This window comes from Rhipicephalus sanguineus, chromosome 1, assembly GCF_013339695.2.
Source record: "Rhipicephalus sanguineus isolate Rsan-2018 chromosome 1, BIME_Rsan_1.4, whole genome shotgun sequence".
In the NCBI taxonomy this organism is placed as follows: domain Eukaryota; kingdom Metazoa; phylum Arthropoda; class Arachnida; order Ixodida; family Ixodidae; genus Rhipicephalus; species Rhipicephalus sanguineus.
In genome coordinates, this window is record NC_051176.1 from 32,851,241 (window position 1) to 32,995,419 (window position 144,179).

Consider the following 144,179-nt stretch of genomic DNA (forward strand, 5'->3'; position numbering starts at 1 on the left):
ACCAACCAACCCAATGGCGATGATGATGGTTATGTACAAGTGAGAACGATGAAGTACGATAAATGTGCTTACAATATATATATATAATCTAGAAGGAACGATCACCTAGCAGCGATCTTTTCGCCGCAAAACTGATGCTGCTGTGGCCTCAGCGGCAGGGGCGTAACCAGAAATTTTTTGGGGGCGGGGGGGGGGGGTTCAAACATACCTTAATATTATGTATGTTCGTGCGTGCGCTTGTGTGTGCGTGTATATATACGCAAGCAAAACTGAAACATTTCGGGGGGGGGGGGTTGAACCCTCCCAACCCTTCCCCCCCTTGGCCAGGGGCGTAGCCAGAAATTTTTTTCGGGGGGGGGGGTTCAACCATACTTTATGTATGTTCGTGCGTGCGTTTGTATGTGTGCGTGCCTATATACGCAAGCAAAACTGAAAATTTTCGGGGGGGGGTTTGAACCCCCCCAACCCCCCCCTTGGCTACGCCCCTGCCCTTGGCTACGCCCCTGCTTAGCGGCTCTGCAACGCGCAGATCGTGGGTTGTTGGAACGCGGTGCGAGCTCGCATACCGAAGAATAAACGCAGTATTTCTAGATATATCGGTGAAGATCTACTTTCGCGGTCGTATTATCCAATTTTGGGCAAAAATGTGATCGTATTAAACGCATGAAAATGCATTATTTCAAAGGGATCCATGTTGGCCGGGAATAAAGACAAAAACGTATTAGGTAGAATCGTATCAACGAGATTCCACTGTGTGTGTGTATATATATATATATATGCTTTAGATTAAGCGTTAAAAGAGGTGTTTGCGATGGGTCACAGTGCAGTGAAGCCAACTGTCTCTTGAACTGAACAAATACTTATGCATGCTATGCAATTACATATATTATTCCGAATGTATTGCGGGCCTTTATTTAACGTGTCAATCCAATCAAGCATTAAATCAAATTATTTTGGGAATGATTTTTCAAAAATAACTCGGGATGTCAAGGCTTTGAGATATCTCAAAGTTGACTCTTTGCATACTCACTGGATTCAGAACCTCAGGCACGACAATGCTATATTTTATTTTCACTAGCTTCAGTTGCTACGTGTTGCTTCAAAAAGTGACACTAAATGTGAAGTAAAATAGAAGAAATTTGACAGTGAGTCCAGTTATTTGCAGCGCTACCGCCCGGGATTGAACAAAAACGTAAAGTATGCGATCCAAACACAGAGGTTAGTAGTTACACTTTCGGTGTTTGAAGCCGGAACTTCACCCCCTGTGGCGGTTTTTAGAACTTGAGACTTTTCGGGCCTGTTTCCACCTTCTCCACTCGCCAGCGCGCCAGCAACGGACAGCGCCGCCTCGCGGTGCGTAGAATCCGGTTTCTTCGCCGCCGCGGGGGAAGGCGCGCGTTCACGACACTAGGTAAACCTTTCTAGCCATCCTACCAATCCTACTCTGGAAGCGTGCTTGCAATATGGAGGACCCCTCCTCGTCAATAGCGACGGGGTCTCCGCGGCCGCGGCAAGGCGATCACGATGGCCACGGTGTCCTGTGCGACGAAGTATGCGACGAAGAGGAACTCTGCTCGAAGGCGGCCGTGGACTTTCTGCGGGCCTCTGGCGGCGATCCCTTCCAAGATGGCGAAGAAGACGACGCCGTGTACGGCCGCAACGGCGAGTTCCTGCTCTCCAAGAAGCCCGACGAATGGGCGCGCGGAGACGCGCTCGCGAACCTCGTGTTCGAGCTGCGGGCTGGCGACGACGAGTTGTTCGGGGGAGCAGAGCGGCTGCTCTGCGTCCGCGATCTCTTCGAGAAGGACGATGCCGCCAAGGACGACGCCGCCACAAAGAGCGCCGAAGAGCCCCCCTCCGAAGAGCCACAGGCCGGCACCTTCTTTTCAGGTAATAAATGTTACTGTCTTCAAGGTCTAGCTCACTACTGAGTCTCGTATCTGTGTATTGATGCTGCATTTACCTGGTAGCTTTTGCGTCACCTACAGAAGCTGCCAGGTAGACATAGCTCTCATTTGATGTACCAGTTGTTTAGTACGCTGCACCAAGCTTTTACCTTATACTGGTTTCGCACGGTGCACAGATGATCGCTACTAAGCCCGATCAAATTTCAAAACAGTGATTGGCTTCCTTCTGCATCTTGCGTAAAGGAGGCAATCACGATCAAGAAATTCGATCCGCATCTGACCCGATCAAAATTGACCGTGTGACACCGGTATTAGCCAATTTATGCACTTCTGTGGAATTCCAACTTAGATTGCGTGGTCTCATGCGAGTTTTTTTGCTAATGGCAGCTTGCCTCTGTATGACTGTAAGCGGTTTTAAAGCCCAACTGTGGCAGATCAATGGCTCATAGTGAAATTTGCTACGTAAATTCCCCTGCACACTTCTTGTAACAGGCTTCAGCGCTGTTACAAAATGGTGAATAAACCCACTTAAATAGTAGTTTTCAGCATACAAATAACAAGTTGCTTAATTTTTGTACAATACACGACAAGCGAAAAGCAGCCACACAGATGACACTTGTGCATCCTCGAAGGCTGCATGTTATTGCCAGTACATCCCTAAATTAAATGTCACTCCGTACATTGACCCATTTGTATGCACGCATATATAACTATCCACAACATTCACATTTTCTGATGCCATCTATCGACCTTTTCATCGAGTGAGAAGGACAGATGTGGCAACCAGTGCTTTCCTCCTTTCTAAAATGTGTGCGATGGCTTGGAGTGTGCATGCAGGCGTCGAACAATTTTTGCGTGTTTTGGGTTGACCTGTGGATTTTCTTCTGTTTTATTGCGATGCCAGCCAGCTCAACGGGAAACCACTGTGCCGTTTTTGGTAACAGCTACAGAAAAAGCAAACTGCTGTCTGAAAAAATATGCGACGTGCATCATCAAGCGCAGAGTGTCTGCGACTGTAGACTCTTCAAGTTACAGCATTTGTGTTATGTTAACAGGTTCGTGTTACGTTAACAGACCAAGGGACACACTTAGCTGTCTCTTTGTAATTCTGTCTCCCTAAGAACACCGAGTAATCGTCAACATAGCGAAAAATTTTAACAGTATCTGGCACATAATTTTCAATTACCCTATTCACTCTGCTAAGAAAAATATTACTCAGTATTGGAGCCACGCTAGAGCCAATGCAAACGCCAGTTTTTTGCACGTACAGTTCACCTCCCACCCCGACAGCAGTCGAATCCAAATAAAGGTTCAAAAGTTCCAGGAAGGTTTCTACTGACAAGCAACTTCTTACGAATGCTGCCTCATCGTTATACTCCGTGATGCAAGTTCTGACGCTGTGAAGAACGTCCTGATGTGGTAGAGAATAGAAAAGGTCTTAGACGTCGATACTGGCAGCAGCCTTCGCTATGTCGACGATTACTTGGTGTTCTTAGGGAGACAGACTTACAAAGAGACAGCTAAGTGTGTCCTTGGTCTGTTTAGTACGCATGGCCAAGGCCTGAGGTTTGCGCTTGAATTTTGGAATGAATTTGGGTTGCAATTTTTGGATCTTCAATTAGAATTTAGGTCAGATCATGTTTGTTGGTTCTTCGAACCGAGGGCTCGAAAACCGCTGCTTAATTATGCGTCCAGCCACTCTAAGGTAGTTAAAATGGGGATGGCTTTCAGTGCTTTGAGAGCAGCGTTCGAAAAATCCTGCGTCCACAAGATGACGCAACGCTTCGAAAAGCAAGTGGAAAGGCCACGGAGCAAGAATTCTTGAGGAGGCGAAACTGCGCTCGCTCGGGCGCCCTAATAAAGTCACGAAATCGGGCACAGCGCTCACGCGCCCTCTGTCGTGAGAGTACGCTAGCGGAGAAGGGAAAATGCGCGCGTCCCTCTCACCGCGCTCTCCAACGAAGCTCGCGCTTCACGCCCGAATGGATGTGTTTTTGTGCGTACTCGCCGGCTCCATATTTTAACGCGACAGCGTTAAAGAGCCCGTTTCGCAGAAATACCGGTGTCGGCGTCCGTGTCGGTGAGGCTAGCAACTGAGAAGGCGATGCGCACGGGGCCCGATTACGCTATCGCGTTCTACTCTTAAAGGCAAAGCTCAAGCGCACTCCAAGTTTTTTCGGTAAATTAACGAGAAAAATGGCGTCACATGCAGGAAAATTACCACCGCGATATTTTTTGTACAACGCGAAATCTATAATTTTTGCTTAGAATAACAGAGAGCTGCGCTAGTTGGTAAGTATTCATTCTAAAAAGACAGGGCGTGCAAACACGGACACAATGAAGAAGTCAGGACACCACAAACGCCACAAACGCGGCGTTTGTGGTGTCCTGACTTCTTTCTTGTGTCCGTGTTTGCACGCCTTGTCTTTTTAGAACTATAATTTTTGATAACGTGAACTCAATGAATTAGGTATATTTATTTCAACGAATGATGGGACTTACCCTATATGCCATCAATTCAGATTTAGGTTGTTGAGGCGGCCGCATTTAGATGGAGGCGAAATGCTAAAGGCCCATGTGCTTACATTTAGTTGCACGTTACAAAATCCCAGGTGGTTGAAATTTCACATTGTCTTTTTTTGAGAACAGCAGACAAGTATCCGGAACAGCGCGCGGAAAGATTGAAGGCACGGCGTCTCGTAACAACACTGGCCGTTTCGGTTTGTCAAGGAGAACTTCGCCACCAAGTTCGCCATAATAGCGCCGCCTGTCTATGTCACTGTCCGAGAAGTTCTTCTCGCAAACGTAGTAACGAGGCGTCAGCTGTTGGTCTTTTCTTGGTATGGCGCGAGCCCACGCTTCCAACCTCACTGGGTCACTAGGAACTTCGAAGGTAATTACCTTCTCCTTGCAGGACGCGTACCCACTGCTGCAGTTCGGCACGACACATTTCCGCCCCATCCTGAAGAAGCACTGGTCGAAATCTGCAAAGCACTCTCCTTTGTCGCGGCGTGAAAAGCGCGCGCAAACATCGAGGAGTCGGCGCCGCCGGCGCAACGCGCGGAAGCCACTGAGAGCGCTAAAGAGAAAGAAACCAGCAAAAGCGAAGGGAACTTTCCGTCCCAAGGCCACCTACGCATGCGCGCGCACAGCATGCGAGAGGGGAGCGAGGATCGCGTGCATGCGGCGGCAGACGTCGTCTGCTCAGGGGCCACTACTAGCATTTCGTTTCAAGCGCTGTACGGCCTATAATTCTGGCAGTATCGATTAGGAACTGCAGCTAAAATATCTGCCATATCTACCGATTGATGTTACAGACAGAAATCTTAGAAATTTTACATTTTACGAGGCGCTATCACGATTTTTATTCGTCGCGTCCATAGAAGAGCATGTAAAAGATGGCAACAGGCCGAAAGCGTCATCTGTCGTGCTTCGGCGTAACCGCATTCCGCCGTGACGCTATCGCGCTGCCCTCGCGCGCTGCCGCGGCCGAGAGATTCTCCTCCTCAAATACTTCTTTCTCCGTGGGAAAGGCTAAGGAACGCTGGGTATTCGAGCCACCTGATGAACACAGTTTGCGGCAAGCTCGCCCGCGTGGTAAAAGAAAAAGGCATGCGACAGAATGCTAACGGAAAGCCAAAAGAGGTGGACAAGTTCACCGTTGTTCCGTATGTTCACGGCCTTTCCCATGGTTTAAAAAAGATCGAGAATAAATATGGGGTCAACATAGTTTTTTCCGTGCCTGCTAAGCTTTCCAAAGTGTGCAACATGGTTAGTAAGAGGAAGGAAGATACGAGTGAGTCGCGTCAAAGTGAGTGCATAATTCATCACAGTGTCGTATGACGGTTTATTAACAATGTACTGACGACTTGTGCAGTCGAAGTAGCGCCGGTCCAACAGGAACGCAGATCACGCGCACAGCAACAGCTGACCGAGCGTGGCTTCTTCCTCCTCTTCACTACAATTGCCCCCGGGAGAGAAGATGAGCCATCCTGGCGTCTTAAGGCGTAGGCAGCATCAAGGGGTCATAGTATGGCTTAAGTCTGCTGACATGAACTGTGTCACGACCACGATGTCTGAGGTCGTGGGGTGGTGTCAAGGGTTCAACTATGTAGTTGACAGGGGACGTGCGGCCTTTGATGTGGTAGGGGCCATTGTAGCGCACAAGAAACTTGTTTGAAAGCCCAGGGCTGTGAGGTGGGATCCACAACCAAACGAGAGAACCAGTCGGGAAGTCTGGCGTAGATGCGTCGTTATCATGTCACAGTTTTTCGCGACCTTGAGCGGCGGTTCTAAGTTTATAAGCGAGCTGCCTGCAGTCCTCTGCGTATCGCGCCGCTTCAGACACCAGCGTGCATTCGGAAGCGTTGGGTCGGTATGGAAGCAATGTGTCCATGGTGCAAGAGGGCTCTCGTCCGTACAACAGGAAAAACGGTGAAAAGCCTGTGGTAGCTTGTGAGGCAGTATTGTACGCGTAAGTGACAAATGGCAAGACAGCGCCCCAGTTACTGTGATCCGACGCGACGTACATAGTTATCATGTCACCGAGTGTGCGGTTGAACCTCTCCGTCAAGCCATTCGTTCGAGGGTGGTAGGCTGTAGATTTGCGGTGAACGATGCTGCATTCAGCGAGAAGGGCTTGTATGACGTCGGAGAGGAAGACGCGCCCTCTGTCGCTGAGCTGTTCTCGTGGTGCTCCATGTCGAAGAACGAAATTCCGCAGAATGAATAATGCAACCTCTCGAGCGCTGGCGGCTGGGAGTGCTGCAGTCTCGGCATAGCGCATCAAATGATCGACGCCGACAATTATCCATCTGTTACCCAAGGAACTGTAGGGAAGTGGGCCGTATAGGTCTATGCCGACGCGATCAAAGGGATGAGCAGGGCAGGGTAGCGCCTGTAACTCGCCGGAAGGGCGTCGGTGAACTTTACGCCGCTGGCACGCCGTGCATGCGCGAATATACTGGCAATCAAAGTGATACATTCCCCGCCAGTAGAAACGTTGCCTTAGCCGAGTATACATTTTCAGAACGCCAGCGTGACCATGGTGAGGAGCAGCAGGGAAGTAAGCGCAAATGTCAGACCGCATGTGCCGTGGTATCACGAGCAGCCATTTGCGACCATGAGGCATGTAATTTCTGCGGTAAAGGATGTTGTCGCGCACAGTAAAGTGGGCGGCTTGGCGACGAAGTGTTCTAGAAGCTGTGGCCGATGGATCCTGAAGGAAGTTTAGGATAGTTGAAAGTGGGGGATCCTTTCGCTGTTCAACAGGCATATCCGTGACGTCGATGGTTGACATAGTTTCGAAGAGCGTTAAAGGGGAAGCTACATCCGAAGTTATCGGTGATCGAGATAGCGCATCAGCGTCAGAGTGCTTCCTGCCCGATCTGTAGACAACGCGAATGTCATACTCTTGTAAGCGAAGCGCCCATCGGCCGAGGCGACCTGACGGATCTTTCAGGGAAGATAGCCAGCAAAGGGCATGGTGGTCGGTGACAACGCCGAAAGCACGACCATATATGTATGGACGGAATTTGCCGAGAGCCGAAATGATGGCCAAACACTCTTTTTCTGTCACAGAATAGTTCGCTTCGGCCTTTTTCAAGGTGCGACTGGCATAGGCAACGACGTACTCGCCGTAGCCGTCTTTCTGCTGAGCGAGGACTGCACCAAATCCGATGCCGCTAGCGTCGGTATGGATCTCCGTAGGTGCTGTGTGGTCGTAATGTCGAAGGATAGGCGGTGAAGTGAGTAGGCGACGTAGTTGCTTGAAGGCTTCGTCGCACGAGGTTGACCAAGCGGACATACCGTTACTAGCCGTAAGCAAATTCGTCAGTGGTGCTATGATGGTTGCAAAATTACGTACAAAATGCCGGAAATACGAGCAGAGGCCTACAAAGCTGCGGAGCGCCTTAATGGTTGTGGGCTTGGGAGACTCGGCGACGGCGCAAAGCTTGCCTGGGTCAGGAAGCACACCATCCTTTGATACAACGTGTCCCAATATTGTTAGCTTGCGGGCGGCGAAACGGCACTTTTTGATGTTGAGCTGGAGGCCGGCAGTCGTGAGGCAGGTCAGTATCTCACGCAAGCGAACAAGGTGCGTCGGAAAATCTGACGAAAACACGACGATGTCGTCAAGATAGCACAGACATGTTTTCCACTTGTAGTTACGAAGGATGGTGTCCATCATGCGCTTGAAAGTAGCGGGCGCATTGCAGAGCCCGAAAGGCATTATGGTAAATTCGTATAAGCCATCGGGCGTCACGAAAGCTGTCTTCTCGCAGTCACCTTCAGCCATCAGCACTTGCCAATAGCCAGAGCGAAGATCTAAAGAAGAGTAGTACTCCGCTCCTTGCAAGCAGTCGAGTGCGTCATCTATACGAGGCAGCAGGTAGACGTCTTTACGAGTAATCTTATTTAGCCGACGGTAATCTACACAGTAGCGTATTGACCCGTCCTTCTTGCGTACTAGCACCACAGGTGACGCCTAAGGACTGTGGGAAGGGCGAATGACGCCACGCTGCAGCATTTCATCGACTTGCTCGTTAATCACCTTACGCTCGGCTGACGACACACGGTATGGCCGCTGGCGTAATGGAGGATGAGAACCTGTGTGGACGCTGTGACTGACGTTCTCCGTACGGCCCAAGCGAGGTTGATCGCAATCAAACGATGAGCGAAAATTCTGCAGAAGCTTGAGTACTTGCACGCGGTATGGAGGTGGCAGGTCGGCATCCAAGACAGATTCAAAGATGTCTGATGAAGGCGGAGTTGATGATGATGCAGAAGACGTGCGCTTAACGGGAGAAGTAAGGGCGTCGAGCTCATAACAAGGCGTGTCATCCGAAGTCTCGATGAGGTGAAACGGATCAACAGGATGAACACAACCAAGAGATTCTCCTCGAAGCAAGGTGACGGGGTGCTGAAACGGATTGCACACAAGCATAACCGATGATCCAGATGCAGTAGTCAGGACGGCAAACGGGAGAGGGAGAGTTCGGCGACGCAGAAAAATAGGCGATGCCGTAAAAAGGACGGTAGCATCTGGCGCGGTGGAGCAAGAGACGGGCACAAGCACTGACATTGCGGGTGGTATCTCCGTGTCGGACACAACAGTGAGTTTCTGGTCTGTACTTTTAGAAAGGTCAGGCAATGCGTCGTCAGAGAACGGGAAGAGTGCCACCTCGGCCCGGGCACAGTCAATGATGGCACGATGCTGAGACAAGAAGTCCCAGCCGAGGATGATGTCGTGTGAGCATGAAGAGAGCACAAGGAATTCGACGATATAGAGCGTGCCTTCAATAACCACCCTAGCGGTGCATGCAGCAACCGGTGCTACGTGCTGCGTACTTGCGGTGCGCAGTAGCATGCCGGAGAACGGCGTTGTGACCTTACGTAATTTTCGAATAAAGTTCTCGTCCATGACTGAAATCGCAGCCCCATTGTCAATAAGCGCAGTTGCGGCAGTTCCTTCTACTATGACGTCGAGTAAATTGTGTGGTGACTGTGCAGGCCTTGTAGAAGTCGCGAAGCTGGCAGTTCGTGCCTGCGGAACTGCAGCAACTAGTTTCCCTCGCTAGGTGACTGCCGACTACGTAAGGGTGAAGGCGAGCGACGACGGGGTGACGGGGAGCGATGGTTGCTGAAAGGTCGTCGTGGAGGCGGCGAAAAGTCGGAGCTGAGACGCGTGGCGTGGTCGCCAGTAGCGTGTGGGTAGCCATATCCGGGCGTTGCGGCAGCTTGATGCGCAGGTGACATGCGACGGTTGCAGAAGCGTGCCACATGGCCGGTGAAACCGCAAGTGAAGCATATGGGCCGGTTGTCGCGTGTGTGCCAGGGGTTCTGAGCATATTGACTTCGAGTTGGCATTGGAGGAGGCGCAGGAGGCTGGGCTGTTCGCGGGTGCATTGCTTCAGAGTAGGCGAAGGTCGGCGGCGGAGGTCGTGCCGCGACCGCGGCATAGGTCAGAGGTGCAGCAACAGGCAAACATGGCTGGGTCAAAGGTACCGATTCGGCTAGTTGCTCGCGGATAGCCCTCCTGATGGGAGTAGCCAGCGATGCGTCAGGTTGTAGGGGTCGATCGCTCAAAGGCAGCATAGAGAGCTGGCGCGCCACCTCCTCCCGAATAAAGTCTTTGATTTGGCTAGAGAGCGATGCAGCGGGCGATGGGTGGGAGGCTAGCGTGAGGCTCGAGAGTGGTTCAGCAGCTGCGACAGCGCTGCGTGCAAGGACCCTTTGTCGACGCAGCTCATCGAAACTCTGGCAAAGAGTAACGACGTCCGCGACAGAAGCAGGGTTCTGCGCAAGAAGCATCTGAAATGCCTCGTCCTCGATACCTTTGAGGATGTGTTTCACTTTCTCCTCTTCGCTCATGGAGGCATTGACGTGGGAGCAAATGTTTACGATATCCTCGATGTAGCTCGTATACGTCTCACCGGGCTGTTGAGCACGCTGGCGTAGACGTTGTTCAGCGCGCAGCTTTCGTAAAGTCGGGCGGCCGAAGACGTCTGCGATCGCTGTCTTGAATTCAGACCAGGTATGGAGCTCGCGCTCGTGGTTGTGAAACCAGAGGTTGGCGACGTCAGAAAGATAGAAGATGACGACACGGAGTTCGGCCGGGTCATCCCAGTTGTTGGTCTCACTGACGCGCTCATAGGTGGAAAGCCAATCTTCCACGTCAGCCTCATCGGTTCCGCTAAAGATAGGAGGGTCACGGTACCGCTGAATGGCGCCGCTGGAGCTGGAAGCCGCGGCGGTGTCGGGCTGACTGGTGGCAATGTCGGTCATCGCAGCGGTTGAAGCAGCGGGCAACGTTCGGTTGCGAAGTTCCAGGTTGAGGTCAGGGATTGCAGCAACCTCCCCCAGATGTCATATGACGGTTTATTAACAACGTACTGATGACTTGTGCAGTCGAAGTAGCGCCGGTCCAACAGGAACGCAGATCACGCGCACAGCAACAGCCGACCGAGCATGGCTTGTTCCTCCTCTTCACTACAACAGGAATAAGTATGTGACTTGCGAGGTCGGTGTGTTGTACCAGGTGCTATTAACATGCGGGAAATCGTATATAGGGGAGAGCGCGAGATGCATTAACATGCGACTAAGGGAGCACGAGAGATCACTGTCTAACGCCCCAGCCTTGCATTTACCAGCGCACTGCCGGCAGTGCAGGTGCGAGGTACTTTTCGAAGACGCGACAGTTCTGTCGAAAGAAAGGAAGTTCATAGACCGCAGGATCATTGAGGCGTTCCATATGAGGAGGAAAGGGGAGGGATGCATCAGCCACCTGTTGATTATTCATACTGACAAAGAGTACGCATAGCTCTGCTCCATGTCCACGTAATCACCTCAGTCTACGTTGGTTGTTTCCATGTGTGCACAATCGTTCTCTTGCACTGCGTTTTTCATGTTTTTTTCAGGTTGTTTGTCATGGTTTTATAGCCTGTCACGTGTCTTTATGATAGCTTTTCAGCTGTTTCATTGATAACTTCTTAACGTGCTTATTTTCGTGGCTTTTAGCAGTTCCTGTGTTAGCCCCTAGGGGGACGCGTCATATGGGCTGAGGCTGTTAAAAAGCCTGGTTTCATTATTCAATAAACTCAGTTGTTAGTCTGCGCTTGTTTGTCTTGCCTTTCTTCGTGTCCCGTCCCATTGTGCAGTTTTTACCTTGTCATGATGCCTCACAGACTCATTTCCTACCTGAACTGCATCACTTACAGTCGAAATTCACTGTGCCAGAATGAAAAAAAAAAAAAACAACTGCAGCTGCATGCATACCTGCCATGCAAACTCAGAGCTTCGCACAAGCCATTAAGTTGCCAGACCAGAAATGGTGCCGCTGGTTAGGCAAAATGATGATGCCCATGAAAAAAAAAGGTCTATAGGGACCCTGCAATAAACCAGAGGGTGCGATGGAGTTCTCATGTATCACTAGCATGTATCACCCTCAGTATCACTAGCATCGGTTGCTAGGGATACCAAGAAAATGAGACGTTCGCACGTTTCTAAGGAAGGCTGTGGGGTTTTGTAAATATACATGACCCCCAAGAATTAACTGCTGAGGCAGTAATGTCAGTCTTTGTACTTTCATGCCAGAAAGTTGCTCCTTCTCACAGTAGAAAAGCCAGGCATTCCACTTCAAATAGACGCACTTTTACACTGGGCCCAATAGTGCTGCTTCATCTCGCTAGAGCGCTTGTGTCACATCTCGAAAACTTCATTGCAGGGTGCCTATCAGTAGTCACCGCAAGCTCTGTCAAGATTATGAAAATTTTGCCGCTTGTCTCGTTGGGTGGTTGTTTTGTCTACATTCTGTGCTGTCTCGACATTACCTGAAGTTGAACGCGATGTAAAAAAAAAAAAGAGCAACTTCTTTTCTGTGCGCTTGTGCGAAGAGGACGCTAAGTAAGCCTCGTACTAGCGCCTCAAAAAAGTGTGGCTGGTCAAACTTTGCGAGCATATAATAACTCAGGCCCATGAAGGAATGCGGCACCCATTTCGTGCCCGAGGTCATTGCTCAGGCTCCGTTTCTCTGCTGAATGCAGTCACTGTGCAGACTGCCATAACTGGCGAGAAATGCCTCTGGAATGGATTGAAAAATGGCCGTTGCATTCTCTGCATCTAACGTGCCTGGATCTTCGCAGCTGAATTTCCTTTGCTGATGGTGGTGTGTTTTTGTCATCCCTGGCCATTATTCCTTTCACCTTTCAAACACCAAAAATCTAGAATGACAAATGCAGCAACATTCCTCAAGAGTGACCCATTTCACTTGTCGCTGGTTTCATTTGATGCTTGCTGACTTTTGATTGAGGGAGCCTAATGAAATCAAATTTCCAGGAAGTTGTTCAAAATACTTCATTGAAGTGAGCTGAATGCTACGCTGCAGTACAGTGCATAGAAGACACTAGAAAATATAGCGGCAGAGGGAAGTGCTAGAAGAAAACACGACAAAGTGTATCTACGAGAATATCTCTTATTTTACCAAGTGCAACGATTTCATGCTTTGTACAAACTCCCATAAACAAACGAGCATTGCGTTCCGTGATTGGGGCTGTTTGCTATATTTGCAATTTTATGCATTGATGTGGTTGCTCTGTGTTTCTTCACTTATGACAAAGATCTTATCGCTTTTCTGCTTATACGCAGTAGCCTAAAGGACAGCTGTGACGCAAAGAACTGCACTCTTCTTCACATGCGCACGTATACCATTGGTAGTGTCGCAATAATTTTTAGCATTTCCATGTTGGATCTACAGCTGTGCCACCTGCAGGCTGTGAAATTTTTCAATGTGTACCGATGTCACAGCTTGCAGTTCTGGGATAGCAATCGACCATTGCAATGAACCGCTGAATGTCAACTGAAAGTACCTGAAGACATCATGTACGCATTTCAGGTTCAGTTAAGGGTTGTCTGCACGTTTGTATGGGGCTGCAACTGCAATGACACTAAAGCGAGAAATCAGCAGCCAATGGACACGAATATTTTCAGCCTGCCATATGTCATGGAGAATCAATCTGAGCCCACAGTGTTCCTGTGTGAATAATGCTGTTTGTGGGTGGCAGCACCTGGCTTGAATAATCTATAAGTATTTTATGCGCAAGCCCCAACAAGCGAGAGTGTGATGCAAATTTCTTAACAGGTTTGTTCCTAAGAAGTCCCTTCAAACTAGATCATGTCCAAGTCCCTGCGTTTACTTCTTCAAAGCAGCTTATCAGTGGCCGAGAAGTGTAATTGAAGTGGGCTTCATTTTGGTACATTGCGTTATACATTTTTCATATATCTGCAAGGAAACCATTTTAAACTTTTTTGGAAAGCTGAGCAATTTCACGCATCATGCATACACTGAGAAAGTGACTTGCGAAGAAATGGATGAGTGTGGCGGACCAGCTTGTTCAACTTGCGAAGAGATGTATGACGATTCTGCCATGTTGATTGATCATGAAACATTTGCTGACAAGACATTGTATTGAACGCACTCATAAGGCTTAAAATTAATGGAACCTACCTCTTCAAGAAGTTACCAATGTTCATGGAGCAGTTTTGCCAACAGGCTTTTTTTATCCATCTGCTCAAACACTTTAAGATTCCAGGTACTTGTAGGCTATCATTTGTTCGAGAATGAGGATAGCTTATGATTGGTAGTTTCCCCTGTGAACATGCTGACACTGGCAGTTGTGTCCGATTCTGGTGTCAGCACATACGGATCAGTCTGTCAGTGCTGCACTTGTTTGCCCACTGCGTAAATGCATTGACCCACTCAGCTGCTAGTAGTAGTAAGCATGAAAACTCTGCTTACTCCAAGTTTGGAGCATTCGACACGAAAGGCTGTGGTACATCAACAAGCCAGCTGTTGTGTCAAAATAGTGAGTTGTTCGGCTGGTTGGTTCAACACCATGTGAAGGCGAGCGTAGAAGTGGTCTGGAATTGCGTCTTTCCTCTCCTGGTGTACTTTCTTCTGAACCGCTTCAGCGCTCTCCTTTGTCTGGACGCAAACCTTGTTCTAATTACTTGAAGGGACACTAAAGTGAAACAATGAATTGGTTTAGACTGATGAATTCTGCTCTGAAAACTGCATTGTCGTTAATTTCACCACCATAAGTTTATCAGTGGAAGAGAAAATGAAGGTCGAAGTTTCATTTTTAAATTTCGCACCGAAATCTCCGCACGTGATGTCAGGGATTTCAAACTGCTTTTTTTGTATTCTGGCGACATTGGTTGAACGAAACATTTTGAAACTCCTCTGTGTGCTACATCTGTAGCCTCTACAGCGGATAATGTAATATATTCACCACTGTTAGGAGCCACGTAGATCCTAGTAGACGCCGTTAAAATCTATGACGTCGCGCCGATTGCTGCTTGAACTTCAAGGTGGCGTTGCCACCCGCATTTTGTTTTTTCGTGTTTTCTCCCTTACGAAGCATCTCTCGCGGCAAGCGTGTTGACTTTGGTATCGTGAAAAAGTAATGTACCAATACGAGAAAAATAGTTCTCTCTTTAGTGTCCCTTTAACTTCCGAGATGCACTGTTGGCCCCTTATCCCGAGCGGGCAACAAGTGGTGGCCCCTTCATTAAAGCAGCGTAAACAACTGCTTCTGTGGACTACTGTGTCAGAAATGGCATTGCTCAGGGGGAAAATACACATTAGGGAAATGAGTGCTCTTATGCATAATGTCGTAATCTACACCTAGTTACCAAAGGTACAAATTGTGTGCACTAAAGGTGTACAAAGAATGATAAATAGGCAATACTACAGCGCATACAATATGCGCTGTTATATTGTCCCCGCTTTGAAGGCGTGTGGTTACTACCACTAGCGTGACTCGGGAGAAATACAGTAGTGCTTACTTGCACAAAATCTGTTTTTTTTTAAATGTGAAGCGTTTCTTAGCGAACCTTTGACACTTTGAGTGTTTCTATCTATCTATCGATCCATCCATCCATCCATCCATCCATCCATCCATCCATCCATCCGCCCACCCACCCGCCTGCCCGCCTCCGCCTGGGTGCTCTCATGATCGCCTCCTTATTTTGGTGTCGACCAAAATTGGCATGGGAGGGTAAGAGGATTTGACGAATATGACTGTCGGGTCATGACATGAATAACATGAAAATCCTGTCGCGTACGTCGTCAAACCCTTTTCTCCAGACACGTGTGGCACGTACCCGTTTACCACGGGCCGCGGTGTACGGGTATGCGCCCCAGGTGATTGGCAGTTTATATCTACCCAGGAACGGTGAGAACAGACATCGGTAATTTACATGTGAGAGTGTTTAAGAAACCGACATCGGCAGCATTGACCCGACAAATGGCAAAATAAAAATTAGTATCCCAGCAGGAATCGAACTCAAGTATTCTGCGTGGCAGTCAGGTACTCTACGACAGAGGCACGCCAGGTCTATAAACTGGTTTGGAAAACAGCCTATGCAGGCGTAATGTCGGTTCAACGTCAGTTGTGGTTGTGGAGCTGGCTATCTAATTTTACTAGAAGGCAATAAACACTACATATGTACACCTACGATACAGGCGTCATATCAGATTAACGTCTGTGGTTCCAGTGTTGGCTGCGCTTTTATAGCAGTCTAATAAACATTACATTTGTATTCCTATGATTCAGCAAGCTATATTGAAGCATTGCTCGGCCCCGGAAGAATACATTAACGAAAGTTACCTATCATATTCTCGTGATTGCACCATAAAGTGCACTTAGTTTTGATAATACTTATGTATGTACTCTAACGTGAGGGCCCACGTTACGTCACACCATCAGTTATCCTTTAAACGCCAGTGTTATCAATTTGCCTGGTAAGCCCACGATGTGCATACAGCTACTATCCTTACAAAAACACGTCGATCCACCTCGTAACGCTTGGCTCGAAGCCATAAAATACAGCATAGAAGTATTCGCTGGCTGCTTCACATGAAACCGATTCCCACAACGCGTAGTATCTGCCGAATTTTTTTCCTTGCTATTTTGTGATAGTATTTGATGTTATTGGGGTAAGGCTTGCATTAGATATCACACAAACGACGAATGGTTGCTGTATGCATGGATGTTAACAAGTGCTCCGTTGGCGGCAGTGTTATGGAATGGGTGCCTCCGTTCCATTCCATTTCCATTCTGGGAATGGCCGGGGAGCTCAATTCCATCCCTGTAATTCCTCAACATAGGAAAGGCATCTTGATAGTTTTGTGGAGTTAAGAATGAACACCCCATAAAGCTGATGTCATCAGATGCATTAAGGACTGCAAAAGTACGGAAAACACGTTGCCAAGGTCGAGTGATAGTAGCTTGGTGACGTATCTCGTGCAGTACAACCAGCCTACTAATTCCCATAGGGGAGTTCTCCCGCTACCTATAGTATTTGCATGGTCAACATGTTTGAACGAATGGTGATGTTTTAATATTGTTTAATCTTAAATGTGTTAATGCTAAAATGATGACATAGTGTCTTTTTTTTGCTGGCAAAAGTAGCGTTCAAGAAGACTAAGCAGTTCTGCCATGCGTCTGGAGGGTTGTGAATATGGAGAAAACTAAAATTTGGTTAATGGGGAACAAAACCCTCTAGGGGGGGGGGGGGGGGGGGATGTGCTGGTATTAGTTGAAACAGTGCACCGCTCGGGCACCTTGTGCCTTTGCATTGAATACGGAACACTGGGCCGCACTGCTCGTCAGCACTCACGCTTGTCAAGCGCGCCTCGCAAGCATGGATGGGGTGAGGAGAACTTCCTGTGTTCGCCTGTGCGCAGGTATACAATGTCTTCCTTGTGGCAAAGGTTATTTACGTGTGTCAGGCACTAAACTGCTCATGAGATAAAGATCAGGCTGTGCATAGAGTATTCGCCACTTTCGTGTGGGGGTATCAATGGGAACCAACGCGCAGGGGTAATTTGTTTCTCCCTTCAGTATCTACTGGGATAGTGCATTTGTTTGTACACTAACTTATGCCTCGGTTTCTCTTTTACAAATTGGCAGATCATTCACACTTTACACCATGCCTACCCTTGGCTCTGGCTAACTAAAGGTGGACCTAAAGAATGCGTTGTGGCCTTCGACTTCAAAAAAACATGTACTGAAGCCTACATAACTAATTTGAGCATGATATTACAGTAGTAGCAATTAAGGGTGTATCAAAATACGTTCCTCCCCAATACCCTCTTTGCTTGGCGATGAGAACACAGGTATGTGCCGAGTCGTAGCAACCGAGCGAAGAAAAGACGCAAAGAAAAATGATAACGATAATAATGAAATGATCCCACCTCGGAGCAGTGGGAGTGCGGGCTGACCAGCTCTCAGCTCGAGACTTCAGAGCAACAGAGTCTATATAAGGACAGAATTGTAGTAGGCGCATTGCTTATAAATGTACTGTTTTTGTAATCATCCAAGCCATTTTAAAAATACGGCTTTATTGTTAAATTCGAGGCTCTGACCTAGTAATGTTTGAATTTTGAAAAACAGCACGTAGGCGAAAACGTGCTCTATTTTCGGAAAAAGACGTAATTCCATTCCCATTCCATTCCGTGCAAAATGCGCTTAATTCCATTCCTATTCCATTCCTCCAAGCGTTGCCCCCATTCCCTTCCGGGGTTGCGAAAATGTGGAATGATTCCGGAGTCATTTCAATTCTGGATTGGCAACTCCGCAACACTGATAGCAATTAGTAATTGGGCATCATGTTGTGCTATTTTTCTGGTGTTTTCTGGTGCTCCTGTGGTAGTGGGTTGAATACAAACTGCGATTCATCAGCCTGACTGCGCCCACTGCAGGACAAAGGCCTCTCCCATGTTCCCCCAATCAACCCAGTCCTGTGCTTGCTGCTGCCACGTTATTCTTGCAAACTTTTTAATCTGATCTGCCCACCTAACTTTTTGTCTCTCCCTCGCGATGTTTGCCTTCTCTTGGAATCCGGTCAATTACTCTTATTGACCAGCGGTTATCTTGGCTACCCGCTACATGCCCTGCCCATGTCCATGTCTTCTTCATTTCGTCTAAGATGTCCTTAACACCCGTTTGTTCCCTGGCCCACTCTGCTCTCTTCTTGTCTCTTAAGGCTACACCTATCATTTTCCTTTCCATTGCTCGCTGCGTCGTCCTCAGTTTCAGTTGAACCCTCTTCGTAAGCCTCCAGGTTTGCTCCGTAAGTAAGTACCGGTAAGATGCAGCTCCTATAGCTGTTATATGCCTTCCTCTTGAGTGACAGTGGTAAACTACCATTCATGATTTTAGAATGCTTGCTGAATGTGCCCCAACCCATCCTTATTCTTCTAGCTACTTCAGTCTCATGGTTCAGCTCTGCGGTTACTACCTGTCCTAAGTAAACATATTCCTTTACAACTTCCAGTGCCTCGCTACCTATCGCAAAGCGCTGTTCTTTTTCCGATACTGTTGCACATTACTTTAGTTTTCTGCGTATTAATTTTCAGACCTACCGTTCTGCGTTCCTTGTCCATTTCAGTAATCATGAGTTGCAATTCATCCCCCGACTTACTCATCAATGCAATGTCATCAGCGAATCGCAGGTTACTAATGGAGAGTTACTAACCCTCCATTAACTTGTATCCCTAACTCTTCCCAACCTAGGGCCCTGAAAACATCCTGTAAGCACGCGGTGAAATGCATTGGGGAGATCGTGTCTCCCTGCCTTACGCTCTTTATTTGGATTTTGTCACTTTCTTTATGGAGGACTATGGTGGCTGTGGAGCCACGGTAGATTTCTTCCAGTATGTTTATATATGGTTCGTTGACGCCCTGATTCATTGACACCCTGCTGATATCTCGACTGAATCAAATGCCTTTATCTGTGAAGCCTGTATTCTAGGGGCTGGTTATATTCCGCAGATTTCTCTATCACCTGGTTGATAGTGTGAATGGGGTCTATTGTCTAGTAGATTGCACCAAATCCTGCTTGGTCCTTTGGTTGATTGAATTCGTATGTTGTCTTAATTCTATTAGCTACTATCCTTGTAAACAGCTTGTATACAATGGACGGTAAGCTCATCGGCCTGCAATTTTTCAAGTCCTTGATGTCCCCTTTCTTATGGATTAAGATATTGTCATTCTTCCAAACTTCTGTTACCCTTGTCAAAAGACATTTCGTGTACAGGGTGGCCAGTTTTTTTAACACAATCTGGCCACCGTCTTTCAAACTGCAATTAATGAAGGTTGAATTTGTTGACATTGCAGCTGTCGTGCTTTGAACACATCTGCTAGCCCTTCAAATTTGCTGCTTTCATTCTCTGGGACTGGCATGCCTTGGAAGCTTTCTAACTCCGAATTTGCATGCAGAGTGGTGTTGCTTTGTTGAGCTTGTTTCAGTTTTGCTTATTTAAAATGGTTTTCAAATTTGGGGAGCGATCTTAAGTTACTATCAGACAGGAGCTCCTTGTGAACATAGAATTGTCATTACTTCGACGTGGTAAAAAAATTGTCACTGGTGACCCCTCTTTCACCTCTAAGGTAGTGAAAGAGGGGCCTTACCGTTAACCTTTTCTGGTTTTCTTGCCTGGAAAGCTGCTGCCATATCAGTTGACGCATCCCATGGAAGAGGATTCAATTGCTGTGTCTTGGCTGTGGTCCAGTTCACTGGAGTGTTTTCACCCCCTACAGGTTAAACAGCTTTAGAGGGTGTTTTCCATTCTAAATTTCTCCTGAGCATTTTAAAAGGTCTGTTTCAAGAAACTCTGTATAAGGACAGTAGAAGGTTGTAACTACCCGACACTCCCATAGGTGGTGTCCAAATAAGGCTGTTTCCTTGTAAGAGGGTTTGCCAACTGGTACAAAAGTAGAAAAGAAGCAAGCAAATGCATTGCAAAGTTAGTTTGCCAAGGTGAAATCTACAACGTTTGCGTGCATAGGCCAAATGTCCTTGAATATGAGAGCATAGCCATTCTGTTCTCAGCTTGTATAGCACTGTGGGCAGTGTGGATTCTGTTCAACAAAATCACACTGCTGCTTTGATTATGCATTGTTTGAACAAGAGGCATTGGCACTAGACCAGGCACATGGGCAAGTACCTAAGCCCAACTCAGATCACAGTTGAGTTCCGCTGGCATATTTAGTAAGAGAGTGATTTATTTTGCTATGCTTACCCTCCTGGTTTTTATATCTTGGTTACTTATCAAGCTTAATTATCACAATTGTGTTGAGGTGCGTACAGGTCCTTGAACATCGCCGTACGTCTTCCTCACTGCTGCCTCGAAAGCTCCTGGCCGGGAGGCGACTCCTGACATTGCCCAATGAGGCCTCTCAGCAAAGCTTAACACTCGATCGACCCACTCGGTACATCCAGTGGAGGTTAAATGACCTTGGCAGAATGTTCTTGGGAGTGGGCATTGCCTTGTTGAATGTGGCGATGAAAGCCCAAATTGATCGTCGTAACGCTCCCGAGAGTAGAAGGGAGATTTTATTGTGACCCGAGGAGCGGAGGATATTCAGGAAAAAAACAGTGTATCAGTAGGACGAAACAGTGTGTCTATAGGAGGTCCGTCCTTTTGAATTTTCAATAGGTGGAGCATTCCAATGTTTTGTTTGAGAAAAGGTTATATGCCCTCACGAGCTGCGAAGTAAGGTCTGTATATTTTTTCTACGAAAGAGCAGACAATTGTGAAATGGAGAAAGGAGAATCTCATCCCCGTGCTGTCTCTCTGCACATATCTTTGCCCCCTTTTCTGCTTCCCTATGCACATTTCCAACGAAGGCTTCTTGGATTATCCAAGGTAAAAGGCGCAAAGACGACGACAGACAAGAAGAGATAGAAACACACGCACAGGTCGCCACTGCCAACAGTGTTTATGAAAGGCTTCTTGGGCACCGTCAAAGCCCCCTCTGGGCTGCTTTAAATATGCATGACCATCCTCCCCTCTGTCCGATAACCGCCGTGAATTTCATTCACCGAAAAACAACACCAAGGGTGGAGCGTGGAACCACAGGCAAACATTTGCGCCAGCAGTGTAGGCTCTTTACCTTTAGCAAGGTGGCATCAGCTGCAGCAAGATGCCGACTTGCGGTGCTGCATGCTGGCTGCTCAAATAACGTTGAAAAAGGAGACAAGCTTTTTTGTTGTTCCACGAGGAAAAGAGAACATCAAACGGTGAGGGAGATGGCTGCGTCGTATCGGGAGGAAGAACTTTGCCATCGAGGGAGGCTTTGCGACGTAAGTCGATCATTAGTGAATTGGTTTTGTGTGCACACGATTTCCGAAGTCTTTTAGATTAAGCTGAGGCTTGATACTGCTTGATACAGATGTTTAAGTTGAACGAAACAAAAAGCAACGCGACATTAATGGCTCCGTTTTCTCGGACAGTTTTGATAACAATGAAAGCACAATCATTCTAGCTCGCTCGTATTGGGTTGGGTACTTGAAACCGGCGATAGCAATTACAGCAAAATCGTTCTTGTATTATTTTCCCATTTCCGAACATTTACTGCTCGTGCAGACACTTTTCACCAGTCCTTTTAAAAACATTAGTTTCTTTCTGTCGCGTTTCAAGCAATCACTTCATCGCACCGCATGCGATGAGAGAAAGGAGGTGGCAATAACTTGAAAAATGCAGACTTAATGCGAAGGAATGTGTCTTTGCCTTCTCACACCCTTCCCTTCAGTTACTGCGAGCTGTGCATACCCCTCCCCCCCCCCCTTCCAGAACAGAATTAAAGAACCGCCTCCCCCAAGGGAGGTTCCTGGATCCGCCCCTGACTGTAGATCAATTACTCCAGTGAGATGAGCCACTTCCTTCGGTTGCACCAGTTCGTCGCAGCAGATCTCGAGCGCCTTGATGGAATGTTCTTTGTAGCTGTTGTCGTGTAGTCAACTGAGCGCGTTCACAACATCCAGTGTTTCAACTGTCGGCACATTCAATAGCTGCATGAGGTGATTCTACAAAAACACGTCGTGTTGGCGGGAGTGCTGCTTCAGTTTCTCTGTGACACGGTCGTAATTGTGTTCAGTTCCGTGGAGGCCACTCAGCGCTGCTGCCGCCCTGCCTGTCGGCGCCGCACTCTGGTACAAAAGACGCTCGGTGTTTGAAAGGGCGCCGTTTTCATTGGGGGTCTTTTCAAGTCGCTCACTGCTGAACTTTTGGAGTTGCAGTTCTGGCAGCTTTGAGGGGCCCTGCGCTGCTGGTGGACGATAGTGCCGTTGCGCTTGCATTATCTGTACCACCACAGGACATGCTCTTTCGTTGCAAGTGCTCAAGTCTGGTCTGCGTACGTGTGACGAGCGCTTGGTATTTCTGCACGCCTCTCTACACCTCGGCGAGGTCGTCAATGCTAGCATGCAGTTCGATGAGCGCATCTTGCTGCTTCAGTTCTTTGGCGATGGCCTCTAATTCATCTCTTACTGTCGTGATGCAGTCCTCTCTGTCTGACTCCAAGTCATCTCTGGTCTTCAGTGGCATGAGCTCAACGTGCAACATGGTCCTCTTTGTTCGGAGACGCTCCATCTTTGTTCGGTCCACTCGTATCGGTTGTCGCTGAACTTCTTATATCCGCTGAGAATCCCGGGTTTCGGTACCAAAAATTGTTATAAAAGGTTTCGTTGTCAATAATTCGATGAAGCTGGAGTTTCTAAATGATACAAAAAGCTTATTTTACATACAGTAGAATCTCGTTACAATGAACTTTTCGGGACCGCCGAATTTAATTCGTTATTCTGAAATATCGTAGTACTGAAAAATGATGGTAAGGTAACACGACAGCGAAAATAACGTACCTTTGCAGGAGGTGCACGTGTTGGGGCATAAACAATGAATGAAAACACTGGGCACCGAGTACAAACAATTTACTGCTTAAAAAGGTCGGTTATCTTCTTCTGGCGAGTAGAAAGCAGGGGCGCTGGTGCATGTATTAGTGATGCAGAACTATCGATGGTACTATCGATATTATCGATAGCTGAGTCACTATCGAACTATCGATGGTAAAAGATACTATCGATAGCGCTATCGATAGTAAGTACTATCGATAGTTTAAAATCAACTGCGCGAACTCGTTGCAGAATAAATTTGGTTTCCCGCGCGCGTGGTACAAAGTGGGGCCGGAGGAGCAGGCTGAAGAGCAAGAAAGTGGACATGCTTGTGTTCTTCACCAGAGTGCTTCGCTGACGCATGATCATAAAGTATTCAGGTGCAGCGGAAACGAAGCCGTTGCATGGGGTGGAACTGCGTGGTTTCTGTTTCATAGTGCATTTTATGATTTTCAAACTAAAATATAATCAAGACCAAATTTTGTTAATTGTAATATGTAACTGGTTGCTTTTAAATATGAATTTATTGATGGACATATGCCGCCATTTTCATTGCGCAAATAATTTCTTTCGCCCAAAATTTGCTCATAAATTAAGCGAAGCTGATAGTAGGCTGTCGCGAATATTTTGGCAATTTGGCCAGCCAGCAACAGCATCGTTATTCGCACCACTATGGATACTTTGTCACGTGGTTGTGACGGTGAAGAATGCTTCAGCAAGACTGGGAAATACGAAGCTCTTTATTTGGTCGAACTTGTACCCAGAAAATCAAAACTCAGAATACAAGCGATACACGCTGCGCACTGATAGCGGCGAGAACAGTCGCCGGTCGTCGAGTAATCTGATAATCGGTAGAAGGCTTTGTCTTTTATACATCAGCCGTCAAACCTTCCAGCGTTATTGCTGGTGCTCGCGTAAGCTCTCGAATAAAGTTGAATATTCGCGTCCGGCGCATAATCTTAAAATGTCAATCAATCGCGAAGCTTCTCAAACATTGCGGCGCGGTCGGCGTCAAACGCTGCTAACAGTCTGTGGGTGAAACCAGAATACATCAGAACAATGCAATAAACACGCGTGGCAGTAATATCGCTAGTAATATTACCGGGGGTACTACCGATTGGTCTATTGATAGTTTCTTGATAGTAGTACTATCGATAGTTTGTTTACACTATCGATAGTTTCAAAGAAACTATCGATACTATCGATAGTCAATTTACCGATAGTTCTGCATCACTAGCATGTATGCCTCCACGTCTGCAACCTTCCTAAGGATGTCTTCAAGTACATCCTTGCAGCACCCGAGGTACGATCGGATCTTCTCAAGGAACACCACAACATCCGAGCTGGAAATAGTCTCTTCCGTTGTCCCAGACTCTGCATCTCCAGCGTCGTCTTCGTCACTGCTACAGCAATCTTGCTCACGCACTTGACTCACGATTTCTTTGCAGGTGAGCTCTGCGGACGTAGCCGCTGCGCAGTCACTGTCTACGTAAACCTCGAAGGTTACCGCAGCGTCTACTGGGAGCTTCTCGGTAAGCTCATTGCAAAGCTCTGGGTCGAGCTCCGCTTCGTCATCGCAGTCTCGTGGCGTAGGCTCGCAGTCTTGCGGCGTAAGCGAAGTCTCGAGAAGACCTGCCTTTCGCCAGCAGTTGCTAATGGTGCTTGCCTTGACGTTCCACTTTGACCCTGTCGGCATTTCTGCGGCTTGACGGATGTTGACCTCCGTGGGCAGCTTCAGTCGTATGTTAATGAGAAGGCGCTGCACAAGTCACTTCCGAAATTCAGCCTTCACACATCTTATTATGCCCTGGTCTAAAGGTTGGAGCAAAGACGTACAATTTGGGGGCAGAAATTCAAGCTGCATATTGCTCAAACGCACGTTCACCATATGTGCCGAGCAGTTATCAACGACTAGAAGAACGTTCTTTTTGTTTCTTCTTCATTGTGTTGTCGAACTGCAGCAGCCACTGCGTGAACAGTTCGCGTCATCCACGCTTTCTTATTGCCCGATGGTCGCAAGGCAACGAGACAACATTTTTCAAGCAGCGAGGCTTGGTGGACTTGCCAATAACAAGAGGCTTGAGTTTTTCCGTGCGTGTGATGTTGCAGCCGAAGAGCACTGACACGCGAAGGCGCAATTTTTTTCCGCCCTTGCATTTTTCACCTTTAAAGTTCATTGTCTTATCAGGTAACAGCTGATAAAAGCATGCCGTTTCGTCGGCATTGAAAACGTCGTCTGGACTGAACGACTCGACGATTTCCTGAAAGCGCTCGTTCCGCCAGGCAATCGCACTTTCGGCATCGGCCGCCTTTTCTTCCCCGCACGCGACTTCCCACATGATGCCATTCCTTTGCCGGAACCGATAGAGCCATCGGGCACTTGCGTCGAAGCCAGAGGTGCCCAAAGCGACCGCGAACTGTCACGCCTTTTCTTGAGTGATAGGGCCTGACAAGGGCACACCGTGTTGTCTCTCATCCTTAAACCATGTGAGGACGGCGTCGTCGACGGTTTGGTAGTTGCCCAGCCGCAAGCGTTTTCTTGAGGGAGCCAGCTGTGATCCTCGATGCCATTTCACGATCTTCTCCCGATCCTTCAGTATCGTTGCCACTATTGACGGCGCGATATCGCACTCCCTGCATATGTCCACTTGCTTTTTTCTAGCATTCAGCTCCGTCAGAATGTCCACTTTATCCTTGAGCGAAAACTGGCGTCGCTTCTTTTTAACGCTGGGGCCAGGAGAACTCATTGCCAGAAAAGCAACCACACAACACGATCTCCACTTCGCAGCTCCAAACGACAGCAACTGGAAACGTGGTGAGAACAGCGGCAACAGCGGGACTAAGCCTACGACATTGTTTGATTTGGTTTGACTAGTGTGATCGGTTGGTGACGCTTGCGTTGATGTCGACACTGATGGGGCTGCACCTGTTGAAGCGGGTTTCCCGGCGCATATCTGCTGCAGATGACGATAGGTGTAAGCTTCAGTGATTTCCGTACTGAAACATTCACGAACTTCGTAATAACGAAGCATCTTGTTGATTTCGGGGTTAAATTACGTACGTTAATCTGAAATATTCGGTATTCTGAAATTCGTAGTACTGAAAGTTTTTTACATTGGCAATATAGGCATTTTGGTGAGGATTTGAAAAAAATTTGTTAATCTGATCTTTGTAGTAACGAGATTTTACTGTATTTAGAACTGAGTTACGGAGCTGAGGATCTTTCTTCCGTTGTTCGAATGTCTCTCGTCTCTGCTCGGCCGCCGAGTCCCCCAGCGCCGGCCACTCTCTCCCTTTCCCTCTCTCATTCTTGTTAGCGGTGCCGTCCGGTTCAGCAAGGAGCAGTACGAGCCTGGCCATCATCCTGTTCACAGGAACATCATGCAGGTGTCCTAGTCACCCAAACTTTCCCGTTAAAAGACAGGTGTTGGCTAGAGACCCTGTGGCGATTCAAGCGAAAGGGATTATCATCTTCAACATAGCATTACATGACTGCGTACTCTGAGGCACCTGAATGTGCAAAATGGACTGCTTAGTTATTGCTCCTAAAGGCCCGAACACACGTACGCGTTGCAGCGCGTCAACGCGTGTCTTTTTGACGCGGCGCCACGCCCTCTCCCTATGGGGAGAGAGGGCGCGCGGCTACACGAAGCTGCGCGGCCTCCCTCTCCATAGGGAGAGGGCGCGGCGCTGCGTCAAAAGTTGCGCGTTGACGCGCTGCAACGCGTACGTGTGTTCGGGCCTTAATGCACCCATTGTAATTTTAATGGAGAGTGTTTGTAACAGCAGAGCTGTTTATGCCAGCCGTTCATCGTATTCCACGAACACAAAACTATCATCATCATGAACCAACACGCACTATGTTCGACCTTTTCGTCCTCTTCTTCATCTTCTGCTTTGCTCCCAGAACACGTGGGCAGATTTTTCTGGCGTTGGATGAAATAACGCTGATGGGTGAGACAACGAGTACAGGGAGAGAGAAAGGAAGAGATGGAAAGAAAGAGAGAGATTCTTGGGGAAAAAATTTTTTTGATGAGGCAGGATTCGAACCCACATACACGCGTTCCAAAGGAGAGCATCCTAACCACTCGGCTATCCAGGCATTCTAGCAGAGCATAGCATAGCCCTGTCTAGTATAGTATGGCAATGGGGTGGGAAAGGGAAGTGAGGTTGAGAACTGCAGATGTGAGGGTGAGGAGGAGGGGAGGGAGTAAAGCTTAGCATAGAAAGAAAGCGAGAAAGAATGCGAGGGGCAGACAGAGAGAGAATCAAAGAAAGAGAGAAATAAATAGACAGAAAGAGAAAAAGAGGGAGCGAGAAATGGAGGGAGAGAGAGAAATGGAAAGTATATAGAAAAAAAGAAATAGAAATGAACAGAGACAGAGGAGACATAGAAAAAACAGAGTGAAGAGGGAAAAAGAAAAAAAAAATAGATGAAGAAAAGCTCCGCACTTCTTTCAGGGTTGGCATCCCTGGTGCAAAGCTGACTGAATATTTTACTGTGCAGTGCAGTGGCATGTTGTTGCATATTAACAATGGGAAAGGTGTCCACTATTTCTCAACTATTTATTTGCTTCACATCTGGCACTATTCAGTATGTACTACATCTCCTAAGAATTCCACCTGTCCCATTTATTTTGCCAGGATTACCTTGTTCTTTTGCCTTTAATTTTATACTTGGCAATGACTGCTGAGACAATGCGAGAGTATCTCTCTTAGGGAGTAAATGCCTGTGGTGCAAAATACGCACGTGCAGGAAAAGTTGCTTTGTTCCCTGCAATCCCGACGTCTTGTGGTGGCTTGTACATTGTGAGGACGAGCTGCTGTGTAAACAACCACATGCATGAACATGCCAGCAACCTTGGAGCGAAGATGGGCAGCTATTTGACGTTACATTGCATATTGTGTGGTTGCAGCAATGAGTTTATATTGGTGTTAAATAAACACTTCCTTGGTAGGTAGCACTTTGTCCTGTCTGTTCGTGTCTTATGAGTTCCTTTTTGGGCCATTTCCAGTTATGAAACTGTACCAATAAGCTTATGCCCAGGCCATTTTAACGCGATAGCGATAAAGAGCTCATTCCGCAGAAATTCCGGTGTCGACGTCGTTGTTTGTGAGCGAAAAATCATCTTGTATAAAATAAATAATAAAAAAAAATCTTAGGTAGGTTCGAGTGAGAATAGAACCCAGGCCGTCTGTGTGGAAAGCAGGTGTTCTACCACATAGCCACTCCATTGCTTGGAACTGCACTGAAATTAACTTTAATGCTTCACAAACATACGTGTCCTGTGTACAGGTGTCATGGTACGAGACGTAATATCGCAGTAAAACGGGGTACAAGCGTATATTGCCATCGGTCGTCACACTATGTGAACTGCATAACGAGTTGGTGGTTTAAAGCCGGCCACCCATTACAAAAGGCACTCACATTACTGTGCGTATTCCCTTACAAACACGTAGTGGGTGCATCACAACTTCGAAAAAGTATCACGCACGTAATTGCTGCTGGTTTAAAGCATGCCACCCATTACAAAGGGCATACACATTAGTGCGCACATTCTCTTACATACACGTAGTGGGTACACTGTTGTCAAAAAGTGCTGTTGACGAGGGTGGAAACCTTTACCTTTACTATAGGTATGTTAAGTGTGTGCGTGTGTGTGAGACCGGGCAACTGAACATAATGACAAGCGAAACAGAGCACGATGAGGATGGGGCCGGATATCGCTCTCGCATTTTAAAGGCGAAGCTTAACCGTCCCCCAGTTTTTTCCTTGAGCTTGACTGTACCAAGTTGTATTCTTGTCACTGATTCTGAAAACCTCCTCAGGAAATATGTAGTGTTCGAGTGTCATGATGGTGAAAGCAAAACCTGAGCAGGTTCATATAGTCACTTTTAGCCAAGAAGTGCTGTTTTATAAATGTTCATTAGAAGTAATTTGCCGTGAACTAATATATGCAGAAAGTTTACTTAATAAATTAAATTTTAAGTGCCTGCATATTGTCTGTTGTTATTAATGTTTGCTTAAATTAATTGTATTCTAATGAAATATGGGTGCTCGGGGTCAGAAGTGGTTGGCAACGCTCTGAGACAAAAAATTCTGGGTTCAGTGTTATCCTGCACTGGTGCGTGTTAAAAGGTTAGTGCAGCATATGTTGAGAGACTTTCTTGTGATATAAGCAATTTTCATGCAGCTGTGATGAAGCACTGAACGTGTGTTAAGGGGTATTCAGACGGGGGACAAATCTTCGGGGGATACAGGCAGAGCCTAGTGACGTCAGCTCGCGAGGAGAATCCCTCACAAATGTCCCCCACTTACACGGATGAGGCGAACGGAGGGGGAGACCAGTGTTACTAGACTACTCTGGTGGCTTGTACGACCCGTTTGACGAGCTGCAGACGACCATGCAGCTGCAGACTGGACTCCCACTGCCGCTCTCTGCAGGAGCAAGTGCAACAATGTGGCGAAACAAGAGCCTGAAATTCCGCCATATCCCCCCCTGCCGGGGGATTGCTTGTCCTGTCAGGGAAAAGGTCCCTGTCTCCTCCGAGGAGTCGCGGGGGGGTCGCGCCCGCTCACTAATCCGTGACGTCACGGTCACGTGATCTGCAATCCCCCCGTGTCCCCCCGCCGATTTCTCCCTCGTGTGAATACCCCTTGCAGTTTTTAGCCACACGGGTAGGCCAAGTTGAAAATGTTTAAGTTCATTTTAAGCGTCACATTGTATTTCATTTCCCCGTGTTTGTGTGGGCAGGGATGCAACAGCTGCGCCAATTGCGCCATTTTGATACAATTTCGTTTTTCTGCGCCGAGCTGCGCCAAAACCGCGATATTTCTCGAAATTGCGCCACGCTGCTCCAAAACACCCCCGGTAACCGCAAAATTTTTCTGTTGTGCTAGTTTTAGCCTCGTTTTAATGCAAAACGAAGCCCGTATTGGCGCCCTAATGTTGGGAGAAGCACCAGAGGCACTTTCATCCAATCCAATTCCACCCAGTGGCGCTTGACTCAAACAAGACGTTAATCTGTTCCGGTGGGCCGATGGGCCTAAATGAAGTTTCTACTGCTGGTTCAAACGCTGCTTTACAGGTTCATTCAGCATGAGCAAGGGTGAGCGCCCCTTTAATGTGGAAGCACCGCATAAAGAAAGTTAACTGACAAACGAGCCGTTTGACACGTGCTGCAAATCTTAGTGGGGCTGTGGTTATTGTTTGGTGGAGTCCGGTTCAACGCTGCCTTTGTTCAAATAGCAGTAATCACGTGCACGAATTCGCGGGTTGTATACAGTAAAGTATTTTTAAATCTACTGACGAGTAAAGTGTTGTTTAGAGAAGTACTACACGCGAAAACTCTGACCGCCTCAGCCGAAAGAGTTCATCAAGGTACTTGCTCCCCCCAATTCGCGGTGAGGCCGACACCACAATGTGCCGAAAAAGGCCTTCCGTTTTGGGGGAAATGTGGACATCGGTCGACTAATCATTTTGACGTCGACGCGAGTGCGGTCACCGCTTTCCTGGCGCGAATGTTTGCTGGCACACACTAACGAGCACGTCAGTACGAGTTATCGCCAGCAACCTTATCGCGATCTGGATCTTTATATCTGCTCGGTAGCACGTGCGGCATAGCGCTATTGGTACTATACTGTTAATATATTGCACGCATAATATAGGCGACGAACCCAAGTATGCCGTTGGCTGACGCCACCTGAGCGGAAACGCAGATTGCGTGTCGCTTGCAGAAACGAAAGCAGCTCACCATTGTTAACCCAACGAAATCTTTGCCGTATCCCTACATGCAGTCACGAGCGGAGCGGGTAGGAATACTCCCCGGGAAAAGCTGTCGTACGGTAGAGCACGCGACCGACCCGGGAGTGATGGCGTCCGCTTTGTTGGAGACGCGCTGCACGAAACTAGCAAGGGTTCGGCTCTACGCGGCGACAGGTACGGCTTTCAGTGAAACGATGCCGACTTTCGCTGTTCGCTGTGCATAGCTCCCTCCCTCGCCCCCCCTCTCTCTCTCTCTCTATTTCTATATATATATATATATATATATATATATATATATATATATATATATATATATATATATACACAATAAAGATAAGGGGGAGGACACACTTATGAAGATTGTACTTATTGGCTGGTTTGGCTTAGACGTTGCACAACATATAAACACCGGATTTGGACTTGGACTTTTCTCTTGAACTATATATACATATGGCGGCTGTCTTTAAAATGGACTTTCTCCTCAAGACCTTCTTAGCAGGGCGGAATACAAAATTCCGCGCATCGGTGCTGAGTGAAGTGGATTGCAACAATGACGTGATCAGCCAGTGGCGTATAGGCCAGGTGTAAAGGACCTTGGTGCAAATTCACCAATGCACAAGGCCTTACTGGTTTCCGGAGAATTCACTGGCATTATTCAGCATGTTATGCACTGAAAACATAATTGTGGTGATGACATCGAAATGTTCGCATATATTTTTTTTGTTACTGTTCCAAAAGCAAGCTTTGTTTGTGAAGCTGCTCCAAATTTGGAATTTTGAGCTCCAAAACGGAGTTCTTTTTTTTCCGTAACCTGCTCCAAATTTGGATTTTCCTGCTCCAAAAGAGAGATTTTCCTGCTCCAAAAATTGCTCCAAATCCTATTTTGGCTGTTGCATCTCTGTGTGGGTTTCTTTATTTAGATACTGAATCTGGTCACCCTTAGACATCTGTACGTAGTTAGTACATTTACATAAGTGCAAAAAAAAAAATTTTTTTTTTTGAGGCGATGTTTGAGCAAAGCATGTGCTGCTGGTCTTTGCATGGAAGAGGAACTGAACAAAAAGTGGTGGTTATTTTTTCCGGCCATTTATGTGGCAAATCATGGAAAGCTTTGCATGCCACATCTGGGAGGCGATGCTACCAGTGTACTGCTGTACTGTAGGTGCGTCAACGGTGCTCTGCCTGGGAAACCCGACCCCCAGTGCCCCTCGGCGGCACTTCCCTTGCACCTTGGAGGGCTGTGATCGGGTCTTTGAGCGGGGCCGCCAACTACGGGTGCACCTCCTCAGCCACGCTGCCTGCAGGCCCTTCAAGGTGAGCACTTCCAAGACTGATCCCTGGCGTTTGAGGCAAACCATGCCTTTCTTTGTTCAGGTGCTGTTTATATATCCAGTAAAACCTCAGTTATACGAACCTTGAGGGGTCACCAAAAAGATTTGTATGATCCGAAATTTGTATCACCAGAAAACATGGAAAATTAGTATGCGACAAAAGAAAGCTGGCATACGTTTTCATTTATTGTATCTCAGGGCCGGATCAATGTCATGAACAACTCTGCATGATTGCCAGTAAAGTTTTTAAACGTCAGCGATAATACTTTTACTCGTAAATATACGGTGCGTGCGTACATGTGTAATTAATGAACAAAATGTGTTGTGACCCCTGACAGCTAGTAGTCCCTTCCAAATCTTATGTTTTTTGAGAGATTTACAGCCGTGCCTGGACAATCAGGAGGTTTGCTCAAAATTTGGGAGTCTCTTGTGCAAATCAGAGAGCTTGCAGGCGTGCACGTCCCCCACAATCATGCATGTTAATGTTGCGAGGCACTAATTCCATTGCCAAGACCGTCCGCTTCCTCTTTCGATCCTCGTCAATCTTTCATAGGACGTCTGATTGCGGGGACGTGGCTTACATCGACGTGGCAGGCACGTGTAAACTCAGTACAATGACGCTGCCTCGAGCATGGCGGCACGCGTCGACACGTTGGAGAAAAGAAAAAAAAGCGCAATGCCATGACCATCTGTAATCTAAACGCGAAGGCGCATTAGGGCCTCCAAGATCTGAGTGCACAATCACAGAGGATACAACACACTGCTGATTGCCTATTCTGCTAAAAAAGGCTTTAATTCTGACAAACTGGTGGCGCAGCACTAATGCCCACGCTTGGGATCCCGCACCCATGCGATTGCCATGGCTTCCGCGACAGCGCGGGCAGCACATATTTGTACCTGCGCGGTCACGTACGTTCGTATCAAACGTCATGGGCTGAAAATTGATTCGCAACAACCGTACTCCATTACTTTGCAGGCTAATGGGCCTTGGCTAGGACCACATGAAAATTCTTATCGCCTCGAAATTCGTATGAGCCGTGATCATATTATCGAGGTTCTACTGTATAAGCATTTTTATTTTGAACTCGGAAATGTCAGAGGAAGGATTTAGCAAAGCGTGGCCCTTATACATTTTTCTAACATCTTAGTAAAAAGTTTCCAATCTGTAGACGGTGCTCCTTGTGAACAGAGGAGTCAAATATTGTTGCACTGCATTTACAGCGGTGACGGATTGAAACGTGACATTTTAGGGCTAAGTAGTGCACATGCTTTCATTTTTCATTGTCTTCAGTTTGTGCCATATCGGCATGTTTCAACTCACTTACATCAGAGCCAATAATTTTACCTTCATCAACCATGTGTGTGTGGGGTCTCTTCCGTGGCCGTTTGTTTGCACTGTTACCAGGGTGGCAGAACGAAATGTTTTTCGTTTCGGTTTTAGTTTCGTTCCACCGCAAAAAGTTCCGTTCTGTTTCTGTTCCAGAACGAAAAAAAAGTGTTCCATAACTGTTTGTAACGGTTTTCTTACGCAAAAATTTGAAGTTGGGTAATCATAAAAACCACTGGATTTGTGATGTAGTGAAGCCCTTGTGTTGTCGTCACCTCCCTTTGTCCTTGTTTGTGTGTGCTTAAATGATCAGTGGTAGTTACTTTCCCTCTTCTTAGGAAAGTGGGACAAGGGTAAAACACGTTCTTCAGACGAGCGGAAGTAACTGTACCACGAATTCCTACCAACTTGCACAAAGCAGTATTAATTTGAAAGTCATAGTATTTATTTTCTGAAAAGACAAATACGATTTTTTAGTGGGCTCAATGCTTTTTGTCAAAGGAGTGAGCAAGATCTCAGAAGCAGCACGTCGTTGAGTGTACTCTCCGACGTCCGAGACTGCTGTTCTGATAAAAAAATGTTGCAGTGGCTTAGCTCGGCTATGCCAGGATAACGTAGCGTTAGCAAAGGTTCAGCTAATTATTCTTAGCTTTCCTGATTGTCTAGGATTAGCTTTATTATCATGCTTACTGCTGCTCCAGGGACACACACACGGTATACGTATTATGTGGCACATGTATACTTATTTTGCCAGGCAACTACTTCGGGATCCGATGAGTTAAGCTTCTCTGCTCTTCTGCGCCGTTGAGTAGCATTTGCGCTCTCCTTCTCCATGGCTATACCACACTGGCAAACGCCAGTCAGAGGCGCTATCAAGCGGCTCCAGCGCAGTGTCAGACGGCGACTGCACAGCGAAGGCGAATAGCTGCGCGCGCCTGCGCCAATACGTCTGCCAAGGCTACGATGTCACTCCTCTGGAAAGCACAGACTGGCGGCGGTGGCGGAGTGCGCGGGAGATGCCGGCGATGTCAGCTCCGGTGCGTGGCATCAATGATCCTCTGCGTGCGCAGCACGGCTCTTGAGGATCCACGCGAAACTGGCTAGGCACAATAAATTCTTACATAAATGCAAATAATTTCAAAGGAAGACGTGCACGACGTATATTTACGATAGGCAAACAAGAAATGTTATTGTTTAAGGTGGCACATAGGCAGCAACAGTTGAACGTAGCCGTGCAGTTGTCCTTTGTTATGCACGCTTTGCAGAGCGCGGTCTCTCCGCTTATTCTGTATCATCATTGAGTCGAGTGTCCACTGACGATTCAACACGCACCTCTGTGCCTTTTTCTTCGGCATGACTGAGAAGGGTAGAGCAGGAGCAGACATCAAGATAGCTAAAAGAGCAGGAGGAGGAGATTCTCCCTATTGGCCAGGTCGAATCGCGTAGAACCAGTTTCCACCCTGGTGGTGAACACCTTAACCCTTTCCCTACCGAGTTTTTTTGCCAAAAACGATACAAAATTACGGATTTTTTTCTTTGCCGATTTGATTCTATGTGTCTTGAAACAAGTAACAAAAATTTTTAAAGGCGCTTTATTCGCAAGATGCAAGCAAAATATTTTTTCGAGAATATGCAGAGGATTGGCTTCCCTGCACTACACCACGAAAGTGCCCTAACCTCTCCTGTCTTCGGTGCATAAAATGTCTTCGAAATTTAGAAAATAATAATGCGCAGGGACAAGGGAGGGCGTGAAAGAGCTTTGGGAGCATTGCGGTGGGGGTTTGTTTACACCTATCGGCGTCTACTGCCAATACGTTGGGACGCGGTCTTCGTCGAAATCCGATTATTTAGAAAAAATATGCTGCTTCACTCGCTGGAGAACTGAAATTATTCATTCCACAAAACCTCGGCGAACAAGCGTTGCTTTCTTTCTTTTTTTTTAGCTGCTGTCGGCACGCACTGCCAGAGGAGGACGCCATTTTCTAATTCCGGTTTCCAGAATACAGTCCTTTTTCTACCGAAAGGCATGGTTCGAGCGCGTTTTTAAAGTTTTTTAACTGCACCATATGTTCAAGCCGAAGAGAACTCAGTAAAATGAATCAGGATAGCTTAATTTCACTGCCCGCAAACGCTTCTTTCAGTGTGGACGAGCCCAGCTCGTCTTCGGTTGGAGCGGTACAAACTTTTGAACAAGCTCAGGTCTTCGGTAGGGGAAGGTTTAAAAAGGAAATTACAAACTAAACAAAAGCCGCGTGCATACCACATTTTTTTTTCTTCTTTTGCTCTTCACTCGCCCCTGATGGCTCTCCGCAATTTCGCGTTCGCCAACCGCTCGCGCCATGTCAGCGCGGTAGCGTATGCTCGCCGGTGCGTCCCATTTCACTGCTGCTAGCGGTTGTTTCTGGGAGTCAGTTGAACTAGAGGACTAGGTTGAACCCCATAAAGTTCCAATAGTCAATGTTGCGCGGTAACATGAATAACGGGCTCAAAGTGTACCGGAAAGCGAAACTTGAGTTAAATAGCATTTATATAGGTGCCAGCTTTTGAGAACAGGCATTTATAGGCCATTATAGGCATGTAGGCACGAACGCCAAAAATAGGCATTATAAAAACACTATAAAAGCCCTGCTTAGCCTCTAATTCGTGCTCATCTATCAAAATGGCACGATAGGAGCGTAAGGAGCAAAATAGGCATTTGCCTAAATTCCGGTTTCTAGTCATCATTTCCGTTGGCACAGAAGAACCCGTAGACTTAGGAGGATTCATCAAAGGCGATCAGCACTTGTTGGTCAGATGCGACATTTGCGACGCAAGAGGAATAGCTGAGCTTTGTGGAGGGCAAGCAGAGGTGATGCTCACAAATTTCAGCAACGAATACAAGCACGTCAACAAAGGCACGACAGTCGCCTTTATTGAAGAAAGTGTGAACGCCAGCAATGCTTTCACCCTCACAGATTTTACCGAACCTTCTGCGACGATGCAAGTGCCAGAACCCACTTTTGACGTCAAACCGAGTCTTCCACAGCACAGGCAAGAACAGGTCAAGGTCCTGCTCCGACCATACAAGGGCTACTTCTCGTCGTCATCGCGAATTCGACAAAGTCCGGTTGCCAGACACCGCATTATGACAGAAGATTATGAAGTAATACTGAAAGACGAGCTAGTTGGTATGAGTGCATCGTAACTTATTTTAGCGCACACTGACACACGGACACAGAAAAGAAGATTATGCCCGTCCGGTCCGTCAGAGCCCGTACCGAGTTTCGACGCGACAACATGAAGCTGTTAAGAAACAAGTTGCTGAAATGCTACGTGACGACATTATCCAGCCATCCAAAGAGTTCGTGGCGTCTCCTGTGGTGTTAGTGAATAAGAAGGATGGGACCCCCTACATTTCTACGTGTATTATCGTCGCTTGAGCAAAATCACGAAAAAATACGTGCACCCTCTCCCACAGATAGACGACGCCCTGGATCGACTCCACAATGCGAAGTGCTTTTGATCAATGGACCTCAAGACCGGCTACTGGCAAATCGAAGTCGAAGAGAGAGACTGAGAAAAGACTGCCTTTATAACTCCAGACGGCCTCTTCGAGTTCAAGGTCATGCCCTTTGGTCTTTGCTCGACACCTGCGACTTTCCAACTTGTTATGGATACAGTGCTGGCTGACTTGAAGTGGTAGACGTGCCTCGTGTACTTGGACGACGTCGTTGTGTTTCCCTCAAACTTCGACGAACACCTCTGGCGCCTCGAAGCTGTGCTTCCAGCAATCATGACCTCCGGACTCACCCTGAAGCTAGAACAGTGCCCCTTTGCGTACGAGGAGCTCTTGTTCTTGGGCAATGTCATTAGCAGGTCTAGAGTTCGCCCGGAGCCACGGAAAACAGCTGCCATCGCCGCCTTCTCGCCACCCACCGACAAGAAGGCTTATGCTGATTTCACGGTTTGTGCACCTATTACAGACGCTTCGTCAAGGAATTTTCACGGATCGCAGAGCCACTAACTCACCTTACGAAGACCGACGTGGAATTCAAGTGGGAAACGGCGCAAGTCGAGGCATTTCAAGAACTGAAACGACGCCTGCAGACGCCTCCAGTACTTGCGCATTTCGACGAATACGCCGATACAGAAATTCACACCAACGCAAGCAATGTAGGACTCGGCGCCGTCTTTGTGCGGAGGACTAGCGAACTAAAAAAGGTTATCAGTTATGCTAGCTGGTTGCTATCCAAGGCGGAAGCCAACTATTCCACAACAGAAAAGGAGTGCCTTGCCATCATCTAGGCTACATCCAAGTTTCTCACCTACCTCTACAGCAGGCCATTCAAAGTTGTGAGCGACCACCACGCCTTGTGTTGGCTAACTTGAAGGACTCTTCAGGGCGCCTCGCATGGTGGAGCCTAAGACTTCAAGAGTGACATTACCGTCGTGTACAAGTCCGGAAGGAAACACTCCGACACCGACTGCCTGTCTCGAGCCCCCGTTGATCCACTGCCGCAGGACGACCAGGGTGATGACTGCTTCTTGGGAACCGTAAGTGCTGACAACTTCGCTGAATGACAGCGAGCCAATCCGGAACTCAGGACCCTTGTGGAATACCTCAAGGGCAGGAACGCCGTTGTCCGGAAAATATTTAAGCAAGGACTGGGCGTCGTTTTTCTTGTGACATGGCATTCTCCTAAAGAAGAACTCCTCGCCACTTGGAGCCAACTACCTTCTCGTGGTGCCCTCAGCATTGCGACCAGAAATTCTCCAGGCCCTACACGACGATTCGACGGCTGGACACCTCGGTGTTTCCAGCACGCTCTCAAGCTCGCTACTGATGTCGCTCGCGACGTAAGGACATGCCGAGACTGTCAACGACGTAAGACATCGTCGACAAGACCAGCAGGCTTTCTTCAGCCGATCGACCACCTCGCCGACCATTCCAGAAAATCGGGATGGACCTAGTGGGACCATTTTCAACATCGACTTCGGGAAATAAATGGATCGTCGTAGCTACTGACTACCTCACCTGGTACGTCGAAACAAGGGCTCTGCCCAAAGGCAGTGCCGCACAGGTAGCCAAGTTCTTCGTTGAGAACATCGTCCTTCGTCATGGTGCCCCAGAGGTCCTCATTATTGACAAAGGTATGGCCTTTACTGCTGATCTAACTCAGGCGATTTTGTGATACAGTCAGACAAGGCACCGCCGGACCACCACTGGTGGGATCATTGAGCGTCTAAATAAGACCATCGCCGACATGCTGGCCATGTACGTCGACGTTAAGCACAGGACGTGGGACGCCGTGCTTCCGTACGTGACCTTCGCTTACAACACGGCTGTCCAAGAAACGACGCAGATGACGCCGTACAAGTTGGTCTACGGAAGGAGCCCGGCGACGACGCTCGACGCCATGCTACCAAACGTCACCGACAAAGAAAATCTCGACGCCGCCGCCTACTTACAACGTGCCGAAGAAGCTCGACAGCTCGCCCGTCTGCGCATCAAGACCCAGCAGCACACCGACAGCCGTCGCTACAATCTTCGACGACGCTTCGTGGAATACCAGCCCGGCGACCTTGTTTGGGTCTGGACGCCGATACGCCGATGTGGGCTTAGCGAAAAACTCGAAATACATGCAGTACTAAAGAAAACTAATAAAGCAAGCAAACATTAGAGTCCTCAGGTGCGTTAACGAGCATAGTACGGTTTAAGGCGCACCACATGCACGACCTCAGGTCGAGCTCCGCGCCTCTGAGAGTTTGTGATGCCGTTGGGGACAACCTCGTAGTCGAGTGTGCCGAGACGTCGAAGTACCCTGTACGGTCCGAAGTGTCGTCGGAAGAAGCTTCTCGCTCAGTCCTCGTCGCCGTATTGGCGTCCAGACCCAGACACGGTCGCCGGGCTGGTACTCCATGAAGCGTCGTCAAAGATTGTAGCAACGGCTGTTGGTGTGCTGCTGGGTCTTGATGCGCAGGTGGGCAAGCTGTCGAGCTTCTTCGGCACGTTGTAAGTAAGCGTCGTCGTCGAGATTTTCTGCGTCGGTGACGTTGGGTAGCATGGCGTCGAGCGTCGTCGCCGGGCTGCTTCCGTAGACCAACTTGTACGGCGTCATCTGCGTCGTTTCTTGGACGGCCATGTTGTAAGCGAAGGCCACGTACGGAAGGACGGCGTCCCACGTCTTGTGCTCAACGTCGACGTACATGGCCAGCATGACGGCGATGGTCTTACTGAGATGCTCGGTGAGGCCATTTGTCTTTCGGTGGTAGGCGGTGGTGCGTCGGTGGCTCGTCTCGCTGTATTTGAAGATTGCCTGAGTTAGGTTCGCAGTAAAGGCGGTACCTCTGTCTGTAATGAGGACCTCTGGGGCACCATGACGCAAGATGATGTTCTCCACGAAGAACTTGGCTACCTCGGCGGCACTGCCTTTGGTCAAGGCCTTTGTATCGGCGTAGCGGGTGAGGTAGTCAGTTGCTACAACGATCCACTTGTTGCCGGAAGTCGACGTCAGGAACAACCCTAGTAGGTTCATCCCGATTTGCTGGAACGGCCGGTGAGGTGGTTCGATTGGCTGCAGAAGTCCCGCTGGCCTAGTCGGCGATGTCTTCCGTCGCTGGCAATCTCGGCAAGTCTTAACGTAGTGGGCGATGTCGGCAGCAAGGCGTGGCCAGTAGTATTTTTCCCGTTTTCTGGCGAGCGTGCGGGAAACACCGAGGTGTCCAGCTGTCGGGTCGTCGTGTAGGACCTAGAGGACTTCTGGTTGCAATGATGAGGGCACGACAAGAAGGTAGTTGGTTCGAAGGGGCGAGAATTTCTTCTTCAGGATAACGCCGTTCCGTAAGAAAAACGACGGCAGTCCTTGCTTGAATACCTTCGGAACAACGGCGGTCTTGCACTCGAGATACTCCATAAGGCACCCCAGTTCCGCGTCGGCTCGTTGCCTTTCGGCGAAGTCGTCAGCACTTATAGTTCCGAGGAAGCAGTCGTCGTCGGTGTCTTGCGGTGGCGCGTCGACGGGGGCGCGAGACAGGCAGTCCGCGTCAGGGTGTTTTCGTCCGGACTTGTACACGACGGTAATGTCGAATTCTTGAAGCCTCAGACTCCATCGTACGAGAAGGGTCCTTCAAGTTAGCTAGCCAACATAAGGCGTGATGGTCACTGACAACTTTGAAGGGCCTGCCATAGAGGTAGGGGCGAAACGTTGACGTAGCCCAGATGATGGCAAGGCATTCCTTTTCTGTTATGGAATAGTTGGCTTCTGCCTTGGATAGTGACCGGCTAGCATAACTGATAACCCTTTCAAGCCCGTCAGTCTTTTGCAGAAGGACGGCACCGAGTCCTACGCTGCTTGCGTTGGTGTGTATTTCCATATCAGAGCAATCGTCGAAATGCGCAAGTATGGGTGGCGTCTGCAGGCGTCGTTTAAGTTTCCCACCTGAATTCCACGTTAGTCTTCGTGAGAAGCATCAGTAATTCGGCAATCCGTGAAAAGTTTTTGACGAAGCGTCTTTAATGGGCGCATAAGCCGAAAAATTGGCCTCCAAGTCAGCCATGGAGCTGTTTTCCATGGGTCTGGGCGCACTCCAGACTTGCTGATCACATGACCCAGAAACAAGAGCTCGTCGTACGCGAATCGGCACTTTTGTGGCTTCAGGGTCAGTCCAGAAGTCTTGATTGCTTGAAGTAGTGCCTCAAGCCGCTGGAGATGCTCGTCGAAGGTCGAGGAAAACACGACGACGTTGTCCAAATACGCAAGGCACGTCTGCCACTTCAATCCAGCCAGCATGGTGTCCATGACGCGCTGGAACGCCGCAGGTAACTTTTTTGTCTTCGGGCATCGCAGCGTCGGCTTGGCGGAAAAGTCGAGTCATCTTTTCCATGAAGATGGTGACGTTTTCATTTGGTAGCTGCACCCGGGTCTCCAGCAAGGAAGCGGCCCTTTCCTTGCGGACAACGCTTGCGAACGTGTGCAGGAATGGGCTGAGTAATAGGTCCTAGGTTTGAACTGAGGACTCTCGATTCTCAAACCAGGTTCTTGCCGCGTCTTCCAGGTAGAAGAAGACGTACGTGGCGCAGCTTGTCTTCGGTGCTCCAATTGTTAAAGGCGGCAACACGGTCGTACGTTTCAATCCAGGTTTCCGGGTCCTCGAATGATGAACTGCGGAACGTTGGCGGCTCCCTGGGTTGCTGGAGCACAGTCGGTGCAGGCGGCACAGAGGCTGTCATCGTCGCTGTTGTCTTCGTCACCGTGGCTCTTGACTTGTCCGGTAGGAGTCCAAATTGAGGGGGAAGTCTTTTCAGTCTGCGGCTGACTCTACTGTCGCTGGTGGTGTCGGTCTTCTCCGCGATGTGGGCTGGGTGCACGGCTTGACGGTGATGTCCGGTACATGAAAGAAGCAGCACCTCCACCAGATGTCACGTGGTCGTGACGTCGACGAAGGCAGCAGTCAGCACGTCCGAGATGAAATTCTTTATTTGGCCAAACTTGTGGCCGGGAAACTGAAAGTCAAACTACAGCGGTACACTGATAGCGGCGAACAGAGCGTCGGCTTTTATAGAGGTGCTATCGAACTTTCCAGCGATATCTCTGGTGGTGGCGTTATCTCTCGACAAAGCTGGAACATTCGCGTGCGGCGCGCAATCTTAACGGAGCGTTCTAAAACAATCGCGAAGCTTCTTACACATCGCGGCGCGGCCTATGCAGCGCGTTGCCTACAGTCTTTGTGGGTGAAGCTTCAACTCATGAAAAATAAGACGTGCGGCAATACTGTCTAACGCAAATTCTGAGCGTAGCTGTTTAGATGTTTTGATTTTGCAATAAGTTGAGACAAACAATTTAAGAGAGACATGTATGTATGTACAGTTGGATACCACTATTGAATTGCATTGAGCATCTTCACACCCAGATATCTCAGTGCCTGCGTGTAATCCATGTTGCCCTTCTCTTTGACAATTGTTTGCACTGCCCGGTTCAGATTGGACATACCTCGGTTGACCTTCTTTACATATTCTACCACGTAAGTGACACATGCGTACGTGTCAAGCACTGTCTGAAGATCCATGTTTGAATCCAGGATGGACGCCACCCATGGGTTAAAGTAATTCACCCACCTTTGCTGCACGGTGCGGGTTAGCATGAGGATGGGACGAAGAGTACCCGCTCGGAGACCCGAATTGTACTCTGCCTTGTCCATGACGCCGTGGTGTTCCCAGAACTGTGCCATTGAATCATAGTTGGTTGTTGTCAGGGCCTGGTGCATGGCTTGGTACTTGTTTCGGAGGCTCTCGATGTGTTTCTTCTGCACAGCGATGGCGAAAGAGCGCCTTCGACCAACGCACGTCTTCTTTGCTTGCCCAATTCCTTTGGCACATACTTCGTTTTGGTTGGACACGGTAGTCGGGCTTGCCCAAATCCTGTGGCACGTACTCGTTCGCGTAGTTACGCCACCGACGGCGACGGTGACGCCGCTCAACGCAGGGACGGGCGCCTAAGAGCTGCGCTCTAAAAAGTTTCGTCTTAAACCCACCGACTGCTGCCTTCTTCGTCATGACCACGTGACATTATTAGCTTACAAGACACTAATATGACCCAAATTGGAATATCCACCAGCAATTCGGAACCCTTGCCAGAATTTTCTCACAAACACCACTGATGCCTCTGAAAGTTGTGCTATCTGGTTCATTCACTTTGCTTTCTCACACCATATTAGCATGCATTGGTTAAAAGCAGAATCTGGCACACAAACCCTTTCTCATTATTGTCCAGTTGCCAGCTTATTTCATAAATTTTATGACAGTATTGTTAATTGTGCACCAGATATCTTGCCACCATCACACATATTCCATCGCATAGGGCGTTCCTTAAATTTAGCTTATCCGCATGCCCATACTATCACCTTTGCATCTTTTTTTTTTCTCTTGAACAGCCGAAGCCTGGAGTAATCTTGCACACATCATCTCTTCTATGTCCAGCTCATCTGCCTTCATGGAAGCTTAGAATAACAGAGAGCTGAGCTAGTTGGTAAGTATTCATTCTAAAAAGGCAGGGCATGCAAACACGGACACAAGAAAGAAGTCAGGACACTGCAACGCTAACTGAAGAGACGCACAACAGCGGAAAAGAAAGAAGGTACGAAAACTTATCTGCGCATGCCCATGCAATAGGCAAACCTATCAATCCAGCGCGCGGGTGGGTCTACGTGTAAGATAACTGTTAAGGCATTTGATTTCATCTTTATGCAAGTTAATTGACGGTTGGCTCGCGCATGCGCTATCACTATTCTCGATATGCCATACCACAATCATCAGGCGCATTTCTTCATTGCCAATGCCGGTACAACACTGCGCATTCATCAAATTTAGGCGTGCACTTACACTCTCGGCAATATAAAGATAGATTAAAAGGTGAGCCTCCGGTTAGCATTCTCTTATGTTCCAGTAATCTCTGGTTAATGCAGCGGCCCGTCTGTCCTACGTAGAAGCAGCCACAGCTGAAAGGGACCTTACACACCACACTTGTACGGCGATCAGTGAATTTTTTGGTGTGTTTTACGAAACAAATATCAGTCTGCTTCTTGTCTTTTACTCGCTCATTCTTCCCCTGCACAGCGGCACAAGTCTTATCTAGCTTATTGGCAGCCGTGAAAACAACATTAACGCCGTATCTAGTTCCTACTTTCTTTAGCCTGTGAGATACGCAATGAATGTATGGTATACCTACGACACGTTTCTTCCTATCGCTTTCTGCAACCATGCCTGGACTTAATATAATGGACTTCTTTAAACGTTCAGCGACAGTGGTCACTGCATCACGAGGATAACCTACATCTAAAAGGCGTGTAACCTGTGCGTTAAAGCTATCACTTTTGGAACATAAGAGATTGCTAACCGGAGGCTCACCTTATAATCTATTTTTTACGTTGTCGAGAGTGTAAGTGCATGCCAAAATTAGATGAATGCACAGTGTTGTACCGGCATAGAAATGAAAAAACGTGCCTGATGATTGAGGCATGGCATATCGATAATAGTGGTAGCGCATGCGTGAGCCAACCATCGATTAACTTGCATAAAGATGAACTCAAATGCCTGAACAGTTATCTTCCATATAGACCCCCACATGTGCCGGATTGATAGGTTCGCCTATTGCATGGGCATGCACAGATAAGTTTTCGTGCCTTCTTTCTTTTCCGCCGTTGTGCGTCTTTTCAGTTGTTAGTCGGCGTTTGTGGTGTCCTGACTTCTTGTGTCCGTGTTTGCATGCCCTGTCTCTTTAGAATTCATGGAAGCAGTTGCCTCTCAGTACGCATTGTAACAGTGCTCATCATTTGATATTCTTTGTACCCTACCCCTTATGTAATACCCCCTAGTGAGCTCTTTAAGGAAATAAAATGAAAGTGTGTGTGCTGATAGGAATGTCGTCCACTATAATGATTTGTGTTTTTGTGTTTGATGGGGCTTGATTTTGATGAGCATGGCCAGACTTTTTTCAGTGAATTGAATGGTCTTGTGCAGTGTGCTGTAGATGGCTGTGACTGGGCCTTTGCCACAGAGTACAAGCTGAAGCGCCACCTGGAGACTCATGAAGGCAAGAAGGATTTCATGGTAAGCTTCTTCACAGTGATACCCATAGAACATCTCATGGTTAGGTGACACAGGCATCTTTCTTCAGGCTGTGAGAGTTCTGCCAGCCACCATTGAAGTTGGTGCCATGACCATGTCAAAAAACACTTATTGAGATCATCAGGAAACGTGGGAGGTGCCATAGTGGTTACCAACATGCATGTGCTTTTACGAGTTAGCTTGATAGTTGTTCTGTTTGTGCTTTCGGCATTTCTCTAAGAAGGAAGCTCAGGAATATTGTGGACAAAGTGCATAAAAAAAAAATATTGATTACGCTGTCAGTTGCCTATTCTGAAGTAAAAATGTACCTGATACAGGGAACTTAGACACGTGGTACAGCAAAATTTTGGGATGTTAAATGCATTCATCCCCGTTTTCTGCATCTCGTCTGCAGCATGTTGAAGCAGCACTATGGTTAGAGGCCATAGCTTTCCGCGATTCCACGTAAAATTGCAGAAGTAAAATTTCTTCAGAGAAATGCAGGAAAAAAAAACTAGGGGTGTGAAAATATTCAAGTTGAAATTGGAATCACAAGAAGCTAGAACCTCTAATCACGAACTGTGATGCCCAGGCCCTGCTGGCCTTGTATTTGCACTTTTTTGAGCCCATGAAAACAGTGGTGCTTGGCGTCACCTGTGAAAATTGGTCATCCTACAGCCGCCCGTTCAGGAACTCAAAACTTGCATCCCACCATGCAGTTGTTAGTTTTCGTGGCATGAAGAATAACAGCCCTCTGTTGAAAAATTCAACGAGTGACCTAGAAGAAGGCCTATAGATGACACCGGTTATCAAGTTTGTACATCTGGCAAAAAAGAGTTCGTAATTAAAAATTTTTGAAAGCTGGAAGTGTTGGATAAATAAACTGTTACATGTACCTGATGTCTATTCACTCTTGCCGCAAAATTTTGCAAGTACACTCAAACCTCATTATAACGAAGTCGCATCTGCTACGAAAATAACTTCGTTATATCCGAAAATTCGTTATAAACGTTTATTTGTAACACTGTAGCTATTACAAGACTGTTCTTCATTTACTTCGTTATAACCGATAATTCGTTATATCCGTGTTCGTTATAACGAGGTTTGAGTGTACCTTTATATGGATTTGCAGTAGTATTTAAAATTTTGCCACCGCACAAAGTTGGGGGCTCTAACTATGGAGGATCTGTACAGAAATGTTGATTCTGAAAATGACAGGTGAAGAGAACTCCAGGCTGTCAGTGTTTTGTGCTGAAGAAGCTGGCAGCTTCTGAGTTTAGCTGAAGCCATTGTTTGGCATTGAAGCTGGCAAGCCTCGTTGCAATCATTAACACCAGGTGCCCAGGAGATGTTTGGGTGTTGTGTGCAGTGTGATGTGGAAGGCTGCGGACAGCACTTCACGACGGTGTACAACCTGCGGGCCCACATGAAGCTACATGGCCGACCCACGTTCGCATGCCTCTCTCCCGGCTGCTCTCAGGTGTTTGGCACTCGACGCAAGATGGAGCTGCATCTGCGAGAGCACCAGGAGCTGGCGGCACCTTACAGGTGGGCCCTGTATATTGTGTGGCCACGAACAAGCATGCCTACTTGGGACCCAGTTCTGTAAACAAAGCAGAAGCTATAAGTAGCACAAGTGTTATTTATTTATTTATTTACATGTACTATTTAGGACTAGCAGGAATGGGGACGTTTTGTAATGCCAGTAAGACAACAAACAAAAAAAAATGCTCAAAAATACTACTAATGGTAAAAATGAAGTGGTTTGCATGTCAGCGAGATCCTCTTCAATTGCAACTCTGAAATCTTTTAGTGACAAGAAGTTAATGTTACCAGGGAGGGAATTCCAAAGCTCTGCGAGGAAACAGCGTGAAAAACGGGACTGAGTCGAAGGGACACACAACACAAGCAGTGTTCCTTTGACTTAGTTTCGTTTTTCGTGCTGTTTCCTTACAGTATCATGTACCAACTGGCCCTTAAGACACCCTTCTCCAAAGCTGTCTTGCACGTGGAAAAAAAACTGTATTTAAATGTATTAGTACGAGCAAAGAAAGGTGTTTGTTACATTCAAAGCGTGGGAACTGTGGGTAGAACTTCCATGAGTAAATGTGATGAGTTACTGTCAGAAAGGCTGGAGGAGGAGTTAATAATTGTATATAAAAATTTTGAAGCTTCGATTTGATATCGCAAGAGCAGTGATTTAATGTTTAATGATTGTGGGGCTAGAGTGGGTGAGAAGCGGCGGCTGTAGTTATGGAAAATGAAATGGATAGATTTTCGTTAAATACGTACAGTAGACTCTCGTTAAACGGAACCTGAAGGGACCAAGAAAATGTGTTCCATTTAACAGGAGTTCCGTTTACTGAGAGATGAACAGAAGTGCAGAATCCAAGTATGAAACCAATTATATTAGATGCAGTTGTTCCGTTTAAGCAGCAGTTCCGTTTAACAGATTTCCGTTTACTGAGAGTCTACTGTATTATCGAGTGAGCTTACTTCACAGTGTTTGTAGGGAAGCCATACCACGGATGTATGTTCAAGAACAGGGCTAAGTGTTCAGTTTACTGATAGAATGACTCCTAAATAAGCATACTGAACATGGTAAGGCAAGAGATTACAATAAAAATATTTTCTTAAAGTTGCACTTACCCCATTATTATGAACAGTCTTAGCCTTCTGAAACGATTTCCACGGAATATGTTTGTGGTGGAGCTGTGCGAATAGCAAAATTGTGGGTGTGAAGTGAATTCGAATAAAGTTTGAGTGTGAATTGAATAATTTTAGAATATCTCTCGAATATTTTTTTAATACACTTCGAAGCGAAATTAGAGGAATAAAGTTGCAGAGGATCCCTAAGCATATTCTTACGAGCTAGGAGCATGAAGGAGTTTCTTCTGGCTAGGTTGACGAATCCTTGGAGCGGTACTGCTAAGTCATGTTCCCTAGATGTCTTATAAAATGAGAACATGCAGAGGCCGAATTGTGTTTATTTACATAATTTGGTACAACCAAAGTGGTGTCGACAACACTTTAAACGGGGGTGCTGGTGTCTGTGAGAGAGGTTGTATTTTCTGCACACGTCTTTTGCAGACGCCGGACGAATGTACGCCTTCGTAAGCCTGGCCAAGTAACACCTTCTTGTTAAAATGTAGTGCAAACATGGCCAAAAAGAAAACAATTCCTTTCGCACGGCAGCGTGCTATCTGCTGCGGGAAAATGAAACTGTGCTGCTAGCTGTCGCGTATGACGCAGGTGATGTAATGTGCAGTATTGCTATGAGCCTGGATAACTTTGTATTTCACTGTTTTTCAGGCGATGCTAATGAATTTTATATCGCATTGATTTCACAGTGCTAAGACCTTATTCGGAAAGCATGTTTAGCAAAACGGGTCGATCTAGTACGAAAATGAAGCCACGTTTGTGGCATTAGCAACAGCCAACTTCCAGTGGCAGATGTAGTGACATCACCATCACAAATTGGCGATGGAATGCATACAGTATAACCTCATTACAACAGACCTTCATAGTGAAGAGGATTTTGGTCTGTTGTAAAGGGACTATGTAAAACTCAAGTACTGTCACAACCATAGGTCGGTAAAAAAATTAGAGCTCGCTCGGACTCACCAAAAGTTTCCCTAACTGGACTCACTCAAACTCAGATTCACTAAACTTTTTCTCAACCAGACTCACTCGGACTCACACGCACCAACATATGACTCAGCCAGACTCACTTAGACTCACGGCTTGACTGACTCACGAGTCCGTTAGCGTAAAAGACGCTTTTTCGATCATGGTGCCAATGCTCTTTAACGCCAGTATCTCGCATAGTCAGTGCTCTGCGATACGCCTTTTGATCTTGTACCTTCAAATACGTATTATAAGTGGTTTCAATCCAGTAAGGACATTTTCATAAAATAAGCGACTCACAAGAGAGATTGTTATCAAGAACTTCCTGTCAAAGAGTATGCGAGGGGATGTCATATCACCCCCCCCCCCCCCCCCCCCCCCCCCCCCCCGTTAACTCAGGCCTTGCATCAATAAATATTGAGGTGGCACATGAACGCTCGTGCCTTGACATATTTGTGAATAGACTTGAGTATAAACGTAAGATGATATAAGACTTATAGTAATGCTGAAGATGAGTAGATACAGTCAAATTCCGCTACACCGAAATTGACGGGACGCGCGAAAAAGTTCGTTGCGGAATTTCGTTGCAGCAAAATTTCATATATATACCACAAAAGTTAGGAAGATCTGATGATTATGACTCATCCTTTGGTCCCAGCAAACGCATGCGTTATCGTTTGCATTAACTCTCGCTAACTCAGACGTACTTCGCCGCATACCGACTGAACGTATTTTCTCGCGTATAACACGCACAAAATATACAGAACATGTGGAACTAAACTCGGGGTGCGGGCAGTGGCATAGCCAGGGGGTGGCACACAAAATGGCACTCGACCGCATCTGCCTGCCCGGCCCCCCTTCAGATCAAGGAGGTGCCCCCTTCCGAAAAAAATTTCTGCCTATGCCCCTGGGTGCAGGTAATATGTGAATTCCGGTGCACAAGTTGGCTACATGGCACAACTTCGTGGTAATGCGAGGAAGACATCTTTGCGTCTATACGCGAGTATATTTTTTCTTTCTCCCGCGGTTCCTAGTGAGGGGGTGTCGATTATAAGCAGGGGTGGGTTATCGAGACTACCCTCGGAGCGTGCGGAGTGCGCCGCGCCGCGAATGAGCATGCCAAAGCTTCACTAGAGGCAGCGCCTCCTCTGTTTTTTAGAGGAGGCGTTGCTAGAGGCCAACTGAAAACTAAGGGCCGAAGCCCCGCACTACCATAGTCATAAGTGAACGATAGGAAAGCCATAATGCTTCGTGCCGTTTTACAACTTTATTGCCTTTAATCTTCCGCTGTGTTAGCTATGAACCTTCGGTGCTTAATCGCTATCGATGATCGCAGCGATAACGACTGCGGTTTCCTGCGCAGCGGTTGCAGCAAACGGTACTAGTTCCGTTTTAAATCTGTGCAAGCTGGCCGTGCTCTTCAGAACTGCTTCGTTGCTATGTGTGATCAGTGTGATTGCGTCTACCGTGGTTTTGTCAGCAGCGTTGCGGCAAGCAGCATTGCTCTGAGTCGGTGTGCGTTGGATGCGCGCGTATTTTCACGGTTGACTATGATCGCATGGACACGACCGCATTTGTATTCGCAGCGGTCGCGGCAGGATGTCGTTAGGCTCTGGACTTTGTGCGCGCTGGTCACGCGTGTGCCTTCATAATGCCGTAGTTGTCATTCACGATCGCAGAGCTAGTGATGATGAGCAGTAGTTTTGTTTTGAGTGCTACGTCAAAAAAATAAACGTGGCGGGAGTTCTTGAAGAACGATTCTACCGCGGCTTGCACGCACATCAAACCCGCCGGCTACCTCACAGTGGATGGACGATCTGCCACCGAGCATCTCAGTGGTGAACAAATTCACCAGCTTTGTAGCAGGAACAACTCCAACCTGTCCACATTTCTGTGGACTGATTCAATCATTGTGCCACTTTTCACCAGGAATAAGCGGAGTCTCTACAGTGTCCAACACATTCGTGATCGTCAGACTGGTCACAATCTTTGGTTACTGCTGCAGCACCTTCATGGCCCACGACATCACTGTTCGTGCCATCGCTGGAGGTTTGAAAAGCTGATCGCACACAATGTTCAGTTTTTCAAACCTCTAGGCAAATTTCCCGATTCCTCAAATGGTATATGGCGGCCTCTAGGGGGTTCAAAATCTTGGGCAGCAACTCTGTGATCTGTACTTTGTGGAAGTTGCGTGTGTCTCAAGCAAGTGGCTGCAGTTTTGACACTAATGAGTGAGGTGTGTGTGTCTTGGCGCAGATGTCCGGAAGAGGGCTGTGGCAAGGCGTACTACTCGTCCAACACGCTGGCCTCACACTTGCGCGTTCACCAGCACCGACCCGAGGAGCTGTGCTGCCCGTTCCCAGAGTGTGGCCGTGCATTTGGCCGTGCCTGCAAGTTGCGGCTCCACTTGCGACAGCACACTGGCGAGCGACCCTATGCATGCCCTGTGAGTGCTGCTCCATGTGCAATGTAGCCAATGGCGAAAGTTTTCAGAATACCTTCATACCACTGAAGCAGGAATGCAGGGTTGCATAGGGGGCTTCGCTTCTAACTTCTGGCAGAGATACTTGCGTGCTGGAAAACAAAAGATTAAAGGGAGAAGATCTTTCCAACAATCTTTCTGCAGGATAACCTCCACTGTAACAATTTTTCTCCCTAGATGCCATGCCTCAAACAACTTCCTGCGAGGAAAGGGGGGGGGGGGGGAGGGGGCATCTCCAACATTGAATAATTGTACAAGCCTAGACTAACCTATTGGAAGAGTAATTGAATGCAGGTATTTTGAGTAACAGGAAATATCATACTTTAACCTGTATAAGGAAAGCAGATGATTTTTCAAGGGCTCGTTTATCTTTGTTAGACACAATATTAATGAGAACTAACAGACAATAACGCCAAGGAAAGTACAGGGGGTGTTATCTGTAGTATTTAGAATATAAATGTGAAGAAAGTAAAATGGACGAAAAGATGACTTGCCGCCGGCAGGGACCGAACCTGCGACCTTCGAATAACGCGTCCGATGCTCTACCACTGAGCTACGGCGGCGGTCATCCTCTCGTCCACTTTCTGGGGTATATATGTTGATTTAAACCTAGGAGTGTTAGTCAGCGCCAATCGCAGCCATGAGGGCGAGTGTAGAACACTCTTTTTTTTGCCTGTTGGCGTCACGTAGCACGTGATCTTTTTTACGAGTTGGCAGCTGACCAATAATCCCTCGCATACTACCTGAAGGCATTAAGTCTGCCAGGACGAGACCCTCGCTATGAATGAAGGAAAGCAGATGATTTTTCAAGGGCTCGTTTATCTTTGTTACACACAATATTAATGAGAACTAACAGACAATAACGCCAAGGAAAGTACAGGGGGTGTTATCTGTAGTATTTAGAATATAAATGTGAAGAAAGTAAAGTGGACGAAAAGATGACTTGCCGCCGGCAGGGACCGAACCTGCGACCGAACCGAACCTGCGAGGGTCTCGTCCTGGCAGACTTAATGCCTTCAGGTAGTATGCGAGGGATTATTGGTCAGCTGCCAACTCGTAAAAAAGATCACGTGCTACGTGACGCCAACAGGCAAAAAAAAAGAGTGTTCCACACTCGCCGCCATGGCTGCGATTGGCGCTGACTAACACTCCTAGGTTTAAATCAACATATATACCCCAGAAAGTGGACGGGAGGATGACCGCCGCCGTAGCTCAGTGGTAGAGCATCGGACGCGTTATTCGAAGGTCGCAGGTTCGGTCCCTGCCGGCGGCAAGTCATCTTTTCGTCCACTTTACTTTCTTCACATTTATATTCTAAATACTACAGATAACACCCCCTGTACTTCCCTTGGCGTTATTGTCTGTTAGTTCTCATTAATATTGTGTCTAACAAAGATAAACGAGCCCTTGAAAAATCATCTGCTTTCCTTCATTCATAGCGAGGGTCTCGTCCTGGCAGACTTAATGCCTTCAGGTAGTATGCGAGGGATTATTGGTCAGCTGCAAACTCGTAAAAAAGATCACATGCTACGTGACGCCAACAGGCAAAAAAAAAGAGTGTTCCACACTCGCCGCCATGGCTGCGATTGGCGCTGACTAACACTCCTAGGTTTAAATCAACATATATACCCCAGAAAGTGGACGGGAGGATGACCGCCGCCATAGCTCAGTGGTAGAGCATCGGACGCGTTATTCGAAGGTCGCAGGTTCGGTCCCCGCCGGCGGCAAGTAATCTTTTCGTCGACTTTACTTTCTTCACATTTATATTCTAAATACTACAGATAACACCCCCTGTACTTTCCTTGGCGTTATTGTCTGTTAGTTCTCATTAATATTGTGTCTAACAAAGATAAACGAGCCCTTGAAAAATCATCTGCTTTCCTTCATTCATAGCGAGGGTCTCGTCCTGGCAGACTTAATGCCTTCAGGTAGTATGCGAGGGATTATTGGTCAGCTGCCAACTCGTAAAAAAGATCACGTGCTACGTGACGCCAACAGGCAAAAAAAAGAGTGTTCCACACTCGCCGCCATGGCTGCGATTGGCGCTGACTAACACACCTAGGTTTAAATCAACATATATACCCCAGAAAGTGGACGGGAGGATGACCGCCGCCGTAGCTCAGTGGTAGAGCATCGGACGCGTTATTCGAAGGTCGCAGGTTCGGTCCCTGCCGGCGGCAAGTCATCTTTTCGTCGACTTTACTTTCTTCACATTTATATTCTAAATACTACACATAACACCCCCTGTACTTTCCTTGGCGTTATTGTCTGTTAGTTCTCATTAATATTGTATTTAACCTGTATAAGCCACCCCAGTGTATAACCTGCACCCCTCTTTGAAGCACAGGAAAAAAGAAGCCTAGGTACTTCACGCTCGGTGTATTTATTCCAAGTACCCTAAAGGCCCGAAGGCATTACATAGGGTGTACAGAACTATGAATGATACAGCTTAACACAATTTCTAACGTACAGAACTAAGCAAAAAAAAGAATTAAGATAATACAGTAATACTTGTGTTGCAAAAATATCAATATGACTCATGGAATTAAATGTGCAAACATTAAAAAATAACAGCAATCCAAACACCTCAGACATAATTTATAAATGCTTGAACAAGAAATACATGCGACGCCACAACCAAAAATACAATTAAAAGAAATATTCAAACAGCGCAGCGAGAATGACTTAGTGCAATGAATCTGCAACGTGTCAGGAATTTGACATGCATGAATTTAAACATAAAAAAAAACACATTTCAGATTATTTACGAATGCATTATGATTAGTAATACCTGCAATGTTAGCCAGAAGCTGATTTAAAAAAAAGACTTATGGCGAGTAGTAGCAGGGAGTTAAAGGAAAGATTAGTTCGGGCAAAGATGGGCTCCACATTAAGCTGATGATCAAGTCGTAAGGGCACACGATAGGCTGGTTTGAGATTAAAAGCAGCGCGTGATGACGAATTGGGATAAATCTTCTGAAAAAATGAAAGGAGCATGACCAGTCTGTTTTTTTAGAGGAACTAGAGTAATTGAAAATTTAATTTTTGTTATACTTGATGTTTGCGGGTAGTTTTTGGTGATAAATCGAGCAGCGTTATTCTGTGGAGATTGCAATTTATGAATGAGGTAGGCCTGATGTGGGTTCCAGATGAGTGATGTGTATTGGATTTTCGAACGTACCAAAGTGGTGTAAGCGTGAAGCTTAGGAGTAGTATTAGCTAAACTTATTGTTGTGGGTGCCATCAAGAGCAGTGCCCCAAGTGGCAAGAAAGCGAAGCAGACGAGCTGTCCAGGATGGCTGAAAGATGCGATCAAGGAACTCTCAAAGATGAGTTGATTCGGGACAGGCTCGTGATAGGCTTACGAGACATGAAACTCAATGAGAGGCTGCAACTTGATGTCGAACTCACTTTTGAGAAGGCGATCCCAGCTGCCCGCAGCTCAGAGAGCGTGAAGCTGCAACACAAGGAAATCTGCTCCATCGAACAGTCGACTCTCGGCGTGGGAGAACTGCACAGCCAGGTGAATTTAAAAAATTGCCAAAACAAAGCGAAAGCCCCATTCAGGTTGCGCCTGCAACGCATGGGCAAGAAGGAAGATGAATGCTGCAAGTGGTGTGGTGACGTGCGGGACCACACGAAGACACAGTGCCCTGCGACGAACAAGACATGCCATCATTGTGGGAAAAATAGCGACTATGTCTGCGTGTGCCTGTCAAAGCCGAAGGATGGTATCTCGAGCTCATGAGAGTGACCAAAAAGCCTTGAAGAGCTATATTTAGGTGAAATGACTGTGGGGGCAAATGCGCCATGGCAGATTACAGCCACTCTGAACAAGTCGTCTTTCACTTTCAAGGTTGACACCGGCGTGGACGTGACTGCAATCGCACGTGACCAGTACGACAGCAACATCATGGGACCCATCAAGGCTACACAACAGCCATTGATAGGCCCAGGTCAGACGGCGACAGCCACCGTAAAAACCGGAATATAGGTCGAATTTTTTTTCAAAAAATTGGATGAAAAGTCGACCCTCATCTTATATGCCGGTCATTGGCAGAAAAAAATGTGAAAGTCTCGCAACAGTGGGCAGCTGAAGTCAGAAGCCTCCATTGCCATCGTGAGCATCAGCAGCGGCGGGCTGGTGGCACCGTTGGGCAACGCCATTTTGCTTTTTCTTCTGTCAAGTGTGGCTGCTTCGGTTATCCGCTTTTATTTTTCTGTTTCCTTCAGAAATGAGTGGTAGCCGAGGGCAGTTTACGATAGGCTTTAAGAAAAAAGTTATCGAGTATGCCGAAGCGCACGGCAACCTGGTGGCACAATGGGAATTCGGTGCATCGGAGAAAAGCATGCGATACTGGAGGAGCCAAAAGCAGCGCATCACATCCTGCAGCAACTAAAGAAAAACTTCGTTTCGTGGACGGACTGCAGTGCACCCCGAACTGGAAACGCTACTTGCAGAGTTCGTCCAGAAGCTGCGTGCAAGGTCGCTACCCGTGACAGCAGAGTGCATCTGCGTGAAAGCTCTCGGGATAGCGCGCGAGTCTGGGCTCACGAGGGTACAATTCAAGGGCTTGCCATCGTGGGTGCGCCGATTTATGAAGCGGAAGGGCTTTGCGCTGCGGCGGCGTACTTCCGTGTGCCAAAAACTGCCAGAAGATTTCGATCACAAGCTGGTCGAGTATTAGCGCTTCGTCATACAGCTTCGTCAATAGCGTTGCTACATGATGGGACACATGGGCAACGCTGACGAAACTCCGACCTGGTTTGATATGCCCTCGAACACGACTGTGAACGCTAAAGGATCAAAGCAAATGAAGCTCTTGACAACGGGCAACGAGCATTCGCTACTGTTTTCAGCCACCTAGACACGCGAGCAGGGTACTGGCAGGTTCCTCTGGCCGAGGACTCCCGTGAATACACCACCTTCATCACACCAGTCGGGATGTTACAGTTCCTGAGGCTTCCCTTCGGAATCTCCACAGCACCAGAGTTCTTCCAACGAGAGATGCTTCGCGTGCTCGAAGGACTAGACAGTGCGAGTTGTCTGCAAGACGACATCATTGTCTCAGGAAAGACAACTGAGGAATATGACACCAACCTATGGCTGGTGCTGAGGAAGCTGGAAGATGCAGGTGTTAACCTCAACATCGACAAGTGCTCTTTTCGTCTAATGGAAGTGACATTCCTAGGGCACGTTGTATCCGCAACAGGCATCAGCGTCGACCCAGAAAAAGTCAGGGTCGACCCACCACGTGATGTGTCAGAAGTCAGGTCTTTGTTAGGCTCCGCAAACCATCTAGCGAAGTTTCTCTCAGACCTAGCAGACTTTACGAAGCCTCTCAGAGACTTGCTCCGCCAGGACGCTGAATGGCACTGGGGTCCAGCTCAACAGCAGAGTTTCTACAAAATCAAGCAAGCTTTAAGCACGACATCCATTCTCACTCACTATGATGCCCAGCTGCTTCATACAGTGTCAGTGGACGCTTCCTCATACGGTCTTGGGGCTGTACTGCTACAGCAGTCACAACACAGACTCCTACCTGTGACATATGCATCACGTTCCCTCACAGAGACTGACCAACGATATGCCCAAATCAAAAAGGAGGCTCTGGCGATCACATGGGCTTGTGAACATTTCCACAAGTACCTGTTAGGATCAACCTTTCACGTGGAGACTGATCACAAGCCGTTAGTACCGCTACTGACGACCAAACGACTCGATGAGCTAAGTCTTCGCCTCCAGCGTTTTAGGATGCATCTTTTGGAGTACGACTGCACCGTGTCCCACACTCCCGGCAACAAGCTGTACACAGCTGATCTTCTTTCCCGAAAGCCGTCCAAGGAACCAGTCGACAAAAGTGAGAGAAAACTGGAGGCTGCGGTGCACGAGTTCGAAGAATTGGCGCTTGAACAGCTCCCTGCTTCAAATCAACTGCTGGACAGAATCAGGGCAAGCATCCAGTCACACAAAACACTCTCCAGGGTAGCAACCTTCTGTGTTACGTCTTGGCCAACTGTGCATGGGCTGCCTCCTGACCTGAAACGCTATGTCAAGGTGACAAGCACAGGCCCTTACTATAAGCAGAGCAACGGTATGCCTGAGAGGGCCTTGCAGACAGCAAAGCAGCTTCCGATGAAGTCCTCAAATGTAAACGAAGCCCTGCTTGCCTACTGGGCCCCACCCGGCTGGAAGGGTTTTCACCAGGAGAACTACTAATGGGCTGTCGCCTGAACACCCCAGTACCAACCACCCCGAGAATGCTAGCCCCGAAGTGGAAGGACAGCGAGTTCAGAAAAAGGAACGAAGTCTATAGAGCACAAGTAAAAGCAACATATGACACCCGGCACAAGGCACAGAGTCGAGGGCGCTTACCACCGGGCGCAGCTGTACGCATATTCACTGGAGCTGCATCACATGGCATGGTGACACAACCAGCACCGCAACCAAGCGTCTACATCATACAAACCGACAAAGGACTTACAAGATGCACGGCAAGACACCTGCAACCTCTGCAGGGCAGGAGCAGCACCACAAGGAGTGGACGTGTTAGCAGGAGACCTGGACCTGTAGGACTCAATCCTCTTAAGGGGAGATGCGGGTCGAAAAACGCGAGTTTTTAAAAAAATTATCTATTTTTTTGTTTTCACCTGTTTTGCTAAGATTAGTATATCTGCTGTTCCAAAAATAAAAATCAAAGTCGAGACTCAACTGGAATTGCGTTAAAATTTTGTCTAAAGAGCACAAGGTGGCTGTTAAAAGACAAAGTGTGCCGTCTTCTAGCACCTCGCGGCCGATAACGCGCTGCTGCTCGCCATTGTGGATCGCATGAGGAGATCTCTAAATAACCACGGTGTCCCGTGGTTATTTAGCGCAAGAAATAATAAAGAAAGCATGCTTTTGCCGCGCTTTTCGAGCGCTGCGACTGGCTTTTAAATCACGTGGTACGAATCGGAGAGCGCCATTGGCCGCTGCACGCCTTGCGTGTTGCGAAGCCTACTCACAGGGTCCGTGGTTCATTGAGCTGCGCAGCTGAACAACGTTTCTCTCGTGTATTTATTTTCATCATGGACGAAGAGAACCATAGCAAGCGCAGTCACCAGCCAGTAAAGTATCGCTCGGTGAATAAATTTCGAGGACGCCGGCGTAAATCGAAGCCAACCACTCCCCGAACGGCAAGTGTGTGCTGCCGCGAGGCCTAGCGACGGCGATGCTTCCGTCGAGTTTGCCACGGCATTCGAGTATGTCAGTGCCTCTCAAAGAGAAGATCCGACTCTTCGACGACGAAGAAAGATCACGGTAGAAAGAGTCTTCCTTGATCACTGGCATAACAGCATTGAACATCCTCGTGATCAGTGCAGTGTGTCCAACGTGTCACTGTTCGGCAATACACGCCCGGGAACCAGCTTACAAACGCAAAGGCATTGTTTCTGGAACTACAGTGCGAGAACAGCGAGTGCCCCGAAAGTATTCTTTCGATGACGTATACGTTGCAGCGAGTTGCTGCGAGCGAGGAGGTCAGCGTAAGCTTGGCGAGTGACGAACCGATCGCAAGCAGAACCTACGGCAGCGGGAGCTCGCGCAATAGCTACTCTGCTCAAAAGAGATGTGAAGGAGAAACTTATGGCGCTGGGTCATTTTAGTGGCAGTGGCTACTAGAAGAACAATTTACCTCTTTTGTGTGCAATTTTGATCAGATTTCATTACCTCTTTCATAAATAAACATCCAGTTTTAACTTTAAACTTCGGTTTTCTCAAGGCACTTTTTTGCAAAATTTTCAGCGTGCCCTTGTTTTTGTGTACTTCTGGTGCTCGGATCTGCATGAAATTCTGCCCAAATTTTCTCTAAGGTGTGAGGAATGCAGTTATATTTTCCAAATCTCAATATTATTTATGCCTATTAAAAAATTTGCAAGTAATCATATTCGGGGTTCTGAAAAATATGGACTTCCCATGTTTGAATTTTTCACGTCTAGTAAATATTTTTTATGCACTTTCTGGATAGTTTTCGGCACTCTACACTTCAAATGGAACAATATGAGCCATCAATTGTCAAAATGTATAGAAGTTGAAGGATCGAAAAAGGGGATCTACAAAGCTATGTTTTACACTTTTGTCATGGTGCAGAACAAAAAGTATGCAACTTGCAAGAAAAATAATTATATATTTGAAATCAGCATAAAGATCTCTACAAATGGCCCAAGTTTCCTTGCTCTAGGATGAATATTAAAAAAAAAAAAAGTCTTCGAGTAGCATCTCCCCTTAAGAAAGGGGAATGTTGTGGGCACCACCGAGAGCAGTGCCCCAAGCGGCAAGAAAGCGAAGTAGACGAAAAAGACAGACTGGCGGGAAGACTCACTGGCCGGCGCCGCTGCATCTGCGATTACATACTACCTAGCATGTATCAATAAACAGTTACCCTGGCTACGATTACTACACCTATGTTTCGCCGAACGAAGCCAAGTGTTCTAGATGCTTTGTTAACCATGGCGTCTGTATGGGTGTTCCATGTCAAATCAGATGACAAATGATTGCCCAAGTACTTATAGAGCATGCTGAGGCTATAGGCATATTGTTTAATGTGTAGCTGGATAACATAGGGCTAGTTTTGGTTGAGAATCGAATGGCTTTGGTCTTGTTGACGTTAATTTCCATTTGCCAGTCTTCATACCATTTACTGAGGCTTTCTAAATTCGATTGTAAGTAGCAAGTATCCATAGCGTTAGTATATTCTTTATAAATTACGCAATCGTCAGCAAGTAACCTTACTGTGGAACACAGATCATTAGCAATATCATTAATATAAATTAAAAACAAGATGGGCCCTAGCACGGAGCCCTGAGGAACACCAGACTTAGCGTGGATAAATAGAGATGAGTGATCACTGACAAAAACTGATTGCTAGTTGAGAAATTGATAATGACTTAACGTTGATGTTCGGGCATGTTAGCTTGTGGATTAGGCGCAAGGGAGGAGCCTTGTCGAAGGCCTTTGCAAAATCGACAGATATAGCATCGACATCGTGTAAAGAATGAATAGAGTGATGGAGATCAATTCAAAGAGTTGTATTTCACAGGATTGATCATGCAAAAATTTATGCTGATCTACAATAAAAGAAGTTATGTTCTGTTAAAGGGACGCTAAAGGCAAATAACAATTTATGTCAGAGTGAAAGCTCAGTGTATGACAACGTCTAAAATGACAATATTATCAACAGCAGTGCCCTACTTACCGAGAAATTAAGCTAAATGTATCACACGATGAGCGCCACGAGCGGCACATTTTGGAAATGATCCCGATGACGTGAGAGAGTTCGACTACAATTAATCACTCGTAATCAAACTAGCTGCAATAAAAAAAGCTTCCGTGCATCAAGATACGTAATAAAATGCTTCTTGTTCGTTTCTCTTTGATTCATGGAAAAAAGAACCTCTTTGGCGTTGCCATGGGGAACGGCGCGCGTGGTTCCAAGGTTCCGTTTTCGCCGAACTGCGCTTCGCCCGGCACCTTGCTCTGCTCACGCGGTCGCGTCTCGGTGGTAGTTTCGGTATATCGCGTACTGCCGCGTGTGTTTTGCGTGCTCGTGAAAGTCGCTCTGACAAAAAGTTCGACAAAATGCCGCATGCATGAGATGTTGCCGGATGCCCGAATGGCGCACGTCGCCAGTGCACACTGCCGCGCAGTAAATGCGGCCAACATTGGGCACGGCAGCAGTGACGTGAGAAAGACCGCTTTCAGGCGGGTGATTTGAAGTGCGCTAACGTGACGCGGACCACTGAAACGTGATTTTATTTCAAAATGAGCATTTCCTTGGCACAAAAGTAGCACTACGAGGTTTCTGGACCGTTATTTCAACAATAAACGTCGACTTAATATTTGCCTTTAGTGTCCCTTTAAGAACTTCATGACAGTGGTTGAAATGATATATTCCAGAAGTTTGCAGCACATGCTTGTTAGTGAAATTGGTATGTAGTTAATGGAAGGGTCACCAGATTTAATGAGGGGAATGACATGAGCTAGTTTCCAATCGCTTGGAGCACATTCCGAGTCGATGGATTGTTGAAATAGGGTGGCTTAAATGTGACATATCGCTGGTTGATGGATTGTTGATATGGGGTGGTTAAATGTGACATATCGCTGGTTTGGTTAGTTTGAGTAGTTTAGAGCATATGCCATTAGAGCATATTCCATCAGGACCAAGTGCAGAGTTAGTAGGTAGACGGTCGATGGCGGATTCTATTCCCTCAGCAGTGATAATAACATCATGCATGGTCGAATTTAAATGAGGAAATTGAATATTATTTGGCAATTATTTATTATTAATTTGGTTTTGAACCCTTGGAAACAGACAAAAAGAACCCATTAAATTATACAGCAACCTCAGCAGGAGAGGCAGTATTCCCCTCTCGGGCTAATGATGCAGTTGAATTTGAGGCGTATTTTGGATTAATCACGTTCCAAAATTTTTTCGTGTCATTTTGGAGCATGTTTGAAGTATCGTTGTTAAAAGATTTGTCCTTAGCTGCTGATATTACGGTTTTGCACAAGGGTGCATGTTCACGATAACCCTTCCAACCTTCCTCGGTGGTGGATAAGTTCGCCTATGAGTATAAACATTTATTTTTATTAATGCGGCGTTTCACATGCGTCCTGAACCATGTGTCAATATCGCTATACTGATTTTAGGAACGTGCTTTTTTTTAAGTAATAATAACGTGTCACTAATGAGAGCCCAGTTCGTGTTTGCATCGCTGAGATGGAAGGATTGCATAAGATCAACCGAAAAGCTTGAGAGGTCACTAATCGGCATATCGACATTCGCTCAGGCGTAATCAAAAATACTTTAGTAAAACTTGTTGTTGGGCTAGTTGGTGCATGTTACAAGAAAATTCGACGACGCAAACCACCGAGAAGAGAAGGCGAAAGGAAAGAGCGTCATTGATGCTCTTTCCTTTCGCCTTCTCTTCTCGGTGGTTTGCGTCGTCAAATTTTCTTGGAATCAAAAATACGTTTCTTTGCGTTCTGCCACTTTTTGTCTTCGCATACAAATTCGCGATGCAAGATATTGTGATCACTCATGCCATCCAAGAAGGTTACTGAGACATTGTTTGGCTCCGTTGTTAATACAAGATCTAAAAATGAATTTCCACGCTTGAAAGCAGAAACCACCTGGTGATACGCTCAAAGTTTCGCTAATAGATAGAAACGCTCAAAGTGTCAAAGGTTCGCTAAGAAATGCTTCGCATTTAAAACATGCACCAGTTTTCTTTTAAATGTGAAGTATTTCTTTGCGAACCTTTGGGACTTTGAGCGTTTCTATCTGTCTGTCTGTCTGTCTGTCTGTCTGTCTGTCTGTCTGTCTGTGTAAATAGATAGATAGATAGATAGCTGGCTGGCTGGCTACCGATCGATCGATCAATCCGTGGGTCCGTCCGTCCGCCCGCCCGCCTTAACGTCCGTGGTTCAGGTGTTCGTTCCGCTTTTATAGCAGTCCAATAAACATTACATTTGTATTCCTATGATTCAGCAAGCTATATTGAAGCATTGCTCGACCCCAGAAGAATACATTAACGAAAGTAACTTATGATATTCACATGATTGCACCACAAAGTGCACTTAGTTTTGATAATAGTGATGTATGTACTATAACATGAGGGCTGATCAGTGTAATGCGAACACGACACACTGGTCATGACATTAACAACTCAAAATGTTTGTCGCGTATATATATCATGAAACCCTTTCCATCAGTCACGTGTGGCACATACCCGCTTCCCAAAGTTCGTGTTATACAGGTTGTCACCACAGGTGATTCACTGCCTCAATGAACAGAGTAACAGCGTGATGCGTGTGTGCGTTAACACCATCACGCACGAATACAAGAACATTTCAGCCTACCACTGCTGGTGCTGGCAGTGCCCACGTTAGTTGTGGCATCGTTTCTAGATAAGTCAATGCGTATAAAATTTGTAAATATATTTACTGAGTACTACACCCGCCCGCCTGATGCTAAGTGGCTAAATACATGATGATAAGTGGTAGATGTGGTGATGCTGATATTAAATGAGTGACATCAAATAATTCCTTATGCATGCTTCGCATATCATTGATTTCCACATTACGTGGGATCTGCCAATTTTTTTCTCCACCCCCACTTGCTCCTACGTTACGAATCTCACGAATTTTGAGGTTGGCAGGTTCGCAGGTCCACATTAGCATTTGAGTGCCTCTCGAATTATTTGACATGCTCTGCAAATGTTAATGGGACTTAGTCATTGTTTGCACTTTGGGATGGCTCAAGACACTGCTTTTATTGAAATAGCAGTGTTCACGTGCACTGTGCACGAGTTAGCTGATTTTTAATGGTTTGTACATGTTTTTGTTTTCTTTTCTAAAAGTAAGCCTTCTTTGTTATACTGCTCCAAATTTGGAATTTCATGCTAAATAATTCAGGTTCTTTTTTCATAACCTGCTCCAAATTTGGATTTTTGTGCTCCAAAAGTAACATTTTGCTGCTCCAAAAATTGTTCCATATCCTATTTCGGCTGTTGCACCCCTGACGATTGCATACAACAAGAATGCGCATGTGAAACCGTTGAATATCAGAAGAGCATTCAATCATGTCGCATCCAAAAAAGCTAATTCAAACTCTGACAGCAGTACAGAAGCCTGGCTGACACAATTATCTTCTTAATGTGAAAGGCTTCGATTATCTCCCTCTTTGTTCGCTTTTTGTGTTCATTAATGATGACTGTACACGTGCCACCCATAACTTTGTGACATACTCTCAAATGTTCTTGGTGGTTGTGCCCCAGTTATTCGTCAACAAAGTTAACAGAAAAAAAAAGAAAAAGGAAATACTCACTTTGAATAATGAGCTCTTTTAGGACAACAGTTTGAGCCTTTCATTCTCATGTTGTGTTGTACTCCTGCTGCTGTGTGCAGGCATGTGCCTGGACCTTTGCCAGCGCCAGCAAGCTGACGCGGCACATGCGCAAGCACACTGGTGATCGGCGCTACGTGTGCCCTGAACCCGGCTGTGGCAAGGCCTTTATGCGGCCCGAGCACCTGCGCGGTCACTCGGTTGTCCACTCTGGTGGCCGCCCGTTTGCCTGTACACACCCAGGTGAGCAACAGAGCAATATGGCCATTGCTCAGATGCCAAGGTGAACAAAAATGGCCAAACGATCGATTTTTTGAAAATCCAAACTTCAATTTTTATGACACTTCATGTCTCCGTTTCCGAAAGATCTTTCATGAAAACCACGTAGAAGTGCTTAAAAAAATTGTTTTACCACCCAATGCGGTGCATAAATTCACGGTATTCGCAAAAAAAAGCGTGTTTTTCAAGTTAGGTAATTCCGCAGCGGCGCAACCAAGAGCCGCCATCTTGGGCTCATCAGAAAGAGCATTTCTTCAGCTTCAAATTTCCAGTGTCAGCTGCCGGCTCCGAGAGAAAACAAACGCATAAAAAGCAAAGTTTCGAAGGTCCCGCAATAGAGCCTGATTGACAGTGCGCACCACATGATGCAAACATGGCAGCCCCGTTGGTCTCCTGAGCGGTTGCTCCTGGCAACGGTGTGAATTCCCCTCGCATTCATGCCTCTTCGCGCTGTCTAGCCCGCCATCGTGGTTACGTGAAGCGCTCGATAGTTTGGATCCCTCGGTCATGCTCGGCACGGTTTCGCCATAGACCTCGCCTGCGATTATGGATCGGCCACGGTGTAAGAGGAAATACAGAACATTGCATCACTTTGGCAGCCGTAAGAGCAAGTCTCCAATGGTAAAAAAAAGAAGCGTCGTCAACAGCTTTCAGTGCTGCCTCTGCTGTTGTTCAACGAGTTGCGGATGCGTGGCCGTTTGGTCCGTGTTTGCAAGCCTTGGACCCACGGCTGTGGTTATCGCGCGATGGCTGCTCTGACTCGTGGGCGAGCACATAGCCCATGGATGAAATGCCGTGAAGAACTGGTAGTACATTTGAGCCGTGCTACATATTGCCACAAGCTTCTCGTGAGTACACAGAGGCAGTAAAAGCTTCACTCAGTTCCGTTTCGGCAACCGAGTGAAAAATGGAGCTTGTAGGGACCACTGCACCGATGTGGAGCTGGCAGATGACTATTTGGTTGCACAACTCGCAGCAATGAATGCCTTGTATAAAAATGTTTTGTGCCCAGAATGCTTCCAGCCTGGGCTCATTCTTCATTTGGGAACAGGACACGGTTTGGCAGCACGAATGTTATTGAGCTGCAATAGCTGTAGCATTGTTTCGAGCTGGTCCAAGTACCATGCTGCAGAAGCTGATGGCGCGGCTTCAGCACCGCACACGTATAAACTGGTAGCACATGCTGCAGCAGCCTTGCCGCCAGTCCATCAGCGCCTTTCTGACCTTCAGCCGTTGCCAAGGTGAGAAAAGCCAAAATGCGGCTGAAAGTCTTCATTCAGTAATTTGGTCAATTCTCCCAAAAAGGCAAAGCGCTTCACTGATTGCCGCTGAAACAATAAGGAACTCTACAAGCATGATACTGGCACTCCCCATGCTTATAGAGAGTTTTGTGCATCACTTGGCCTGAAGCCTGGAAAGCACTTGATTCAAAGAGCTGCAGAGAAGGATGCCATATGGGAAAAAAAGTGCACCAAAGCAAGCACCAAATGTCCAGAAGGCCCCGCATCACTAAGGACACCAAAAACTATGATCCTCGTGCATTCTGGATGAGTAGAGACAAGGTGAAATTTCGAGTTCCGTTTCCTCAAAAGTGTCTTTTTGCCTGCCTGCTGAGTTTGCACAGGCATTTTCTTTGTAACCGTTTGGTCTATTTTGACTCTGCTTCTTTTGTCATGTTCCTTAGACTACAGTGTATGTCGTGGTGTTCTTTCTTTCTTAGTTTGACTCTTTGTAATTTTGTGATGTCACATTGTGCCTGATGTGAAGGTAGCAAGAAGAATCGCAATGCAAGAATTTTGTTTGCAAAAGAAAATAAAGCAAGAATGTCACGATACTCACTGTGCACTTAGCTCAGCAACAAATATTCACCCTGCCTTCTAGTTCATTTTTTAAATACCCCAGGCATTGCGCAAAGTGAAAACGAATGAAAAAAGTAAAAATTTAATTGAATATAAAAGTTCTGAAGATATCACTCTGAAATTAACTTTTTATGAAAGCATCAGGGAGACATGCAGAATACCATATATACTCGCGTAATGAACCCACTTTTTTTTTTTCAGAAATGTTGATGCAAATTTGGGGGGAGGGTTCATTACGCGGAAAAAAAAATTGCGGTAGGTATAAAAGTTGAAATTTCGCATGATGGTGTTCAGAAATTTGATAATTATACCTCAGTCTTTAAAAAGTAAGCGTTTGCACGCAATGTATGCAAAAAAAAAAAAAAAACTTTATTGATGACACCAACCGGCCACTTTTTGGCGCTCTATTAGCAACTATTAGCAACTTTACAGCTCATCAAAGCTTTCTGTTCAAAATGTTGCAAATTATTTGTTTAATAAATGAACAATAAAAAAAAAAACTGGCACTGAAATGCAGAAATCTTATCCTACTCCTGTGGAAACCATTCATGTGGCTCTGCACTGCAACAAGAATGACAATCCTAGGCCCTCTGGTTACCGAGAAATCGCTCCTGGACAGTTGCAAAGCGTCAGAAATTCAGGATTTGAGAAAATGCTAAAAAACAAACAAGACTGATATTTATTTAGATGTAACAAAAAATAGTGTCACGTTCACCTAGCTAAGTGATCAATAGCCACCAGGGATGTAGTCTGTCTGTCGGCAGCTACCAGAGTGGCGCTTTTTGAAAGTCCGTTGCAGATTTTCTGCAGATGCCCGCTTGCGCACTGATGCTGCTGCACGCCGGTCATCTCTCTCGGCCATTCTCTGGCTGTTTAGTAGCCCTAACTCAAATGAAGCTCCTGTAGTATGGCAGATGAAGTTCTCGCATTTCCTGAATTAAATTTCATCACTGCCTCAGCCACAGCAGCTTTGACAGCGAAAAGTGAGGCATGCTGTTCCTTTGGAGCTAATGCCCAAATCATAGAATGCAAGCATTCATTATTGTTTTGGGTCATGCTGCGCTGGCACCTTTTGAGCAGTTTTTCTTCCGAGAGGCGCCCGTACACTGGTCGAAGGGCTTCACAAACATGTGAAGGCAAATTATAACGATGGTTCGGAATGGGCTCATTTTTTGCTTGAGCAGCATTCTGGCGGCACCAAGAGTCGGGACCTGATGGGCACAGACTGTGGTCAGAAACCCTGTCATGCGACGTGATGTGGCGGTATGTTGCCATCACGACCTTCTGCATGTCCTTGACATCCCCGCTGTTGGACTTCAATGCCCATCCATAATATGCACTGAGCTTGGTTATCAAGTCTCCCGTCAATTTGCCTTTTCCACCAAGAGCTTCTGAAGCAGAGCCCTTGTGTTTTGCAACAAGTGTTACGCAGAGCCGTCCCCATCCTTTTTTGCACATGGTTTATGCAGTCTTCTTTTTCAATTGGCACAAAGCCATACACTTGTGCTTGCTTGAGAGCAAGAAATGCTCGACTATCACCATCCGAGAGGATTGTGGTGTACCTCAGTTTGTGCAGCTGAAGTGACCTCTGAAAAAGTATCAGCGCTGCTTCAACTTCCATCTCTCCGGCTTTTTTTGTCTGTATTTTTCTGGCAGGCATGGTTTGCCTTCCAGTTTTCATATTCTGGGTCGCCAGGCTTCGGGCCACGCGCACAACCTGCACAGAAGTTGCTCAACACAACATAGTCGAGTACAAGTCCAGAAAAAAGTTCGATAAGGGTGCCGACTCCACTGTGGGACGAATGGCCGCGCGTCATCCACGAGCCATCGTAGGATACTGCTATGTCGCCAGAATTAGCAAGATTCAGGTCGCTGTATAATGACTTCACTGATACCGCGCATTCGGCCATCAGCTGTTGGGCAGCTGTCGAGGCTGCCGGCACCAGCTTCTGCTTCAGATAGCTCTGCCATGTTTTGGAATGAAGGCCGCGGTGCGATATATTCATTGCAGCGAAAATATCGTTCATCGCCGTTTGCCGATTCCCAGTGCTGACCATTGCACGAGCGGCGAGAAGGTTCACAACGAAGGGAGTCACAGTCTTGCCATTTTTTATGCGTGGGGAGCTCCACTCGGAAAAATCATCGCCGCACTTCTCACAAATGCCGAGAAGCTTGACGGCGAGGCCGTATTCTTGCTCCCCTGTGTCAAAAATCATGGAGCCGCCACACAGAGTGCACTTTATGCGCGAGAGAAGAGCGCTTAGCGTTTCTCCACTGACAATAAAAAAGCGCGACTCCATCTCCGCCGGCCCGTCCGCACCGTCGTCGACGCTCGCAGACATGTCCAATTTCCTCCTCGTTGCCGATGTTCGTGCAAGTTGTTGGAGTTTCTCCCTCGCTTGTTTCTTCTGTTGGAGCAATTCCGCTGGCGGAACCCTCCTTGTGTCGTGCCAACGGTGCTCCGCTGATCACAATCGGCAGGCGACGTCGTTAGGCCTAGCTTGCTCTCGCGAGGCCCGCTGCTGCCCACCTCGGAGCCGTCGCGGCCTTCGCTTGAGGCTGCTGGCGAGTGGTCGTTGCTTGGTTCTTCAGCAGGATCGGGGCGCTTTTCGAAGTTGTAACGCGCTCGCTTTCTTTTCTTGCCAAGCTTATATCGCGTGGCGAACTTTCGATAATCAGACATAGCTGCACGCAAGCGTTTTCGAAAATGGCGTCGCGCTATGCTTCTCGAGCGCGTCCGCGCACTGCAGCAGACGACATCAGCCGCCTGCACCAATCGCAGGGCTCCATTTATTCACATGCATAGAATAGGCGAATGGAGTCGCGCGCTGGGACTTTTTTCGGCACGGTATTACTACCCAGCAAATATGCGGACAAATGAAATTGTGGCGGGAAGTTGAAGAAAAGTAGTTCTTTCCAACACTACCAATATGGCCGCGACAGCATGCGTGGTTCAGCGGCGGCACGACTTGAAAAAAGCCCCTTTTTTGCGCTTCTTTGACTCAAAGTATAGCTCGCGGTGGCTACATAAGCTGGTATTGCGCCTAAATATTTATCCAAAACGCGGGGAAACTTTGTCATAACACGTGACAGTGTTTGTATTTTATGAAAATTCCACTTTCAAAAAACCGATTTTTTTCGCGATTTTTTGGTCTCAAAGGCCCGTGTCCCCCCTTAAGGCTGATTTTCACATGGTGCACTTTTTGACATGCACATTGTCGTGACGTCAAGCAGCAGTGTCAATTCTGGTGACTACACGAACCAGTAGAACTAATTTTGATGATGTCGGGTACCAAAACATTCAAAATGGCCGCTTGTGCGTCACCAGAGTCATTCAATTCTCTTTGTGGTCACGAAACTGCGCCGTCACGCTATGGGCGAGCTTCATACGCTGCTCTAAGATCGCCTCTGTGCCACAGAGGCGATCGTCTGCGCCGTCCGTGTATTGAAATACTCGCGCAGTGCGAGGCAAGCTGCTGGATATGATATGTTTAAAGTTAGCGTAAACGTTGTCTCAGGACTAGGATGCCTAACAGATGTTGCGTGCGCCGGGGTGCCGTTCCGGCTACAAGGAAACCAGAAAGGTGTCGTTGTTTTCTTTACCATTAGACAAGCAGCAGCACGAGAAAGGGAAGCGGGCCATACCGCGGCAGGAAAGTGGCGATTTTAACTTTTGATTCGAAGTATACACGTGTATGTGCGAACCATTCCGACGCCTCGGACATTGTCACTGCATATGACTAACATAACGGCGACCCTGTGTCCCTGAAACGCGACAAACCAACGCTGAAGGTTGACGCCGCTCCAAGGATTTTTGAAGGACTTCCTTCGTATCTCACGAAGCACAAACCTCGATCTCGCTCATCGACAATGCGACCACCATGCAAACGACCACGTGAGTCGTCCTGTGAAGAGCTGCGAGCATCGCCGACGCCCTGTTTATGCCGCATCGTAGCCACACGAATGGGCATGTAACAGCTCGTATTTTTGCCTATGTTTACAACTGGCACCGCTGGCACATTGCTGCAAATGCGCGGTGTTTAATTTGACGGAAATGTTAAAAAGGTGTACCAACCGTAGTGTCGTAGTGTTGAGACGAAAGGAGCTTGCGAGGCCGCAGCGGCCACATTTTGATGGGGTCGACATGCAACAACACCAGTGCGCTGAGAATTAGGTACATTTTGACCCTAGGTGGCAAGAATCATCCAGAAGTCCCCCGCTTTGGCGTCTGTAATTATATCTTGGTATTCTTTTCCCTCACCAGAGCAGGATTGGCCACCCTGGTGTAGTACTTGGCCACTACCTCCCACATGAATACACCAATTAACCCTCAGCCCTCAGTCCCCAGCGGCTGCGAAGCAACTGACCAAGGCGGCGGTCAGACCTGCGACACAGCAGAGGGTGCTAAGAATCTCTGGGTCCGGACAGGCTGCCATTGGAATCTGAACTTGGCAACGTATAACGCTAGAACTTTATCTAGTGAGGCGACTCTATGTACTATTCGAGGAATGAGAGGGTGTTAAATGGGATGTAATAGGGCTCAGTGAGGTTAGGAGGCCACAGGAGGCTTATACAGTGAAATCTCGGTATAACAAACTTCAGGGGACCGCGGAAAAATGTTCATTATTCTGAAAGGTCGTTATAGTGAAAGCCCGAAAATTTAACATAACAATAGAATTTCAGTAACGCAAACGTCTTACCTTTGCAACGGAACTCGTTTCTCACAACAATGCACACGTGAACGTCAGACAAGGCATGTTTATTTGAAATACTCCGTGATCGTTTTTTGACGGGTGCAGCACAAACTCTGCGTCACGAACGATTCTAGACCGTCCGCATTTTTATGCTCCGCTTCGGTCGCTGTTCCGCTTTTTTCTATGAATATGCGGAGTTTCCTCAAGTAGTCCAACGCATCTGTGGCCGACACGGACTCGTCGCGATCTTCGGGTGCTACCGTTCATGTCATCGCTGCAATCCTTTAAGGCCCAACTGCATGCACGCGAGTTTTGAGCGACGGCCGACAGGATTTGCTGTCGCGCAGGGCCATCCATCGCCGTCGCTTGTCGCATCGCAGGTTTCTGGAAAGCCAGAAAACATCGCTTGTCGCCCGGAAGTGAGCATGACGATATCCGGCAACATGGCAGCACCTCTGACCCTCGCTTCGGTTGCAATTTGCTCGTGATGCTTCCAATCGGCGCGTACTTCAAGGAATGCAAGTTATAGACTACCTTCTTTACAGCCCCATCTCACGTGGAGAGCGAGGCAGTGGCCGTATTTTGTCGTTAATTTTGATCGACGGTTCGTTTTGACGTTTCGGTGGTAGCTTGCTGCATTGGTGGTAGCTTGCTGCTTTGGTGGTAGCTTGCTGCAATGTCAACATCGTCGTGTGAGGGAGCCCTTCTCCCTGTGAAGCAACGATGTGAGGCGCTGCGCCTTTTCTTAAACGTTATATGACAGCAAAAGGAAACGTTGTCGAGATGCGCCTTGTGGACTAACCCCAACATAACACAGTTTGCAAAATGCGACGTAGCATAGGCAGCGTACGCTTCCGGGCGCCCCATGGGATCACAGCGAAAAAAGAAAGTCACGAAACGCTTTTATGGCATCCTTATCTCAAACAAGACAATAATAAATTTGGCCTGTTGTCATTCATCTACTCTGTAATTCTTTTTTGTAATTTGCCTGTGTGCATGCAATAGTTTTCAATCGAGCAACCGTGACACTTTGTCACGAACATGTAGGTGCTCCCGTCGCGACAGCGCGACGGAGCCCGTTTGTCGCAGTCGCCTTCGCTCGAAAGTCGCGTGCAATGCATGCGGTTGGTCCTTTACAAAACCTGATGCGTTGTCGCCTCCGCAACGGAGAGAGGAAAAAAAAAAGTTCTCCGCCCGCGTCTTTCTCCTCCCGCGCCATCTCAGGTTTTTGCAGGAGGGCGTCCGCTCTTCGCGCTGCGTCGTCTGCTACCTTACAGCTCCGACTGCCATGACCGATACACTGAAATCTAAGAATCCTCGCATTTTGGGATATAAGTTCGTAGTACTGAGGTGTTGTTAAGGTTACACGGTAATTAAATAACGATCGTTATTCTGAAATGTTCGTTATTCTGAAGTGCGTAGTTGTGAAATATTTTTACATTGATACTATAAACAGTCGGCACGGGATTTCTTAAAAGTTCGTTAATTTGAAATGTTCGTTAATGTGGTGTTCGTTGTAATGAGGTTTGACTGTACAGTGCTGAAGAACGGACACGTCCTATGCTATCGTGGCTTAGCTGACAGAAGAGAACTAGGGGTGGGGTTCCTTATTCATAAAAATATAGCTGGCAATATAGAGAAATACTATAGCATTAATGAGAGGGTGATATGTATCGTAATTAAGTTTAATAAGAGGTACCAGATCAAGGTGGTACAGGTCTACGCGCCTACATCCAGCCATGATGATCAACTGGTTGAACGCTTCTACGAAGACGTAGAATCAGCAATGAGTAAGGTAAAGACACAGTATACTGTACCGATGGCCGACTTTAATGCAAAGGTAGGCAAGAAGCAGGCTGGAGATCATGCAGTTGGGGAATATGGCATCGGCTCTAGAAACTCCAGAGGGGAGTTACTAGTAGAGTTCGCAGAACACAATAATTTACGGATCTTGAATACCTTCTACAGAAAACGGGCTACTTCGTAAGTTGACGTGGAAGAGTCCTAATGGTGAAACTAAAAATGAAATACACTTCATAATGTGTGTCCACCCAGGCATTGTACAGGATGTGGAAGTAGTTAACAAGATCCGATGCAGTGACCATAGAATGGTAAGATCTAGAATTCAACTAGACTTGAGGAAGGAACGGCAGAAACTGATACGCAAGAAGCCGATTAATGAACTAGCTCTGAGAGGGCAAGTATAGGAATTCAGTTTCACTTCAGAATAGGTACGCGGCTTTAACCGAGGAAACCGACCTTAGCGTTGACGCAACGAATGATAATCTGACTAGTATCATTAAGGAGTGTGCAGTGGAAGTCGGGGGTACAGTCGTTAAACAGGACACTGGTAAGCTATCCCAAGAGACGAAAAACCTCATTAAGAAACGTCAAGCCATTAAAGCCTCAAATGCAACAGACGAAATAGAGCTGGCAGAGCTTTTGAAGTTAATCAATAGGCATAAAGTAGCCGACATAAGAAAGTATAATATGGAGAGAATTGAGCATGCTCTAAAGAACAGAAGAAGCCTCAAAGCTATGAAGACAAAACTCAGATTGTTGCCATAGGATTGTTTTGAGAGGCTTAAAAATCAAAGCTTCGTAAAATGTCCATAGCAACTTCTCCTGTCATGTATGTTTAGTGGCCGGGGTCAAGATTTGTGGGCTGGAAATTATGCGATGCAGCAAGCAATAACCCTTTGAGGGTCAGAGATGTACATGTACGTCATCCGCTAACAGCCACGAGATGGTCAAAGACGTACATGTATGTCATTGCCTGTATGTTTAAAACGTGTGCCTTTTTTGATCATTTGTCTTGCTTGACGTGCTGCCTCACTGCGGGAACACGTGAAATTTTTTCCTTGCGCCAATGTCTCTCCATTTTTTTTATGCTTTACTACAGCGGTGCACCAGCTAGTTTGTTGCAACAACCCACTTGTTGCACCCGCAAAACTGATGGCTTTCTGGTTTAAAACCTTTAAAAGGTGACCGATGTGTTACCCTCTCGTTTATTGCTCCCCGGTACGCGATTACGGCTGTTTTCGTGCAGGTGTTGACTGACACATACGATGCCGCTGTGGTTGCATTTCCTGTTTCGGGGACTCACAAAAACCGTTGCTGTCTCGTTGGCAATAAGGTGAAGGATTATTATAGGTTTCGGACTTGTTTTCGCTTTCCGGATGTGTTCACAATTAGCGCAGTTCGTTTTCGCTATGGAAGTGCGCGCCGGTTTCTCTGCCACAAGTGAGTCTAGCGGCGAAGCCTTCAAATCGCCGCTCGACTGTCGAATGAGAATCTGATTCAGTAAACGTCAGCCCGTCGTACAAGGAGTTACTTACGAGTTAAGGCTCGGATGTTGATGAGTAAGCGACATCTCAAAAGCTTGCGCGGCGAGACGATGCTGACTGGATCAAAAGTGGCTTTTCTTCCCCTGTGTTTCCACTTAATGCCACTTAGTGCACTTATTTTTGTGCATCTGTGAACTACGCAGGCGTTTATTTCAATGCATAATTTTTTAATTGTATAGTTTTTTTTTTAGAATTTATCTTGCTGTTACTAATAAAGCATGTGTATGTAACAACACTAATGATTTTTTTGTTACTTTATGGTCAACCCAAAATATTTGAGACAATTCTTTTCTTAAATAGATTCATCTGAGGAATTTAATTCAGCAATAAGAAAATACACATTTTTGGGACGCATTTTGCTCGACCCTCCAAGGGTTAAAGGAATGGACTGTTTGTGAGAATCGCAGTGTGGCTGCTGTGTAAACCAAGTAATCAGTGTCAACATAATGTGTTTCATTATTCGCTCGCAATGTTTGCAGGGTGTTCATCACGGTTTGCGGCCAAGTCTAGCCTCTATGTCCATCTGAAGAAGCACACCCAGGGAGGCGGCAGTGCTGCTGAGCCAGGAGCACGGCAGCAGCGGTTGGTGTATGGTTGCCCCGTGGGGAGCTGTTCCCGCCGCTTCTCCTCCCGCACTGCTCTGAGGCAGCACATTGAGCGCTCTCACTCACTGCTCGTCATTGGTGAGCGGCTTCACTGGGGCTGGCTTTGTGAAGCAAAACCTCATTGGAAATGTGGCATGACTCAGCGGTAGTGCACTATAACCGTCATGTACAAATAAATGCAATGTAAGTCTTGCCTAAGATACAGTGCCTTTTCCATACCTGCCAAGTCTCCCGGATTACCCGGGAGACCCCCGGATTTTGAACGTTTCTCCCGGTTGTACGGGTCATAGGAAAATCTCCCGGAAATCCAGTTTTGCCCCGCGCGTCCAGTGCATTGAGCGCCCCGTGCGTCACAGTGACGCGAGGTGGGACGTTTCGCGTAGAGATGCGCTACACGCAATTTAAAAATTGATCCTAAATGTGTTATAGGTTATATCAGCCGTTAATATTTCGTAGATGATGCGTTTGTGTACGCACAAATCTATCCCACAAGTTATCTCGCCTTCAAAATTTTGTGTCGATTACTACTGCTTTAGGTGGAGAGCCCAGCACTTTTAAGTGCTGGGCTCTCCACTTAAAGTAGCCGTTACCGATGTCTGTCGAGAAAGCGCGTTCGCAGGCGCTGGCGACCGTCCCCGTCTCAACGGCGCCCCTTATGGTCCCTTGCCCGACGAAATAACTGGTAAGCAAGCGACGACAGGCCTTGCACGCGGAGCGATGTTATCGCATGTGCCCTTCACGCGACGGTAACGGTCGGGTCGTTTCATCTCTGCTTCAAGCGCGTTCGTCCCTAGCGCTAGCGCGCTTTTACTCGCACGTGAAACAGACGATGCGTAAGCGATGTTATCGGTTTGGACTCTGTACAGATCAGCGGCGACCGCAAAATCCCGTTGACAGTAGGCAGTTTTAGAATAGCGTACGCTAAGTTAGTGTTTGCGGCCCGCTATTTCCGTCACTCAACGGGAGCCCGCAAGCGGTTAGCGTACGACGCATGCGCAGTTGCGCGAAAATCCAACGCAAAGCTTTGCGTATGCTATTCTAAAACTGCCTAATGTCCGTACAATTGCTATCACAGTACCCCCCCCATAATTTATACCCCCCCCCGGTTGAGTAAATCTCCCGGATTCCGTTTCTCCAAACTTGGCAGGTATGCTTTTCTTTCATTTTACCAAAGCACTGGAAAAATTCTGGCACTCTTGCACAACTGTCTGCTAGCGCATAGTGGTGATGCCAAAGAGCATTTCGAAACAATCACAGTGATGCAATAGCTTCACCAATTGTGCCAAACTGCACCAAGAGGTGAAACCAGAAATTGCATAATTTGTGCCGAGCATGCGCCAAAACGTCATTCTTGTGGTTTTTTTGAAAGAAGGAGAAAAAAAAAAAAGTGTCAGGTGATTCAAGTACAGTAAAACCACGTTGATGCGTTTTCAAAAAAACACCAAAAATAAACGTACGATCCGAATCCAGTAAAAGTTGAGGCTGACAAGCTCATACTGAAGTGCAAGGGCAAAAAACATGGAGGGACTCTTCGATTTTCGAACCTCTGGCATCTCGCTGGCACCCAGAGGTCAGCCACCTAGTACCGGTCCTGACGAGAAACAACGTCATGGTCACGTGTGTTGAAATCCCGGGACAACCCGGATATTGCAAGATCGAACGCTGGGACAACAAGCGTAAACGTAAAGAAATGTTACCGCCGTGGCAGCAAACGAAACTTTGCGCCGTGTGAGCATCGGTTCTTTCTGCATTGCCGCTTGGAATTATGTGGCTAGGCTTGCCGAAGAGCTGAAGCGGTATTCTCGAGCATACACAATTGGGATGCGATAGCGCGCGACTCGCCCCGTCCGTGAAGAAAACTACTGTGCCGCTAACGGCTTAACAAGCTCAGCTCTGCGCACTGCATTTAACAGTCGCGGTACAACACGATATGCGGAATCTCGCGAAAACGATAAGCGTCCCCGAAAGTGACAGCTGCTCGCAGCTATCACGTACTACGTCGCACACACGCGCTGATCAGTTTGCGCTCTGCCTTGAGACATGCGGCGATATGTTCACCGCCACTCGTAATCGCACCATCTCGCACGGCGGAACGGGCTTTAAAAGATAACGCCAGGTGTAATGGCAACCGAAGGTGAAGTCCCCAAGTGCCCGCATTGCAATCTGTGGAGTCTTCACAAAGATGGCAGCGAGCGTGCATTGTCTCTTTTCAGCATCTGATAGCCAGAAACATTCCAGATATCTTCCAGAGCATATTTGTCCTGGCAGGTTCTGGCGACCCGCGGGTAGGCAGAATTGTCCAGCCAGAGAAAAACGAACGGTGACTGGTAGTGCGCCGGGCGATGGGTGGAGCAACCCAAAAACGAACGCGCTCTGGGAGAAAAGGGCGGAGGAAATGACGTCTTGTCGGCCATATACACTGCGCACAATGGTTACGTTGCTATGGTTACGTGGCGCAGCGTGTTGTGTAGCGGTGGTAACGGCGGCAGCATGTGCGTTTCCATAGGTATCATACCGAACCGTGGCAGACTAGAGAAACGACAGCTTTTTTTTCACGATTGCGAACGTAGGAGCCGGGAAATCATACTAAGCGGGAACGTATCAACGAGGTTATGCTGTACATACGTTCGTTACCATTGTCATTTTTAATGGTCGTTGCAGCAGACATGCAAGAGCTGTAAGGTGTGGGTGTAGCGCCACATAAGAAAAGGTTAAGAAAGTTAGAGACGCACTCGCAACTAAACTTTACTTTACGTTGATTGTATTAATTACACTCAAGCAGTGCGTGTATGTATGTTTAAACATACCTTTTTAGTTAGGTTATTCTATAAAAAAATTGTATATTCTGACTTCCAAAAGATTTCATGCAGGGTACTTCAGTTTTAATACCATACAACGGTTAGGACTTATCAACAGTTCCAGCTGCTGCAGTGACCTGTGGGATTTTGCTGAGAAAGCACGGTGACACTGTCACGCTATATCAATGCTGCCTGTTGACTTTGGCAAAAGTTCAAGTTAAAGAACCTGTCTAAATAAAATTCAAAGCCTTTCATTCTTGCAAATTTCATGCACGGCATTAGAATTCAGCCACAATATATTATAATTGAACCTTCTATTTGATTAACCACCGATGAGCCAAAAGCCTAACTAGTCTGTTCATAAAGGGCATGTACTTCACGCACCTGAACGCATAGGTTGTATTGAAAGCAGATACGTCATTGTAGTACTACAGTCGCCGACCGATTTTTCGGATCCTCAAGGGGTCGAAAAAAGTGTCCGTAAAATCTGGCAGTCTGAAAAAACGAATTCACGCAAAAAAAGTCACTTTATTTACCGAGCGGCTTGAAAAACTGGTCAATATGCTTCTGCGGGGCGCTACGTTGCCGTACCAATAGGTCAGCTTGCATGTCAGCGAGAGTGATGCTGTCGCTGTAAACAGTAGAAAGCACCACGTTCAGCACAAGTAGGCAGTGCAGTCACTGGCTCCTCATTGTCGGAGCCCGAGTCATCATCTTCGAGCACCTGGCGAACTATTTCGTCGTCGGTAAGTTCGGCACAGAGCTCGATTTTGCTCTCGGCGTTAGCAAACTTTTCCAGTCTCACTTCCGTGGGAATGGCACCTGCAGCGCGCAAATGTTCAGTGAGGTCAGCAGATGAGCAGGGTTGATCAGATTCACTACTGTTATCATCAGATGATGACGGCACTTCATGTCTGATCGTGAAACCCGCGTGGTGGAAACAATTGCGGATTGTGTTCTCGGTGACCGCCTTCCATGCATCTGAAAGAATGCTGAGAGCAGGCAGCAAGTCAGCGGTGTAGCTTTTGCCACTGTCCACGCTTGGGACCATGCGACTAAGCACATGACCGTTAGAGCTGCTTGAGAGTCTGGATAATTCCTTGGTCCATGGGCTGTAGTAGTGATGTCGTGTTTGGCGGCAAGAATTCCATTTGCATGGCTCTCAGGTTCTTGACGTGGCAGTGTGCAGCGCAGTTGTCCACCATCATTAGAACTTTGCGTCCTTGCCGCTCAGACTTCTTGTCCAGCTTCCGAGTGTATGCTTTGAAAAGCTTCTGCGTTATCCACGCCTTCTTGTTGGCTTCGTACAGCACTGGAATACGCACTCCCTTGAAACATCTCGGATGCTTCGATTTTCCGATAACCAGCATCGGAAGCTTTTCTGTGCCGAGCATGTTGCTGCCGACAAAGACTGTAAGCCGCTGTTTGCTGTGCTTGCCTCCGTGGCAAGAATCCCCAGCGAACGCAAGGGTTTTTTCGGGTAGCAACTTATAAAATAGCCCAGTTTCATCGCTGTTAAACGTATTTGCGGGCACGAACTGCTGGAGCAAGAACTGCAGCCGACCACAGCGATAACTTTCAACAGCCGACTGGTCGACCGCAGCACTCTCACCGCATATTTTGTTAAAGCTCAAGTCTGTTTTCTTGAAATTTCGGACCCAGCCATCGCTAAATTTACAGCCCTCAATATTCATCTGAAGTGCCAGGGTTTCTGCCTTTTTCTTTAGAACATCACTGGACACCGGCACCTGTCTGGCAATCATGGCTTTCAGCCATATGAGGATAGCCTCCTCAAGTTTTGGGTGTGCACCTTGGCTGACATTCTTCAGTTGCGATCCAGTTGACTTCTTGGCAGCTGCTAGAATCCTCACCTTGTCTTTTAGGTAGTCTGATATCGTCTGCTTCGAGATTTCAAACTGCTTTGCGACGTTCGCTTGCGACTGGCCACTTTGCACTTGCCTGATAATGGCGGCCTTCTTTTCCATCGTCAATCGGCTGTAATTTCTTCGCTTCGAAGTTTTTGTCAAGGAGGCGCGCGGGGATGGTGGTGTTGGTGCCAAAGGTCACAAGTGGCAATACGACCACGATTGGTTGTTGAAGAGGCGATGCAAACAGCTGAACAAGCGACACCATAGGCAACTGACGACTGACTGCATAAGGGGACGGTCGGAACTAGGGACAAAGCCAACAAAGCGGCACCGACGGTCAAGCGGCGGCACATGCCTGCTATCGAGGCTATAGACCTACTCCATGTGTGTAAACAGTGGTAGGCACCGTCGATATTGTAACGTACGAGAGCAACTCAGACAAACACGGTCCAACACAACTCCATCCTTTTTGTTCTCTTTCACTAGACTCCCCTTCACGCACCAGTCACTTCGTTGGTCTGATCCACTACATTCGCCACCCCCTCTCCTCCAGAGTCGGAGCTTGAAGACGAAGAGGCGGGAATACAAAAATCACGCGGCACATAAAGTTTCAACTGTCTTGCATGGGCGGGAAAAACACGGTTTCGGCTTTTGGTGCCCAGTTCTGGAATAACTTCCAAGCGGAACGTAACAGGGCCTAGTGCTTTCACCACCCGAAATGGGCCCGAAAACCGGTGAAGAAACTTCTGGCAGCGCCGTGGCGCACGCTGGGTGCGTCTAACCAGCACTAGGTCTCCCGGTTTGAAAGCGGTGTAATTCTCACGGGAAGGCGAGCGGAATTTCGCCTGGTGATGCGCTATGGCCAGGTGCGCTCTAAAGCGAGCCTTCCGAAGGAGCTCCGCAGTACTGGTGTCGTCCGGACGGTGGTGCGCCGTTGTGTTCAAACCAAAGAAACTCTCTTGCGGAAGCCTTGGCGTCCTTCCATAGACAAGTTTGAACGGTGACTCCCGTGTGATTTCCTGCTGTGACGTATTGAGGGCGAAGACAGCTGCGGCAACGTATTCATCCCAGTTTTCATGACTAGGATTCACGTACGGCGACAGTATGTCCTTTATGGTACGGTTTGTACGTTCCACCAGACCGTTTGTTTGTGGGTGCTGAGGGGTGGCCGCTGCATGTTGAATTCCATGGTCATTCAATAGGTTTCTGAATGCACGCGACGTGAAGGCCGTGCCGCGGTCGGTGATGAGCAAGCGTGGTGTACCGTGTCGAAAAACGATGCACTCGTTTATGAACGTGAGGACGTGCTGCGTCGAAGAGTTAGGGACGGCCCTGATTTCGGTCCACTTCGTGAGATAGTCCGTGGCAACGATGAGGAACCTGTTGCCGCGCGACGTACGTGGAAACGGGCCCATGTGGTCAAGTCCCACTATCTCAAAAGGCGTTTCCGGAGGATGAATAGGTTGCATGGGGACCGGTGGCGGATTTGTGACGGCCTTCCGTGCCTGACAGACCGTGCATGACAAAACGTAGCGGGAGACGTCAGTCTGCATGCGCCGCCACCAAAACCTCTCTGATGCGTGCCAGCGTCTTGTGAAGCCCGAGGTGACCGGCAGTCGGGGTGTCATGGCACATGAACAGCACCGATTGTCGCATGGCTGCAGGCACGACAGGCACACACGACCCATCCCGATGATTTCGGTGAAAAAGGATTCCATCTCGGACGACATAAGACGCGGTGAGACTTTCACGACGACGCTTGGGAGTGCGTACTTCCCCGGACAACCGCTGGATTATATCCAGTCATGGGCACGTTACCAGTAAAAAGTAACAGTGTTACAGTTACAGTTACCTAAGCCAAAAAAGTAACTCTGTTACAGTTACAGTTACAGTGTTTCCAAAAGTATCTTGTTACAGTTACAGTTACTGTGCAAAAGTAACGTCGTTACTTTTCCGTTACTGTTTAAAATAATAGATCACCAGTCAAATTATAGAATTTATTTAATAAGGGTTGCACGTCGTAAAACCCTAGACGAAGGAAACATAAAAGGGGGCCCAACACCACCAATCACTTTGAACGCCTCTTACTTGAAGTGGAAAACGTGGTTGATGTACTGGAACGACGGCAGTATATCCTAAGACGTTTATTAACTATACCCAGAAGCGCATGCGAAGAGCAGCGGGGAGTGCATCACGAGTGGTTACGACGTCCATTGTGTCTGCTCCATATGTTTAAGGTGTGTCAGACTCTGTTCGGAGAGCTTCCGGTCCGCTGGGCATACAAACCATTTTTAAGTCCCGTTATTATACCTTGAAACATGACAACGTGTGTTCACGAAATCCTAAGACTGCACACCTGCGGATGATCATGGCGGTATTTAAAGTGCGATGCGGGGATCGGCGAAACGGGCAGGAAATGATCAACGAGGCCTAAAGAACTCAAGCGGAATGTCGCTAAAGCAACCCATGCAACGCGTTCTAAGACCGAGCTTGTTGAGCACTGCTGGATGACAGGTCATAGCTTTGACCTAAACAATGCGACGACGCCGGTTTGTGAACGAAGGTGGGGGAAAAGCAACTCCTGGAATCGTGTTTCATTCGCCGCGGCCCCCCACTGGACATTTACAAGGACATGTGTGACTAGTGGACTGGTTGACCTCGGCTCATTTTTTTTTCTTTTTTAGGATGCCACCTGCATTGGGGGTGAAACGTCTGTTATTTTGTTAATAATTGTTGCATTAAGCCGGAGTAAACATTTTACAACCAGTTACAAAGAAGTTTTACAATATCGCTTCGCTAGTTCACGGAATTTCTGGCCTTAGACGTTTCGCGTTCTGCTGTTTTCTAGCCACCTGTCAAACACGATTAGCTCGGAGCCTCAGACGAGGGAGACTATAAACATGGCATCCTAATGCTCCTCCACCTGTACACCAAGAACATAGCTAGATGCTCAAGTGACGAAAAGGATATATATGCTGAAAAAAAAAGGGACGCGAACTTAGCAGGCTGTTCAGTTGAACTACGATTGATTTACATGTTGCGTTAATGACAGACCTCCAACCTCGGTCTTCTGCAGGGAAGATAATACGCTTAGTCACCTCCTCTCCTAAACTGCGAGGGGAGCCCTATTCTGGAAAGTTGAGTGGTGGAGAGGATATATGGTAAGAAGAAACTTCGAAAAAGTGTTGCTGTTGGATAATTTTTCATAAAGACAGAAGTAACTGTAATGGTATTTTCCGTTACAGTTACTGCGAAAAAAGTAACAGTGTTACAGTTACAAGTTCCTCTAACTTAAAAGTAACTAGTTACAGTTACAAGTTACTGAAAAAAAGTAACTAGTTACCGGTAACGCGTTACTAGTAACTAGTTACTGCCCAAGACTGATTATATCGAGGATTTCTGCGTCTTGTGGCTGTGTGGCGCGTAAATCAAGCACTGCGGTGACTGGCGAGGTGCCGTTGAGAGCTGTCGGGTGGCGAGAAAGGTAGTCAGCGTCCTGATGGCGAGCACCACTCCGATGGACAACGGAAAAGGTATAATCTTGCAGCTTTAGAGCCCACCTGGCTAACTTAGCGTTAAGGTCTTTTTTTGTTTGAAGCCAGCGAAGGGCGACGTCGGTAACGACCGTGAAGGTTTTACCATAAACGTACGGGCGAAATTTTTCGACTGCCCAAACTACCGCCAAGCACTCAAGTTCGGAGGCGTGATATCGGCTCTCTGGTTCACTGAGCCGGCGGCTAGCATAAGCGACCGGCCTCTCCTGGCCGTCCTCGTTAAGTTGCAAGAGAACAGCTCCGAGGCCAAGCCCGCTGGCGTCCGTGTGTAGAATAGTCGGCGCATTCTCGTCATAGTGCGCGAGTGTCGGTGGTGCCTGAAGGGCAGTCTGGAGGTCGGGAAGGCAGCTTCTTGATCGGGACCCCATTTCCAGCGAACTTCTTTCTTCAACAATTCGTTGAGAGGTGCTGCGCGGGAAGTGAAGTCAGGGACAAAGCGCCGGAAATATGAAGCAAAGCCTAGGAAACTTTTAAGCTGCTTAGCCGTGGTGGGAGGCGGAATACAGGCGATGGCTTGGATCTTGGTGGGATCAGGGCTGATGCCTTTGGCGCTGACTACGTGTCCCAAGTAAGTAACTTCCGAGAAGCCGAAGAAGCACTTTGAAGGCTTAATGCAAAGACGAGCGTCTTGTAGAGCATGCAGGACCATTTCCAAGCGCCTGAGGTGTTCGGGAAACGTAGGAGCATAAACGATGATGTCGTCTAAGTAAACCAAAGCCATCGACCACTTCAGATGCCCAAGAACCCGGTCCATTAATCGCTGAAATGTAGCGGGAGCGTTGGAGAGGCCAAATGGCAGGCGATTAAACTGGTATAGTCCGTCGGGAGTTGTAAAGGCGGTCTTCTCAGCGTCATTTGGGTCTAGTTCCACTTGCCAATAGCCAGAAAGAAGATCCAGCGTAGTGAAAAAACTGGCACCATGCAGGCGGTCAAGGGCATCATCAAGACGAGGCAGTGGATACACGTCTGGTTTGGTGACACTGTTTAGTCGTCGATAATCCACACAGAAACGAATCGTGCCGTCTTTCTTTCTAACGAGTACAGTCAAATCCCGCTACAACGAAATTGACGGGACGCGCGAAAAAGTTCGTTGTCGCGGAATTTCGTTGCAGCGAAATTTCATCTATATACCACAGAAGTTAGGAAGATCTGATGATCATACTCATCCTTTGGTCCCGGCAAGCGCATGCATTGTCCTTTGCATTTAACTGTCGCTAACTCGGACGCACTTGGCCGCACACCGTGTGAATGTATTTTCTCGCGTATAACACGCACAAAATATACAGAAAATTTAGCGCTAAACTCGGGGTGCGGGTTATACGCGAATTTCGTTGCGCAAGTTGGCGTCACGGCAACGCCATGAAGGCGGCTTTGCGTCAATAGGCGAGTTATACACGTGGGTTATACACGAGGAAATACTATATGCAGGCTACCCTCGAAGCGTGCCGAGCGCGTAGCGCCACTACCACAGTCATAAGCGAGAGAAAGGAAAGTCGAAACGCTTCGTGCTGTTTTACGACTTTGTTGCCTTTAATCTTTCTTCCGGTGTGTTAGCTGCGTACTTCAGCATATTCGCTATCGGTAATCGCGACGATAGCGACCGCGGTCTCTGCCGCGGTTTTCTGCGCAGCGCTTCCGGCAAACGGTAGCGACGGTAGTTCCGTTTTCAATCTGTGCGCGCTGGCCGTGCGTGTGCCTTCAGAACTGCGTCGTTGCTATCTGTGATCGCGTCTACCGTGGTTTTGGCCGCAGCATTGCATTGAGTCGGTGTGCGTACGTTCGATGGATGCGCGCGTACTTTCGTGGTCGCCCGTGATCGCGTCGACACGTCCGCATTTGTATTCACAGCGGTTGCGGCAGAATGCAGTTACGCTTGGACTAGGTGCGCGCTGGCGGCGCGTGTGCTTTCAAAACGCCATAGATGTCATTCACGATCGCAGGGCTTGTGACGACGAGCAGTAGTTTTGTTTTGAGTGCTACGTCAAAACAATGGCGGGAGTTCATCAACGATTCTTCCGCGGCCCGCACGCGCATCAAATCCGCCGGCAGCATCATGGCGGATGGACGATCTGTCGCCGAGCATCTCAATGGCGAAAAATTTACCGGGATGTGCGTGAGGTGGCAGAAAGCATGTCTCCGATGAAGACACGGGGCTTGCGATGCGGCCGCACGGCTCTGGCAACGAGAAATGGTCGAATTTCTAGCGGAATTTCGCGGCAATCCTAGGCAAGCTCCTTTTCCTCACGTGGTGACACTTGCGAAAACTTCTTTCAAGCGGAAATACCCAGAAAAAGTATTCGTTGTGACGAGACATTTTTCGCATTGTTTTCTATGGGCGGCTGACGGGGAATCGAAAATTATTCGTTGTGGCGGAAATTTCGTTGTAGCGGTATTCGTTATAGCGGGATTCGACTGTACTACGGGGGACGACCAGGGACTGGACGAGCGCAATATGATACCACGTTTAAGCATGTCATCCACTTGCTTAACGATTTCTGCGCGTTCAGAGGCAGAGACTCGCCGCGGGTGATGTCGAATAGGAATTTCAGAGCCGGTATCGATTCTGTGCTGCACCAAAGGAGTGTGGCCGAGCTCACTGGGTGACATGGCCACGCAGTTACGGAATTTTCGTAGAAGTTCTTGAATCTCCGATTTCTGTGACGGAGTTAAGTTGGGGCCGAAGTTGAATTCATTCCAGTCTAAGGGCGAAGTAGCTGGTGGGGAAGGTGCTCCGGGCTGCACTACTGCCACGACAGACGGGGCTTCAAGGTACGTACAGGTACCGAGAACGGTGTCTGACGGCACGCGCAGGTTACTGTCGGACAGATTGAAGACAAGCACTGCAAAGGTATTGCCGGAACAGTGATGGAGGGCCCGCGGCATTGCGAATTCACCTCCAGGCCGTGAGCAAACGGCGCTTTCTACAAGAATTTCCGTGTCGGCAAAAGACTTCGCGTGGCTGTAAACGGGCACCCACGCAGCAGACGACAAGGGTATGGTAACTGAAGTTGCCGTAATCACAGGATGCAAAAGAGGTGATGATTGTCCAACTTCGGCTTGTTCACTCCTGTTTGCACCGACGGCCATACACGTCCTTGTGTTTGGAATGCCGAATTGCGAAGAAAATTTAGTGAACAGACTTTTCATCATGCGGTAGTTGGCAGCGAGCACGGAACAGACTTTGTGAACAGTGCTGTAAATGACTTGATGTAACGGGAAATACGACTGCCAAGGACAAGCTCTATTGGAGGCTTCAAGAGTTGCTGGCGATGGTATCGACGTGGTAGATAGCAGGTCAATGGTGCAATCAGTGCCGCTAAACTGCAAACGAACGCCAAACGCTGTACACCAATCACAGCCTAAGATCACTGGCACACACAGGTTTGGGACGACAAGGAACCGATGTCTCGCTTTCTTCCCAAGCGCACACACATTCAAGCAGACTTCGCCTAGACTAGGTAGAGCAGCTCCGTCAGCCAGGACGAGATGGGGTCGATCGATCTGTGCAGGATTCACCGAAAATCTTCCAAACAAGAAACTCGACGTGAGAAAACTGAAGGCAGCCTCTGTGTCCACAAGTGCTTCAACACGCTGCGGCGGATCTCCAAGCTTCACCGGCAGAGTTGCCATCTCGGTGAAGGGGCCAAGTGAAAGGAGAGGGGCTTCAGTCATCATGCGGGGTCCTGCCCTCGGCGGCCCGCATCGTAGTTTCCCGAGGGAAACTTTGCACGAGCAACCGAGTTTGGCAGCGACTCGGACATTCCAGGGCAGTTACGAGCAAAATGTCCAACGTCGTTGCAGTGGTAGCAGCGAAACATCGCTGTAGGCTCGTGTAGCCGAGCAGGAGAATTTCGGGCCCCGGAGGGCACGTCCGTGTAGGTTGGCCTCCGGTACGGATCTTCAGCTGCTTGCGAGCATTCTTGTATCTCTGCCTCAAGAGCGACGGCTAGAGCTGATGGTACGTCGATCGGACGAGCGAGGCGGACGAAGCGCTGGACGTTTCTGTTATTGATGGCGTCAACAAAGGCATTAGCAGCAATAAGGTCCGTGGTTGCGGTAGGGCAACCCGAGAAGGCCTTCCGGGACAAGCTATCGACGTGAGCAGCGAGTTCTTGAAGGTCTCGCCGACCCTGCCGGACGTGTTTCAGCTGTGTGAGGTAGAGCTGAAGAAGATGACGGTCACCATATCGGCTTTCGAGCGCCGACACCAGTGCTTCATAGTTCGAGCGGATGGCTTGGGGAATGTACTCGAGGTATTCAGCCGCGGCGTGACGGAGTTGCAGAACGAGCACCTGGGCTTTGTCTTGAACTGTCCAGCCGTTTAGGGTAGCAACAGACTCGAACTGCACCAGAAATGCTGCCCACGATGTGGTACCATCAAAGGTAGGTGGTAGAAGGTGTGCTCCGAAAAACCGAGACTGAGCTCGACCGATGTTGTTTTGTTCGACCGATGTGGACACACGTTGCTGACGGCTAGACTGTGCCTCGATGACAGAGACCCGTGCAGCCAGGTCTGCGACGACGTCATCTGCCGTGGAGGTACGCTGGGCAAGCGCGGTCTCAAGAGATAGCAGGCGAGTAGCAAAGCGAGTCTCGAAATCTTGCATGAGCGCTCTTCTGTTGGCCTCACCTTGTGAAGCCAGGGCTTGTAGGCAACCTGCCATAGGTAGACTGGGCCCGGTGCTTGACTGTGGAGGGTGAATTGATGCGCCCCGGACATCAAACTCCGACGGAAGAGGCTGACGGGGTGCGGGTGGCGGGATGTTTGATGAGACTGGGGCTCCCGCGGCCTCTGCCAAGCTTCCCTCCGTAGTCGGGACAGCAGGTCCCACGGCCGGCGACGACGTATCGTCCTCCATAGGGTTCACCGCTGAACCACCGCTGCCACCAAATGTAACGTACGAGAGCAACTCAGACAAACACGGTCCAACACAACTCCATCCTTTTTGTTCTCTTTCACTAGACTCCCCTTCACGTGCCAGTCACTTCGTTGGTCTGATCCACTACAATATATATAGGGCCCTAGTAGCGATGTCGCAGCGCGTAGGCTCCACCCAGCCGGCCCAGCTCGAAGCTTGCTACCGCCCTCTGTGATCACGTGATAACTGTCGCAGCAGGTTTAAAAGCTGCCTCTGAGCACCACACATCGGGGCACCTCCCGCATGTTTACAAGCGGTGCCCGCAACAGAAGTTGCAGTGGCTGTCAGAAGGACTCTGAAATAAACATATAAGAGCCATGTTGACGTGCAGCTCTAGCTCTGAGAACCTCACCAAACATGAGGTATCTTAACGGCGGGAATGTGACTAACTTGGCGAAATATCATCGCCGTTGCGGCAGTCTATGTCACACGTGTACATTTTAATTTGTTAACTAATGCAAGAATGACCGGCCCAGTTCAGCAGGAGGCTCTTGGGTATGATATGCAAATGCACGGAATAAAAATACATAGTTACGAATCATTACAGTAAATCCTTGCATATAACAAATGTGCCGGGGAAGTTATTCATGCAGACGACAAGGGCAATCTCGGCGACACTTTCATCCGTGATACGCTTGCAAATGCTTCAACTACATGCTGCGGACAAGGCGGTTACGTGCCTGTCAGGTCCGCCAACCGCGGGCTGCGGCTCTCTATATGCTCAAGTCGAGACCGCGAAATGCGTACAACCCGTAAACAGTTTGCCAACATTTCCCGAGTGTTATTTTTCTCTGAATCCTTTTGACGCGTCTAAGACTTCTGCAGTTATATCAACAATGGCAACCGTGAAGACTTATCTCCGCGTAGGACAATGCTATCCCCAATGTTAACGTGCTTTGAGGTAAATGTGCTCGCTATGCCTCCACACAAGGCTTATGCCAAAAAATTCGGTGCGGCACATTACAATGACAAACGCTTGACAAAGCTAATTCTTTCTGTTGGGTAAGCCGCCCCAAAACATAACCGATGAGCCGGCGTCGGAGAAAAGTTCTCGCGTTTTACAGCTGCAGCTAATTTCTTGCGATGGTCTTCGTAAACAGCTATTGAAAAACAAAAAAAAGCTTATTTCATCTTCCTTGTGCCTTCCTGCGCAAATAACAAGGACACTGCTCGTCGGTACATCTTTTTTTCTTGTTTGCACGACGACAAACAGTGCACGCACCAGCGAAAACACAGCAGCAACTGCGATAGGCATGGCGTCTTTTGCCTACCACGCGAAACTAAACGCCCAACGACAGCGCCACCGCATTTTTGTGACAAATGTCTAGTGGAATTCGTCTAATGCGAGATCAGCTGACCATACACATGTAATGCGGGTTCGAGGCTGCAGAAAAACAAAGTGGCAGCGATGTTGATTGCGTTTTCAGCAGGTTTCAGTAGCTTTTGACTTGCGATCGAAAGAAAAAGTGCGGAAAATCTAATAAGTTTTTCAAACGTCCGAAAGTTTGGTCGGTGTTACACATTGACTCTATTGAGAGCGCATGACGGTGCCATGGCAGAGTCCGGATATTCAGGCAGGCCTGAAAAATAGGGCATCCGAAAAATCGGTCGGCGACTGTAGTTCTTTTTGATAGTAAAAAGAATATGAGTGGAAATTAACGCAGCTTGAAGCATCAGAGAAAGTTGCACTGAATAACAAATGAAAAGTGTATTGCGAGGAAGCTTTGGGCGGCCTGATGTCACGGATACATAGAAATTTAAGGCTGTCTGCAGCAAACCGAGGAGCAGTGGGTGTCATCTTTTGGGATATTGTACATAAATACGCATGTATGTGTGCACATACCTATTTTGTTAAACATGGCATAGCTACAGTAAAACCTCGTTAATTCGGATCTCAAGGGAGTGAAAAAAATGTCCGAATTATCCGAATGTCGAATTAACGAATGCATAACAAAAACGCACATTTTCAATTCCTTTATCGCATACCTTTATTTTGAGAAGTAGTCTGTGATGCTTGTTTGTTTTTTTGTGGACAGCTGGGCGGCAAGGACTAGTTTGCAGGCATGTGACAGACCCTCTAGCGCAAGAGTATTGCCTGGGACATCGTAACGAAGCTCCTCTAGAACGACGAGAGCGTCCGCGGTTTCTTTTGCGGTACGACGCACCGGGCGTAGTTCATCGCACGGGTCTTCGTTGGACGCCTCATCCATCTCACCGAGGGCGCCTTGTCCATCTCACCAATGCCTTGAATGAATCTATGTTCATTCGTAGAGCATACTTCTCTGCTTGCGGGCATATAAGTGTTCCACTCAACGGCAGCTTCGACTCGCGTGCAGTAACGATTCACTGCAACAGCGCTTCCTCCAATTGTGGGTGGGCTGCAGTGCACAATCGCTTTCGTCTGGCGTGAAATTTCTCGCCCTCAAGCGCTTTTATTATTTGAGCCTCGTTTTTCACGTACGTCGATAGCGTGCTTTTTATGTCGAACTGAGGCATCACCTCTTCTCTGGAAGCACCGTCTTTGAGTGCCTTTAGTATCTTCACTTTAGTTGGCAAGACCTTCGCCGCGTACTTCGCACGTTTCGCCGGTTCCGACATTTCAGCAGGGTGATATATCACACCACCACTATGGCCCGACCACCACCTCCCGCACCGACACTGCCGATACGCCGAATAGCGCACCGAAGAGGGGGAAGAAAGCACGACCGACGTCTGCACTGCAAGTCCGCACGCTATCTGTCAGAGGCCTTGTTTCTTTGTTATTTGTTCTCCGCCGATGACATGCGTGCTCCAAAACGCCACCTTGCGTCCCCTTTCATAAGTTTTCGAAAAAAAAATGTGGTTTTCCTTGGCCTCCGTGATTAGCATCGACAGCGTACCGTTGCTGCCGGAGCCCATCTCGGAGACCATAAGTTTGCACATGTGTGGCAAAGAAAATGCAATGCGATAAATATTATGGCCTCCGAGACGCAGTTTCACTTTCAGTTTCGCCGTCTTTGGCTTGCCTCCAGTCCGAATTAACCAGTGTGCGTGCAATTCTGCGTCAAATTAGCGAATGTTTGTTGCCATAGGGCTATGGAACATTTTTGAAGGGAGGGTGTGCGAATGACGAATTATCTGAATTTCCGAATTAACGGGGGCCGAATTAACGAGATTCTACTGTACTAGGGCTTAGCGACTTAAAATGTTGTGTTAGAAAATGTGTGACAAGCAACTGCTCCAAAAGGCTGATTTGATGTTCCAAAGTGAGGCTTCTCCAGAATCTGCACCAAAGTGGTTTCAGTTGATCACATCACTGCAATTACAGAGTTCAGAACTAACAGCTGCTGACAGTGGACAAACACACGCATTGGCTTTCCTCGATACATGTGCGTGTGTAACGCGATCTGCTAGCGAGCGAAAAGTAGCACTGTTTCATTACATGCTGTGCTGTTCATGGAAATTTCCCAAGACACAGAAAAAAAAAGAAAAGCAATAAATATGACCTCCTTATGTTCGCCACCACTCATGATCGCACAGTCGAAATCGTTCGTTGCATTTTGGTATATACAGTCAACGTCCGATTTTTCGTACCCCCTAGGAACCGCGAAATCGTCCGAAAAATCGGGCAGACCGAAAAAACGAATTCATGCTTTTATATTCCGCTCAAGTGGTCAAATCCCCACGGCCACGTCTCGAATAGCTTTAATGCCTCCCAGTACACTTATCAGGCATTTTCATGAGCACCCAGGCTCTCTAAAATACATTCGGTACCTGCCGCGAACCCCGCTTAACTACGTGCCAACCGTCACTTGCAATTTTGCGTCTCGTGATGAGCGCCGCTGATACCAGCAAGCGCGGAATAGATTACGGCTCTCTCGCATGGAGCGTTTGGACACGATGACGTGCAACACCAAGACTGTGGCGGAAGAGCAGACGACTCGTTCGGCTTTCCCCGATGCGTGTGTGCATGTAAACCATGCGCACACACGTCGCCAAAACCCCGCAGATACGCAGCATTTGCTGCTGTGTGAAGACGATCTCTTCAAGTTGTGTGCAGCACATCACCAACTAAGCTGACGCCGCATTTGTCATGACAGGGTTCGTGATGCCCACTCTGTTCCTGACCGCACACGGGCGCGGCAGTGGCGAGCTGGTTTCATTCGTGAAGGCAACCCGTCTGTGCGGCGCACTAAGCGGTCTAGCACAAAGAGGCACCATGAATGGCAGCGCGGCGCGTTTGGGTTCTTGCCTATTAAGTGCGTGCAGTACGCATGCAACTGCGCTAGGCCACGTGCACTACCGAGCAGTTAACTGAAGATGCTTATCGTAAGGGTTGTCAGCGATTAAGCCGTACTGGCGCATTTGCCACCTGCCGCCATCACACCTCCGTGCGTTTCCGCTGCTTATCCGTAAGACTAGAGTGTAGTAAGACGTCGCCGCACGGTGCCATGATATTGGCCCCTTTGAATTTCTTGTCTGCTTCACCACGTAACGCTTCCGCATTGCGGTAAAGCTGACCTTCGGACTCTGCTACTGTTCCATCAGATCGACTCGCGAAAGCTCTGGTTCGAACCTACGAGATGATAGACGCGGCAGAGGTGGGGCCTCAATCAATGCCTTTCGGACCTGCAGTTTGGGCAGAAAGTCCGAAAAATCTGACGCCGAAGAGCTTCAGCGTCCGAAATTTCGGACGTTCTTATGCATTGACGTCTATGGGGCTGGTGACTGTGCCGCCAAAGCGTGCGAATTTTTTAGCATGTCCGGAAAATTGGGCTTCTGAAAAATCGGCAGTTGACTGTAGTACTAGCCAGAAAACTTCCAGAGAGCCCATTGTACTCTAAGTGATTGTGGTTTTACTGTACTGCTATTTACTCCCGTAAGGTTCTCGGTGAGGGGTCTTTCTGTCCACTTGCAATTCCTCCCTGAGTGTTTTTGAGCTGGAAATTCTTTTTTTGCACTAGAGGCAGAACGATCTATCCCAACTTTCATCACTCAATGCAAAACCTTTCCATGGAGTCTGCATTTGCAAAGCTGTCTTTATGTATATTTCTACCACTTGATCTAGAAATGCACCTTTACATGCCTTCATGAGTGCACATATGCATGCGTACACATATATCTTGGATGAATCATCAACATAATTAAAATCATAGTCCATAGAAATGTGTAATCACTGGCCGGAGTTTTTCCATTGTGGTCATACTAAGAGAAAATTGAATAAACTGAAAGTCACGCTGATTTGTAGTCGTAGCAGTGTGCGTAAACAGTCAACACTGGTCCAATGAGGGAATGTCAAGGGGAGTAGCCAAGTTGTAAGCCTGAACTGTTGTTGTTGTGTACAGCCGATGGGTCGTCTCAGGAGGAGGATGATGCAGCCATTGCATCAATGTCCAGCCCCAGCCGTCCCTCAAGTCCTGACCTGGCCCCCCGACTGGTGCAGGAGAACCAGAGTGGCTCTGCACGCACCGATTTTGCCAGCCATCATAATCGGCGGTCGTCCCACCGCAACAGTCTTTTGCCTGGTGAGTTTCCCGATGCTTTCCTCTACTATTCTCGGCCGACTGAAAGCACTTGCTTGCCTCACACTGATTTTGCCAGTAATGCCAACGAGAGTAAATTATGTTACTTCTACACCAAACTTCACTGAGCGATAAAGTCTGCTACATTTAGAAAAAAATTGCAATTTGTTTCAGCACTCCACTGAAACATAATTTTTATTGTTTTCTTAAAAAAAATGCTGCAGGTGTGCCTGCAGCATTGCAGTGCTTGCGAACAGGTGCGATGATAGTGCATTGTGTTACAATATGGGTTCGGGGAGCAGGTTTAATGCGTGGTGTCAAAGACGCTTGTTAGGGCAGCAAGGAAGAGGACGCGACTGCCACGGCACACAAACATATATTCGAACACAAAAATGCACAAACGACACAAATACAAGACACAGCAATCACAATGAGATGCAAAGCGTCTTTAGTGATCAGTTCGAACAAACGACGCGCTCACACGTTTGGGGCTTGGCTCAGCGGTTAAGGCTGCGTTGTTGCTCGTAGACGAGAATGGCTAGGCGGGGTGTCGCAGGTTCCTCTGCATCTGCTGTGCGCCGGGGCAGAAGACGTGTCATTCTTGAGGTCCCTCGGGTGTTGACGCTCGACCAGGTCCCTCCGACTCATGTTGGCCTCCCGAACGTTGGCGTCTGACCAGGCCAACGTGTATTCTCGACTCCAGCTTCTGGCTTCGTCTGCCTGGCCAACGTGGCCTGTTCTTTTTCTCGCGCCACATGGGTACACGCAGGGAGGCATCTTCAATGCGTGGAGCCATCCCTCCTCTGGCACGCGTGGTTGCGCACTTTCAACGCAGCTTCGTCGTCGTCTCTTCAGGCATTGGGGCACCTCATCACACATTGCAATGTCTCTAAAGACCAGCAGCTAAATGTGCTGCGAGGCCGGTTTTGCATTGAGTTACTGGTCACATAGTACACCGGTCTATTGAGCATCTTGTTTATTTGAACTTTTGTCTTGGATGTGCCGTGGGAGCATGGCCACAAGATGAAGGGTACAGTGACTGGCTTGCAACCAATTAGTGCCAGTGAAACGTAGACTGCAACTCTGGCCCCATGGAAGTGGTGGCTGCGCTGAGGTCCCTGATCAAGCCTGTTTCAGAGGTCCCTGATCAAGCATGGTCTTGCTACACAAGCGTCCTCTCTGATGGAGACAGCCACACTTTTCAGGCCTTGTTCACAAACGTTCACAAACGAATGGGGACAGCTCTGTGGAACTGTGACTGGAAGAAAGCTCAAGGAGATTCTCTCGGGGGATTAGGAAAGCTGGCGCAGAAGAAAAACACCAGCTACAGTAGAATCTCTATGATATGATTACGATTGATCCGAATTTCGTGATGATACAAATTTTAAGGTTGTTTCGGATGGACTTCGTTATATAAAATGTGCTGTGATTCAGGGTTATACGAACAGTTTCCCTAGCCACTGCGGATGATATGAATGCACGAATGACTGCTGCACGCGAGCGCCGCGACGCGGCTGGTCTCAAAGTGGGAGAGTGGCCACCATGGCTGCTGGCGATTTTTTTACACCCCGCTTTCCTTCATTTCTTGCACTGCCCCAGCAGCGCAAAGAAACATCAAATTCTCCCCTCGCCTCCTCCCTGTGGGCAGCAAACCCGTCCATGGCTGCGCTGGGCCCCACCGACAAGGTAGGGGAAACCTCTCTAGCTCGGGAAACGAGCCTGCGGGGAAGAGAGTGGCGACAAGGTATGTGCGACCTTCCATCCAGTGTTTCTCGTTTCCAAAGAACTACCTTCTCTTGGCCAATGGCCCTCCTCTACCCATTGATTTCCCTTTACCTCCACGTCTCCGGTCATGCTGCAAAACGCCACGAACCAGGCCAGGTCACGTGCCTGACAAGGCTAATACGTCAGCACTTTCCTGGCGGCTCATTGGCATATTGTAGGTCTTTTACTGCTATGCCGTGCACTTTCACGTGGTGCGCACAGACACCAGTTTTGCTGCTGCAGCTGCCATGTGCGTTTCGTCTTTCGAGAATTGCTGGACTGCCTAAACGTGCCACGTGCCACGTGGAAGACCGAAGCGTTCGTTGACATGTCTAGGAAGCCTTTCTTTTAAGGAGAAAATTGAAATTCTCAAGAAGGTCGACGAAAACCCCAAGAAATAACGCACCGACTTGACAAAAGAGATAGGCATAGCGCCATCGACGCTCTGCACCATGGTTGGGCAGCAAGACGTCGTCTTGAAGAATGCCCAGCACTTCGGCGCTAATGTCAAACAGGCAAAGACGGCTACATGCGTAAAGCTCGGAAGAGGTCCTGCTGATGTGGTTTCGCGAAGTGAAAGCAGCCGGCATCAATGTGGATAGCAAGGGGCTACGCAAGAAGGCGGATAATATAGTACTTTCTCTTGGTATCGACAGTTTCCAAGCTTCTGACAGTGCCCTTATGATGTCATGTGAATCACCATTCTGGCGTCGTGAAGTTTGCCAAAAAGATGAAAAATGCCAAGAAAGACTAACGCGCTCGATTTTGTATTTCCAGAGGCTGTTTTGAAGCCCTTTTAAGAAACAGGGCGTGCAAACACGGACATAAGAGAGTAGTCAAGACACCAAAAACTCCGCTAACAACTGAAAAATCGTACAGCGGCGGAAAAGAAGGTAGACACAAATAGTTGTCTGCACATTCCCAGGCAAGAGGTGATACAGTAGAACCCCGCTGTTACGTTCCTTTCTGATGCGTTTTCCCGGCTGTTACGTCGTTTTCCACCGGTCCCAGCACAGCTCCCATAGGGCACAATGTATTGGGGACCCCGCTGTTATGTCGTAACTGTGGGACCGTTCCCGTATGATACATCGCGAAGTGCGCTCCGAGCCGACCGAGTGAGTACCGAAGAGAGCGGCCATGGTGACTTTTCACGCAGCTTGGCCTGGTTTGATCGTTAACATTAGCCGCATGAGAGGCGCAAGCGACAGATACTTTCGGTTGACGCAAACAAAAGCATATCCTTCGAGATCTGTATTGCAAACGTGGCGTCTATGACGTAATTGCTCGCGAAAGCAAGGCCTTCGAGATTGGCATTTACATATAACAAAAGCATAGCCTTTGAGATTTGTATTGCAAAGATGGCGTCTATGATGTAATTGCTTGCGAAAGCAAGGCCTTTGAGATTGGCATTTACCGTATTTACTAGGCTTGTGTGAATATTCGAGCACTTCGAATATTCGAATGAATAATGCAGTATTCGAATTCGCTTCTATTCAAATTTAAATTATTGAATATTTCGAAGTATTTGAAATGAACGAATAGGTGTATATATTAGTCTGCGTATTACCCCCCTGTAAAGGTGGTATCACTGCAGTGGAGGGGTGCTGTACCATGAATACACCTTTCCAGGAAAAATCCACATTGTCCGTTTGTAACCTCCTGTAAAGGTAGTTTGACTGCAGTGGAGGGGTGCTCTACCGTGAATACAACTTTCCAGGAAAAATCCGCTCTGCTGCGAGCCTCACTTCAAGGTTAAATTAACATATTACCCTCACATCGATTCATCATTTTTCAAGTTTAAAAGCTTGTTATACCGGCTTATATGCTCGAAGTATAGTAAATTTTAAAACTCAACATATTTTAAAGGTTATTATTTGCGTTCTACCGAAAGCCAAATCCTGCTGCTATTCAAAGTTGCTTCCACTTCCTTTGAAACAAAAAGAATGACATTTGCACATGCCTTGTTACAATTTAAAAAAAAACGTTGTGCAGGTTGGTTGGGTCATGACAAATATGCTCATTTTTCTTTATAATATGTGATATATACTATTCAAATTCGATTCGAAATTATTTGACCAAAATCACTATTCGCTTCGAATTTGCTTCGAACCTAAAATTTACTATTCGCACAAGCCTAGTATTTATTCGATTCTACCGCGCCCTCGATTGTAACGCGCACCCGTTTTCCGCGACCAAAAAAAAAGTACAACATCGATTCTAACGTGCACCCATTTTTCGTGAGAGAAATGAACAAAAGAAGTCCGTAGGAGTCCACCTTCGCACATTCAGAAGAACAAGTATTTGGGTTTTAAGGAACCAAAGTTTGAAAAAAAAAAGAAAACACAAAGTCAAACGGCGGGCCTTGCCGCTGAAACTGTCACCACTACGGCGGCAATACGAGTCGCGTAATGGATCAGTCTTCGTCGCTGTTGGACAACTCCTTGTCGACGTCAACGCTCTTCGACTTCGGCAAACCAGCCCTGCTTTTGTCCACAGAAACTTTTTCGTGAAGCTTTGCTGTAAAACAATCTTCTGCTTCTGTTTGCGCCAGTCTCGCACGCATGTTTCGGCAACTCCGAACGACCGCGATGCGGCCCGATTCCGTCCGTCTCTGCACATGTAATAACTTTTCTTTTAAATGCGACATCGTGGTGCACTCGTCGAGTATTTAGAGTGGGCACTTCCATGCCACCGATGCGGCATGGAAGTGGGCACTTCCATGCCACCGACCCCCGAAATTCGCAAGGCCAGAAAAAAAAAAAACTTACCTTGAATGCAGGCCAAATTAAAAAAAGAAAACACCGTTTTATCGGCAGAAAACCCAGCATTTCTATTGCACAAGCGCACATTCCTTAGGCACGTACTACGTAGAATGTTTATTCGTCGTCGTCGTCATCATCCGCAACATCACTGTCCTCTTTGTCGCTAAGTTCATCCCAGAGGGCATTGTCCTCGCTTCCATCCATTGCGTTGGATATAATTCAGGCGAAGGCCAGGGAAGTTGCCTTTGTGAAGGGTGTCGCACGAGCCAATTTTAAAGCAAGCAGGGGCTGGGCAACGCGCTTCATGAAACGGTTCGGGTTCAGCCTGAGACGATGGACCTCCATGTGTCGGAAGGTGCCCGCTGACTGCAAGGAGAAGCTTGTCAAGTTTCAGCGATACGTGGTGGACAAACGGTGGGAAAAGGGCTACCAACTGGGGCAAATTGCAAATGCCAACCAGACCCCGGTGTGCTTCGACATGGCAATGGCATACACCGTGAAAAAAAAGGGTGCGAAGGAAGTCAAGCTTAGGACGGTGGGCTACAAAAAGCAGCGAACGACAGTAATGTTGTGCTGCACTGCGGATGGATGAAAGCTTCCCCCATACATAATTTTCAAGTGCAAGACTGTACCAGCTGGCGAAAAGTTCCCCAGAAATGTTGTTGTGCGCGTTCACGACAAAGGTTGGATGCCCGGCGGCTCAGTGGAGGACTGGGTGAAAACAGTTTGGGAACGCTGTCCAGGGGCCACGTTGTGCAAGCAGGGGCTGCGTTGTGCAAGCAGCACGCCGAACTCGTGCTGCACTTGCAGGTTTGACGTTTTCTCCGCGTGGAGAACGACCTTTTGCTTAAAGGCCGTGCTGTAGTGGCACCGCTTGGTTGGTGCCATCGCTTCTGAAGCACAGTTGGTACAAGCGTTTCGCGAGCACGTGTTTAAGGCACGACTACACTGCATGATCGCTTCCAGAAAACAGACCAACTCCGTGCTCGCGCCTCTACCACCTCCGCGTCACGCGACAGGAGGAGAGAGGATGTCAAAGTGCGTGGCATTTGCCGGCGCCGTAATCATGTGACCCAATCCACCTTTGCCGGCGTGAAATCTCGCTGGCTCGATGGCCCTCGCTGCATGAATGTGGGACTGTGAGATTTCGGAACAATGGACAGTACGAAGCAAACGACGCAGTCGGCCTGAGTAGCCACGGGGACCACCACTCTGCTGCTGAGCGACCTCGTCACCATGCAGCTACTGTAGGATGTCGCGAAAATGAGCCTCGGACGCGCATGCAGAGCTGTCTGCATATGGTAGCCTGAGATCGGCGCATGGTGAGCCGCCATGCCGCTAGCGCGGCCGGGTCTTTAGGTAGGTGGCGGCTGTGGTCAAATATCGTACTCGAATCTAAGCCGACCCCCCCACTTTCGCACATCATTTTTTTGAAAAAAAAAAACATCGGCTTAGATTCGAGTAAATACGTAGATATCATGCTCACTCGTAATTCATCCCACACCGATAGATCACATCACATATCACTTCCATAATTTTATACTCTGTACACACCTTTTGCGTTTCTATATAGCACGTGATTGTAGGCCTAAATACAGCCATAATGCACCCTGTCGTTGTTGCCGTTGGTAATTGCTAACATCACATAAAACACATGGCGCTCTTTGGCCACCCATGGCCCTTGTGCCACAAAACCCTACTAATCATCATCATTGTTTATCTGCAGGTGCTGTTGATGTGGTCCTGACATCATCGGCTACTACTCTCATGCAGCAGGTAGGTACTGTTGTGTGCAAACAATATGTGAACCACTAAATGATGCGTTCTGCTTTGGTGTGCACACGGCTGCACTGTAATTCTGTTATCACCAACTCATGCATCCTGTTTATTTACTGCTGAAGTGCCTTGGTGGCTGGTCACTAGTGCATGCAACAGCAGAAACATGATATTGTTGCACGAAGAAAACAGGCACACGAGTGCAGATTTGGTATTTTACGATAAATACAGCTGGTGCTCAAGCGGCGGTAAGAGACTTCGTCTTCTTCTAACCTGGGGCCAGCTTCCTCGTTCTTTTCACCACAACATCACCCTCCCAGCGGTTTTAGCTCCGTCCAGGGGCAAATCATGGCACATCACTTAGTGTGGGTATATAACTTGAGTCTGGCGACGTGAACAACATCGCTTGTGACGCGAGGTAGCAAAGGCTGGTGCGATCTCGTACGTCACGTCACACAGTTGGCGCAATATCTTGTAGGAACCAGAGTAACGAGAAAAGAGTTTTTCCGCTAAGCCGACACGACGAGAGGGCGCACGGAGGAGGACAAGGGAACCAGGCGAAAATTGTGGTGCTCGGTGCCAATGATCGTAGCGTCGCTTTTGAGAAACTTGCGATGCTGTGAGGCGATGACGAGCGACCTCTTGGGCATGGGCGGCCAAGGTTATTGCGTCGCGGGCGTAATCAATCGCTAAGAATTGTATGTCAGAGGGTAGCAACGTGTCAAAGGGCAAGACAGGATCACGGCCATACAAAAGGTAGAATGGCAAAAATCCGTTGGTGTCGTGACGGGACGAATTATAAGCAAAAGTAATGTACTGTAAAGCGGCGTCCCAGTCACGGTGATTGTCGGAAACGTACATGGCAAGCATGTCAGTTATAGTGCGGTTCAGGCGTTTGGTGAGCCCATTTGTTTGAGGGTGATACACGGTAGCGATCTTGTGTTCGGTAGAACAGGAGTGGAGCAGGTCATCGACGACCTTTGACAAAAAGTAACGGCCTCGGTCCGTGAGTAACTGGTGAGGGGCGCCGTGGTGTAGGATGACGTCGTAGAGTAAGAAGTCTGCAACATCTCTAGCGCAGCTGGTCGGTATCGCACGCTCAATGGCATATCTTGTTGCATAATCTGTGGTGACTGCAATTCACTTGTTGCCTTTGGTAGAAATAGGGAACGGGCCAAGTAGGTCAAGGCCTACTCGGAAGAATGGCTCTGTAGGGATTTCACTAGGTTGAAGCAAACCAGCGGGAGGCAAAGCAGGCGTCTTCCAGCGCTGGCACAGGTCACAAGAAGCAACATAGCGACGCACGTAGCGATAGAGACCGGGCCAGAAGAAGCGGCGCCTCACGCAATCGTAAGTCCGAGTGATGCCCATATGTCCAGCAGTAGGAGCGTCGTGGAGTTCCTGGAGCACGGCCAGTCGCAGATGCTTGGGAACGACTAGTAGCAGCTCAGGGCCACGGGACTGAATGTTGCGGTGGTATAAAATTCCATCATGCAAGGCGAACACCCGGAGAGAAGGGTCGGTGGGCGCGTAGCTTAGGCGGTCCATAAGGTTCTGAAGAACAGGGTCCTGTCGTTGCTCGTCACCGATGTGGAGAAAGCTGCAGGTGGCTATCAAAAGTCGACGAAAAGTCAATCACATCGTCGAGGTAACATAGGCACGTTGACCACTTCAAGCCACGCAAAAGGGAGTCCATCATGCGCTTGAATGTAGCTGGCGCATTGCACAATCCAAAAGGCATGACTTTGAACTGGTATAAACCATCTGGTGTTACGAAGGCAGTTTTTTCCCTGTCCATCTCTTCAACGCTAATCTGCCAATAGCCTGAAGGGAGATCAATTGAAGAAAAATAGTTGGATCCATGAAGGCAGTCATCTATGCGGGGCAGTGAATACACATCTTTTTTTTGTTATCCGGTTGAGGTGACGGTAGTCGACGCAGAAGCGCCATGAGTTGTCCTTTTTCTTTACTAAGACCACCGGGGATGCCCACGGGCTACTCGATGGTTCAATGATGTGCTTGTCCATCATCTTGTCGACCTCTTTTTGTATGATGGCTCTTTCCGCAGCGGAGACGCGATATGGTCTCCTACGAATGGGGCTTGCGTCACAGGTGTTGATGCGATGGGTGACAACAGATGTCTGTCCGAGAGGGCAGTCGTTCAAGTCAAAGATGTCCCGATAAGATGACAGCAGGTGACGAAGAGCTGTTGTTTGTACTGCAGGAAGATCAGGGGCAATCATCTTACAGATGCTGTCCGCAGTCGACAAGGACGAAGTAATAGGCGGCAAAGTGTGCTGGTAGTGGAGAGGGATTCAGTGGCCAAAGAAGAAATCTCGTATTCTCCCAAAGGGGTGATATGCGCCATGGCGATGCCATGTGGAAGCACGTGAGTAGAAAATCCAAAATTGACGACTGGGACGCACGCCCGATTCTCGATTATTTGAATTATAGTGCTTGGCAGGGCAATATTTCGCGTCAGAACCACGTCGGTGAGCGGCGACGCAACATAGTCGCCATCTGGGATGGGAGGACAGGGCGTCAGGAGAACAGCTGTAGCAACTTGTGGGGACAGGCGAGCAAACTCAGCAGAACATAAACGGGGTGATGCAGAAGTTGCGGCGTCGGCAGAGAACGGCAGATCCAGCTGTACAGCTCCTTCGGAGCAGTCAATTTGGGCTTAGTGCTTCGAAAGAAAGTCTATGCCGAGAATGAGGTCATGCGGGCATTGTTCGAGTACAGTAAATAAAACAATGGTGTAGTGGCCACCAAGGGTAACACGTGCTGTACACATTCCTAGAACAGCTGCAGTGCCACCATTGGCGACTCGTACAGTGCTCATAGCGGCGGGTGTCAGAACTTTCCTAAGCCTTCGGCGGAGAGCAGTGCTCATAACGAAAGCTGCGCCCCTGTATCGACAAGAGGTGTGACATGAACACCATCAACTTCCACGTCCAGTAAGTTTCCGCATGTAGGCAGGGTCGGTAGAGGATTTGAAGGCCGGGTCTTAGTTGAAGCGTCACCTCCGGGAGCTGCGCCGCCTAGTTTGCCGAAGTGAAGCGGCCGGTTGTGGATGGGGACGCTCAGGGCGTCATTTCCACGATATAGCATGCTAAAGTAAACATACAAAACAAGGTTTTGGATGAGGAAGTCACCAAATTAATGTACCTAATAACGTGGGTTGTAACCCTTTGCAGGACAGTGGTACAAATGTGTACTTCTTTTTCGCTGCATTTCAAAAACCCATAAATAAAAAATGGTCGAAATTGGTGCCACTCTTACTGGTGGTACCATCTGCCAAGGTATAGAAGAAGGCTATTTCAAGTTTTGACTTTGCTACGACATGTGGCACGGATAGCAAAGTGGATTTTGCACATGCCTTAATTATTGCTCGCTATCCATTGCAGTGGCCTAGATTAGCGCCTTGAAAACATCGCTTCAACATGCCTGTCAAGTTTCCCATTTTACACATTCGCTAAACAGAACCTAGTGATTCACTTGGAACACAGAAAGAGATTTTTGCTGCCCTTATTATTCAGTTCTCCTCAACGAACCATTTTGGGCTTGATTTTGGTTGATGGTTTTAGCCCTAAAAGGGCAGATATCGCACCGGTACTGTTGCGCATGCGCAGTATTTCCATTTTTGTTGTAGCAGAGGTTTTATTTGCACAAGTGGCATTAATCGCAGTCCGCTTTAGGTGCAGCTGATTACTGTAATCACGAAGTCACGTTGGCTGATGTATACCTGTCACAGGTCGCCTTCGCATATGCTCGGCATAAATGCACAGTAGCTATCTGTGCAGCAAATGCCAAGTTCCACTGTGCATGTAATGCCTAAAAATATTCGGAAAGTAAACAGCCCCATTAAATTTAGAAATAACGTTGTTGTTCAAACATGTTTTTTCGTTTGGTACCGCCTGCGGATAGTGGTACAGTGAAATCTCGGTAGAACGAACACCACATTAACGAACTTTTCAGATTAACGAACTTTTAAAAAATCCTGCGCCGACTGCTAATAGTTTCAATGTAAAATTATTTCACTACTACGTACTTCAGAATACCGAACTTTTCAGAATAACGAGCGCTATATTTAGTTCCGCGTTATATTAACAACGCCTCAGTACTACGAACTCATTTTCTGAAATCCGTCGCGACCACCGGAGCGGTACGCAAGCAGACGACACAGCGAACGGACGCCTTGCTTCTCGGAAGACGCGCAACGGTGCGGAGGGGAAAAAAAAAAACAAAAACGAAAGGACGACTTTCTTTTCTTTCTTTTTGTTGAAACGCCGACGCTGCAGGTTTACAAGCGCAGAGGCGAAGGGCGAGGGCAACACGGGAGGGCAAGGTCAGTGAGGCAGAGTGGGACTTGCGGAGCAGGAAGCATGGGCGCGGAAAACCTGAGACAGTGAGGGAGCAGAAAACGAAACGCGAGGAATTTTCTTTTTTAGCTCTTTCTTTTCTTCGGAAGAGGCGATGACAGCCGCGACGCTTCGGGTTTTTCTTTCTTTGTCACTTCTACATGTGCTCTAGGCCTTGTCAGTCGTGTCCATCTCTTTTCGGTGTTTACTTATCGCGTCCGCAAAGCAAGTCGGCATTCGTGCTGCGGTGCTGCAATGAGTTCATCTCTGCTTGCGACGAAGAAGCGGAAACAGTTTTCGCTAAGCGAGAAAGTCAATATTCTTCGGCAACTGGAAGAAGGCAAAAAGCAGGCTGTTGTGGCCAAAGAACTTGGAGTGGCGTGTTCCACAATTGCCACGATCCTGAAAGATAAGGACAAAATAATGAAGTGCCAGGATCAATCGCAACTTGCCCCCTCAAGGAAGTGACTGCGGCTCGGTGACTTCCAGCCGATAGACTCTGCGGTGCTCACATGGTTCAAAGACGTAAGAGCCCAGAACGTGCCCGTGTCGGGCCCACTGATTCAGGAGAAGGCGCGACAGTTTGCTGCAATTTTGAATGTAACAGACTTCTAAGCATCTTCTGGTTGGCTCCACTGTTTTCGCCAGCGAAATGCGATCACCTGGCAGACTGTGTCCGGTGAGGAGAAGGCAGCAGACGAAGCGGCAGCGTCCACGTAGTGGGAAGAGAAGTTTAGGGAAATAATGGAGTCATACAGTGCGGCCGATATATTCAATGCCGATGAGACGGCCTGCTTCTACCAACTTCTGCCAGACAAGACGATGCACTTTAAGGGGGAAGAGTGCAAGGGCGGCAAAAAATCGAAGGTTCGCGTTACTGTTCTGTATTGTTGCAACACAACCGGCACAGAGAAGCTTAAGCCTCTCGTCATTGGAAGGTTTGCACAACCGCGCTGCATGAAGAATGTAGTGTGCCTTCCATGCGTTTACAGGGCAAACAAACGAGCCTGGATGACTCGAGAGCTCTTTACGGAGTGGCTTCTGACCGTGGACAAGAAGATGAAAAAGGAAGGACGGAACATTTTAATGATAGTTGATAACTGCTCGGCGCACATTGTCAACGTACGGCTGACTAATGTGCGCCTTGAGTGCCTTCCGCCCAACTGCACATCTGTGCTTCAACCCCTCGATCAGGGAATAATTAGAACTGTCAAGGCGCACTTCCGCAAGCGCCTTGTTCAGCATGTGCTTATAAACCTGCGACTTCAGCAGTCGACTGTCATCAACGTACGACAGGCGGCGGAAATGCTCACCGGCGCATGGTGGAGCGTCACTTCAACAACTGTTCAGAACTGCTGGCGGAAAGCAGGGCTCATGCACACGAGTGAGCAGCCAGAAGATGCCGGGCAGCCACGCAACGATGACCAGGCAGAGGAGGGCAATCCTGGCGAGCTTTGGAGTGAGGTGACCGATCTGTTGGCCATGGATTCGGTCTCATTTGATGATTATGTGCTGTGCGATGAAGGAACCGCAACATCAGCAGAGCTCACGAAAGAAGACATCCTTCAAACCATTCAAAATGAAGGCAGCGACGATGGTGTGGACGATGCCGTGGACAATGAAGGTGCGACCTCGTCGCAACCTGAAGACTGTGACGAGGTCGTGACGGCCACAGATATGATAGATATCATGCGGAAAGCACGCATTTTCCTAGCGAAAAATGCCAAAGCGACCGAATCGCTCCACAGGAATGTGGATGAGCTGGAGGCCTTCGCGCTGCAAAGTTTTTGCTGCACGCGTCAAAAAAAAAATCACAGACTCCTTTAAGTAAACGTGCATTTTTTGGTGTTCACTTGTGCATTTGTTTTTTCTCGTGAAAAACGAGTTCAAGGACCCACCGTTGTAAAGGTAAGTCGTTTTGGTCAGTGGAAAATAAGTATTTATGGTTAATTTTTGGCCTTTCATTATAACGACCTTTCAAAATAACTAACAAATTGCCGCGGGCCCCCTGAAGTTCGTTATACCGAGATTTCACTCTAGACATACGTACCACTTTTTATGCCACACTACAAAGACAGTGGTACATATATGTGCCACTTTTTTCTCGGAATCTATTCTGCCGACTTTCTTGAAAATGGTGTCAAACATTGTCTTAAAGGGCCCCTAAACCACCTCCGGTATTTTTTCAAACATTTCAAGTAAACACGCACATCGTGTGCAGACTGCCGTCACGATCAACGATGCCACGTGGCAGCGCTACAAGCGGCGGGCGCGTCGCAAATTCCAAGAAACAATTTCTTCTCCTCTCTGGGCCCTTCTGGTCTGCCTAGTGACGTGTGCGACGTCGTGTGTTCAATCTGTGATGTGTTATGCAGGCAATGCTGTGATTGGTCGAACAAGAACCTACGACTTCTGGTTAGTCTGCAAGCAGCTGCCTGTGCTTTGCTGTTTCTTCGTCGTGTTGCCCGCATGTGCGCGCTTGCGAATTGGCAACTGCGGCCCGTAATGGCCCGCTCGCGCTAGCGGAAAGCCTGCCGCAACGGCGCGGTGCCGCTGAACGTCAGCCGTCGCCGCACGCCCGAGAGCTGTCCAACGTGCACGGCAAGCTTCGCCGGCGAGGCATTCGCGCCTCCGAAAAACATGGCCGCACTGCCAAAAGCGGTTGTCGTCCACCTCGAATCTATCAAGCGGCCACCGTGTGCTCTGTAGCTTGTAAGCTGCGAACTGATGCTTCCATTTGCTTTAGATTTATGTCTTTAAGCTTCGACAGCAAAGTATTCGGGCCGATTCGGCCCCGTTTTTTAGAGCCATACTCAAATAATTGATGCTGTAGGCTTAGCGAGTCGAGATGGGCGCTTCCGAATGCTCGGAGGACATAGCTTATGCGTTTATTAGTTGTCTCTAATCCTCCATAGTTGGCGCCAGCTTGGGGACACATTATTTGGTTTTACGCGACACTTTCTTTAATACCAGACAGACTAAAACGTTCCATTGACTGCTAGAACCATGCCTGGCAACGACACGGAAGACATCCGCACTTCTAGCATGAAAATTGCAGAGCAAGAAGCAAGCAGCTTGAAGTGTCCCGTGGCAGACGCAGACGACGTGGCGCGCCAATGTGGTTCCTCCTTTGCTGATTGGCCACGTCGCTCTGCGGCAGCCGGAGAACGGTGCAAAAATGGGTCTCGGACCTATTCTTCGAACGTCAAAGGACAGCTGACATGCCTGAACGAAACCGTTTGCGCACGACAGCAACGGCAAACGGCGAGCTGCCGTGCCGCTAGTGTGAGCGGGCCATAATGCAACTGCCAAATCGCTAGCGTACAGCGATGAGCACTCTTAGGGTGAACATGCGAGCGTGTGGCCAATGGCACTGTCAGCGCCGCGTAACAGCCATCGTTCGAAACATTGCACATGCGCAGCATTTGCTTTGCGATATACTCTTTCCACCGCGCGCACACATCATGGATACGCTTGTGCGCGTGCGATGGAAATATTTCGTAGAACGCATGATGCGCATGCGCTATATTTCCAGCGATGTCCGTTACATGGCGCTGACAGTGCCGTCGGCCAGGTGCTCGCATGTTCACCCTAACAGTGCTCATCGCTGTACCAGCGCAGTCACGCCTAGCAGTCTGATAAGCTGCGTGGACTGAATCCAACAGTGATTTGCGATGGCTTTCATGCATTGGTGTGTGGTGCTTGGCTGCAAAAGCGCTGACTGGAGAAACGAAAAGACGCGACACGTGTTACCTCGTGATGTCACCTTGTGAAATGCCTGGCTTGAGCGCATTGGAGTTACGGCACAACCAAAGCGCAACAGTGTTGTACGTGTTTGTGGGTGCCACTTCGCTGCCGAAGACTACCATTACGACTCACGCCTGCTGCAGAAGTTCGGCTCCAGTTTTCTACCATGTTTGCGATCCTTTGTAGGCGTGCGCGCAACACAGGGTCCATACCGGCACAATCCATAGGAGCATGGGCTGGCACGGCAACAACAGCAATTAGCCGAGAAGCACGAAGTTGATGGAGGCGCAGTCGCGGCGACCGACCGGAAGTGCATGCTGTTTCGAAGAGCGCGTCAGCGATGACGGTATGTCATGTGAGATTGGAAGGGGCATTCGGCGAGGAGGGCAAAGCGGCTTTGGGAGAGGAGACCAGCTGATGAGCGGAGGGTAGCGAAGGAAAGAGCGAAAGGATCGGTAGCCGCGTTTGGATCATCAGACGCGTCTAACTCCGCTATTACGGCACCCTTTTTAAAAATTTTCACAGCTACGTGTTCGTTGTAGACTTGTGCACAACTTCCCCACCACAACTAAATTTCGACCTCTGGGTGGTTTAGGGGCTCTTTAAGCAATGGGAATGGTAAATTTGGTCAAAATGTTCAATTTTTCAATTTAATTTTTTTGCAATGCTGAGGCCATTTTTTATGTCATGGTGAAATATTACATCAACATAATCAGTAGAAGTTGACAAAAAAGCGTATGACTAATGTGCTGTCATCAAAAACTATCAGAAATTTGGGTTTTAAAAAATGCCAACCTTGCAGCTTTCCCTTAGCACAGTGCCACCATCTCACCATCATCGTAAAGAGGACGGATCGGAGCTCCAGATAGCCTCAAAGCTGCATTTCTCCAATGAAAAATAAAACCAGCTCCCTTCAGAGTTCAGTTTTCTTAGCTTTGAGCTCCATTTTCTCAGCTTTCATTTTTTGAGCAGTTGCTGTCAGTCATCCGTGTGCAATTTAAAGATATAAGCTTTTCGTTTTCTGCACTTCGATTCTGAGGCATTGGTGAGTGCCGTAAAGCTGTCCATATTTGTCTGCGCATCATACAGATTTTATAATTGGCTTTTTGTAAAGGTTGTAAGACAGTATGTACAGGACATTTCAAAAAAAATTTTGTGTGCTCATTTGAATATTAAAAAATTAACCAATAGCTTTACAGCACAGAATGGGCCCTTGTGAATATCTTATGTGAAAATTTTGACGAACTTATATCTAATTCATTAATTAATTTTGGGATGACAATGAGAGTCTATGAAGTGCTGTAAACTGAAAAACTGCAACAGATAGCTCAAAACTGATTTCAGTTATGATATCAGCACAACAAGTAACATCTGCATGCCAAAATTTGTCATGTCATCTCCATAAATAACAAAAATAGTTTTCATTGCCACGTCCCCCCTTCGCACTTTCGCACTTACATCGCAAGCTTCCATCTTCCACTTCCTGCTGTTTTTTTGGAGTCCCCCCTTAAGTCATCCTAAATGTTGTCCTGCAGATTTTAAGGAAAAATTTTTCATTTGAAGTTAGTGCCTTACAAAGGGTTAAGAAATTTTATTTTTGGTTCAATTAGAACCAAATGTTGCCATTTTGGCCAGTTTTTTATGCATTTCTCAAATCTATAATTAGTTTTTAATTAATGATTTGATTAACAAAATATTTAGGTCTGAAAGAATAATTACAATTAGTGCTTGCACTTACAGGTGGGGCTTTTCAGATATTTTGTCATGCCGAGCCAAAAATGTAGATGCATGGCCCCAATGCCCAGGTCATGCTATAAGGGGTGATGCTGTTTTTATTCCTTTGAAAGTATTATGTACACAAGAAAACAGACGAACACTCGCTGTGATTTTTCTTTCTATTCTTTCTCATTAATGTCTTTAATTGTAATTTGCAAAATGATGCTAGAGCATAATACAAGTAGCATCGCCCCTCCAGATCATTTCTGTATTGCCAAACCCATTTATAACGAACTTGAAAATGCTGTGAAAAGTGGTCGTTATCTCATTACAGTCGAACCCACTTATAACGATTCCAGATATAACGATCTATCAGTTATGACGACCATATTTCGGTGCACTTACGATTTTACTATGCTACCCATTGAAACTGCGTCCACATATAGCGATCGAACATTTTTCAAAGCCTCCTACTTTTACAACGAACACTTCTGACACGGTCGCGGTAAAAATATGGCATAAGTGAAGAGAAAGTTAAAACAGGCCTTCGAAGCATGAGAGAGGCATGCGCTTGCGCCTGCCCCGCTGCAATTTACTCGCGATGAAGATGTCATCGATCGCGGCGAGCACCGCATGCAGATTTCCGACGCTGCGAGCGAGGTCACTTACTTTCCAGGCGTTTCTTCAGTGGGAGGCAGCATGACGACTTGCGGTCAGCTTTTACACGGCAACCTTTTCTGGCACTGTTCTCGGCATCTACGACCATCTACAATAAATGTCTTGGAGCGCAAGAAGCCATAAATGCAAGAAGCGATAACTTTTCGTCACACAAAAGTTCACTGCCACCGTTGACTCGCCAACACCTCAGTGTGTCGCAAAAGGTCTTCCATCTTTTCGGCAACAGCAGAGACCGGTCGATCAATGATTATGACTTCCGCTCAATTGCGGCGATGCCTTCATGGATAAGCACCAGAAAAGAGTGAAGGCGAGGTGGCGGCTGGCGATGAACGTGCCATTATGACTAATCGCCGGCAACCTTATCACAGTCATCTGCAGCTCTATGCTCAGCTGTGTGTGTGGCGTAAACCGAGCGGAGTGATGGTGGTATAAGCACGCCATGCTGCCATTCGCAAGTTCGCTGCCACCACGACGTGTGAGACCGCTTACGCATTGCTTGCAAAATGCTTGTGTTCGTCGTGTTGAACGAACAGGCTACTTGCCGCACCCATGCACAGTCTTGAGTGAAGTATGCACGAAGAACGCACAAACGCGCGCATACAGTAAACGGCAAATGGCCCAGAAGTGACGGCGTGAGCCGAGTAGGCGACATGCTGCACGCAATTAGTCAGGGATGATTGGTTCCACGTGGGAGTACCGCACTTCAGTGAAACGGCGTCAGTTCATTGCAAAGGTGGTTTAATTCGCTCGTGAGCGCGAAGCAAGTGTCGGTTAACACGCGGAAAGGCCTAACTTGTCATGGAAGGGTTGTTAGTACTTTTTAGCAAAAATGCGCAGAAAAAACACGGCTTGGTCGCTAAGTGCACGTTTTTAAGGGCAAGTCCATATACAACAAGCTACTGATGGAACGACCACTGTTTGCGACACTTTCGAGTTAGTTATAAAAGGGCTCGACTTTAGTTCGCGGGGCGTGGACTCGGCCATCAAAATATGCTCGAATTAATGACCAATTTGTTTTTTTTCCCGCATTTTATTAGAAAGTACTAACAACTCCTCCGGTGACAAGCTAAGCCTTTTTGCATCATTAGGCAATGCCCGCTGCATGCTTGCGAGTGAATTTAACTACCTTAGCAATGAATTAAACTTGCTGCTACTGGGAGAGTACACAATAACCGCGAACAAGTTCTCTGAGACATCTTCGAAATTTCCACTCGCCACCTTTTATAGCTACGCATCAGTCATGCCAGGTTGAGCGTGCTGGGAGCTGTGTCACTTCGACTGGAGGAGTATGATGTTCAAGAGACCATGCACAGGAGTGACGAGTAGCTTGTTGGCTTACCTGTAAATGACGCCACTCAATGTCTCCACGATGCACTGGCAGTCCTATACTTAGAGGCGCGTCTTGTCTGGGTTGTCACCTAATAAAAACATACACTACACTTGCTGTCAGTGCACCAGGGTTTCTCTGTGCCCGCACCGCTTAACTTGGCAATGGTGAGCTGCTTTTATGTCTACCAAGTGACGCGTACTTGAAAATGGTCTCACAGAACGCTGCGGTGGCGAAGTTGCGAACAGCAGCATGGTGCACTTGGGCTGTTGCCTATTAGCCCTTGGAGTGTTTTTGCTATACATGTACGGTGACAGTTTCCTGTCTCGCAGTGTCTTTGCCATACGGGTATGTTTTCAACCCTCTGCTTGTCATTTCGCACTGTAATGACGATGCATGCTCACTGGGAGGTGCTGCCACCTCCTAGGACTTACAAGAAGCTTTCGAAATGATTATGCTACCTTCTTGCGGAGATAAACAAAACTGATTTCTAGCACCAGTGCGTCGCGCGGTCTGCTGCAATGCCGATAGGCAACACCCTTTCGTGGTTACGGTTTCGCCACGTGATCGCAGCGGAGACGCGCGAAACCTGATTTTTGTCTTTATTGGCACTCCCTTGCAGGGGTGGCGGAAGTTGATTTCCATCTTTATTGGTGCTGCTCTTACCTTGTTTATCGCCGACACTCATGAGGTATTCTCGTTCTCCTTGATTGCTAAGTTTACTCTGCCCAAGGCAGCCACACGCAGAGAAGATGCAGTGTGTTTGCCAGCACAACTCGTTACTCCAAGAAGAGAACGGAGACGCATGTTATGTGTGCAGACAGCAATAAGGCACTGTGCATAGACCAGTGTTTCAAGGATTACCATGCTCTGAAATACTACGGAACGTTTCACAGTTCTGAGTAATGCTGACTCCAAAAAACTGTTCCTAATTTTTTTTACAATTTCTTCCCAACTTTACACATTTCGTGCATTCAAAACCGCAATAAAGTAATTCGACCATCTGGGAAAGATTTTCTCAGAAAAATTGGACATTCACAAGGTTAAGTGTAGGTCATAGCACCGATATCAACAGATTTATTATTTTAATCACGGACTGAAGTCGCTACATCGCTGCCGACCGCATCAACACGTAGTGGCGCTAGCCATATCTGCTGCGGGCAGAAATGGTGGCAGAGAGCACAGGCCTATGATTACATAAATGTAATGTTAGACGTGATCGTGGAATTGCGTTAGAAAAGATTGTAATTGGGTTTTGTTTTTCTTTTGCGCGCTTTTCCTTTGAACGCCAAGTAGACGCCGTCGCAATGACAAAGATCACTACAACTACAAAACAGTAGATGCCGTTGCAACAAAAAAGGTCACTACAACTACAAAACATGATAGAGATGTTGGCTGCTGTTTCACATCTGGCTTTTTCCTTGTGTGGGTTGGATGTCCGTATGAAAGGCTTCTCTCACCTCGCTTTTCTTCTTGCTTCAATATGTTCGTGAGCTGCCTAGTTTAGCACATGCGGTACTCTCTTGATTGCTGTTGAAGCAATGCAAGTGGAGTCTTTTTTTTGTTTGCTATACTTTTTGCACCAACGCAAACAGGAAGAAGCTGTGCAACTTGAAAACGCAGTAGGGGCGCTCGCTGCCTGCTTTTGAGCCTGTGGCCTCCGAGCATACAAAAAAAAAAATTCACCGACAATTATGATACTGCCTAATGCGAATTCTGAGCCCAGCTTCGTGTTGGGGCAAGGCCAACTGTGTTTGAAGTTTTGGCTTTCCGCAAGGTATCGACTACGCCATAAACCAAATTTTTGTGAAATAGGACAGCATCCACTATGCCATTATTTGTCTTTCGGCGAATAAGCGAGGTACCCGCTACACACCTGTAAAGTATTATGTGCACTTTGCAGTGGGTGGCAAGCATTAAACCACACACTCATTGCGCAGTTAGCATTGTGTGATGACTTGCTGTTATGTTACTTTGTTATTAACCTAGTTAACTTACGTAATTGCATAAGTTAACGCGATTCCTTGCATGACATGACGCCTGTATAGGGTCTTTTTGCAAATGAGTTTGAAGCACCAGCATGGCTCTGTGGTAGAATACTCAACTGCCATGCAGAGGGCCCGGGTTCGAATCCCATTCGATCCTGGGTATTTTTTCTCATTTTATTTTTTCATGTCTATTGGTTACTTCTTCATGCTTATCGGTTACGCCACCGATGACGACGCTGTTCAAAAATGGGCGCCTAAGAGCTGCACTCTAAAATGTGCACAAGGTCTGTCGTTACTTGAAAGTTTTTCTTCTTTCCTGTGTACCCTCCCGAGCAGCCTCATTTTGTACATGTTGTGCGCTCGTGATTGTTATGGTATTCAAAAGGTTTTTCACCTCGGCGCATTGTTCCGCCCTTTCGCTCAGGGTGCGGCACCACGTTGTTTGTTACTGTAGTAACGGTGTTATCGCTGCGCTGCATGGAACAAGGAGCAACGGTGTGCAAGCTTTGCCTATGTAGGAGCTTTCAGCTCATTCCATTGGTGGCACCTCTTTAACTGCAGTGGCGGGAAAAATGTGTTCACGTGACCCCGCAAAGATTGAGGAGGTTAGGCATTTTTTTTTGTCATTGTATTTTGAATTTTCTAGGCTGAATACTGCGTGCCCCTATCGCTGCCATTCTTGCTGCATTAGTATGTCCATCGTTCAGCCTACGCAACCCGCATAAAGAATCTACACGTGCCAGACAACCAACCCATTTCGAAAAATTATTGAAATTAATTTTGCCTTGAAAATGGGCACATTGCGTACTGCATGTTTTTAACTTTATTGTGAAAAAAAAAAACAGGTTCTAGCTACTGAAATAGGACACAAGTGATTTTTTCTCCAATATCGCAAATCTCAAGATCATAGGTCGGCAAGAAATGTGGAGCTCACTCAGACTCGCTCACGAAAGATATCTTGCCCTTAGAGCTCACTTGGACTCAGACTCGCCAAACTTCTCCTCAACTAGACTCACTCGGACTCAGACTCACCAAAAATATAATTCACTCGGACTCACTCAGACTCACGGCTGGATCTGAGTCTGAGTGAATCGACTCATGAGTCTGTTAGCCTATAATTAGCTTTTTCTACCATAGTGTCAGTGCTCTTTAACACCAATATCTCGCATAATCGGTGCTCTACTTAGCACAGTTTGGTCTCGTACCTTCAAATACGAGTTATCAGAGTTTGTAATTCAGTAAGGACTTTTTTATTGAAAGAGATGACTCACACGAGATATTTTTATCAATAACTTCCCGTGAAAGAGTTTGCGGGGGAACGTCAAGGCACCTCCTCCCCATCTCCCCGCGCATCTCACGCCTCTGATCAATAAATATTGAGCCAACATATGAACGGTAGCGCGTGGAAGAATGTGTGAGTAGACGCGAGTATAAATGTGAGCCGACATGTCTGACAGTAATGCTGAAGTTTAGGTGATAGGACCATAGATTGGCAAAAAGTGTGGAGCTCACTCAGACTCATGAAATATATTTTGCCCTTAGGGCTCACTAGGACTCAGACTCACTATAATTTTTCTTCTCAACCGGGCTCACTCGGACTCAGACTCACAAAAACATTACTCACTCGACTGAGACTCACGTCTCTATCTGAATCTGAGTGAGTCGACTCATGAGTGAGTTTGCTGACATATTGTCAAGATTGTTGTTTTGAGAAAACTAGGAAAAAAAACCTTAAAAACATATTTATTGGAAACACATCCACTAAGAACTTGAGGAAGTGCACCACAGGCATAATAAAGATGTTAGCCAGCTTCACTGAGGCCGTCGTCGCGATCACCCCTCACTGGTTGCTCTGGCTTGTTAATGTTTCTCATCAAAGAACATGGTAGGAGCAAGTTCATATAGTCCAGCTTTGCGATCAGGTCAGAAGGGGCAAGCTGATATGATACTGGCGCCATCGCCGCACCCACCGCTTGCCCTTCAATACTTCTGAAAATCTGGTTGTGAAAATGCATTATCTCCATGCAAGGTTCATGCAAATCCTCGAAATCTTTGAAACTCTTTGAATTCCTTGGAATCGAGTGTTCGCTTGCATTGCGCAACCACCTGATGCGGTTAGGCGAGAGTGCTCAAAAGGTGGCGTCGAGCAGAATGTGGGAGGACAAGGCAGTCTATAATAGCGTCATTTTAAGTCACTTGGAAAGGCCACAGCTGTGCTGTGGAGCTGACAAGATGCTGACACAGAATAGTACCTTCTACATCTGCACACTTGGCTTGTCTGCAAAGGAACACTGGATGAGGTAAAGCTTGCCGAGTGTGGACTGCTGTCATCATACGGCCAACATATCTTCCTTCTCTGACTTCAGGCCCACGAAGCAGCACAGCTGTCTTTATTTTCAAATATTATCTCATGTTTTTAATCATCTTATCTGTGATGCTGTAAAGAACACTGGTGGGCTGCTCAATGTACAAAAGCAAAACAAAACTTTCAGTTCATCAGGTAAGGCACTGATACAGCAACTTGAGTGTTTTAAGGAATGCGAGGAAGGAAATGCGAACAAAAGCAGTGCACGTATGCTAGAAGAAAAGCAAGTCCAGAAAAACTGCTTTTACATAACTGCGAGCTCGCCAGCCGATCTAATACATAACTAGTAACATGCCAAATAACCCAAATAAAGTGCTAATGCAATACACAAACATGACACATACAAAGTAGCATGAATGCAGTGTCACCAACGTCCGATTCACCATGAGGGCCCGCGGGAACAAGCCGTGGTATCACACCCACGGACCCTCCCAGGAGCCGACCATCGTCGACTGTGCCTAGCCGCAGAAGAGCTCTTCCTCATGCACCCGCGTGACCTCACTCCTGCTAGGCGGTGCTGCTGGCGACACCGCGCTACGCAGGCGCACGGTGCCACCTCTCGCTCGGGGGCATTTAAGCTAACGACGACTAACCCGCCGGAAGCGCGTGTGCCCTGATGCGAAAATGACATTACAGGGGGTGATAGCACCCCCACACTGCTGAGAGAGTCTTATTCTCGTAAGTTTTATGAAGATGCCGATGTGAAAAATGACGTCAATTCTATTATACAAGTCAAACACCTTCCAGAGGAGAGCCAAAGAAAATGAGACATGAGTAGTGGCTGTCGAGAGCGAAATTTCAGCTAAGAAGAAATAGTTTGAGGATTCATAAAGTAATCGTAAAATGTGCAAATAAAGTTTGTTTTGTACCTCCTTGAATTTCAGTCTTCAGGAGGCTTAAATTCTCCTTGAATACTAAACGCAAAGCATTTCTTAGCGAAGCAAAGGCACCATTTCTGTATGTATGTATGTATGTATGTATGTATGTATGTATGTATGTATGTATGTATGTATGTATGTATGTATGTATGTATGTATGTATGTATCCTCCGACGTCTGGGCGCCCTCGTGGTCGTCTCAGCTTGGTATATACCAATATTGGCATAGGAGAACATGAGTGTATGACGAACACGAATAACAGGTGATGACATATGAATAACGTGAAATGCTTGTCCCGCACGTCATGAAACCATTTCCCGCAGTCACGTGTGGCGCGTGCCCGCATACCACAACCCATGGAATGCGGGTACGCGCCACAGTCTATATCAACCCTGTAATGGTGAGAATAGAATTCGGAAATCTTGACAAGATAGCGTAAAGGAGCCATGTCGCAGAACATCTGCTACAGGCATCGGCAGCAATGTCAGTGAAGAAAAAATCCTATGGGAGGCAAAGAATAAAAATCACGGTTCGAGCTGGAATCGAACCCGTACATTTCGCGTGGCAGTCAAGTGTTCTACTATAGAGTCACGCCTTCACTTGAAACTGCATTGGAAAAAGACCTTGTTCAGGCGTCATGTTGGTGCAACGTCCTTTGTGGTTGCAGTGTTGGCTATCCGCTTTGACATCAACGCAATAAACATGATATATTCTCCTATGACTAAACAAGCTATAGTTGCTCAACCCAAGAGGAATACATCGACGACTGCTACTTATGATATGCACATCATCTCGCCGTAGCGTGCACTCCATTTCGACAAAACCGACATATGTGCTCTAATGTGAGTACCGACGTTATTCGCCGCGAGATCGGGCTATGGGTGGCAGCACCGTCGCCGCGTTAGTGTGGATAGGCCGTCGGCGGCGCTTCGTCGTAGGCGGTTTGAGTCGATTTTCGGCGAATAAGGCGCGTTGACTGCAGCCTAATGGTGATATATACGCCCTCCACAGCCCCGTTAATGTACGAAGCCGGCCTAACGTTTCTATTACGTGAGAGAAGCGCAATCTGCCAGTCAGAGACCGGGTTACCGGCCTTCGGTCACAGTAGTGTTTTGCACTGTGCTCGATGTTTTTTCTTGCTTTATTTGTACGTGTTTAACTTGTGTTCTGCCTATACCACAATATAAATAGTGTTGCGCGACTGAGCCAAAGTATTTACTTGCTCTATCAGCTACGAAAAAAGAGAGCCTGTATTTCGGCGTAATTAGATGAAGTAGAACTTAGTGCACTCTGCTTTTCTGTTTGCATAGATACATGTACAGCGAAGAAATGCGTGGCTTGAGGTCTTTTTTTACCGCTAACCGGCCTCTGCAGACGCTAGTTCATGCTTTTCGGTATCTCAGTGATCTCGAAATCGCCAATACTTTATGAGACGGTGTTGCTAAAATTCTACATTCACACCTCGACATTTAGTACTTCTTTCGTTTTGGACGACGCCAAATGCACTGTGTGATCTGCATGAATGACAGTGGCACCCACAGTGAAATGATTTTGGCGAATGGACGGTCCGATGGTTAGACGTAGCGTCACACCGACACGTGCATGCACTCACTTTATTATAGTCCATACAAGTCTCGGAAGGCGAAATGCTTGTGTATATCGTATAGGTATATTGTACAACCATTTGATACTGTGCTAGCACAATGGAATAAGCCGCCGTCTGAGGACGTGCATGACGTACGCACACATGCGAACACGGTGTGGCTAGCAGACGATGGAAGGAACCATCCACACCACGAGGTTTCTTTCGCTTGCGGCTAGGTGCCGACTCTGCTCGATCTCGCCGCCAATAACAAGACCTAGTCTACTCTTTAGGTGTCCGTGTGGCCGACGTGCCTGGTAAGCCTATGATACGCGCACAACTATGCAAAAATGTCAGTCCATCTCGTAACGCTTTGTTAAAAAAATGATGCCGAGGCAGCTCCTCTTTGAATGCTTCGCGTGAAATCAACTCCCACAATCTGTGGGATCTCCTGGATATTTTTTAGCTATACATTCTGTTCGCACTTTGTCTATCCCGAATTGTATATCACAGTCGGGGTTTCCGCAGAGAATGCATCGTGAATGAAGTTTTGCACTAAGGAATGCATCAGTAACTGTGGCATGAAAATTGTCACGGACTTCTCTGCTGGTATTGGCCATATTTCTATAACGAAAATGGCTAGTGTGAAGTAAGTGGCGCATGTGTCACGTGCTTGCATTGAATTCGCCTGTCATTGTCTGCAGGATGAGAGCCCTGGAGATTTGTACTCCGAGCTGTCCGTGCTGGCCGAACACACTGCCACTTCAGACATAGGAGCTACTATCCGGTTGCAGGACTTGGACTGAAACTTTGCTCAAGCCTGTCCCTTCATCTGTATTCTCGGATTTTAATAAAGGCTTTGGCCTGCTGACCTTCGTGGGTCCTCTTTCTCCAGCGGACTGCTTTCTTTACTCCTTCCCTACCGTGCCCATTGGGCATGTGAACCCACTATCAATGGTTTGAAATACGTCTTTCGAGACCTGCTACACTCATGGGGACACTGTGCCATTGGAGCTGAAGAACTACGTCTTTGTAAGGAAGTTGCAGTTATGCAGTTGTTAGTGTTGCATGTGAAATTATCGTGGAATAATTTATAGCACAACGCAGTTACAAAACAGGCAGAAGCAGAGAATGTCAGCGCTGACCTCCTCGCACGCACGTAACCACGGGAGGCCCTAGGGCCCCCCTCTCGAAATTTTAATCGAGGGGGGGGGGGTGTTTCACCGAAAATAATGAAAATCGGTGTTTTTCTCAAATAGTCAAGGCCTTGAGCAAGCCCCCCCCCCCCCTCCCCCGGAAAAAAATTCCTGGCTACGGGCATTCCTCTTCCTGTCCGTTTTTGGTATTGTGCAGTAAGTTCTTCCACGATGAATATCCACCAACTAGCCTAACTCGCGAATCTGCTTCAACGTAAATTTACCTTCAATTTCAAAGCAGAAATCGGAAGCAGTTCTCTAAGGGCTCGTTCACACAGGCGTCAAACGCTCCGTCACGTCACCGTCACGTCAAAAAAACGTACAGCAGACGCGACGTAGCAGTGTACGAACAGACGACGGCGGTTGCAGCGTCGACAGCAGCACGTTTTTGTGCAGTGTTGACCGACTGATGCACCAAAATAGGAATTGTCCACGCAGCTCAAATGCTTCGCTGGCGCTCTCCCGACTCCGCTGGGCGCTCCTCCTCGCACCACAAACACACACAAAAGCAACCACTTGTCCCCCCGTTTTATGACCCATTCAGTCAGGCGCGCGTTCAGTGTTTCAAGGCCACGGACCCGGGGGCCGTATGCTAGACGCGTGGCTGTTCTCAGAACTCGCAACTCCAAACGTAAACTTCTGATTGGTCCGTCTTCTAGGGGCGGGGCTCCGTCCCCGTGCCGGCGACGGAAACGTAGAGCACTGCTCTACGACACCGTCAACCGTTTTTTCCGGAGAAAACGTCTCGGAAACCCTCTCCCCTGACGGAAATCGCCGACGTGACGTTGACGTGACGGAGCGTTTGACGGCTGTGTGAACGAGCCCAGGCTGGTCTTGGTGTGACATGACTAGTCAGTCATTCATCGGTCCTGAGGAGTTTAAGCCGCCGGGGGATCCAGGGGGGACACCCAGCAGCCGCTAGCGGACATGACTAGAGGTCGTTTTTTTAGGCACTAAAAAAGCGTGTTTTAGGCGCCAAAGATAGGCAGGCAAAACCAACGTTCATAGAACCAGGTAAGTTGCAAAACTCCCCGTGTCAGCCTACCCGTCGCGCGGCGCCGTGGCAGCTTCCGGTTTGGTGGCGCTGGCGGCGCAACAAGCTTCCGCTAGCAGACGAAAACGCGTAGTCTGCATGGCAAGACCCCACGGCAGCCTATCAGAAAGGGCTCCGTTGTTTCACATAGCCGACTATATTATCGACAGTTTTCGTTGCGCTGCCGCTGCAACGTAAAACATTAATATTTAGCAGCGGTAAGGCAAAGTCAGTAAAGCTATATGGCTTTCTGACTGCCCGCGATAACTGATAATTGATAAGCATAACATACGAGTCTGTCCATTACACTATAAGAAATTAACTATATGGCGCATTCCCGTAGCGTAATTCTTCAGCTAAAGTGGACGCTTGGGCGTGTTGGCACTTCTTTTTTTTTCGTTTTGGACTGGGCAAGTATTGCGCGGTGTTAACGAATAAATCTTTTATTGCGATAGCAACTATATGGACACTATCGGCTGATTTTTGCCGTCGCCGTCTGTCGACGCCGTCATGTCCTGGATATCTGTATGTATATAAAAAAAAAAGGCACAAAGAAAAATGAAGCAGAAGAGAAAATTCCGACGTACCCGATTGCGGATTCGAACCAGCAACCCCTCGCTCCCCAGCGCGCTGCGTTAGACAACTCAGCCACACGCCATGTATGCGCCGGCGAAATAACGGCGAGCTATTTATATACAACATGTACCGCTGGTGGTAAGCAAATCTCGGAGGAGCGTGAGTGTGTTTTCTATCACGCAACGCTCCTAATTTTATTTCAATTTGAAAACTGCCCTTGAGTCGCGCACGACAAAGTGGCCATTTTCTGTACCCACTGGGGATGTGGAAGGAAAAAAAAGACAAAGAACACCGGGAACACCTTGCATCAGACGCCCCCGTGTGGCTGGAGACGCAGGGGGTAGCTCCACGCGCCACAGTTTAAACGAAAAAGAAACATCTAAGAGCGTCTGATTCTCCATTGTCGACACTTGCAGACGCAGCGCTCCTAATTTTCTTTCATTTCGAATATTGCTGTTGAGACGCGCACGACAAAGTGGCCATTTTCTGTACCCACTCGGGATGTGGAAGGAAAAAGAAAAGAAAAAGAACACCGGGTACACCTTGCATCAGACGCCCCTTGTGGTAGGAGACGCAGAGGGTCACTCCACGCGCCACAGTTTAAACGAAAAAGAAACATCTAAGAGCGTCTGATTCTCCATTGTCGACACTTGTCGACGCAACGCTCCTAATTTTCTTTCAATTTGAAAACTGCCCTTGAGTCGCGCACGACAAAGTGGCCCTTTTTCTGTACCCACTCGTGATGTTGAAGGAAAAAAAAAAGACAAAGAACACCGGGCACACCTTGCATCAGACGACCCCGTGTGGCTGGAGACGCAGGGGGTAACTCCACGCGCCACAGTTTAAACGAAAAAGAAACATCTAAGAGCGTCTGATTCTCCATTGTCGACACTTGCAGAGGCAGCGCTCCTAATTTTCTTTCATTTCGAATACTGCCGTTGAGACGCGCACAACAAAGTGGCCATTTTCTGTACCCAATCGGGATGTGGAAGGAAAAAAAAAGAAAAAAAAAACACCGGGTACACCTTGCATCAGACGCCCCTTGTGGTAGGGACGCAGAGGGTCACTCCACGCGCCACAGTTTAAACGAAAAAGAAACATCTAAGAGCGTCTGATTCTCCATTCTCAACGCAACGCTCCTAATTTTCTTTCAATTTGAAAACTGCCCTTGAGTCGCGCACGACAAAGTGGCCCCTTTTTCTGTACCCACTCGTGATGTTGAAGGAAAAAAAAAAGACAAAGAACACCGGGCACACCTTGCATCAGACGCCCCCGTGTGGCTGGAGACGCAGGGGGTAACTCCACGCGCCACAGTTTAAAAGAAAAAGAAGTATCTAAGAGCGTCTGATTCTCCATTGTCGACACTTGCAGACGCAGCGCTCCTAATTTTCTTTCATGTCGAATACTGCCGTTGAGACGCGCTCGACAAAGTGGCCATTTTCTGTACGCTCGGGATGTGGAAGGGGAAAAAAAAAGAAAAAGAACACCGGGTACACCTTGCATCAGACGCCCCTTGTGGTAGGAGACGCAGAGGGTCACTCCACGCGCCACAGTTTAAACGAAAAAGAAATATCTAAGAGCGTCTAAATTTAGGGTTTTTTTTTTGGTTCTTGGCCAATCCCTCAGCGTGGGTGTGTGCCAGAGTTTATAGGATCTACCAGGGGCGTAGCCAGAAATTTTTTTTCGGGGGGGGGGGGGGTTCAACCATACTTTATGTATGTTCGTGCGTGCGTTTGTATGTGTGCGTATATATATATGCGCAAGCGAAATTGAAAAATTTCGGGGGGGTTGAACCCCCCCAACCCCCCCCCCCCCCAGGCTACGCCCCTGGGATCTACTCTACTCTACTCTACTCTATAAATTTCCCCACTTACATTAACCGCCGTTTTCATGGCCAATCCCCCGTAGTGGGTAAGAGCCAAAAATTAAGGGTCAAGCAAGCAAGCGTCTGATTCTCCATTGTCGACACTTGCAGCGTGTTGCTCAAGCACATAGGCGTAATAACTGTGACAGTTGTTAGTTCACGCTTGCTCTGTGCATGTATGTGCATTCATTTAGGGCAGGGGCGGATCCAGGGACCTTCTTCGGGGGGGGGGGGGGTGTTCCTCAATTCGGTTGGGGGGGTTATTTCACAATTCGCAGTAACTCATGTTAAAGCACAAAGCTTACAAGCGCACATAAAACGAGGACCGAAGATTTAGGAACTTGACAGGACAGCGCTTCTTAAATCTTCTTAAATCTTAAAGTTCTTAAATCTTCGGTCCTTGTTTTATGTGCGCTTATAAGCTTTGTGCTTTAACATGAATGTTCACCAACTAGCCCATCTCACCGTCTTGTCGCAGTAACTGAAGGGAAGGGGGCGAGAAGGCGAAGACACATTTCTTCGCATTAGGTCTGCATTTTTCAAGTTGTTGCAGCCTAGCTCCTTCTCTCATACTGCATGCGGTGCGATGAAGTGCTTGCTTGAAACGCGAAAGAAAGGAACCAGTGTTCTTTAAAAAGGACTGTGGTGAAAAGTATTTGCACGTGCAGTAAATGTTCGGAAATGGGAAAATAATACAGTAAAGATTTTGCTGTAGTTGCGATCGCCGGTTTCAAGTACCCGACCGAATACGAGCGAGCTAGAACGATCGCGCTTTCATTGTTATCAAAACCGTCCAAGAAAACGGAGCTGCTAATGTCACGTTGATTTTTGTTTCGTTCAACTTAAACATCTGTATGAAGCAGTATCAAGCCTCAGCTTAATCTAAAAGACTTCGGAAATCATGTGCACACGAAACCAATTCACTAATGATCGACTCACGTCGCAAAGCCTCCCTCGATGGCAAAGTTCTTCCTCCCGATACGACGCAGCCATCTCCCTCACCGTTTGATGTTCTCTTTTACTCGTGGAACAACAACAAAAAAACTTCCCCTTTTCAACTGACTTTCGTTTTGCAATGCGGACGTTGTCAGTTTCCATGCCAGCATTCGCTGCTGCCTCACGTTCAGCGCAGGCCACAGTTCCGCTCGCGTTTTGAATATGTGAAGTACTAATAGGTTTTTGTTTGTTTTCCAGCCGTAGAATTTTGTCATTGGCCGCTGCCAATTGTTGTTGAAGCAATTCGAACCAAACTGTCAAAATTGTAGTCAAAATGCACTAGCTACCCAAGATCACATCTTGCGGGGATGCGGGGGTTTCCTCCCTCCAAAATCGCTCCTACCAGCTCCCTCAAAATTAACATCGGATGAACTTACCAGAACTCCCGATTGGGAGAAACAGCTGGCCAACGTTTCCTGGACCGAAAGAGTCGCTTCTCGCGTGGAGCCACCCTGAGCAAGCTAGTCTAGGTGGTGTTGCCCTGAGGCGTGAGACAGTTGACTCTTAGTCAAATAAAGTTGATACCACCACCACCACCTCCTTTTTCAACGTCGTTTGAGCAGCCAACAGCACCAGAAGTCGGCATCGCGCTGCAGCTGCTGCCACCTTGCTAAAGGTGAGGGGCCTACACTGGTAGCGCAAATTTTCGCTGTGGTTCCACGCTCCTCCATGGTGTCGTTTTTCGGCGAATGAAATTCACGGCGGTCGTTGGACGGAGGGGAAGATGGTCACGCATATTTACAGCAGCCTATAGAGAGGACTGTGACGGTGCTCAAGAAACCTTTAATAAACACTGTTGGCAGTGGCGCCCTGTGTGTGCGTGTCTCTCTCCTGTCTGTCGTCTTCGCGCCTATTACCTTGGATAATCCAAGAAGCCTTCGTTTGAAATGTGCATAGGGAAGCAGAAAAGGGGCAAAGATATGTGGAGAGAGAGAGACAGCACGGGGATGAGATTCTCCTTTTCCCCATTTCACAATTATTGTCGGCTCTGTCGTAGAAAAAAAAATACAGACCTTACTTCGCAGCTCGTGAGGGCATATAACCCTTTCTCAAACAAAGCATTGGTATGCTCCACCTATTGAAAATTCAAAAGGACGGACTTCCTATAGACACACTATTTCCTCGTATTGACACACTTTTTTTCTTTTCCTGAATGACCCCCACTCCTCGGGTCACAATAAAATCTCCCTTGTACTCTCGGGAGCGTGACGACGATCAATTTGGGCTTTTATCGTCACACTCAACAAGGCAATGCTCACTTCCAAGAACGTCCTTCCAAGGTCATTTAACCCCAACTGCGCCATTGGATGTACCGAGTGGGACGATCGAGTGCCAAGCTTTGCTGAAAGGCCTCATTGGGCACTTTCAGGAGTCGCCTTCCGGCCAGGAGCCTTCGAGGCAGCAGTGAGGAATACCTGCGGCTATGTTGGGAGATCAAAAGTAAAGAGATGTTTACTTGATTACATAATGGTAGCGGGTGCCTCTTCCAGCGGGCCGAAGCCCGGCATAAATGTCTCGGACGATTGCTAGGGAAAATATTGTTCACTTCATTTTTCCAATAAGATAACAGTCTCCACACGACGCCCCGAAGTGGAAGAACGTGGGGGACCACCTCCGTTCCAGCCCCGGGAAAACGCGAGGCGAGCCCGTCAGGTTTGGTCAGATCCTCCAAACGACCACCGCATAACTGCACCAAGAAGTTCTAGGCGAATTACTCGATGGAGCCGATCATTATCTTCTTCGTAGTGGGGGACGACAATGCGACATCGCCGAGGTCATTCCAGACGCATGGTGACCGATCCTTGCACCTGGAGACGTATTCCAAGAAAGGGCTGAGCTTGTCGCCAGTGCGAGCGAGGGGGCTCGCACTGGCTCGCTTCAGCTCAGTCACAAAGCTTTACTGTTAATATTTTGGAAGAATTTTTGTTTTATATAGCCACTGGTGGTGACTAGCTGTGCCGCCCTCTTGGACCATGTGTCTCTGACAAAAAAAAAAAAAGAAGGGAGGGAGGGCTCCTTTCTTGCTGCCGCTGTAATGGCCACGCTTATTTCAACGCCCTTTTACTAACGGTTTGGCCGTGTTGATTTTCCAGTTTTGCTAAAGTGACATAGCGCGAAGCAGTATAGGGAACACGTCAACAACGAAGACGTGCGCTTACTTCCTAATGAAGATGTGTTTCCTACAGACATAGGAAAAGCAGAAAGAAGAAGGAACAAAACAAGGAATGCGAAATGCAACACAAAAAGACCCCCCCCCCCTTCCGATCGCCGTGTGGCCGCGCTGGCGTCTTCCAGAAATACTAACTCTCTTATGGAACAAGCGTAATACCCCTCACTGACTTATGGGCAAAATACTTTGCAGTAAAACCGTTTTGTTGCTCTTAAGGACCCTTTGGAGAGAGTTTGCGCTGATGACACACGGCGCCGCACTATGTTCTCTAGGTGGTTTGTGGCCTCCGCGATTAGCGCCGGTTTCACAGATGAGCGCCGCAAGAAAAAAGAAAGAAGAGACAAAAAAGGCACTGCTCCTTAAATTGGCGGTGGAGAACACATTTTTAAAACAACTCTGTCGGTTGGCACCTATTGTGCAGACTACAATGCACCACACTATCTACAGTGCAAATGACACTGCGGGAATTCAACATGGTGGCGCTAGCGACTTCATGCGGGCGTACGAAGGAAGACGTCACTGCCATAGCAGTGCATTTTTGGGGGGCCAGGCATATTTACAACGTCATAGAGGGGATTAGTCGTCACCTGGTGAGCCTTCATTGAAAGGCTGCAGTAAAGTTGTGTTCTTCACTCGCGATCCAAGGATCACGATTCAGCCAGAGGCTGACCACCAAGCTAGTGAAGTTCTTACACTTGAGGTGCGCCGTCAGAGACGGTCGTTGCGGCGACTTGCAAGTCAGAGGCTTGGAGATTGTGGAGCAAGCAGTTTTATATACAGCAAAGGTTACAAAACGAACACATTTACAAGGTATTTGCAACTTCTGGCCGGCTACTTTGGACATCGTCCAACCTCGGGGGCCCCGAGCACTGCCTAGCAGTAACACCGCTCAGACCAGACTGCCCTTCTTCCCACGGTCAAGCTTTTCCGTCCCCCCTTGCGCACCTACTTTCCCTGATGGTGCCCAGGGCTTACAACCAGGTGCTGTCCGTGGCTGTCCTCCTTGCCATTCCTGCCTCCGAGCTGGCCGAACGCCTGGCCGACCAGTTCGCCAGCAGAGAGGTCGCCCAGCTAGCCACAACACCTCCTCCAGCCGCTCTCCCGTGTCCAGCCTCCTGCCATCATCCCGGATGGGTGGATGCACAAGTCAAGGAACTGTGCAACGAGCCCATCCGGATGCACGAACTCGTGGCAGCCCTCGATGGATGCAAGCGACGCAGCGCCCCAGGAGCACACGGCATCACCTTCCAGATGCTCCGTAACCTGGAGGAAGGAGGGCGTCAACGTCTCCTGGGGCTCTACAACGACGTCTGGAATACCGGGGAGCTCCCGGAGTACTGGCAAACTGCGGTGGTGGCACCCATCCTGAAGCCCCGGAGGAAGGCCACGGCGCTCTCCTCGTACAGGCCAGTATCGCTCACCTCAGCAGCGTGCAAGGTGCTGGAGAGGGTGGCACTGGAGAGAATGCAGTGGATCGCCGACCAAATGGATTTCTTCCCGGAGCAACAGACTGGCTTCAGGAGACACCGGTGCACTGCCGACTCCATTGCAGACGTCGTCGCCACCCTGGAGGATGCCAAGAGCTGCGGGGACGTGGCTATGCTGCTGCTGCTGGACGTGGAGAGCGCCTTCGACGGTATCCCGCACGTTGTCGTCAAGGCGGCCATGGACCGGCTTGGCATCAGCGGGTGCCTCCGAGGCTTCGTTTCCGCCTTCCTGTCCGGGAGGACCTTCTGCGTCCGTGTTGGAGGGGTGACCAGCCAGCCTAGGGACATCACTACCGGTGTCCCACAAGGTTCTGTGCTAAGTCCTTTTCTCTTCAACATGGCGCTGGCAGGACTTCCAGCCTCCCTCCCGACAGACACCAGGTTCCCGGCCCGCTGCTCCGTCTACGCTGATGACGTGGCACTGTGGGCAAGGGGACCAAGGCGGTCCATTCCTGCCATCAGGAGGTCACTGCAGGCAGCCCTGGATGCAGTGATCTCCTTCCTCGGAGGCACCGGCCTCAAAGTCTCTGCCACCAAGACCGAGGCCCTGCTGATCCATCCACTCGCTGCGGCACGGGTCTACGTGAAGCCACTGAGGGTCGGCAGCCGCAGTCTCCCCTGGAGAAAGGAGGTGAGGTACCTGGGCCTCACTGTCGACCACTGGCTCACCTGGATCCCCGCTGCGAAGGCCGCCGCCACCAAGGTCCGACGAGTTCAAGGGGCCATCGGCAAACTGCAGCAGCGTGGCCGTGGATGCTCCACGAAGTGGGCACTGCGGCTCAACCAGGCCGCGGCGTCCTCCGTGCTGCCGTATGCCCTGCCGCTGGTCAACCTGACGCCAGCCAGGAGATGCCTGCTGGAGGGACTGCACAGAGGAGCCGTGAGGACCATCCTAGGGCTCCCCAGGTGCTCTCCTGTTGCAGCGACGCTTGCGGAGGCGAGAGAGTGGCCCCTGACGCTACGCATGCTCCAGCGAGCGTTGGGGCACATCGACCGCCTCCACCGTGCCGCGGACGGTGCAGCCCTTCTGGAACGCTTGCGCAGCCTGCTAGGATCCAGGATGGGAGGACTCCTCCCATTGTACCACCAGGTGGTACCAGATCCACCAGCCCCTGTTGCCTCTCCGCCGCCACACCACCGGCCCCCTGAGGTGCACCTCTACCTGGCCGGGGCAAAGAAGCGACGAACTCCTGCAGCAGCACTGCAGCAGGCAGCCTCCTGCAAGCTCCAGGAGCAACTAGAGGGTCGGCTGCAGGTTTTCACGGATGGATCCGTGATGCCAGATGGGATTGCAGCGGCGGCTTGCGTCGTCCCTGCACGGACCAGCAGCAGGCAGTGTAAGCTGCCTTTCCCGGCCAGTTCAACGGCGGCAGAGCTGGCCGGACTCCACCTGGCAGCTGACCTACTGGCAGAGGACATCCCATCAGAGCCTGTCGCCGTCCTCTGTGACAGCAAGGCAGCACTACAGATCCTGGCCAACCATCGAGACACCGGACTGACCGGAAGCCTCCTGGCGGCCAAGTACCGTGCCCTTGCTGCATCTGGTGCGTCCGTCTCCTTCCACTGGCTGCCCTCCCATGTGGGCATAGCTGGTAACGAGGAGGCAGACGCGCTTGCCAAGGCAGCACACCAGCCTGGAACACCCATCACCCGGGCCGTCGCGGCTAGGGACTACACGCAGGCCCGTCTCAAGAAGCTCCTGGTCACGGTCCACCCAGACTCAAGGGTGGCCAGTGGACGAGGGCCAAAGCTGCTACAAGAGACGGGCCTCACCAGGAGAGATCGGTCTGCCCTGCTGCGCCTGCGGACCGGCTGTGTGTGGACCGCTGCCCGCCGACATGCGAAGGGTCTCTGCGCCTCCCCAGCCTGCAGCCGCTGCGGCGATCCTGAGACCCTCGAGCACCTCCTCTGTGCCTGTCCTGGCTTCGAACAGGAACGCTCGAGGGTCACTACGGCCTACCGGAGCCAGGGCGTACCTGCCTCCACACTCGAACACCTGCTCTTCCCGTCGCGTCCCCACCTGCCAGCACTCCGGAGCCTGGTGGAGTTCCTGGACGAAACGGGAATAGCCGCCTACAGATGAGCTGGGAACTTGCCGCCCCTGCCCTTGCTGCCCTCTTGCCTGCTGAACGAGACACAATGACATCCTACACACCACTATCCTCTTTCATCACCCCCCCCCCCCGCCAAGACGCTGCGCCGTGCTCCCGACTGGGCTGCAGAAATAAGCGTCTCTTCCTCTACATAACCACAAACAACAACTTGCAGTCACGTGGTCTCGCCAACCTTGGCGCGCCTATTCCTAGCGTCCATGCAGCTGCACCTGCGGGGAAAGGGCTCTACCGAAGGGGAGGGGTGATATTCGGAGTTCTGCCGTGATAGCATACTCGGGAGAGTTGCCGCCACCCGCAACCCCCGCGTCTTCTCTCTGTTTGCGCGGGCAACGTTGCGGGCATACTGGCGCCCAAGGCCTCCCCGTGCTCGCTGGTTTCTCCGAACGTGCGACGCTGTCGTCGCGCTTCGCGCTCCAGCATTGCGGAGGAGGTTACCGCTGAGCAGGGGCTCTATGTAGTGATGCAGAACTATAAATGGCACTATCGATACTATCGACAGCTGACTCAATATCGAACTATCGATGGTAAAAACACTATCGATAGCGCTATCGATAGTAAATTCGATGGTACTATCGATATTATCAACAGCGTAAACTCATTGCAGCATAAGCTTGGTTCCCCGCGCGCGTGGTACATAGTGGAGCCGGAGGAGCAGGCTGGAGGGCAAGAAAGTTGACATGCTTGTGTTCATCACCAGAGTGCTTTGCTGACACATGATCATAAAAAGAAACTGTTCAGCTGTAGCGGAAAGGAAGCCGTTACGTGTGGTGGAACTGCGCGGCTTCAAATTTATATTGGATTTTATGATTTTAGAATAAACGAAATATCAATAACTAAGTTTTTAATTGTAAGGTAGCTTTTGATTATGAATTTCTTGATAGACATATTGCGCCATTTTCCCTTCAGAAATAGTTTATTTCTCTAGCCAAAAATTGCTCATAAATCAAGTTAAGCAAAGCTAACAGTAGGCTATCGCAAATATTTTGGCAATATGGCCGGCCAGCAACAGCATCACTATTCAGTGGCGTAGCCAGAAATTTTATTAGGGGGGGGGGGGCTGGCATGTCAGCACACACACACACACACACACACACACACACACACACACACACACACACACACACACACACACACACACACACACACACACACACACACACACACACACACACATATATATATATATATATATATATATATATATATATATACACAGAGAGAGGGAGCCAGTGTGTGTGTGTGTGTGCGCGCGCGCGCGTAAGCGCTCGAGTCTCAATTCGCTAACAGTTCCAAAGCATATGCTTAACCGTGGCTGACTATAACACAAGTTCAAAAGTAAACAAAAGCTAGCGTGCGACGAGCCAAGGAGTCGAGCAGTCTGCAAGAGTGCTTGCGAATCTTCTTGCGGCGGATGGGATTGCAAAGCAGTTTTTCTCGGGAGTCTTGTTTCGCCACCTGTGCAGGTGGTATTGAGCGGAGATCGAGCAATGTCGCATACGCCCTTGTAAACGTCCAGTAGGGGGCCGCGGCTGCTGTTGCAAGCCGATGGTTTAAGACGAATGAACCACGATTCCAGTAGTTCTCCTTTTCCCCACTTTCGTTCCCGAGCCAACGTCGTCGCATCGTTTGAGTCGAAGCCTGTGCAGGGGTGTGCATGGGTGCATATGTGGCGAAAAGTCTATGCCATTTTGTTAATAGTTTTGTTAAATTGGAGTAAACCTTTTACAATAATGAATTCACTCCTATTTTAGAACATTTTTGCATCCAAAGAGATGTGTACATCCTGCACCTGGGATTTTCTCATGGAAATGGAGTGCTTTCTTCGTTCCCAGCCCGCGCGGCACACGGCCATTTCGTCGTTTTATAGCCCTGACACAAGGGCACTCTAAAGTCCTTTACGTGAGGGGATATCGTCCGTAAAGTCCTTAATGTGCAGTGACACTGTTACAAGTTGCCACTCTAGCGTCGCCAGCGCGAAGTCGGCAGGTTAGGTCGTTCCGTACGCAAGCAAGCACAGCGAAGAGATCAGAGACGTGTTTGGAAAACAAAAGAACAACTTTAATCTAGCGCTATCGAAGCTCAAGGAATTTCAGCAGTACAACACTTAAAGCAAACTAACATACTTATTTTTGAGCCATAAAACCCAACATAACTAACATACGTATAAAATCGATCAATCAGCTTACAAGAGGCAAGTATTAGAGCTGTGCACGGGCCGTATTTCCGAGCCCGAGCCCGGCCCGGGCCCGCTGACTTTGTCGGAGGCCCGCCCGAGCCCGACGGCAAAGCGCTGCGAGCCCGCCCGGCCCAGCCCGACGTACGAAAACACAATCCCGTGCCCGGCCCGGCTTTTTGAAGGTTCGCTGCGAAAACAAAACAGCGTTTTCCGGTAATTTGGCATTTTATTGAGCGTATCGAATATGATCAAACGACACACTACGAACAGTCTCTAATAGAGACTGTTCGCGGCACTTTTGCTATACAAGTAGACGACCTCATGCCAGCAACAATGGAGTTCGCTTGGCTAGTTCGATGCAGACGTCACCGCTCCGTATAACATCGCTTTCTGGGGAATTCTAGGGACGGTGCAGCGTCAACCACGAGAGAAATCAAGAGCTCGATTATTCCCTATGAGGCGATGCCAAGTTTTCCCAGTTTACCTACAGTTCTTGCCGATCCCGCAACAAGTGAGCCTCGCGTTCCCGTCTCCCGAGTTAGCGGAGAGCGATTCTTTTCTCCTGTCGGACGCTCTCGATGGACGGCAGCGAAAGCGCCGGGGCGTGCGCTAGCACCTCTTAGACCTAGCACGAGCAAGCGGAATAGCACATTTGAGACAGCGACGGAGCAAGCAAGACAACACATGCTCTCGTGTCGACTTGCTTACACCGTCCCTGCCTCGGTGTGAGCTATTCCGCTTGCGTTATGTATGTACACGAACAAGCCCAAGCTACTCTTCTTGCGTACAAGCATTTCTACGGGACAGCTTCATCACTTCTCAAACCATTCACGGAAACTACGTAGAGTCAGCACACATGACACCAATGAAAATGCCTCAACCTAGCTGTTGCCAGTACATTTGGTTCATAGGCGCTTTCTCAACATTTAGCACTTCACATTGCGTTTTCACAGGTCACTTGCCTGTATTTCTTTTCCCAAGAGTCGGTTTCAGTGCTAATGAAGACGTGCTTCAAACGGCCTGCCACGCTTTAAGTGGTAACGAATTAACGCAACTTTACTAGCTCGGAAGCTGTGGACACACGCCCACCCCGTTCATGCCTCTCACACACACCCATCACGCACCACGCGATTGTAATTGTACTACGTGTTCCGCGTGTTCGGTGGTTGTACCTAAACCGTCCCTAGACACATTCTCTGCTCCTAGGTGAAGATGTACCTAGATGAGCTATCGCTTTGATCACGTGACTTTATGCCCACATGACCTGAGGATCGTTCTCCTGCATTTACCGCCTCGCGTATGCACCTAGTGGAGATCAGTGGGGGTATGCCCATGCAAGCGTTTGCACGAAGGCGATCTACGTCGGGTCGCTCGTCGCTGTCGCGTGCATTTTCACTCGTATGGGATTTGGCCTTAAATCTAACGCGAACAGTCGCGTGGCGCCGTCACTAGCTCAGGTGTTGTTACTTCTCTGTTTGTCGGAGTGCAACAAAGGCAGTGCTTTACCTGCTCCCCTTTTGTTTACAGTAGCGAATGGAAAGGAAAAGCGGTAGAGGGCGGTTGCGGAAAAGGCGCTGTATGCGTGTTGGAAAACAATTCCCGCTCATTTTCTTTATTTCGGGCTTGAGTCGGGCTTGGCGCCGGGCCCGAGCCCGGCCCGATAAAACTCCAAGTAGCCCGAGCCCGGCCCGGGCCCGAGGTGAAAATACGTCGGCCCGCCCGAGCCCGGCCCGCGGGCCGGGTCGGGCTCGGGTTTTCGGGCTACCCGGAGCCCGTGCACACCTCTAGCAAGTATCACACAATTAACAAACATTAGTAGATATTAACGCAGGCTGTACATCTAGGTTAACAGCGGACGTTAGTCGAGTTAACAGTAGCTAAAGATGTGAAAGTTCGAAAGTATAAGCAGATGAAGGCATACGTGCGATGACCGGAAGCGTTGAGTCCCCGACGATCGGATGAGAGAAGTCACAGAGAGGCCTGACACGACTGCGATGTCGGCGGAGTTTCAACGTTGATCTTTACGGGAGCTGGTGCTTGAAAGTGATCTCAAGCAAGTTGAGCTAACTTGAGATTGAAGTTCCGATGCCTACGTTGCAGATATTAATTACGCGTATCAACTAGATGAACGGCTAAGTTTAGGTGGCCAGCCGATACAAAGCCACACTAAAAACTTCCAGAAGGGATATTTGCTGATTTGCTTCTACACCATGTTAGACAAGCAACTAGACTGATTAGCAGAGCGATATCCCTTCGTGTCCCCTGCTTCTCTTACTAGGGCAAAAGGGACCTCCACATGGGTCCAATCATGCGCGTTTTATTGTTACAGACTCGGCCCTAAAAATATATTGACCACGCCCCTTTTTAATTATGGGGGGTACTCAGTGGCGTAAATCCAGAAAAGTCACAAGGGGGGACACACATCTTGCCATGGCGGCCATTTTGTTTTTATATATATAGGCGTTGTTTTGATTTATACAAACATTAGGATAATTTTATGAAATAAAATTAAGTGACGAGCATGGGTTCCCAGCTATCGTAATTGGATTGTTCTATTGAGTCTACTCTGAAACCGGTCGAGCGGCACTTGCGAGCTCAATAGTCTGACTGAACAGCTGAGGGGTACTCATTACAAGTACCCACAAAAAATATAAACGGACATTAAAGAAAGTTGAATCCACTATACGTAACTGTCAAACAGTTCAAATACATGACGTTTGAAAGATAAATCTCAAGGGGGGACACTTGCAAGGGGTGTCCCCCCAATCTGAACACAAGGGGGTCAGGACCCCTCTGACCCCCCTGGGATTTACGCCACTGGGGGTACTCAACTGAGCGAGAGTGACAACCTGTTAAGGCGATCGCATACGGCTTGCCCACCTGCATTTTTCACCGTGAGAATGGTCCATTTCCTTGGCTCTCAGCCGGTGCGTCTTGCGGTCTATGCCTGGTTCGCGGTACATCGCGGCCTTAAGAAGTTGAAATACCTTCAGCCACAAATTCTTGGAGGAAACCCGACGTTTCGAGACCGGCTTGGTCTCTTCTTCAGGGGTGACTGTGCTGATCAGGGAGGCTTCGTCGCAGCTTGTTTTTGGCTCCGCCTTTCTCTTTTCCTCACGTTCCGGAGGCCGTGCACGTAGATCGGAGGCATTGTTCCGAGGGACCGGTTCACATTCGCAGGTGTGTTCTGGATGTGCCACGACTCGAGTAAGAGCCTCCTTCCCAGATTCCTTTCCGTTTCTATGATGGAAGCGCCCTCGAAGTCAATTTTGTGGTCGTGCTTCTCGCAATGCTCTGCAAGGGCACTGCGTTGTATTTCCATCTTTCTGACGTCGTTTTTGTGTTGGCGCATTCTTTCCGGGAAGCACTTACTCTCGCCTATGTAGCTCGCTGGACAGTCAGCACGACCCTGCCGTCGCCCCCGGTACAGGTACAAAGGATCAAACGTCAGTGACGAACGTTCGAAGAAGAATACCCCTTCGGCTCTAAAGATAACCTTCTCATGGTCAAGCGGTCCCGCCGGTCAGCGGGGTCCGTTAATCTGCGTGGCGCCGGGTTCGGGTTGCAAAAATGGCAATCCGTGACAGACACACGACTTTTCTGCAAAGGGTCCTTCAGAGCAACGAAATGGGCTTACTGTGATTTACTGTACTTTTCGCCCGAAAGACGAAGAAGGCTGTCGAAAACGACTCCCCGCTCTCCGTACAGGGGCAAGAGAACGAAACGTCTCTGGACAGCTGTCAAAGATGACCACCCCCTTTTTGGGCCCTGCACAATATAATCCTTTCAGTTCAAGACGTCCCCGCCGCAACGGTGTATTCACAACAACAATAGTTACTCATTCGTGGTATCAGGGCATCAGCGTGGGAGAGCGGAGCCTGTTAATGAGCGTGTCTCTGCGTCGCAAAATGGCAATCCATGGCACTACGCCTCTGTTTGCAGGGTATTTCTGACGGTCATGCGCTGCGCAGCCAGCATGGCAGCCAGTTACAGGGACGCCATGGGCGCAGCGAGGACAGCCAGCCCAAATCAGCAATGTTCGCTCCGAAGTGTCTTTTCGGCTGTGGAAAAGAATTCTAGAAAAAATCCAGATTTTTTCCGGCACAGGCGGCTGTTTTGGTCGGAGGGACATGACAGTACGAAAAAATTTCGGGGGGGAGGGGGGCTGTAGCCCGGTCAGCCCCCCCCCCCCCCCTGGCTACGCCACTGTCATTATTCACACCACTATCGATAATAGTGTCGCGTGCTTGTGACGGTGAAGAATGCTGCAGCAAGACTGGGAAATACGGAGCTCTTTATTTGGGCGAACTTGTGCCCGGAAAATCAAAACTCAAAATACAAGCGATACACGCTGCGCACCAGAGGCGTAGCCAATGGGGGGGGGGGGTTCAACCCCCCCTCCCCGAAAATTTTCAGTTTTGTTTGCGTATATATACACGCACACACACAAACGCACGCACGAACATACATAAAGTATGGTTGAACCCCCCCCCCCCCCCGAAAAAAATTTCTGGCTACGACCCTGCTGCGCACTGATAGCGGCGAGAACAGCTGTCGGCCGTCGAGTAATCTGATCATCGGTGCAACGCGTCGCCTTTTATACATCAGTCATCGAACCTTGCAGCGTTATCGCTGGTGCTCGCGTAAGCTCTCGAATGAACTTGACTGTTCGCATCCGGCTCGTAATCTTAACAGAATGATCTCAGACAATCGTGAAGCTTCTCAAATGGTACATTCGACTGGGCGCCGCCACGCTCTGACTCAGATTGCTATGACACCTGGGAAATAAAAGTTGTTTTCATTCATAATAAAAGTTGTTTTCATTCATTCATTCACACCTGGGAAGCTCGAGATCGGAAACGGAGAAAGCTTGTCCGAGCCGAACGTACAGCGTCTCGCTGGAGCAACCAGAAACTGAAAGCGGAAGTACGTAATTCGAGACGTAAGACCTTGCGAAACTGCTAACGTGCTGATAATAAGAAAAAACAATGTATTGTACTTTTGTTTTCTTTTTTGTAGTTTATTTTGAGGTATTTATTTCATTTCATTGCTTACCTCCTTCTCGGTATATGTCCGGAATGACTTTAGGTATCCTTTTCGGAATACCTAAACAGTTAATCAAACTTGTCTTCGCAAACGCTACGGATGTCGTCGGAGCCGCTGCTGCTGCTGCTGCTGCTACCGTCGTCGTCGGCCTCCATGATAGAAAGAAGCACCGATGACATCACGACCTCCGAGGATGTGGGATAAAGCATTCGCGTACCGTTTCTTCGGCTTCGTGTTGCGTGCGTCCTTGAGGTTGCAAAGCAGCGTACTGCAGAACACGGACGGCGCTCGCACGTAACTTCTGCTACAAATGTCGCAGCGGATGACGCACTGAGGGAAATCGTCCAACTCACGTGACCGGAGCTGTGCCAGATCTCGGTCGCGCTCCGACTTCAAAGTACTTCAAAGTGAGAGCGCCACAGAGCGCTCTGAGATGGAGCGTGGTGCTCTGGAAGAACCAGCCGAACGTATTCAGAGCGCTCGATTTTCACCAGGCGAACGTGACGCGCGTCGCGAGAGCACTCGAAAACGACCAGTCGAATGTACCAAAACATTACGGCGTGGTCTGCGTCAAACGTTGCTAACAGTCTTTGTGGGTGAAACCCGAATACATTAAAAGAAAGCAATAAACACGCGTGGCAGTAATATCGCTAGTAATATTAAAGATGGTAACTACCGCTTGCACTATCGATCGTTTGTCGATAGTACTACTATCCATAGTTTGTGTACACTATCGATAGTTTCAGAAAAACTATCAATGCTATCGATAGTCAATTTACCGATAGCTCTGAATAACTAGCTCTATGATGTTAGAGCACTCCTGTCATGCTGGCGGAAGCCTTAGATGCCTGATCAAACGCAAAAATTGACCGGCGTCCCGCGTCGGCATCGCCCGTCGGCGGCGTGAACATGAGTGATGCAAAAGATCATCATCACGTGATGGCGTCACCATATGACGTCATCATGACGCCATAGGTCGCCAAAATTTGTGATGTCTTCATGACGTCACGAGACGTAACGTCACATGATGACGTCATCACACGACATCGTAGCTTGATCAAAGGAGGCCCGATCACGGAGGCAGTGCAGCACGAGGTGAGGTGCTTCCGATCCTGGAGGCAGTGAAAACCACGTTAGGCACAGGAAGCTTTCGGAGGGTGGCGGGGCAGGATCAATGCAATCGATCCTGCCCCGCCCAAAATTGCTATATAGCCTCAATCTCTTGTGTCAAAAGTGTATCCTGTATCTTAAAATGCACGACACTTCTCACGATGTATGGTAAATACAGATACCTCACCGGTCGAACGCATCATGATACAGCTACAAGATATTCAAAAAGTATCTCAGATACATGTATCTTAGATACTACCAGATACTACCCAGCCCTGTTGTACTTGATCGCGTTTCGCTCTTGACCTTTGTTTTCGTGGTGGAGATTTTCTGGTCGTATAGGCAACACACTTTATCAAGCTCTTGTATCTCAAACTTCTTTTCGATGACGTCGTTGCTGCTTTGAGTTTATTTGCCTGATCAACAAGGTTGCCAAAACATTCTTCAAGCTCAATGAGGCTGCTTTCACACTAAAAGCAGCAGGGGAGCGAAAACGCCAAAGTGGGCAAAAACTCATCTCCGTGCTTGTTCAATTTGTTCTGCGGCCACCGCCTTCGCCACTTCTACGTACCTGTGGTGTCATGCGAAGCTTGTGTGACGTCACGCTCATAGAGTTTCCTACAATACTTACTAGAGGGAACTCTGGCGCTAGTGTCTATGGGAGCTGCAATGCATCGCGCTTCAGCCAGCATGGGAATCATGGGTAGTACACGGATTTGTCTAAACTTCGTTCTTTCGGCTCCGTTTGGCTCCGCGTCGCCTGCATCCGCTTTGTCGCAAAACGAAGTTCAGCAAAAATCAGCAGTTTCACTTCACCACTTTAACTTCTTTAGGCTCACCGATTCAAATCTGGTCACGAAGTTCACAACGATCTATTCTTTTATCCGAAAGAAAACCAAAACATAGCAATAAAGCCACAAGTGCGTTCGAAGCCCACAAGCACGAAGACTAGGCAAATCCGTGTACTACCCATCATTCCATGGAGGAAGGCATCATTCCCATGGTGGCTGAACGATCGCAGCGCCAGAGTTAGGTCATTTTAGGAAACTCTATGGTCACGCTGATAGCTCAGTGTTCTTTTGTGCTCAGTATTCATGTAGTAATAAACCGTCTTACTGTTCTTCGTTCACGGCCACTCTGGCTCTGCTCGTCCCTCGAGGCTACAACAGACTGGCGACGAAGATGGGATCCGAACTCCACTGGGCTACAAGACACCATTAGCGGCGAATCCGAAGCGCTGCGAAGATACAGGCAGGATGGCGACGTTGGGAAGGTTCGACCAGTTCATGGAGGACGGTGACGAAGATTTTCAGTCCTACGTGGAGCGGTTCGACCACTTCCTGAAGCCCTCCCAGGTGAGCGACGACCTGAAGGTGTCAGTGTTCATAACGGCAATAGGAAAGAAGGCCTACAAAACTCTGAAAACGTTGCTGGAGCCAGAAAAGCCAGAAAACAAGACGTACGCACAGTTAGTACAGACACTGAAAGAGCAGTACGTTCCCAAAACTTCCGTGATTGCCGAGCGTTTCAAATTCAATCGTTGTTTCCAACAAGATGGGCAAGCGGTGACAGCCTTCGCTGTAGAGCTGAAGCGGTTGGCGACATCCTGTGATTTCGGAACGTTTCTGGACGACGCTCTTCGCGACCGGTTTGTGGCAGGACTTTGTGACAAAGAAACACAAGCAGAGCTGCTAAAGACAAGCAAGTTGGCTTTTAAAGAGGCCTGCGATATCGCTAGGAGTATCGAGTTGGCCCGGAAAGAAAGCCAGGATTTTCAGCCCAAGTCGGCGCAAGGAATGATCAGCGCCCTTAACCAAGGTCAATCTAAATAGGTCGCGAAAGTCGGAACGAAAAGTGGTCGGAAACCTATTGCGACAAACATCAACACCCGCGTGACGATCAAAGCGCTACTAGGTGAGGGGGGGGACAAATAACGAAAACAAAAAATTAATTAGGCGTTTATTTTCATTAGTTTTAATTTTATTTGTCACAAATTAAATTAGTAGATTACTTTAATCAAACTTTAGTCTTGGGTATGTGGTTGAGTGGCCAATTTTTTTCGTTTATTTTCAGAAACAGCGGGCACATGCAGGCAGTCTGGTAACATGGGCCAACGGTTTTGCGCATTTTGAGATGCAAATGGCGTCGCTCGTTTTTGCGCAGTAGGTTTGTGCCTGTCGTCCGTAGATATTTCCTCGCATAAGCGTTGTTTTCTAGTCGTGGTACTTGGCAGAAGGTAATATAGCCCATCGCAGCCATCGGGAACCGTTTCAGTGACTGTGTTTTGCCAGCGCACGGCCGGCGTGCTGTCGCCCTTCGGGACGATGAGTCCGCCACGCTAAGCGAAGAAACGCTGCGCTGTCTACAGATGCAAGAGCAACACGTGTGCAAGGTTTGTGTGTGTGATGATGTGGATTGTGTGGCCCGTGACGGGGCGAAGAGGGAACGACAGTTCTGCTCTGCGATACGCCTTGGAGGGGAAGACGACGAAAAGGAAGCGCGAGCGGGGGCGTGCGGCTCGAGGAGTTGGAGCGCGACACGGTTGGAACGGCAGCCGCTGGTCGGCGGTTCGGGTCGCGACATCGCTTAACCAGGCGTCCGGCAGCCATGTGGACCTGGTGAGCCTGATTCCCGCTCTGTGCCCGGTGCTGACACAGAGACCGGCAGCCTAGTCTGTTCCTGGCCTGAGGTCCTGGGGCCCGAGTGGTGTCACGAGGTGGCCGCGGCTCATGTTGGCGACGGGCAGCTAACCTGCGCTGCAGTGGCCTGGTGATCTACCGGCCTGCAGTGCCATCATCACCACCACTACCACCTCGCCACGGTCAAGGCAGCGTGACTGTTGACTGCCCAAGGAGTACCGGTGACGACCGACCTCGCCGCAGTGGCAACAGTTCATAACGGCGAGTAGGACAGTTTGTGTGCGAGGCGCGTAGGACGTTTAGGATGTAAGTAAGGAATGCTGTAGTGTGTTGTGTGTGAATCGTCAGAGTTATCGGTTGTGTGTACAGAATCGCCTGACTGCCGGTTGAATTATTTCGGATCCTGGGCCCACATTACACCATCACAGTGTGCACGTTGAATTGTTATGCTACTTCTGATTTCTGTGTTATATATTTTGGGGTAATATCCTGTTCAACCGCAATATTTCGCCAATAAAATACACCTTATTTATCAAATCCGTCTTTTTCGTCTTCCCGTTATCTTGCAGGCTTCCATTATGGAGCCGTCATAGTGATAAGAAAAAGAACATGCAGCTACAAAAAAAATTAAGAAGCGGCGCCCTGTCAAAAATTTCATATTTCGCGCCCATCGCGTTAAAACGTGACGTCATTTCCGCTTTCGGTTGTGACGTCATCTTTTCTCTTTTTTTAATTCTGTTTGTCCCCTCCTCACATAGATGGCGACTGTTGCAACAACTAGCTAGAGTCACTAGAAAAATTTCAGAGTATCGCATCTGTTTTCCGCGCGCCGCCGCCGACGCGATTGGCTTACTCGCATCACGTGACCTCTCGCCGCCATATCCCTTCCAAGCGCTTCGGGTGCAGGCGCGTTCAATGCAGAGCGTGGCCGGACATTTAGCAGTACCACGGTCCCCAGAAGTACTTCGTCGCTTTTTTAAACGCGTCATGCAGTCAGGGGAGTAAGCAGACATTTTTTCCGGGGAGGGGGGGGGGGGAGGGGGCACGGGCCTGGTCTCGGTGTGCCACCCCCTGGCTACGCCACTGCATGCAGATGCCAGAAGAGAGTAGCTCACCATCATTTGAACGTTACTGGTGAGCTACTCTGGGATTCTCGTTTGCCGTGTGGGAAAAATTAATGTCAAAGAGCGCCGTTCTACGTGGCTGCATAGTTGGCCTGAACGAATTCGCCCCCCTTGAATAACAATCCTTCCTTCAGTGAACTACACTAACTTTGCTGGAAAAGATCTTATGCAACAGGATACTTCACCTTTTCGGTTCGCTATGGTCAGCGATATTTAAAACTACATACCTTTCTATTTGCTCGGCTGTTTATATCTCGATCTGTTGAACATATTACGCATGCTATCCGAGTTATAAGCGTGTCACGCACGAGAGCGAAATCGAAGATTTATTAAAATAATAACTGTTTACTGGTATACCTTGAAGGCAGTTGTAGCATGATCTTTGGCACTGCACAAAACAGAAGCGTGTAACTCTGTTGATAAACTTGGTATAAGGTAATGTTATCAAGCGTATTTTTACATTTGTTGCAAAAAAATGCTGCTAATGCTGCATTGCACCGAGCGTACCCTTAAAATACTGTATAGTGGGTGAGAAATGGTCACAGCAAAAAAAAAAAAAAAAAAGCAGATCCCACACATTGAGGGAGTCGATTTTATGCGAGCCCTAGGTCTATATACATACTGTGTTTCAGCAGCATGCGCTTTAAAAATTCCGGGATGTGCTATTTCTGATCAAAAGAACATAAAGCACCGTGCCAAGGAAGTTTTAATAAGAGTGCATCATGAAAAAAAAGTGCAGCAGTGCCGAAACCGAACCCCAGCCGTTTACGCGCTGGCAACGCCAAAAAAAGAACTGTTTGTCGGAACACAGGTAAACATTTGCAAATTCATTGCAACGTTGAGAATATTAAGAAGACAAGAAATAGGAAATGAAACAATTAAGTAGTGATGTCAATAATTTTTGATGGCCTATTTTCTACGTATCGTAAGATAAGATGCACCTTACCTACCGCACGCCGATTCGCCCGGTGCGTTCGGGTGCTGGCGTTCCGAATCAAAACGTCGCGCACAACTTCCAGTTACCATACACACACACAACTTCTATTACACATATCAACCAGTTGAACAGCAAGCACGGTGCGCAAGCAAGCTATGCGTCAGCGATCAGTCGAAGGACGCAATGTTGAATGTTCTCGATGTTGCTCAATAACGTTCTCGAGTGCAGTGAACCTGAACACCGACTGCAAAGCTAGCGCAAACAGTCAAGATTCACCAAACGTCGAAGTAAATGGCATCTTGCACGATGTCACTGCGCTAATGCAACTATGTTTACAGATCCGGACCTAGCGAACACGCCCGGGCGTGACACGAAACGAGACCGATTAAGCCATGAAGCGAATTCGCGAGCACAGGGCAACACTCGCCACACGTTTCATTAGTTACACCGCTAACCGCGCAGTCGATCCATACCTGTCGATGACTCGAAATCACTTCTAATATCCTCTTGAAGAAACACACACACATAATGCCGTTCTGCCGAGCGTAACACGCCACGGAGGCTAAAAGATCGGTCACTTCTCAACACACGCTAGCAACGCGCCGGACGGTCTGGAAGGGACATGGCCGCCGCCACCCAATGTTGCCCGGGTGCAGCCTACCTTTGCGGTACTCTGATTTTCCAGTGACTCTACAACTAGCCACCGGCTTGACACGTGGGCTTCTACGGAAGTTACGCTACCAGTTTACATTTACCTTGCCCTTAACCGCGAAACAGATAGCGGGAAACGCCCACCACGCTGGAGAGAAGAAACTTCGGGGATGCCTGCTGGCACCAGAGGGGCGGAACCACTGCACTGTTTCCGATGCGGCTCAGAGCATGAAGCATCTATCTGCAAATTTCGCAAGTACCGTTGTCGGGTGTGTAAACGGGTTGGACACTTAGCGAAGATGTGTAGGGACAGAGGTAGAGACGCTGCGAACGTGATAGACGAGGAAAGTGACGCGGGTGAACATGTGCTGTACAATATCTTTTCCTGTGAGGGGCGCACCAGACTCTACGAAATTTGCCTGAAGCTAGATCAGAAAAGTGTGCGCATGCAGATTGACACAGGGGCGTCTGTGTCAATTGTACCAGAGTCACTGTGCAAGAAATACTGGCCCAGCCTACCCTTAGAGCCATGCAGTCTTAAGCTAAAAAC

General features: G+C 48.2%; 3 protein-coding genes across 3 annotated transcripts in view; all 3 read left to right on the plus strand.

The window, feature by feature from the left end:
• Positions 1–1,426: 1,426 nt before the first annotated feature.
• Positions 1,427–119,373, plus strand: LOC119390297 (zinc finger protein ZXDC). The gene is made up of 10 exons (XM_037657894.2): positions 1,427–1,890; positions 32,073–32,224; positions 45,063–45,152; positions 46,519–46,697; positions 51,033–51,222; positions 64,205–64,385; positions 74,801–75,004; positions 93,390–93,569; positions 99,819–99,868; positions 119,215–119,373. The coding sequence occupies exons 1-10, from the start codon at positions 1,464–1,466 to the stop codon at positions 119,314–119,316; spliced, it is 1,755 nt and encodes a 584-aa protein (XP_037513822.1). The 5' UTR covers positions 1,427–1,463; the 3' UTR covers positions 119,317–119,373.
• A 7,929-nt stretch (positions 119,374–127,302) lies between these two features.
• Positions 127,303–129,915, plus strand: LOC119379631 (uncharacterized). Its single transcript, XM_037648949.1, has one exon. It carries the CDS (start codon positions 127,303–127,305, stop codon positions 129,913–129,915), a length of 2,613 nt encoding a protein of 870 aa, XP_037504877.1.
• A 9,619-nt stretch (positions 129,916–139,534) lies between these two features.
• The window catches only part of LOC125757180 (uncharacterized), a 9,913-nt gene continuing 5,268 nt past the window's right edge, over positions 139,535–144,179 (plus strand). Inside the window, exons 1-2 of the mRNA XM_049412477.1 lie at positions 139,535–140,096; positions 143,756–143,944. Coding sequence (XP_049268434.1) covers positions 139,535–140,096; positions 143,756–143,944 — 751 coding nt within the window. The remainder of the gene's footprint in view (positions 140,097–143,755; positions 143,945–144,179) is intronic.

Bases quoted from the DNA above. Each gene is read 5' to 3' on its own strand.
- LOC119379631 (XM_037648949.1), top strand. From the start codon at position 127,303: ATGGTGCCCAGGGCTTACAACCAGGTGCTGTCCGTGGCTGTCCTCCTT.
- LOC119390297 (XM_037657894.2), top strand. From the start codon at position 1,464: ATGGAGGACCCCTCCTCGTCAATAGCGACGGGGTCTCCGCGGCCGCGG. The intron at 1,891-32,072 runs GTAATAAATGTT...GCTGTACTGTAG, and splicing joins GGCCGGCACCTTCTTTTCAG to GTGCGTCAACGGTGCTCTGC. The intron at 32,225-45,062 runs GTGAGCACTTCC...GGTCTTGTGCAG, and splicing joins CTGCCTGCAGGCCCTTCAAG to TGTGCTGTAGATGGCTGTGA.